Source organism: Pygocentrus nattereri, chromosome 7 (assembly GCF_015220715.1).
Source record: "Pygocentrus nattereri isolate fPygNat1 chromosome 7, fPygNat1.pri, whole genome shotgun sequence".
NCBI classification, from domain to species: domain Eukaryota; kingdom Metazoa; phylum Chordata; class Actinopteri; order Characiformes; family Serrasalmidae; genus Pygocentrus; species Pygocentrus nattereri.
The window spans coordinates 30,028,465-30,148,111 of record NC_051217.1 but is presented as its reverse complement, the minus strand read 5'-3'; the positions used below and the strand labels follow the sequence as shown (position 1 = coordinate 30,148,111).

Here is a 119,647-nt window from a genome sequence, read left to right as displayed (position 1 = left end):
TTCTAATATTCTTTGAAATTCATTTATCATTATTTGATCATGATCATTTATAAAATAGCTTAAGGCTTTGGAAACGAGCACATACCCTGATCAAGCACAGGTCTTGCTTCGGTCTAAAAGACTAACCGACATTAGTGAGAGTCAACCCCCAACTGATTTACATTCACAAATTTTCATAGTGGAATGTTTTCTATGTAAAAATAAAGTAAACATAACATGTTGACTCACATAAAAAAAAAAAACACCACTGACCAGAATGTTTGGCCTAAATCAAATCCTAACATCCGCTTAAAGACAGACTCCTGAAAAACAAACACCATCAGCAGGGTATGAAAATAAACAAATATGGTAATCTTAGAGTCAAATTCATTGTAGCAGCGACGCAATAAAATTTGAGATTACAAAAGCATTAAAGAAATCAGTTCCTTGTGTAGGGCATGTGTGTGTGTGTGGGGGGGGGTTAGGGTTGGGGGGGGGGGGGGGGTTGGGCAAAAAACTGTAAACTAGATTAAATCACACACAGAAAAAATGATTCATTTAATCTGACCCAGCCAAACCTCTCCACCTTGTTAAACTCACAAACCGGTGAGGTGAAACAGACAGTGGCTCCAAAAAAAAAAAAAAAATTAAATAACCTAGGGAATTTGGGTTAATTAGAGATGCTTAATCCCGAGCAGAGAAGGTGCTTGGCTCGGGATTAAGGAACGTTCTTGTAGTATCTAATGGAGATTTTGTATGCCATATGGCTGTCTGAGATAAAGGAGTATTTCAATGCAACTCAACAAACAAGACACGTCACTTGATGTGGGTTGCACAGATATGTGTGATTCAGGCTCCAGTCTGTTTCTAATAGAAACATAAGTGATTTGTTCCAATATGTTTGTGCCTGGGTATTGCACTACGTCCAATTATGAAGACACTGAGTCGGATTAGACACACCCCAACACTGACTTGTTCTGAAGTGCTCAATGTCTGAAGTGCTGTGCCTAAGCACCCAATGCATCTAGGCTTAGTTCATTCATATAAGAAGTTTTCTTCTATATAAAATTAGTGGCATTAATAGTGAAGTATGTGTATGTTAACTAGTGTCTCTAATCTGATTACATAAGGAGGGATTTCTGTTTTCAGCCTTATCCACCACCTAGACTTTGCTGAAATGAAAGCTATTCGCTGTCTAATCCACTCACCTGTTGAAAGGGGAATTCCACTGTTTTTTCCAAAATAATTAAAACACCTAGGTATAAATAAAGTAATCCAGAGTGTTTTACACACACTATATATATATATATATATATATATATATATATATATATATATATAAAAAAACAGAAGTAAAGGTAAAACAACGTGTTTGCCTTTAAACACGCACACACCCCTCAACTATACATATTTTTCAAAAATTAAGGATTAACCAAATTCCAAAAATGAAAGCTATTGTAAAACAGTGTCTCAGGCACCACCAGGCAGCATATTCCTAACCATTTAACATAGTAACTTTATGTGAGGGAGTGGCATTAAACTCTCACGGTTCCCATCACCACCACTGTGAACAATTCTGATTCGATAAGTGTCACTAGAATGCATCACTTCATGTCAAACCAAATGACTTTGTTTACATTTTAACCACTTCATTGTCCAGACATTTTCAGAAATAAAGAAATTGCCCATTAAACACCTGAACTGCCATTTAAGGAAGCGCATCAGTGAAAATCTAGACCCAATGACCTTAGCTCATATTAGAAGCCTACATTAATATAAATTGGATGACATCAAATGCAGAGTTTATATAGCAGTTAGTGAGGTAGGGCACTGATAGTGAAGTATATGTATGTTGACTACTGCCTTTAGTTTGATGACCTAACTCAAAGACTTTGTTTAAGTGAAAGCCATTCACTGTCTAATCCACTCACCCCTGTTGCAGTGATCCACACTTGATTGCCAGTAAGCATTCAATATCCAAAAAAGTGCACTGACTGTACTAACAATGCCAGAAACACTGCCACTGGCCTCTGTGGAGAAAAGAATGAAAGTATTTTGTGAATGTTGCCTATAGAGATGAGATGACTAACATTTTCATACTTGAATTTGAGTCATGCTTTAACTAAGGAGGTTTTTCATGCTCAAAATGAAACACAACAGTTAATTTAGTGAGTAAAACTGTGTCACATAATCACATTAAATAACAATGACACTGCAAACAATCCTGAACATGTTATGCTATGTCAGCCCAGGTGGTGCTATAATAGATATAAACACTGAAAAAAAGAGATTTTAAAAGCTTTAAAGCTTTTAGAGTTGTATGTACACTGTGGACAAATGCAGTGATTGACAGCTTATTGACACAGTTATTACTGACTCTACATTTAGATTGTGTTGTCACGCAGATACATCAGGCCTGTCTCGTCTTGAAAACCTTGTTGCTCATTGACTCTTCTGCAAAAGGCATGTTGCAAGCCTGGAAAAACCTGTTCACATCCAGAGTGTTATCCTAGGTCAAGTAAAGATCAAGGGAAGAAGATACTTTGTGTCTTGTTTAACATCCTGATTACACTGTAGCTTCAGTGCATTAAGTACAGTTAGAGTCTCTGAAGCAGAAATATAATTATTCAATATAAACAAGTCAAATGAAACCCAGCAAGGTTAGTGTGTTTTGCGTGCCATTTCCAAACATGTAGGCCTTCAATTGTCAGCTAAAATGAAATTGTCCAGAAAAAAGACAAAGCTGAAACAGCGAACAGTACTCCCTTAAATCTTATTGGTGGACGTGTTCATGGAAACTGCATTGTGGGACAGCGTGATGAAGTCATTAAGGAGCTTACAGACATTGGGGCAGATTAGATTTTGCTCTTCTAATCCAGCAGATTAACATTGCACAACGCTACTGACCGACAGGGCTTCGCTATGCAGTATAGTTTCCACACGCTGATCATTTCTGATTTTCTTTACCAATTTGACATATGTGGGCTTTAACGGACAGTGAAATGACGGCATCCTGAGTCCATTTTACAGATGAGAAGCTATCCTTCAGACCTTCAGCCTGGAAACGTCTGTGTGCCAGCAGAACGGTAATGCATTCCCAGTCTAATTCAATTAGAGTGTATGTGGACGTTGGGCTTTAGGAAATACTACAGGCTGTCACTCATGGATACAGGTGCTGCTTGGCCTTAGTTGAGCCACCAGACAGCAGCTACGCTTCTGTCTCAGCTCCCAGAGCTGCTCAGGCAAGGAGTAGCTGGGAAGGAAGCTGTCTGGTTTGGGAAAACTCCATAGATGGTATCGCTTGCTCCCTGTGCAGAGATGGAAACAGAACCAGGAGAGGCAGAAAACAAAGCTTTGGATCCAGGAGAACCTGCAGTGATACGGACCAGTCCAGTCCCTGAGGGCAGCCAGGGTTTGGAAGCAGAAATATTTAGCCACAAGCACCAACAAGAAACCAGTTCAGATCTGGAGAAGCTGCAGGAGAACTCAGGGTCAGACGAGGAGAAAGACACAGTGAGAGAGAAGGAAGCCAAAGAGGGAATGGAGAAAGAAGACGAAATAGAAAAAGAAGTAGTGGTGGACGAAGAGGAGGGGCAAGATACAGACAGTCACCATGTAGCAGGTGGCATGGGCGATGAGTATAATGAACCCTATAATGATGGTACCACTTCACAATATATCTCCACATCCGAGAACCTTGAGTCAAACCACGAGGGACGGCAAAAGCTGACAAAGACACCCAGTTTCGGGAAAACAGTACGGTTTTCGGAGACAGAGGATGTGGAGGAAAGAGACAGCTCAGAGGAAAGCCTTTTCCCAGACTATGACCTTGAGGAGTGGACTGTTACTTGCTTTGAGGAGTTGTTCATGGCTGAGGACTGGATGGACATCACTGGTAAGTTTGTGTTCTGTGATGACAATTACAAGTAGGGCTGGAATATATGGCAAAAATATCGTACTGCAATTGCGATGCACCTTACATTAAAACAAAAACATTAAAACTTTTGCAAACTCTTGAAATGCCTTGTCTAAAGATTGGCCTGCATTATTCTGACCAAAGTTATTTGCATTTGCTGGATTACGTGTATGCCGTGCTTCAACAAACCAGTTGCAGAACAGTTATCTGGAACATCTGGGATTGTTTACAAAGCGCAGAAACAGGATGCACACAGCAAAGAACTACACTTGTGATTTGTTAGAATGCTCATTTGCATATTGCATGCTTCTTTGTATCAGTAGCAATTAATAAACAACATATTCTGCACTTCTGATTATGACCAAAACGATTCGATTTTATTCCCAATATTGCTTCATTTAGGGTCGCTTTCAGCCAGGTAGGAGTTACACAGAGTTCTGAAATACACAGCATTCTGAATGGAGAGTCTACATTTAAAAAGTGTAGTCCAAAACTGCTGTCCTTGTTTTCCCTGGCCGGCGAACTGACCCCTAGGCCAAAGGCCGATAATTATTTTATCACATCTCAGTGCAGCAAGTCAGCATGAAAAGGCCTCATCTAGAACATAAGCCAGCCTTTTATTCAGGTTTTAATGTTATTTTGTTGTTAGTAGTTAGTAGTAGTAGTAGTTGCAGCAGAGAACAGCAGAAAAAACCTGTAATTCCACAGTATTCCCCTGCCCAAGTTAGCAACTGCTTGCTGAAACACTCAAAGTCAGGGTCGTCCAACCTTATCCCCAAGGGGCCGGAGTGGCTGCGGGTTTTCTTTTCAACAAAGCAGGAGCTCACTTGATCAATCATTTGAAGACTGAGACAAACTGATTAAACAAGTGCAATCAAGCATGCACCTGCTTGTTTGAAATGAAAACCCGCAGCTATGCCGGCTCTTTGCGGATAAGATTGGACACCCTTGCCCAAACGCCTGTTAAGCAACAAGTAGATTAACCCAGCCTCAATCTCCTCTCATCTCCCACACGGCCCTTGCTGCCTGCAGATGACCGTCTGCTCAGAAAGAAAATTCTGGAACCAGGACCTGAGCAAGCCCCGTGTCCCGTCTGGGGTCAAGAAGTCATGCTGAAAATGCAGGGTGTGCTGGAGGATAGGACCATGGTGGAAAAAGACTCCAAGCTGGTCTTTGTCATCGGGGAGGGAGATGTCAACCAGGTGAGAGGTACACTGAACAAACACACCAACACACACACACACCCGCAGGTTCCTCTAGAGCACCTGCTAGCACGCAGGCTGTCACCTTGCACCTGCTGCAGGCCGAGTTCTCAGCTGGGAATAGCCCGTGTTTTCACATGACAGCTACTGTGTATGTTTACTCTGCACTGGAAAGACGTTTCACTACTTGCATATCTCAGATCCATCTTTTTCTGTTTTCCTTTGGAGGAGAGAAAAAAAATGCACATCGGGGTTTTTGCTGAAATTGTTTGAAATTGTTGCCTGTGCTTGTTTGAATAGAACCATGCAAGCTTGAATGAGTAAATTGTGCCCTGGAAGAAAGCCACATTGCAAGCCGGGAACAATTTCAAGCGAGCAGAGTGAATACAAGCAAAGACTAAGCAATCGCAACTTCAGAACATTTCACTTTCTAATATTTCATCGGACCTGTTCTCAAGTCTCATCACTTAAAACAAAAACATTCAGCATTACGAAGCCAAAAAGCCTGAAACAAGTACTGAGGACAGAGTACATGTAATCCAAAACTTTAAATGCAAATACTGTTAAATATTGTTTTTGGGGGGTGCAGACTGAGCAAATATCCCCAGCTGGTTTCGCTATTGTGTTATCTTAAAAACAGTACTGTATTCATGTTTTTTTGTTTTTTTTTGTAGCTTGGTTTTTCTCTGGGTTTACAAAGTTACTCATTTCTTTAGAGCTAGCTTTGAATGTAGATTAATACAAGACACACATCTGATTGTAATATTTATATATGTGATTAGTGAAAGATAAGAGTACTTTTTCCAACAAAGACTTCTATAGACTTGGTTACTCAACACCACACCTTTGAGTACCCAAAATTAAATATGTATTTGCAGTCTGCTAAAAGTCTATATTCAGTTTGCATTTGATGATAACAGATCTAACAGTGTAGAAACTAACAATGTTAGGCAACAAAAGTACATTTACTTGGGTATGAATTGCATATGCTCAACCAGATTATACATGAGAAACCTTGTACTTAAAGAGTATGTCCATAACACTTTTACCACTTTTTATTCTTCCAAGGTGTATCAGAATTACAAAAACCTCTGCATCTGTCAACTGTGCTTGTGTGCAGGCTTTAGAGGAGTGTGCCATCTCAATGAAGAAGGGAGAGATCGCATTACTGTTGGCAGACTCACAGTACACCTATGGACTTTTGGGAAGGTAGGAGGGGAAAACAAGGAACCATGTTATACCATGCACAGCAGCACAGTCTTGCTCCAGTGGGTTTCATCTAACTCAAATCCAAGACCAGTTAACATGTCGTCGCTGTCAGAACAGAACCTTGTATAGGTTTTCAATTTTAACTAAATATGAAAATACTAGCTGCTTTTGACATCGTGTAAATATTTCATGATGAATGGGCCAAAAGAAATTATCCAAAATCACGTAATAAAATCTTGTCACATTAACCCACATTAGAAGTTAAAAACATTTTCCTCTTCTCCTGTTAAGTTCCCATCTTTGAGATACAAGGCTTTGCTCTGACAGCACCAATATGCTTTGAGCATATTGAGCATCTGTAAGATCTGCAGTGTTTTGCTGGAACAAAATGTGCCATCCTGCTACATATTCAAGATCTCTCTGATGACACTGGTTTGAGTAATGTGACATCTATCTTCACACAGCGGGACAAAGTCCTTTTGTACCTGTTGCTGTCAGGGCGAACGGCCTATCCCCACTAACTTGCTAAATGAACCATGAATAGGAGCAGATGGCCTCCCACCCAGCACCATTCAGGCACTGGCCAGAGGTTTCTGCCCCTCCCTCCCAAACCTGAGGGACCAGTGCTCCAATTTCAGCCAACGGCTGTTTTACCACTCTCAATTAAAAGAACATCGAAAAATTCAATACATGTCAACAGAGGGTTTTTTTTTGTATTTGAGTGGAACACTATTGAGATAAATGTACAAACTAGGTAGACTGATAGCATGCACTATAGATGCTCGTATGTAAAATAAATGATGAACAAATTTGCTTCTTATCAACCAGCATGCACACAAATACACAGCAGACGGTACACAAGCTTCAGCTGCATTGTGTTAGGGCTTGTCCAGTGGATACTTTCAGTGTGAGTGATTTGGAGCCTGATGACTCTTCAACAAGCAGATTTGTCTGTCTATGGTGACAGGATTGACTACACCCTTAAAACAAAGGTTTCCAAATGATACATGGCTTTGGACATACAGTTGCATGCAAAAAAGTTGAACACACCCGGTCAAAATTCATTTTCAGTTTTTTTTTTTTTTTTTTTTTTTTTTTTAAGTAAAAACAAGTTAAATCCTCTGCAGCGAACTTATATAAATATGGCATTTTCTGCTAATTTAATGCACAATGTCTAATTATTTGCTGACCCCATTTTTTTCCCCAATATGTTAATTTCAGCAAACAATTTAATTGTGCATTAAAATGTGTAGAAGTTTGTTCTCTGTAGAGGATGTGTTTACTAATTTTCCTTTAGAACAAAGACATACAGGTAATTTGACCAGGACAGTCAAACCTTTGCATACGAATGTATTGTTTATTTATTTGGTATAGTCCACCTATTATCTGGAGTTTTTTAAACAGCAATAAAACTATAACAGTTGATCTAGTTTGAGAAAGCAGAACTGCAAATGTGTCACATATTTTACCACCTGAAGCTGCAGCTTGAAGGTCCCTTAGGCCTTCCAAGCCTCGTTGGAGCCTTCCTCTTACTCAACAGTTGTGTTTTTATTATAATCTCATCTAGATTAGGTACAATAAATGTGCTATTAATATTCCTCATCATTTTTAAATAAGAGAGACTGATGTAGTATGTAAACATTGTTAAAGCTCTCTTTTTTTTAAGCTTCAAAAACAGCCTATTTTGAATCCAGAGTTTTTGGAATACCACAAAAACCAACACATTTTTATACATCCTTTCTGGGCTAGCTAAGTGACTCTATCATGGTCTGGGGAATTCCCACGTCAGCTGTGGGAACTCTGTGTCCGTTTTATCTATTTTTGATTATGTATTTTGCTCCATTAGCAAAGTGTCTGATTGTAACGCATCCTTAAGCACAGAAAAAGCGCTTAATGAAAATTGATGATATCAAAATTTTCGACCTACAACAATTTAGCTCCGCCCATTCACGATGATATTATAATGTGTATTTCAGCCTAAACTGCTTTTTGAATGACACACAATACAGGGAAAACAATCACAGCATTTACATATCTTACATTTTTCTTACGGGCACAGTAACACAATCAGTTTGTTTAATTCTTAGGGATAAAGAGAGGATGGAAATTGGACCTCAGGTAGAAAGGCAGAAATGATGCAGGATATGGGCATTTTAGGAGTTTAACCATGTTCACATGTTTCAAGACTACTGATGTGGGTTGCATTAACTAAATTAATAGATTTAATAACGGCGGTAAATTAGTTCATACTGCACCGGCTTTAAATGGAGCTGTTACCACAGTAACTGTCTTCTAACCCAATTAACACTCAATTAAAAACAGTTCGTAAAGAACTATCTGTCAGAAGGTTCTTTAGGGGACTTCAAGGGATCCTTAGCAGCTCTCTGATATTTCATATTTTTGCTCTGCTCCTATGTGGGTCATCTATGAGTCCCCGAGGACAGGTTTGAGAACCATTGTTGTATGATAAGTGTGTCCAGTCCTGGTCCTGGAGATCTACCACCCTGCACATTTTAGATCCAACACACCTAACTCAAATTCTAAGATGCCCTAAGAAAACTTTATTACCTGGATCAGGTGTGTTAGATTAGGGTTGCAGTTAAACGCTGGAGGATGGTAGACCTTTTAGGACCAGGACTGGGCATCCCTGTTCTATGGCATAGCTTAAAAGTGGCCCATTTTGGCACCGTGATTTAAAAAAAAAATTGTATGACCAGTCCATTTCTCTGCTGTAAAGCTTCTCTGCCAAGAGACCAGCATAATTCTATTGGCATTACCTTTCAAAAGAATGAAAAACTCTTCCTGTTTTCTAGTTTTGCTTTTGTTCTAACTATAGTGACATATAGTGCATTTGGTAACAAGAAACCTGATCTTCCATCAGTGCTGCTGTTGAACAATTTATGAATACAAGCCCAGACCAAGCTGTTCCCACATCGAGAGCATACAGTGTGTGGTCTCGTGCCGCAGCAGGCCTTGTTTTTGTGTCGTGTGTGTGTGTGTGTGTGTGTGTGTGTGTGTGTGTGTGTGGTTGGGAATCAGAGAGGGCTCCAGAGTGATTGTTAGGCTTGGTTGAAGCAGAACAGAGCCAGGCACTGATGGGACATGTTCCTGTGCGGCTCTCTCTCTGGCCCTGTTATGAGCGGCCTCCTGAGGGAGCGGGCCAGTCGGGTAGAGGCAGCCAGATCCCAAGCTAATGGTTGTTTTTGATGCCTCTGATTAGGGCTCTATGCAGGGAAGTCAAATTTAGCCCAGCCCCTAAGGTAGACCTCACAGGCTTCTCACCAGCAGTTTAAAGGGTGACAGTAAAGCCACTGTGACAACATCTCCTCCCATGGCACACAAGTGGGTACAATAAAAGAAAACATACACACTCCTCCACTCGAAAAGCTCCCACACACTTTGTAGCTGTGCCTCCATCCCAAGCCAGTTTCAGCTTGTTTTTGCCCGGGCACACACACACAAAAAAAAAAAACCCACATATAAGATCCTCAACATGCAACAAATGCAGGAGATTCAGTGACACCCCCTATCTGAGGGAGGAAGGGAAAAAAAAAAGCAACACGGGATACTGCAGAACATTCCACGGCTAGGCTTGATTAGGCCCGTTTGCGATGGAAAGTGGCACTCAAAGATAAATGTAATCACCAGTAACTTGTTTTCCTTGCTTGGCTGTGACACTTTTGTCAGAACGGCAGTGGAGAAGCGGAAAGGTTTTTAGGGGAGCAGGGAGAGAAGACAGAGGGAGAGAGATATAGAGAAAGAGTGAGAGAGAGAAAATCTCATTTAGTCACACTCCAGGAGCGGTGGCACGCATTGATTGAGCCCCGTCGGTAGCCTGTTACAGACAGGCCTGTCTCCTCTGAGGGCACTTCACAGCTTTTAGTGTTCACCGGCTGCAGACAAGCTGTACCAACCGACTGGGAGAAAAAAGGAGGCTCATAGAATGGGCAGCAGTTCTCTCCCTCTCTCTTTCCTACCCACCCCCGCCAAGACAGCCTCTTAAAAGGTGCTCCAGAGCAGTTATATTAACCTACAGAAGGCAGAGGAAACTCTTTTGCCACTAACAATTCAGCTGTCTGAATGTGACAGGCAATGTGGCGGGAAAGGACACGCGGTAAACTGACGTTAAAAGAGTGCTAACCATGAGCCGCAAGCCATGGCGAAAATCAGCTAAAGATCAGTGCAACAACCTCGAAGTCACCGGAGCAAGGGAAAAATTAAAAATAAAATCTCATCCAATGGCATCCAAGCATTTCTGAGAAGGCATCAGCAGCACCCCGGGCAGCCGTCTAGGTGGCAAATATAAATCCGTGATCAGTGGAGTCCGCAGAGCTCTGCTCTGTCCCAAAACCAACAAAGGGAACACTGGGGAGCAGGGCATGAGACGGAGGTCCATATTGCGTCAACATTTAATCCTCAGGCCCAAGAGCAGCAATGACCTGTATTACACATGTCTATAACAGCATCAATATTAAGTAGATTGTCGCTATATTCTGGAAGAAGCATGTGTTGCCATCTCTGAGAACCCCTGCTAATAATTCTATTTTGATTTGCAAATGAGTTGAAAGGAATAGTTAAATACTTTTCCTTCCACGCCCAAATGTAATCAATTAGCCAAGATATATGTTAGATGTTACCTGCTAAACAGTTTTGCACTGCTACCCAGTTTTGCACTGCTACACAGTCCCTGAATCTATGTTAACAGAAAAGCGTCAACGTTAATTTGAAAAAACGGTCTAATGTAATCAGTTATCACGGACGCATGTTCATTTAGTAAAATTTGTTCCTGCCTTATTTGTGTAGGAACAATGAATGGGGGATACATTTCCAGCATAGCCCTGATACAAAATAACATACATTAACAAATACACTGTGAAATTGGGAATAAAGAAGACAACACGGCACTCAGATTTTGTATTTATGGATGGGCTTTTAGACTTACATTGAGGCTGGCAAACATCATGATGCGATGGAAATCCCATGACGCTTTTAAAAAGGTACCTAAAGTGAATGACTCACTAATTTCCTGGGAAACACGATAGTAGCCACTCAGCCACCCACTACACACACACACACACACACACACACAGACACACACACTCACTCACTCTCTGGTCACATCTGTGTATGTGTCAAATTCTTGAGTCAACCTCACATATATAAACAGCTAAACATGGATGGCTAACAAATTTTGGCTTCAACTAACTACAAAAGAAATCTTTTTCTCTCAGACCAATGAGTGTGTGTTATGGCTAGAATACGAGGCTGTCATTACCAGCATGGGCAGAGAGCACATCCTCCCTGTTTTTCTTGGCAGAGGATGCAGTCAGCTCAATGAACCCTGCCGGGGAGGCGAATGTATATTTACTCGGACACAGACACATGTCATATAATGTCCTGAGCAAACCCCAGATGGCCTGAGAGGACTGAACTAGAGTGAACTTGCTCGATATCAATACACGCCGCTTAGGACAGAGCTGCCCCCTGGGGGAACAGACCAAAAACAAAAACAAGGGGAACTGAAGTGAATGATCTAATACTTTGGCAGTGCAGCCTTTTGCAAACAGCGAGCAGTTTGTGGGGGCTTGTGGTAGCGTTCGGTGTGGGCAACGTATCACTAAAGTCCAGGCCTCTGCCCTAACAGTGACCCCTGGTCGTTACACCAGTCAGGTGCTGAAAGCGTAACACACAAGAAAGCTTTGTGGAAGGCCGAGCAGAGGACCGAAACAAAGGTCAAAGTTCACAAGGGTATTACTGAAATTCTGTCTCCTGTTGGCCAACATTGTTTTTCTTGTGAAAGCCGTTTCATCACAGCAGTCAGAAGCAGCTCAGGATGCATAGTTTAGGGAGAGATTTGGCCTGTTAGGATTCCAACGAATCAGTATTTCATCACTACATTTTGCTGTATACAAATTATACAAACTTAAACAATTCCTATTTTCTACCCTGAAAACACAAACATTTGTCATATTAAAGCTACTGTATATGGAGTTAAATGTGTACTTCTAAGGTAAGCCATACCTCTTATGATAAACATGATAAGGAACAGAATGCATGTAGTTTGCTAATTCACCTGGGACTTTTTACTGCTCTGCTGCTCATTTGAATGTTGGGAAAAGTGGCAATGGCATGGAAATCTCCTCCTTTTCAGAGGGAGGAACACAAGTAACCAAAGCTAATACAGCCAGAATAACAATTTTATGACAATGACTATATTTAATAGGCTGGCAACTAGACTGTAAATAATAAAACTATGTTAATGGCCCTGAAGATTTGTGACTTGGTCATTAACTAAAATGAGATTTTAAATAACAAATTCTTAACAATATTTTAAATGGACTTAAAAGCTAGAAAAACTTAACTTCTTTGCGTGGGCATGGAAGACCAGACAGTTATTGACAGAGTCGTTGCAATGTTAACAACCCCATGGCAGCAGGCTTTTTTTCACTAAAGCTTTTATTGGTTGGATTATAAATCTGTGTGACTATGATAACTGTAGTGATATATTGTAGCAAATTACGCAAGTAGAAATTTGGTCAGTCATCCAAACATAGTGAGAATGTGCTAAAGTAAAGCAATATGGCTATGGTTGCTATGATCATTCAAGCAACAAATCATTCAAGTAACATGAGAAAAGCCAAGTTTCACTTAAGTACAGCATTTTTCACTAACGTCATGCGTTAGTCATTTTACCTCAGTTTACGGTCAGGCACAACTATACAGATGCTGACGAAACACCTGCCTTAATTCCGACTGGTTTGAGAGATCACTTCAGCGTCTCCCGAACAAGATTGAACCGACACAAAAGGGGAAAAGTCTCTCAATTAAAAGGACCACTACTGTTCTTAATTTGGTAGTCAACAGTACATTCATGCAGGAGCCTATAGCTAAAAGCATAAACAGAATTGACCCTTTAATGCAGTCAGTTATCAATCTGAAGAGCTGATGATTAAGTGCTATCCCCCATAGCTGATGACAAGTATAAAAAATACTACCAACATCACTAACCCTGTAGAGAGAAAAAAAACATGCAAATCATATGTAAAAGTTTGGGCACCCCAGTCAAATAACATGTTTTCTAGATAAAAACAAGTTAACACATCCTCTGCAGAGAATATACATCTGCACATTTTAATGCACTATTATTGTTTACTTGCTGGATTTAACATACTTGGAGGAAACAAAAATAAAACATGGCCAGTGCAAAAGGTATGGAACTCTGCACCAACACATGCAGAATTGTGTTCTCTGTAGGGGATGTGTTAACTTATTTTAGAAAATCAACAAGACATGCAATCTAGCCAGGGCTGTTCAGATGTTTACATGCAACCGTGGGTTTGTCAGAAAAACACTGGGAATTTCCAAATGGCCCCCTGTCATTTGCCTTTGGTAATTTATGCTAACGACGTCTGTGTATAGCACAAGTTACCAAAGTACCACAACCAAATAGCTCAGTTACTCCTTCAGTGTAGAATGTGCTACCTGTCCATATATATTAGACATGGCAACCACTAGTCAGTATATTTTTATGAGCCATCATGGCATTCACGCAGGTGAAGGCTGCTTCATTTGCAGCAATAGAAACATTTCTAAGGAACTGTGATAAGTAATGCAAACAGATTGGGACTTTGAGCAAACAGCAGTATGTGTGTGCGTGAGAGAGAGAAAGAGAGAGAGAGAGAGAGAGAGAGAGAGAGAGAGAGAGAGAGAGAGAGACAGAGAGAGCGCAAAAGACAGAGCGATACAGAGACAGAGAGAGAGAGAGAGGGGAGACAAAATAGTCTCATCTGAATGTCAAAGTGTGTGATGAGGAATTTGTGGGTGTTGGTGCCATTGATGACAATCTCGCATCTACAGTGACAAAGGACACATCCATGCACAGCAAACACACAGAGAAAAGCTAGCATGCTCTGTGACATTTACGTCTGCGCGCACACACACACACACGCACACAGGCACCTGCTGTTATGCAGCCAAGTGATGTGTCTGTTCACAGCAGACTTTTAAATCAACACACACGAACACACCAATCCTGGTGACTCCTCTTCTTTGCCAAGTCTTGAGAAAGCGCAGATTGACACCAGAGACAGAACTGCCAGTGGCCTCTTGTTCATTTGTCTTAAGAAAAATGGATCTGCACTCCCAAAGGAATACCAAAAATGCTGGTGTAATCATACAGCTTACTTTCCACTACTGCATGCTTATGGATTGTAGTTTTTAAATTATATTGAAGGCACTATTACTTTGATTTTTGACTTTTACTCTGACTTTCCATTATGAAATTTTGACAGATGGCAATGTGACCATTCCGTGGTCAGGTTCAGTGAGAATCTCTATGGGTAATGTTTTAATGTGATATATTTTATTTGCACATTATTACTTTTTCAGTGACCTATCTATGATAGTGTTACCATTAAGCGAAAGAAGCCAGTTGTAATGAGTGCCTGTGTGTGTGAAAGTAATATTGGCTCAGTGCAGCTGATTTATGAGCATGTGCGACACAGTAAGCTGCAGAGTGGTGACGCACAGATGCGTCATTCTGTGCGCATGTTGCGTCTGTTGCGAGTGTAGTGAGACACAGATGTGTGTCTGAGTGTGTAAATGTATCTGTGGATGCAACAGATCTTAGAGGCATGTGTGACTCAGAGCAGATGACCAACGCCGGCCAACGTTCAACAGCGTTTAGACTTAGTGTCTAGTCATTAAGGGCTGCGCAGCTACATGTTTTAGCCCACACCTCTTGCACACGGACATCTGTGTAATGCCAAAGGCCTAATATATTGGGAAAAAACATTGCGGATGTGTCCGGGCACGAGAGGTTTGCCAAGCGTGGGCCACTCTGAGTCCTGATTGACTCCCTCATTGCAGATAAAGACAGAGAATTTCAGCAGAAATGTTGTTGCGCTGCTCCTGAATGCTTGAGGCTTCTGTTTAGAGTGAAGTCATGTGATTTTGGGAGGATGAGAAACCTGCAGACTGACTCATTTTTGGGGATTCCAGCTGAAAGTGAGACAGAAATGGTCTGAGTTATCATGCAGCAGGTACACTCACACACACACACACACACACACACACACACACACTACAAATACACACACACACACATAATAGAAATTTTCTACACAACACACATATTGCTGTTGGAACAAATCCTCGTATCTCTAAAATGGTACAGGAGAATGAAACAACATACTTTACAAAGAAAAGGCCAACAGACATTTTCAAATTATGTCAAAAGCCAAAAAAATGCAGTTTTGTTCTGACAGCAGCCTAAACCTAATCCTAACCTTAACCTCAACAATAAAAAAAAAACAAACATTTTGCTCTCTCTCACTCACACGTGCATGCGTGGAATGAAGAGCAGACAGATAACATTCACTACTGATAAAGACACATCAGGTGTCTAGTGGAGTACAGTACTGTGCAAAAGTCTTAGCCCATATTTATAACAATTTATTTGCACAGTAAAATAATTTGATTGAAAAACACTATATATTGTTGAAATAAATACAAATTAATCTAAAAACAGTAAATAGTTCAGTAAAGTTGTTACTATGTTGTGAGCTGGTGAGCTTGAGGAACACAGGTTCAGTTCCTCTTCTCCTTGATATAGCCACTACATGGATTTGTGAAATTCCATCACAAGCATACCTGATTTAATTTCTTCAAGTATTGGTTAGCGGAGACATGTACTGAATGGTATCTCCGTAGTAGGTTTCCTTGAATAGCGGTTTGAAAAAGCTTCAGCTATCATACTGCCAGACATAAAATAATTATCTGTTGAATCTTTATTTGCATTAATTCAAAATAGAAAGAAACTATTAAGAAATGCTTACTGACAGATAAAAAAAAAAACTTTAAACATCATTTTCAGAGGTGGTCTAAGACTTTTGCACAGTAGTGCTCAAACTCTCACCATCTTAAACCTATAACTCAAGACCTGTTTAACTTTGGCACAGGCATAACAGAGAATGTTCCCCATTAGGTTTGTTTCCATTGGCGTAAGACTAAATATTTTTGGTTTGACCTGCACATGTGTGGCTCTCCCATTCTACAATCACCTCCGATGTTTACTGCCTTTTTCTGCTCGTAACTGCCAAGCTTCTCGCTTATCTCCTGCATCGACACAAATGGCACTCAACCATGACAGTTGTCCCATCTCCACTTCTGCTTTTTATTTTCAGAAACTCTCCAGAATTCTGTGACAACCAGGAAAGATGATTCTCTAGTACTGTTGTGTCATTTTTCCATGTCAAAGAGCTGGTCTAAGGTCAGTAAGGCATAGAGGAGTGGTAGTGAGGAGCCAGCTTTAACGACTGATGTGTTCACACAGCGCAGGAGAAAACTCTGTTCTTTATTGTTACATTCAGACACATTCAAACTTTTTGGCAGCAAACAAAGTGGGTTTGCCATAAAAAGATGGATGGTCTTGCAGAACACCTTCATCCCCACTATTAAGTATTGTGGAGGATCTGTGATGTTTTGGGGCTGTTTTCGTCTTTAAAAGGCTAAAGAAACTTGTTAGGATACATGACATTATGGACTCCATGAAGTGCAAGCATATTTTAAATTAAATTTTTCTGCTTCTGCCAAAAAGATTGGGTCGCAGTTGGATCTTCCAGCAGGACAATGATCAAAAACACATGTCAAAAGCTACACAAAAATGCTTCAGTGACCACAGAACAAAGTCACTGACGAGGCTTTCTGACATAAAACCCACTGTCCAAAAGACAGGACAGAGGACCCTGGAGGATCTGGAGATATTCTATATTGAGGAGTGATCTCACAATCCTTGCTGTGTGTGTGTGTGTGTGTGTGTGTGTGTGTGTGTGTGTGTGTGTGTGTATGTATATATATATATATATATATATATATATATATATATATATATATATATATATATATATATATATATTATTTATTTATTTATTTATTTATTTTTTGACAGGGGTTTAGTTTTTTCTTAGACTACACTTCTCTCATATTTTTAGTGGTGCTTGAACTCACATGGGTCTGTGTTTGGGGTACAAAAAAAAAGTGTTTTTTTTCAGCTGGTTGTGTGATAATCGGATTCCTCTTCATATAAAAGTAGGTGGATCTTTGTAAGTTTGAGCAACAAAACACCTTTCTGGTAGGCAAGCTGCAACTTCACCATTTCACCAGCGTCACCATTTCCACAGCTACAGGTGGATGCAGGTGGATGAAGACTAAGTAAAATAGCCAGAATGACTGCAAAAAAGATAAAAAGATGCCATGTTAGCTGCAGTCTCCAGAAAATGTTACAAGGAGAACATTGGCTTCATTAGTGGAGTGGATCCGTAAAGCCTGCATGCCTTTCAAGTTCTTACAAAAAACAAAAAATGGTTCACAAGTCTGCCAAAGCTCTTCAATAACAAACACACACAAACACATGAAACCAAAGAGCAACTCAGGCCTTCTTATTCGCCAGCTTTGTAATCAAATTTTCTGTTCGACCTTAAATAGTGCAGCAGCTTATACGCAGAACAAAAATTTGGGAAAAGAGGCTTGTGAATAAGAAACCAACATCAGCCACGTTACATGCATGCACAGCTAAGATATATTTTGCAAATGTCACAGAAAAATGATAAGCCTGAAAGAGCACATTAAAACAGCATCTCAGCTCTAGCAGCGAGTGAGGATATCTGCAGCATGTAAACAAGAACGAACCCTAATAACATGGCATAACGATCCCATAACGCAATGGGCCAGACATCCATTCCCAAGCCCTATTGCTTAGGTGAACCATTATTAGCTTGGCGCTAGCAATGCTAACGAAAATGAATATTTCTGCTAGAGACGTTAATTGCATGGAGGCTTAATTGCATTAAACATGTGACTGACACTTGAAAATACATGAAATGACTGGAATATTCCATCCTAAAACCGAGAGTATGGCTAAGCACGGCGCAGTGGATGGGCTGCCCAGTTGATGTTACTTGCATAGTCTCTGCATTTGTGTCACACATAACTGACTTGTCAACGTAACAATGTTCTCCAGGAACCTAAATTTACTACATATGGAAGTAGTGAGTGAATCAAGACACAAGCTATGAATTGCAGGCCCCAAGCCTGCGAGACTACCAGACCTCAGATATTCGTAAAAGGGCATTTTAATGGCAATGGTGATCAGGAGTGTCTCTGGCTGCATTACTGCTCTACTATGCAAATTCCTGGTTATGCTTTTAAGAACCAAAAGTAAGAAGTGAATATCATGTGTTTCCAAGCAATCCCAACCTCCTCCATTTCATTTTAATACATTTACATGGAGCCATTTACTTGCTTCCATTTCATATGCCGACTATGAAACTAGCTTGTAGTGCTATTTCACGTGCACTGGAACAGTTCCAGCAACTGCCTTTAACAACTGGTTTTATTTTAAAACTGAAGCACTTTACTGATAGAGATATCATCCATGGTTAGTTAGTTTATTTATAACATACTGTGTCCCCATAAAAGATGATTAAAGACAGCTCTATTTAAACCATTAATCTAATCCATCTAGCCCCAGTAAATGCTGCTTTCAGATGTCAGCAACCCACTGAGGAGTCCAAGAGAGTTGTTCTCAAGCATAATGTTTTGATAATCCTTATATGTATTGATATTATGTAATATTTCTACAATGGTTGTAATAGTTGCTTACTTCTGGCATAAGTGCAAACGCAGTACTACATGTAGTAAAGCATAGACCATCTACTTAAAGACAGAAATAAAGCAGAATAGCCTAATTACTTCCGAACACTGAGTTCACTGTCATAGTCGAAGTATGAGTCACTGCCAGGAGATTTAATGTAAGAGCTCCCAGAGGCCCAGCATATAACAGGAAGAAGGAAGAGACAGGCTACGATAAAAGGAGTTGGTATTTTTCAGTAATCAACTGCTCTGGCATGACACACATTTACTGCTCTTCTAAAGTAACAGGCACGTATATCAGCCATTGTTCAGGCAGTCAGGGAAGATGATGTGGTTTTAGAAGCTGGAGCGGTTCCACCCAGAGTGTGAACAGGTGCCAAATTTCTCCACAGTGTTTTGTAACAAACTCTTACAACTCAGCACAGACTAACCTCCTCCAAATCAAGTCGAGACTTTTCACCAGAGCACGTGGGAAGAAGGTCAGATTTGTTTCTGATGTGTGAATTTGAATGAGGAGTCATGCTCAGGGTGTGAGATAGCACCTCCTTCCAAATCAAACATGTGAATGCGACGCACGTGAGGAAGCGTCGAGTCCATATTTACTCGTACTTGACACCCTCTGTCTCTATTTGGCTTTATCTTTTTCGTTCACTTTGTAGTGAAGTTTATACGCCACTTGTAGTGGCTTTTTCATGGGATTAAAAATGCATAGTAAAACTAAACAAGATATATAGCTAAATGTGTCATCATGTACAGTTTACATTCAGACTTTTGTTAATCTATAGCTCACCTCACAGAAACCTGTACCCTTGCAGCCTTTATCAAGTGTTTGCTCAGATAACAGATCAACTTTCAGTGCCAAAGTCACATATAGCATGTAGAACAAAAACAAATATTTTTACCACTAAACCTTCGAAAATATTACGTTGTTTTGACCGTTTTTGTTTGGGCCTAGGCTGATCTTATCTGTAAGAAAAGAGAATGGATCAAAAAAATCCTTTGTGATTAACTGACAACTCCCAAAGCTGATCTGTGTGGTCATTTGAATAGTTCAATAGCTAAATAGCTGAAATAGGAATATTGCTATACATGTGCTAAAAGCAGGCTAAAGGCTACTATAAGTAAGACTTTTTGCATCAAAACTGTGAATACTGGACGAGATGTCTTGTTTTTTTCTGGAACACTGCGTGATGCTTGCACTGCAAAAAAAAAAAAAAAAAAAACGCAAAAAAAAAAACACAAGCAACAGGCAGAAGATCTTCGCGTATAAAAACTGTAACATCCTACTCTGCACTGCCCTGGTCTTTGTTTGTTTTCTCTTCCTGGCCATGTGCTCTTGTTTTTGTTTTGGTTTTCCTTCACCTGTTTTTGTTTGGTTTACCCTTCACCCGTGTCTTGTAACTGTTCTCAGGTATTGCATGTTTCCCTGTATATATATATTTCACTTCAGCAAGTTGTCTTGACCACCTCTACATGCCTAAATGATATTGTGGCCATGTGATTGGCTGATAAAGTGGCCGGTGAGTGTAATGTAACATACATACATATATACACACACACACACACACACACACAGATATATATATATATATATATATATATATATATATATATATATATACACACACACAAACACACACACATATATATATTATTTGTAGGCCCTGAAAGTTTATCTTGTTCTTTCCTTGTTTTGCATTTTATCTCTTTCCATATTCTTTAGTTCTGTTTTACCTGTTCGCTTCATCATTGCCTGCATTTTCTCCTGTTCTTTCAGTGGATAGAAATTAAGCCAACTCGTACACACATCTTGCTTCCTCTCCTGCTTATCATACATGACAAAAAGAGCAAAAGGTGACACTGGGTCAGAAAAGCATGGAGCATAGACTCTTTAGCTGGAAAACAGTGATTTAGTTAGCTAGTTAATACCAAATGGGGCAAATTGTAAAATCAGCTATGCAGTGGCCTTTGGTTCCTTGTATGGGCATGTTGCCAACTACAAAATGACGCATGACCTCAAGGGTCATACTTGAACACTGCCCAATGGAGACTTTAGCTGAACCTAATGTGCACATGTGCAAATTAGTTCAAACTGTACTTGTACTTCATTATACAGCCACACTGCTTTATAATTCTTTGATTTGTGAGTGTATCAAAGCGGCAGTCGGCACCACACAGAGAAAGCAGCCGCAGGCGCTCACGTCAGTGCGTGTTTGGCCTCACGGACATGTCATTTCCACCATTTTAATGTGGAGCGGAGGCAGCTACAGGAAAAAGCTTGTGTGTTCTCCCAGTCTGTGTGTTTTCATAGCTGGCCTTGATGCTGGCTGTGATTTTCCGTTCCCAAGACGTGTTTGATTAGGTCTCGCACTCAAATGGCCACCCGGCTCAAACTACTTTGTATGCATAAGCACAGAGCAGAAGCTTATAATGCACCACACACACACCAGCTGTGTCCAGCACGCAACAAGGCAGTGGTGAAAGCTGCTGTGCGATTGGTCAGACAGCTCCACCTGCGTGTGCCTGAATGTGTGTTTGTGTGCGTCAGACACCCGTCTCTCTTTGAGAGCAGAGCAGCCTGGTGGAGCCAGTGAGCAAGCGAGAGTAAGTGTGTGCTGCATTTGAAGCCGCTGAGCTGACAGAGCAGACTCGTGGCAGGACACAGACTGCCACGCAGAGCCAACACACACACATACACACACGTGCACAGAGGCTGAGAGTCAGAGATAGAGTGACGTCAGATCTTCGTCATTGGCCCTCAGCATCAGCATGCGGCTCACTTCTTCATTCACACTCACTCTCAACTGAATTCCCCCTGATCAAAAACTAAAACTAAACAGCCATTAGTGAAAATGCTTTTAGCTATACACCCACTGCTGAAAAGGATTTAGCTCATTAAAATTATGAGATGTACATTCCAAATTGGCATCTTCCAGATTTAAGTGTTTTTCTTATTTAATATACTTTCAGTACATACATACACAAATGGTGAAGGAGCATCCTAAAGTTCTGAGGAACAACATTATTAAACGATAAAAAAGTTACAGTGCTAGTTTGATAACAAGCCACTGGAAAGTTCATGGACATGCAAGGTCACGTGTGCTCACACATGTGCTCTCAGAATAAATATAACGTAGGTAAGAGAGAAGCCAGCAGTCACTCGAAAAGAGCTGCAGGACAACCTAAAAGGGTTTTATGAAAGATCTTTAAACATTACAAAAAAACCTCATTTACCAAAATGATTATCTATGGAAGAATCCAATGAAAGGTTCGTTACTGAGCCAAATGGCAGCACGTCTGCCATGTGCTGATTAGCAGTTGAGTGTACAAACAAGAAAAAGGCAGAGGATACGTGAGGCTGGAGATCCCAAAACCATGTGACTTCTTGTACTCTGGACTGATGAAGGCACCAAGCCAAGCTTGTCGATTTGTGTCATAATGGAGGGAAAAGTAAACAGGAGTAAAACAAAAACAAGCTTATATACTGATGTGGTGATCTACATGACATCACAGTACTAAAAACAGGCATTCACATACTCCTGATTTAAAAAAAAAAAAAAAAAAAAAAAAAGGTATTTCAGTGAACAGCCAAGAGAGTTCTTCATCATTGCTATCCATTTGAATGCAGAAAAAAAATGTTAAAGCACTAAATGATTCATGTAGGTGGCAATGCTAGGGAAGCAACACTCGTCTCTGGACAATTAAGCATCTGTAATGTAATCACAGTGAATATTTCTGTGACAAAAATTGCCATTTGCAATCTCCAATTATGGCGTCAAGGTAGTTCTTCCTCACTCACCCCCTCCCCTTGTAAGGACTGTGGCATTTAGGCAAATCATTGTGACTGTTACTGAAGTCGACCATGATCCCGCTGACCCTGAGGCTGGTCAGATCTGTCTATGCTGTCTCTGTAAGCTGTGAATGAATCAGATCTCCCAACAGCCAACCCTGTCGGCCCTTATCCATTCGGCAGTGATCTGAAGACGAGTAATGTGAAGGGTCAGGCAAACAGCAGCTATAATTAGCTTCCCAGATGTGGAGAGGTCTTCCATGACCTTCCCAAATGTCTTTGTCTCATTAGCAGGCCAGGGTTCGCAGCCTGCACTGAGACAGGGTCTCAAAGGTGTGAGAGAGAGAGCGAGTGAGCCAGAGGGGCAGGCCATTCAAATCGGCATAATCATTTAGTGTAGTTTTTTTATTGCTCAGATTTTTGTAGCGTGGCACAATCGTGCAGTGGTGCCGTTACCTAGGTTGGTGTATTGTAGTGGTTAACACCTCTGCCTTCTACGCTGTAGACTAGGGTTCAATCCCCCACCTGGGTAAGCACCCTACGCTACACCAATAAGAGTACTTGGGCAAGACTCCTAACACTACCTTCGCCTACTTGTGTAAAAATGATCAAACTGTAAGTCGCTCTGGATAAGAGCATCCACCAAATGCCGTAAATGTAAATGTAAATGTTAGCTCACAGCATAAAGAACCTGGCTTTGATTACCTGGCCGTGTGAAAAGGGTAGGCCTGTCACAATTAAATGATGACCTGATTGTAATTATTTATGCTGATCACCCCCCCTCATGTTATGGCTGAATGTTGAATATAGGTTTAACAGTTTGTCACTGAGTGACTGTTTCAGATTCACTGTATATATAGAATTCAGGCAAATATAATGCAATGACTCTTTATACTTACCATAGTGATACTTCACATCTTACTATCCGCTCCTGATCCGACTTTCATAATGCATACCATTATGACTTTGAGATATATAAGGTTTTATGACATTTATGCTCTTCTTACAGTGTGAGGTGATACCAGGCCAGATTAATTAGACAGAATATGCATTTATGCCCTTAACTTTCCACCCTGTTTAACAGGAGAGAGAAAACTTCTTCTTCCAGACAAAGATATGAAATGAAAGTGTAATGTTACTTTGAAAAAGACAGCGTGTAACTGTGAAGAACGGATGATTCATATGACTTAGGAGACGTAATATTCTTGTGATGATTTTCCACTCACCCCCCCAAACCATCAAACCCTTACCTCTGTCGAATCCACACATTTCTGCAGTGCAGCTGGGAACAAAATTAAGTTCTGCTCGAGGAAGAAGATTACAGTTTATAAACTCAGAACTAGGCCAATGTCTCTTCCCAGAATTCACACAAAGGCCTGCGGACTTCAGAGAACTGCAAATTGTTTCGAAACTGAATCATCTGTATCAGCTAAACTGGCAAACCTCAATTACAAACAATAGAGCAATGAAGAACACATGGCATTATGTACAAAAGACTATTAAACCAAAAAGTTAATGTATATAATATATTGCATAAGTACCTCGAACTGTCAATGAAACCTTTTCTAAGTAAACTAAATGCGCACTAAATAATTATTTTATTCTTAACCAGCTCCAGAATCCCAAGCCATCTAAAAAAACAACTTCCCAGGAAAAAAAAGTATTTCTAGCAAATTGTTAAAAAGCATACAATTTCATGGTGTAATGCTTTCAGAGCTTCTGCTAAAACATTTTGGTGCAGGGCACAGTGTCTGAGAATGATTTAGGTTGCTGGACAAATTCCTTTCATATATTGGTTGCAGCACAAAATATAACATGACTCCATCACGTGTGCTTCAGCAGTCTAAAACACAAATTATTTGCTAGTGAAAAGATATTTGCTGGCTTATGACTTGGTAACATTTTATTTCTTCTCCATTTTTATGGATGCTGCTGTCTTAAGCCAACTTTTTCTCTGCAGGCTTACATGCATTCAAAGTTTCCTTCTCCTCTAGTTAACTTCCCAAACTATTACTAAAGTCTTGCCTAGCTCTTGGCACATTTAAGCCTTCATCGTTTAAACCAAACCATTTTTTCAGCATATAAAAAATGCCAAATGACTCACATAAAAGCAAAAAGAGTCATTACAAAACCATTTGTGAAAAAAACCTGCCATGGAAATGTACTGTAACATCAGCAGCAAACTTCAAGGGAATGACCAGTTAAAATCTCTCATACAGTAGCTTTATGCATAACTGCAAGCAGTAGGCTACTAATTAAACTTGAGCATTCAGTGACTAAACTGGGAGCAGATCAGCCTTCCTTAAATACTGGCAGCCTCTTCCTCATATGCAGAACATAATATAGACGCACCACCAGAGGATTGTATTCACATACTTTATATATACATGTGCTAAGAAACTAGAATACAAAAAAAGGGTAAATGTCATCCTATAAAGTAAAAAAACAGCAATCAAATTACAGGTAGATTAAAAAACAGGCGATTTCCTTCAAGATTACTACAAACCAAATGCACGCAAACGCATCACCTTTCACCTAAGTGAATGTATCAAATGAATAGTGTAGGTTTGAAGAAGGGGTCCTGCTGCCAGTAGATTTTTTTTTAAATCCCCCTCTTCATCAGCAGTTTCCAGTCTTTTATTCAGCCTATATCTACAGAATTTGTAGTAAGTGTTTTATCTTTGTTGGAAAAACTTAGATCTTCAGCATTTTCTAAAGATACCTGAATCACATGCATTCTCTGGATTTACATCATGCTGGGTGTACAGCAGCAAACTGGAAGAACACTTTTTTCTCTCATTTTCTGTAGTCTGTCTAGCTATAAAACATTTTTCCTACTGTTAACTTGAATTAGTTTTCAGGTGAAATGAACGCCAAGCACGATGCACCAATATGAAGACCTAATATAGACCTTTTAAGTTAAGTGATATTTTTTTAATCCCACAAATGGGGAAATTCCACCTCCGCATTTAACCCATCCGTGAAGTGAAACACCACATACACACTAGTGAACCTTCCAGTCATAGGGACGGTTCCCTAACCTCCAGCCCATGACTGCCCTGAAATTTTTGAGATTAGAACACAAATGATGATCAGTTAAGAGGTTTTATAGTGGTCTCTAGAATAGTCTTTATAAAAATATTGATGAGAAGGTTAATTTAATTTAATTAAGTGCCAGGAGAGCAGTGTAGTTGATCAGTGTAGCAGCGTAATTTTTAACTGAATTGCTTTTGCATAGTAACCAAATCAACTAGATAATCCTAGAATTTTAGTCTCAGTACCAGCTGTTCTCATTTTCCTCAGCTTCTTCGGTAGTTCTCTGTAGTTCTAAATACCTGATTTTCAAATGGAAGAACAAACGTCAAGTATAAAAGTAGAAAATAAATCACCTAAAATCTGTCATTTTGCTTCATTAAAAAAAAAAACTGAAGAAATTACTTGATGGGAAAAGTCCTGTTGATTGTTTTGTCTTTAGTTAATTATATCAAAGGAGAGACAATCCAAAAGTAACGGAGAGCAATCAGATTACATTACTTTAAAGTAGTAATCATTTGAATTAGGTTACACTTACATTTTTCATCAGATGATAAGTAATCTGAAACAGAATACATTTTGAAAGTAACCCTCCAACTCGGTATGTACTTTGAATATTTTTTACCAGACATTTTGTCTGGTGAGATATTAATTTTGCCGGACTTGAAGAGTTTTCTATTAAAGCATCAGTATTTGTCAGGTAACTGAAACCCTGGGTGCCTTATAATTAAGAGAGTCTACTCAGTAAAAATAAGTAATTTGTCTTACATTGTCCTTAAGCAAACTGGAGAACATATCTTTTTTTGTAGAAAATGATACAACTGCCCAAATTTATACAAAAATATAACTGTTTTCCCAAATTATGTTATTTGGATGGTTACACTGCAGTAAACAACCAGCAAACAATACTATGAGTTCTCCCCTTCATTCTGAGATTTTGTGGTTCAACCATACTGAAGATTCTGGCCTGAAGCTTACCATAATCCACTAATGCGGAGTCTGAATGCCAGGTCATGTGTAGCGAGGTACTGTGGCTATAAATACACACAGAAATCCTGATAGCATATAGAACCATGTGTCCAAAAAAAAGGATGCTGCACAAAATGTAAATACAAACAGAAGACAATGATGTGCAAATCATTTAAACCTTATATTTAATTGAAAATAGTACAAAGACAATATATCGGGTGTTGAAATGGAGAAATTTGATCATTTCTGGAAAAATATAGGCCCATTTAAAAGGTAATCAGTTCAAGATTTTAAAAGAAACAAGTTGTTTAGTTTGTGCAAAATCACCTCAGACGCTTTTACTAGTCAACAGACGCTTTTACTAGTCAACAGCTGGACAGTACAGTCTCTGGCCTTCTGATGCTTATTAACCCCTAACAGCCTTCATATTTAGGGAAAATTGATTGCTGAATGTTAAAAAAAAATCTAGAATCACTCCTGCTACCATATAAAATTAAATGACAAACAATTACCATACATCTATACTGCATTCAAAAAACAGCAGAAGGAACCTCAACAGGCAGTGTTTTATACAAAGAGAATCAGATGTGATTAGCTGCATTCTTGCCTCAGAATTGTCTGAGTATGAAATGGTTATTGTGTTTCAGACACCGTCTAAACAGGCGAAGGTAATAGTGTTAAAGTCTTGCCTGTTGGTATAGCATTGGGTGTCTGCCCAAGCAGGGGATCAACCATATCAATTATGACAATATGAAATCTCAAAGAAGCTCGTCAGGTTCAGCCAAACATCTTTGTGATCAGATAGCGAAGTAGGTCCTCTTGAACCGGCAACACGTGCATGCATGTAGCCCTCAGACCTTCAACACCTCATTATATATCCTACAAACCCACTCCCAACCATACAAGAACACACATACAACAGAGCAGCAGCCCATAAAGCAGCTGGTGGAGCTGGCGCCAGTGGCCGCAGGGCTCAGTTTGGGTTGGTTTTAAAGGGCTGAGGAAGCCTGCTCCACATTATATGAGGCCTTCTGACGAGCTCTCCCAGAGGCACTGCTCTCATCCCTGCCTTGATCCCTGTCGTTTGTTCTCCTGCTGCCCGAGCATGGTGAGCAAATAAAGAACAGACAATACTGCAAACGGCGACTAGTAAACGTGCCTTCTATGCGTAATTGGCAATGTAAAAGGTTAGGCCAGCCTGTAGAACACTGTCTGTAACAGTCTGTTCCCCTCTGCAGTAAACGAGGGACGGTAAAAGGAAAAACAGCTGTGACATTGCACTGAATTGGGGATTAAAGCCAAGCCTCCTTTTGTGTGGCTCTGATGAGGTGGTGCGTCTTGACAAAGAAAAAGTCTGTCCAAACAAAAATAAATGGGAGACCAATTTGAACAGTTTGCCACTTTCCACAGGAAGCCTTCTTACTCTGTTTATGTTATTGTATTGTTTCATACCATTAGTTGTAGATCTTTTTACCCCACTTCCAGTTTGTACAGTGGCAGATTATTGCTATGACAACCGACCTGAAGAACATACTAGGTATCTCCATCCTTTATGTGATCATGAGATAAAACTGAGGTTGTGACGTTAAAGATATGCCCTTGTTCCTGCACTCCCTGTCCTCTGTGGCCGTCTCGCTCTGTTCATCTGGACTGGCAAAGTGGACTAGATGACAGACAGAATAGTGAATCAGCAGGTGCTGTGGGCTGTCAACCCAGCAGGGAAAGTACTCCAAGACCATACTACTCCTCGGCCAAGTGAATGAATTCACCGTTGCAAACAATCAGTCCCTACAGGGATGACACAGGGATTGATTTGTACTCTAACTGATGCCGTAGCTATATCTGGCATCAATTACATAATCACTTCAACAAAAGCACAGGAAGACACGTTGTGTCTGGGAGCTCACAATTCTGCTCAGTTAACCATGAAAACACACTTGGCTTGGAACTGAGACGTGGATTAAACAACAAGTATAAAAGTATGACAAAGCTTGCGATATGAACACAAAGAAATGCCCTGATTGCTTCTCTGGCTTGACGAGTGCTCATTTGGGAATGAAATTTCATTTGAGCTACGGCTTGCAGCATAAAGTTGACAGGAGGGGCCTGCTGATTAAGCTTGGCTTTAAGGTCATTATACACTGCACATGATGCAAATAAACATAAAGGAGACAGACAACATTCAGATGCTATTCACATTAAAAAAAATTACATACACAACGCAGCTAATTTAGAATTTTGGTGCTTTTTAAGTGCACAGATTGAAAAGAAATCCTTTGCTCCCCTCAAAAACAGGCAAACAGTGACAGTGCAAAAAGAAAACAGAGTTGAAATACTTCATCCAAGAGCTGGACGTTTATGCATGCTTTCACAGATATTGCAGACCTTCGTGACCCAGTTTGAGCTGCTTTAGACATGCTAGCTCCACATGAGAAAAAGCTAAACTAGCTAAACTAAAGTCTGGGTTGCTGGGACACAGCTAGCTTGTCATCTTAGCTGACTGGCTCACTAAGTTCACTTTGCCTACAAAACTTTGCAAAAATGAAACAGAGAGCAAATCCAATAATGTCACATTTTCACCATCAGAAAAACTGTCAATCATATTTGGTGTGCAAGATAGCATCCGTTATACACATTACGTAAGAATAATCACATTCTTTGTGTCACAGCCTTTTTATGGCAAAACTGTCATGCAACTTTAGTTCCCTGAAACTTGCATGAAACAATTTCACTTGAGCTGCATAATGTAAAGCATCCTGCGACAGCTGCAACTATCTATAACTGTTGCAACAAGTTTCATGAAGCAGCCCATCAAAACTCATCATGTGATCAAGCTGAACGACATCATTTCAGACGGTTGATTTTATCTAGTCAATGGATAAGAAAATAAAACAGATGGGGACTTCAAAGAACTTGCAGTTCTCATGGGACAGAATTAGCGAGATATAATGTACAACGGTGACCTAAACTTACCTTTCAAATAGATACATAAAAAAATAATGGTAATGACAGGCAGAAAAAAAAAATGCTACAAATATGCAAAAGCAAAAAAAAAAAAAAAAAAAAAAAAAAAAAAAAAAAAAAAAAATTACAGATGACTTTATACAGCAAAACAAAAAACAAAAATAGGAGCTACAAATAGCAAATGGTAGTGGACTACCAGAAACAATTTGATTGTTTCTGAATTGCTTTATTGGTTGTCAATTCTGTTGCATGCAACTCATAACATGCAACCAGTTGCATGTTATGAAAAGCCTGTACTTAAACTTAAAGACAATCTATAACAGTTTTACTAGTTTTTAAAGTCCCTAACAGATGGCTACCTCAAAGGGATCTTAACTACAAACTCCTTAGCACAAACTGTGGATTATGTGTGTTGCCAACAGCTGGAACTAGGGCAAGGAATCTGGCTCTTGGACATGACCTGAATGCTGCTGCCCCTTTAAATGGCCTTTCTGAGGTGAGCAGACATCACCTGAAACTCTCCCAGTCTCTGACACAGCACACTGTCTCCCAGACCTCTTGGCCAGAGCTTCAGCAGTTGCTATAGTGATGAGACAGTAAAGGCCTATTCAAGCTCTTGGCAGACAGCGGAGACTGATTTACTGAAGCACTCTGTACATATGCACAGTGTTTTCGCTGAAGCAGAAGAGCAAGAGCAGGACAACAGCAATTAATCATGTCACCAAAATGGTGCTTGAACATGCAGCAAAGTCTTGCCCATAGTGTCTGACCAAAGCTCATTGAGACAGCTCCACAATGTCTCGTGCACCGGAAAGCCAGTCACCACTATTCCTCACACACTGACCACAGTGGCTGTATTTAACCAGGCTGGCGTAGGCACTTCCAAAAGGAGGGACCAGTAAATGCTTCATATGGAATTAGAGTAGGCGTGTGCAGCCTCACTGGAGTCATGTTCTCCACGATGACTAGTGAACTGTTGTGGCTCCAGCCCACAGCAAAAACAGTCATCAGAACCCTTGTGACCGTTCAAGCACTGGCTGTTTTTGTCCATCATACTTGCATGCTCAAAGTGCACTGAGCCTCCTTTCTGTCAGTAGGACAACAGTTATGGTCACTGCTACAGCAATGTTAATATGCAAAGCTTGCGTAACTACTCAAGGACACAATGGTCCTGATCTTGTCACATAATCACCAGACAGTGTAGCCTTTCGCATATGAGGCCGAGTCTGAAAGGACTTTTCATTTTTCAGATGTTTCACAATGTAAGCATGTTTTAAAAGCTCATACCCCATTTACACCCTTAGAAATAAGAGAGGCCTGAGGATGGACTGAGATGAACTGAGATGAACTTTAAACTGAAGATCTCCCTTCTGACGTTTCATTGGTCTTAGAAGTAACCGCATCAGAGCATAAGCTGAAACTAATATTAAAGAGGCAATCCAGCCAAAATGAGAATTATTGCTGTATCAGCGGTAAACACGCACACTCACATCTGTATTCATTAGCCTCTGCATCACTTGCTTTAATTCAGCCACTCACTGTTTCTTCACCCAGTCCTTGGGGTCCACAAGGCAATCCCCAATTTTTAAACCAAGCCATTAAGAACAGTGAATACATGGTCCAGGTGTACTGGGAGCCAGACTACTGCAAAAATGTGGACCATCTGTTGGGCCCAGAGGACTGGGTTGACTAACCTTCCTCAACTCTTTGATGAAAGTACTAACGATGAGTTTTGGTGGCAGGGTTAAAGTTTCACTGGGAGCCTTTGGAACGGAAGTGTAACTGAAATTGTGGAGAACTCCTGGCATACTGTGCATTCTGAGGCCCCTTTGGGCTTTAACCAGCCCCTGAAGAGCCATGAGGACTTGAGACTCATACATATTAGCTGCTTTATTATGACTGCTCTTCCTTTACTATGGCCGCTAGCAACATTCCTCCTGTTTTGTGTCCCCAGGGCTTCGTAAAATACTCCAAATTCCAGTTAAATGCTGTTTAAGGCCAAGGAAAAAAACACTGTACTTAATCTTGTACTCAGGTTGGACCGCAAAGAGCTGCAGGTAGGCATTCACTCCAACTCTACTCACCACCAGTGTTTTGCTCTTGGGCAAAATAGCTCATTAATGAGGAAGGAAACCTAATTTGTACAGGAGTGGCAGTAAATGCTTGGTCTTTGGAGGAACCTAGACAAGGTGCTACTGACAGTGTTAGAATCAACAGCTTGAGCCTCCTTTAAAGGTCGTTTTCACATACCTGTAAATATACAAACATCCTCCGGAGTACACCTTCAGACCTAAAGTCTGAACACACAGTACATCATTTGTCTAAGGCTGCTGCCAGTCTTTAAACCAAGGTAATGAGCTGAATAATGTCTAAAGTATGTGCGTAACAGTGAGTTCAGAGAGACACATTTCATTTTGTGTGTGTGTGTGTGTGTGTGTGTGCGCAAACGTGTTGGCACACGTGACCGTAGCTCCCAATCTTTTATTAAAAGGCACATCTATCTAAAGCAATGGCAGCAGACGGCCACAACCTGCATTGATTAAAGAATGACTCATACCTCCAACAAAGAGGCTTGGTTAGTTACCTCTGCCGGGGGGGATGGGGGGGAGCAATGACACATGGGCTAGTGGGGCCATCACTTCAACAAAGATGTTTCCTTATCACTGATCAGCAGGTCAGGCTCAATTGCACTGAATCGAACACTGAAAAAGTACTGAATCACTCCAGGATGCCTCTAAAAACTGATAGAGAATCAGTCTGAGAATCAACAGGATGTAGGTGACTAGAGATGACTTGCTCCTTCTCTGCTGAGGCTGGATTGCTGATAGTTTGGTGTTGTGGAATAAAAGACTTCTTAGATCTACGTGTCCTTAGATGTGTCTGTACACACAATGTGGGAGCTCTTTTGGATAAGATTACCCAGCATGGCAGAAAATAATCTCTTCTTGATCCTCAATGATACAGAAAGGTCTCAGCCCCAATGACAGCAGTATATTTTTTGCCTGGGTATGAAGAGACATGAAAAACCAGAGTCTAGCTTTGGCACACTTGTTCACACCTAGCATTAACATGCAACTTACATGATCTGATCATAAGTATGTATAGATGTGTATGGAGTTCAATGCATCACTCAAGCTATCCCGAGGTGATCAGGGATGCATATGACCACATTTTAAGTGTTCCAGTGTGTTTCCCGCAGAAAAGAAGAACCAATTAATCAAATGAGTCATCCCAGTAGTGGTAGAGCAGCTTTTCTTTTTTTTTGCCTCCCCTCCCATAACAAGTTGCATCAGCCAACCATTTTAACATTCGAAACAGGGCATACATGTACATGACCATTGCATTGAATGGCACAGAGTTCTGCGTTCAACTCTGTTTCTTTTTCTCTTGGTGTCTGCAGTGACATATTTGTTTCTAGCAGTATCTGAGCTCAGGACTGTCTTTTTCTCTAAGCTATTGGTAACTAGCAAAGATACTTTCTCTAGATTGACAAAGCACTTCTTGTAAGTTGCTCTGGATAAGAGTGTCTGCTAAATGCTGTAAATGTAAATGTAAATGACCAAGAACTTGCATCACTTTTTTTTCCAACACCAAATGCATCAAGACTGACATAAATATGTACAGTACCCTCTCTCTAGTTACAAAATCCAATCATAAGTGGTCATTAGAGATGCATTCGAGACATGGAAATGCCAGGTGTAAACGGTTGTATGTCTTGCCGTCCACTTAAGATCAGATCATCGGAGATAGATGGCAATACTGCTTAGAAACTTAGCCTAAAATTGTTTTCATTAACTGAAATACTAGAACAATGACAGATGCTCTAAACCAGTCCTCTAGACCCACCAGACAGTGTGTCACCCAGTAGTCTATCCCTGTACCAGGCATTCACTGTTAAAGGTAGAGTTGTCCATTTATTTTAAGTCAGAACACTTGGTGTGATAATTGTGCAGGTTCTACTCACATTCTGGTAGCAGCCAATCAAAATATATGCCCTATATGGAAATGCATACCATCCCCAGGCACAGTAAATCAGGACAAAGAGGCATCTCTACTTGCCTGTCTATCATTTTGTGCATTCTTGCAGCCAGCAACCTTCAAACCTGAGTTCCGATAACACGTGAAAAAACGATGCCACTAAAAGTAACACCGAAAATGCCAATTCCACCACTGCCTATGATGCCTTACAGTGCCACAAAAACCAGAAAGTGAAGGGAAATGACCAGTTTAGAGCAAAACCGAGAGTGACCATCAGTGTGTCTTTTCAATGCCGGGTAGAGATAAGTTCAAAAGGCATGAAGAGAGACATTCACCTTACTCTATTTACTAATTTATATCTAGTTTTTAGCATAATATGTCTGATGCAAAGTGTAATCAATCAAACCAGAAATTTAGTGCAGGCTTTGGAAGGAGCTGTAGTTGTTTAGCTGTTGAGCAGGCATGTGCACAAACAGAGCCAAGATAGTACAAGTGCTTTCTTGACAAGTGTGTAGGCCTATCATAATTGTACTTTATATGGCTTTCTTTATTTCTTTAAGATCTGTTTCAGTGATGCTCAGCTTACCTTCACCACAGGAACAGAAGGAGGTTGGTTTGAGTTCCCCAATCGCTCTCTGGTACATTACTGACCACCTCAGTAAATCTGACTTGTCACAGATGCACGACCTGACCACAGTGCTAGAAATCTCAATGATAAAGCACTGATTATCTCTAAGAAAGCATCACATGATATAATGTGGTTATTTTCAGCAACAAACATTGTGTTTTTCATGAGCAATAACTAAACATAGTGAGGGGCAATAATGACATGCTAAACCATGTTTTTGCACTGTGAAATACAGAGATTTATGCCAAGCTCTGTGGAACTCTTAGTAAGAGTCACTAGTTAATGTCAGGTAGCATGGCAGGTAACGTCACAGCCTTGTATGTTGGATGCTCTTTTCCAATTCCCTCCTTAAAGTTATTCTTTAATTTGTGTGAACATTTCATGATGAGTAGACCAACAGAAATAGACCAAAATTACCTACAATTAAAATCTCATTACAATAACGTATATTAACGTGAAAGACCCCTGCCCTATGACGTTACTGTTTTTAGAGATACCACGTTGTGTTGCGATGATGTTGAGGGTAACTTTGTGGCCATGTTTGCCACGTTTGGTGCTATTTGTTCCTGGGTTTTCTTCTAGACCTATGGAAATGTACTTAACCTATTAGACCATTTTAAAAGAAAATCCCTGGTCAGCCCAGACAGATCCACATGCAGGATATCTTAGTCATAGCACAAGTTTGGCAATTAAAAGGCCAGGAAAAACATTTTTCTTTCAAGAAAAAGCATGAAGTGCTTGACATCTGCCATGATGCATTTTAGCAAGTGGTCATAGCTTTGCCAGCTTTTCTTCCAGAATACACTTGAGGCTCATTTCAGAGTCTCTTCTATGAAAAAGAATGAGAAAGAATCAGTAACTGGGCAACAGAAAAAAGGATTTGATGTATCATAACAAAACAGCCAAGTGTCATGCACAAGCTGGCCTTTTCACTGCACGGTTCGCGTTTCTCATTGCATAATACAAGTGGTGATAAAGTGATCAAACCAGATAAAAGCCTGTTTGCAAGCACAGAAGTATCAAGGTCAAAGGAAACAACAGTGCTACGTAATCAGGCCCCTATTCCTTCAGAACATGACAAGCTGAGAGGGACTGACTCAAATTAGGGCCACTGTAATAGACACTTTCCGTACCATAAGATGTTATCTGTCGCATTACCCTACTTTACGAATACCCTAAAGCATAATGTGTTTTATCGAGGGATCATTCATTCTCCCTCCCTTTCTACTTTTCATGCTGCTTCTCCAGTTCAGTGCCATGTTACATAACAGGTAGACTTTGGCTTCTTGTGAAATCCAGGCAGGAGATAAAAGTAGAGGTATCTTTGGTTGGTCCAGAAGTGCCAGAAGCTAAGGTCAGTGCAAAAATAAACATGTTGCTCTGCTCCAGTTAATCTCTGTTTACTAGCTGGAGTTGAAGATCTATTTACAGTGAATTGACTAAAGGCTGTAATATATTAGACAACTATGCTTCGGTTATGGAAGAGTGATTCAATAAAGACAGTGTTATTTCTTGGATTTGCCACTGTGGAGACAGAGTTCAAATAAGAGGTATTTCTAGCCTCCAACGCTGAACTGGCTCAGAAAATTTTCCACCACATACAGTACTGTGCAAAACTCAGAGGCCCTTCATTAATAGCCGTATGCACAAGTATGTATACCCCTGGTCAAATGACATATTAGCACATTACATATAGCAAATGAACAGAAAGTGTGCAGTGTGGAAGTCTGTTCCCTGTAGATGATGCTTTAACCTATTTTTACTTTATTAGTATTTTAGCAATTAGCAGTAGTTAGTATTTAGAATTTAGTCTATCCACCTTTTGCCTTTAATTCAGCTTCTATTCTATTAGGGACACCTGCTTTCATTTTTTTCCAAAGAAATCTGCAGGGATACTCTTACACATTTCCAAAGTTCAGTCTTAGAAGTTGGTTGTATTTTCTGCTTCGTACAATCCAAGCAATCCCAAACACATTAAGTGATGCTGAGGTCTGGACTCTGGGGTGACCACTCCATCGTTCTGAGAGCACCAGCAGCTTCCTTGTTTCCAGGATGTCTTTTCTCACTAATGGCTTCTTGACAGCTACATCTCCTTAGGAGTTCCATTTTCTCTTCTTTTAATATTTTTTGAACTTTGATTTCCAAAATATTCCTTTTTCCCTTCTTTATGCAAGTGGACTATCTTGTATGTAATCTCTTCAGACATCATTTCTTAAAATCTATGACTCAATGGTGACTTTTGCACGGTCCTCCATGAATCTAATTGCTCGTCTTTCCAGAGTAAAACATACAATGTTCCAACCCTTTCAGTAAACATAAAAGCATCATGTGAACAAATCTGAACATCAGCCAGCAGCAGATTTATGATCCAAATGACGACATTGTTCCTCTTTTCTTATCGCATTCAACAAATCATGAGGCCAGCAAACAACAATAAACCTAACCAAATAAGTCTTGTTTGGATCTGTCATGATCATGATACTTTTAAGTCTCATGGTCTTTTTGCTGAGCTAAGCATGTCTGTGCTTGTATGTGACTGTGTGTGTGTGTGGGTGTGGGTGTGTCGCAACTCTGTGCCGCTACCATCTGTCTGCTTGGTCACTTTGCCCCAATTCTACTGTGAGAAGATTAACTGTAACAAATCTTCAAGTGAAAATAGGCTTTAACTACGGGGTTACAGGTGCCACATTCTCTTCACTGACAATATGCTCAAAGGCGGAGCTCAATATGTCTGTGCCTGCCGCATTACAAAAACACCTTTTCCCATTAATTTGTATTCTCTAGAAATAAACTGACGAATCACAACAATGAAAACATAATAAAATTGTTAAACTATTGTCATATTGGGTTTATTCTATTACATAGACAAAGCTCACAGTAATGCATGAGAAAAAGAAAGAGGATTAAAACCACTAGACCTAAATAAAAGTAATGTAACTTCAGTAACAGTATTCATCGCTTCTAACAGAAAAAGGCTCATTCTCAAGTAATACTCAAGTAAAAGAAGCTCTGCAATACATTATGCTGGTTATTTTTGTCTTTTTCTCAGTGGTCTAATTCTGACTTATTACTGGGGTAGTGTGGAGATGACCAATATGAAATCATCAGCAAGTGCAGGATTGATTTCACACAGCGTAGGAGTGAAATGTAATTGTGACTGGATTTTAATGAGAAGAGGTAGATGGTAAGCAGTAGAATTTTATTTGAATTGTCAAGTGAAACCACTAAGCTGTCAAGTCAAACTATTTTTTAAAAGTGTTTATAACAAGGCAACAACTTCGATATACGGCAAACTAACTAAACCGGTTCTTCCTTACTTTATGAGCCGAAACGTAGTGTACCTTAAAGGGGAAAGGGTGAAAGGCCAGTCACTGAAAGTGTCCTAACTCTGTTAAGCTCATACAGTATAAATGGGTCAGTTACAGTCCCAGCATGCATTATGCATGAGCTAACACAACAGGCTGATCACCTTCCGTGGAAACAAACAGGCCGCACAGTGGCAACAGAGGAACACTGAACGCATCATATTTCACAGTGCGGGGGAGGAAGCTGCTTCAGAAAATAGTGCTGACTCCTTTTACTCTGCTTAAATATTGTGCTTTTGTTTGTTGCATGCATGCACGTGGCCGCATTGGCTTATTAACCCCTTAAATGAGGAGGGCCTACTGGTGGGCCCAAAGTTTTATAACACACATCCATAACCTAAGAATAGCTCAGCCAGTTTGTACTGATGTCCCTGTAGTTACTGAATGTGATAAGACCTGGATTTTAAGAGGTTAATCATCTTGCTTCCTAGTCACATTTACTAGGCAGCTAAAACTCTTAGAACTGTAAAACAGATGATCCACCACACTGCTGCATGTGCGCACACACTCTCACACAAGTGTCTCAATTACACAGAATCATGTGCAAACAGAACTTATGTATATTTTCCTTGAGAGTAAACATATAAACCAAAAAAAATCCCTCACTCTCCAAGTGTGCACGCCGAAAACATTAAAATTGGCTACACAGCTAAGAAATATGCTCTCTAAATATATTAGAGCACCAAGTCACATAAGCTCCAAATAATGCATAAGCCTCAGATAATGCTCAATTACTGCTTTCTTTAATTTATATTTATTTGCCTCAACTCAACACACCCGATTCACATTTTGATTATTGCAGCATAATATTACTGTGAAATCTACTGAATGTGAAAAATGACTAGGGTCAACTTAACTATGGTTCTCCTAAATAACTGCAAACTTCTCAAATCACTGTAATTAGGAGATTATGTAATGGCTGTGACAGTCATCCTACCATGCTGATTTTTTTTAACACAGATGCTAAATGGTCATAGTTTAATCCATTCATATGCATAAAATATATACATTTATATATCAACTCATGAACTTCAGCAAATTGACAATATTAGAAACATAAGTGTGTGTTCGAAACGATTAATAGTTGCTTACACTATTACCCCCTCATGGACAGAAACACCAGTAATGCTAGCACCATGGCAATGTCTACATGGTTTCATGCCACCATTGGCTCTGTACCATTGCCAGTTCTGCTGTAAAAACGACGATTTCTCAATGTCAATAAGCAAAGTCAGCATAACTGACAATTCTTTTCTGTCAGGTACCAGACGCTGGCTAGCGATCACGCTGAGTAGTGGAGAGCGAGGGTCATCCTGACCACCCAGAGAGATCAAGGACACCTGGGTGGTCTTCTGGCATCAACAGGGATAAAACTTGGTTTTCAGGGAAAAAAAAAAAAAAAAAATGTACTTCAATTAGCTTCCAAGAACATATAATGAATGAATAAACCTGTTTTTAAAATCTAAAGTGCAACTTGCATACCAGCTAGCATAGCATACACACAATGTAAAGGGCTACAGACTTTTTTCAAATTATGTCAAAAATGGAAAAACAGAGATAAACAAAAATGGAGATATGACGTTTTCTTCAGACAGCAGCGAGATGTGAGGCTTGTACAAGACCTTGTTGAACCCCAAAAACGAATGGCAGATAATGATACAGATCATATTTATTTTCATTTAAAAATACACACAAAACACACCAAAAATCATTTTGAAATTGACATGAAATTATGAAAATAAATTACAAAAGGTGACACTATATGAAAGGCAAGTAACTATGCTTTTAATGTCAATATAAAGCCACAGATCACAAGAGGGTGTTTGTTCTCAGATATTAAAGCTGTGATTCGGTCGCAGGCATGAGCCAAAGGCGAGTACCATAAATCATCTGGGCAGTGATGTTATGCTCAATAACACAACACCTAGAGTGTTTTATTGCTTTTATACAATAATTCTGCAAAATAAAGACAAAGGTAAAGCAAAGAAGCCCTGAACATTGCATCAAAAGTGCTGGCAATTGATTCTGCCAAAAATGGTATCTTTTGTATTACAAGCTTTAAAATTATCCCAGGGTCAACTCTGCCTTTTCAATATCTGCCAGGATAACCTGAAGGTCTTTTTGTTCCAGTGGGTCTGTAAAGCATTTCACAGCCCCTCTTGTTTGCTTAATTTGCTTCTGAACCAATCAGAAATCGTTGGAACTGTTGTGCAACAGTTAGTAAGCCACAAATATAGGGCATACAATCATGTAATATGCACAAACATATGCTCCCTTCCTCTGCCTGCATTCACGGCTGTCCAGATGTTAGAATGGCCAGAGTTCACCAAAACAGATGTCTAGTTCAGAGGAACTTCCAGCCATAGCTGGCCAGGATCATGCCAATTTCATCTGATATTTATGCAACTGCCCCTCTCTCTCTCTCTCTCTCTCTCTCTCTCTCTCTCACACACACACACACACACACACACACACACACACTCTAACTTGATCAAGCTAAGTGAGGGCTGAAAGGTGTCCTGGCAAACACACACGCTCAGACACACGCACACCTGCTGTCAGAGGAACACATTACGGATAACGATTCTATTAAGCCCCATGGGTTCAAGGAGGTCAGCAGATCATGAACCACTGAACTGTCCTTTCAGATAATCCCGATGCAGCCACTACTAAAGCACAGCTGTATCATATCCAGTTTCATTTAGAACGGCTTGGGATAGCCCTCAGACCTCAGCTCCCCGGCTGACTTTGATATTAGGACTCCGATTTACAGCAGCAGCATCACGGGCTGCACTCACATGGGTGCAGCTGTACAAACAAGTGTGCTTGACCTCCGTAACAGAAACTCCAGAAAAGACAGACTGAGTTTGATCTTGTGTCAGTGCACCCCAATTATTTCCATCACATATGCATCCCAAGTGGCCATATGACACTGTCAGCAATCAACATGGAGAGGTGGGTGGAGGAGTCTAATCCCATACTCAAGTAAGAGTATTGTTATTTTTGTGATCTAGATAGAAGTAAAAGTAGCCTAACAGCTCAAGTATCAGGCCAAAACAAACTACTTCCTATATGTTCTTTATAAAGTGCAGCATAACTATGTAGTATATCAAGCACCTATCAGGTTGGTAGAAGCTACTGTTCTCTTTTTGTAAGTCTTTTGGTCTAAAATGAAATATTTAAGAATAGTGAGCAACAGAAAATTGGCTCAGTGCTGGAACTACAGGTCAGAATAAAATTAAACACATTAAAAAGAAATTAGTATCTCAATATGAATGATTTGGTAACTGAGTAAACTGAGTAAAAAGTGGAGCCCTTTCTTTAAATATACTCAAATATAATGTGTTATCATTTGAAAATACAACCGCAGTACAAAATAGAATGATCAGAATTTTGCTCCAACCATGCAACTGGCAAACAGATTATTATTATTCTGGCTGATCTGTATTGCATTTTATGACATAGAGTGAGCCAAGTAAGAGCTGTATTTGAACCCTGCTGCTACACTTGTACCAAAATGTCAAAGCATACTCATACATGATTGTGCTAAACTACTAATCACCTCTTACCACTAATCACTTTGTTTGTTATTTTAATAGGCAACACATTTAACCTTTTAACTACTGCTTCACTTTTGCTTTAATAGGCGTACCCAAAGTAAAAGGAGCACTGTTCTCACAGACTTTAGGATACAGTCATAATTGTGGACTCACTTGAAAAATAACATTCTCAAGTTTTTTTTCCCCCCAACCATCAGATTCATTGTATAAATCACTGACACAGAGTAATAGAAGAATGTACGTCACTTACCCCCCGCCCCCCGGCTCATAGATCACTGATCACTGACTCTTGCTGTGTTATCAAGACCATATGTTGTGGATCATGTCTCTGTGGAGAGCAACAATGCTCTGAAGAAAAGGACCCATAGATTTGCTATTGTTTGCTTATTTGGTGCTTGTGCCACAAATGAGATGAGATTTATTGCTGTGAGTAACAGATGGGTCATAAATGATCTGCAAGAATCCGAGACTGAGATTTTGAGCTTTTTAAATGGTATATTGCGTCATGTATGACTGGACAACTGATACATAAATCAACATGTGGTTGATAGTGTAGTGGGTAACACCTCTGCCTTCTACGCTGTAGATTGGGGTTCAATCCCCCGCCTGGACAAGCACCCTAAGCTATACCAATAAGAGTCCTTGGGCAAGACTCCTAACACCACCTTCGCCTACCTGTGTAAAATAATAAAAATTGTAAGTCGTTCTGGATAAGAGCGTCTGCCAAAATGCCATAAAAAAACATAAAATTGAACACTTTGATGGAAGTGTTATGGTACCAGTACAGTGATCTAGATTTTTTTGTTTAATTAAAATGCCACTTTGGCTGACTGAAAGGCATTTAAAGTTATTTATACTGCAGCTAAAAGAAAAGCACTGGAAATATCCTAGCGCAGTGGTCATCAACCCATCTCCAAGGTTTAATTACTGCCTTCAAGAATCCATAATTTACTGAGGTGTATCACAGTTGGAATGGAGATAAAGGTACATATCCAGAAGGAGGGTCTGTGAACACAATGCTAGTGGTCTCATTTTGCCCACATAGTGTTAGCTTATGGTTTAAAAAGGGCTAATAAAAATCAGACAGTGGACAATTCGGCTATCAAGAAATCATAATTGGCCATAGGAATACACAGCATCTCTAGTACAAATTCATAAAAATTTTAAGCAGTTTGGATAATGTGTGGTGGAATCCAGATCCCATAAAGTTGCTTTGTTTTGTTAATTATGCCTTGATGGGAGGTCATACGAGTTAGCACTGCCAGTGACAGGATTTGCTGCAAAGTAAAGGTGGTATATGTGTCGGGAATCAATTGGAACTTTCCATTCAAAGTAATCTGGCCTGCTGTGTTTCCCACGCACTGTTTCAAAACCATCCCAGCAACTAGCCTTTCACAAAGGCACTTTATTCGCACAAAAGCTTACGGCCATGCCTGTCCAGGCCTCACCGGTCTTACTCGAGCACCATTCCAGGAGTTACAAGCAGGGAACTAGATCAATGGTTGCTGTGCAGCCTTGTTGACGCCTGTAAGTGCTCTGGAAATGAGCTGTGCAGATCATCAGTCACAAAACACTGGGCTGGTCATGGAGGGAGCTGTTTTGTCTTCGCTGCTGTGGCTGAGTAATATTGGCGGATGTATTAATGTTGCAGGAGGTGTGAGAGAGGCCTGGAGAAATTATGTATTGGGCAGACAATCAAAGTCTAAAGAATAAAAATCATAATGTTGCACTACTATTTGTAACATGCCTGCATGTTAGTGGAGCTTTCGGAGCATTTTTACCTCTTCGACAGTAGGGAGCAAAAAAAAAAAAAAAAAAAAAAAAACAGATAAATGGCTTTTCAAGCATTTCAAAAAACACCCTCTGCCTCAAAGAGCTCTAGGTATTTCCATGCGCATTTGTATTTGTTCCCATGCTGTGGAACAGTTGGGTGTGTAATTTTCAAACATTATCATCTCAAATAACCTGCCTTACTCCAGAAAAGCAAAACCTTCAGAGTAAGGCAGGGTATCTTTCCACTTTGAAGGAATACTCCAGTAGTCACATCTGTGTCATACAGCTGATTAACACAATCATTTCAGTGCTTGGTCATCTACAGTGCTGTGGACAAGCCAGAAACACACTTTATTCATTTAAAAAGTTATTGGCCGCTTTTCCACTGCAGGACTGAATGGTTCTGAGCATAGAGGCTGACAGTTTCAGTGGCTTTTCCACACAGACACGGTTCAACACAGAAAGCTTAAAAATCAGACTTAGCATGTGTTTTTATTTATTTTGGCCCAGTTAGCTAACAACACTCGGAGCCACAGAACCGTTCAGTGGGATGATGCAACCACAAAACTATTCGCCGACTGGTACTATGTTCATGTCAGTAATCTGCCACAACACCCTGCTTATTTAAAACCCAAAAACAATTTTACACGTTTTTAAATCCACCTCTAATAAACGTCTAAGCTTCAATCTTATATCAACTTCTAATTATTAAATGATGTTCATAACCAGGAGAGAGCATACTAAAGAACAATGCTAGCTAACATTAGCTTACTGTTCTGCTCGCCACAGAACAGGTTTGATTCTGACTAACAAAAGCTTTACTGGCACAAGTTTAGATGATCGTGACTAAAATCTGATGAAAACAAAGTCAAGTGGCTGGAGTTCAGGGACAAAAAGCTAAAATTAAACCTGTTCTGCAGTGTTTCAAGCTGTACTAACTTAGCTAAGCTAATGCTAGCCAGCTCTTCTCTCCTAGCTAATTAGCTTAGCTTAAGACATCCAAACAGCCCAGTACTTGATCGATTCAACTAACCGGTGCTCTGCTATAACAAGTACAGACGATAAAAGCAAAGTCGACTGATATTTACTGGAGTGATAGAAACCCGAAATCGAACCTGTTATGTAATGCTTTAAGCTGCTAGGATAAGCTTGCTAGGCTAAATTACCACGGATGTACAGCGTATCCCAACGCAGTACACACTTGGCTCTAACAAACTGAAACTTAAAAACACCCACTGAGGATAAAGATTAAAGAAGATATAAGAGCACAAGTTTGAAGTGATAAAGAGAAAAAAAAAATACTGTTCTGTGGTGCTTTGAGCTGCTTGGCATTGCTAATGCTAGTATAATTAGCCGGCTTCAGGTGAAAACCGGGACACCGAGTGACTGGTTATGGAACGACAGAGGGAATCAAGCATGTTTTGTGGTGGGTGGTGTGTGCGTAGCTATTAGCCTGTCGGCAGTTAGCCACTTGTTTATGTAGTTTCATTCAGTATTTCCTAGCTCTGATTTAGTGGCATAACAGATGAAAAAAAACAACCTTAGGCTCAGTCCGGCCATTTGGCTCGAAAGTGGAAAAGACGCCAGTCATTGTTCTGCATATTAAAAAAAAAAAAAAAAAAGCAGAAAATGTATTTTTAACAGAAAATTATACAGAAGTTTCAACAACTACATATAATATCAAACTTCTCAGTATTTAGCAGTGGTGGACAGTAACGAAGTAAATTTAATTCGTTACTGTACTTAAGTAGTTTTTTCGTGTATCTGTACTTTACTTAAGTATTTCCATTTTGGGCGACTTTTTACTTTCACTTACTTTTACTTCAGTAAGTCAAATATCTTACTTTTTACTCCCCTACATTTTGAGAAATCTGTCGTTGCTTTTGGTTTTTGTGTGTATAAAAACGTGTCAAAACATGTTAAAAAACATGTCAAAACATGTTTAAAAAAAACTTATTTGTAATCCTGAGTTTAAAGCAAGTTTTTATTCAACTTGTAACTAAGTTACAAAGTAATCTTAAACTGAAATTTTTTGTAAAAAGTGATTTCAGAGCCACTCGGTTCTCCCTGATGGAAACTGTTGGCCTTCAGTGTTTTGTGCTTATGATCATTTTAATAGACGTCAGCGTCACTAATTAATGACGTTCTATTAAAGGACTGGTTTATCAAGAGAGACGCTGGAGGATTTTCACCTAAAATGAGTTCATGAAGTGAGTCTTGTTACACAAATGATAACAGGACATTAGAGTCATAATTAATCTTTTAGTACTTTTACTTTCAATACTTAAGTACACTTGAAGCCAAATACTTCAAGTTGTGGTCTAGAGTAAGGACTTCTACTTTTACTGGAGTAGTATTTTATCTTGAGTATCTCTACTTTAACTCAAGTACATGATTTGTGCAGTTTGTCCACCTCTGGTACTTGGTGTGTTTACTCTTTGCCTATATTACAGCTTTTATTCTTTTCAGGAGTTTTGTCTTTCAATGAAATCTGGGATATTTTTCCACACCTCCAAAGTTCAGTCTTAGAAATTGGTTGAATTTTCTGCTTTCTGATCCAAGTAAACTCAAACCTATTCAGTGATATTGAAGTGTGTTGTGGCCAGTCCATTGTTCTGAGAACACCAGCAACCTCTTTCTCTGTAGTTTCTTCCTTTTTTGCATCTTACTAATGGCTTATTGACAAGCTACACATCCTTTCAGACCCATAGCACTGTAGAATAATGGACAGTGAGAGAAGGCCCCCCTCCACTTATTTACCTTCAACTTATGCAGTGTTCCCTATCTAACTTTTTGCACAGAAACGAAGAACAAACCTGCTGACCCAAAACATGCTAATAATAAAAGGCAGCGGGTCTTTGACACAGCTGACCATATGCTAAAGATGCAGTAGACAGACATTAGGCTGGAAAACCTTGGAGCACCCTTTTAATTCTTTACCTAAAGCCAAACCATGGATAAAACATGAATTAAAGCTACTGGAGACAAGTTGATATCATAAAAATGTTGAAGTTTATCTGTATGTATGCTAAACGCCACCCAGGAGTTTTCATTTAAATGACCAGGATTAGCATTTTTGATAAAAGTGTTACATTAATATTGGTGAGAAAGGGTCCTTTCTCTCTCAACACACAAGAAACATCCTGCCAGAGCAGATGGTGTTCTTATGAAGCCTGTGCCAACAACCGAGGTCAGAGCTGGGCGAAGTGAGGACAACACACGCTCATGAACACACACGCACACATGCAGTACACGCAAGATCATTCCCTCCAAACAAGCAACAGGCTGTCTGCCAGGGTTCATAGCGAGAGTTCAGCCACTGTATCACCGGCAGTGGTGGAAAGCAGTGGATTACGTGTGCTTTATTGTACTTAAGTTGTTTTTTTCTCGTCCAGATTTTGTACTTTGTGAGGATTTGGAAATGGCAGTACTTTCACTTGAGAACACCCTGAACGTTCTGTCAAACTCTACTACCTTTCCTCAGACATGACTCTTCGCTTAAGAACAACCAAGCAAAGTATATTGTGGAAAAGAGCTACAGAAATGCTACATGAATTTCTACAGGATTCTTACAAAAACCTTTGGACAACTGCTATAGTTTATGACAGAACACCACAAATATTTTAGATCGCATTTTTATTTTAGATTAAACCCTTCATTTTCCTTGGGCTACATTAGATCTTTCCGATGTGCAGGTCCGGAATTTAGGTCATGTGTGGTGAGTATGACCTAGGAGTGGGCAATGTGACAATATTTATCATTATCGTGATGAATTACAGTCATACACCCCTGTTCAAATGAGATGTTTTGTTGATGTTCAGGTTTGTTTTTAAGTAAAATTAAGTACAGCCTCTACAGAGAACATGCTTCTGCACAATTCTATGCACAATTACTGTTTATTTGTTAAATGTAATATATTGGGGGGGGGGCAATAAAATGTGGCCTCTGCAAAAGTTATAAAACATTTTATATTTTATCTTTTCTCTTTTCCCCCCAAAATGTTAAAATTAGCAAATACACATAAATTATGCCCTAAAATTAGGGGGAAAAAAACACAATATTTAGGTTTATTCTCTGTAAAGGAAGTGTCGAGTTACTTTTAATGGAAAATCCACAGCACATTTAATCTAAAGGGTGTTCAAATGTTTGCATGTGACTGCGCGCTGCATCTCAATGCGCTTATCTGAGCATACAATGGACGTCATCAGTACTGAACACTGAGCAACTGCATGTTTCATTAAAGAGAGCATAATTAGTCCTGTTTAACAGGATTAAATGCAGTGCAAAACACTGTGAAACAAACAAATCACTGTATTCAGTTTTTGATAGTATTTATTAAAATGTGGTGCTTCAGTTTGTGTCTGTTAAACTCATCATACCTCAGAAAAACAAAATATCACAGTACTTATCATATACCGAACAATATTTTCCTTTTTTCTAAGGTTTGATAAGTACAGACAATAAATGCCCTAGTTGTGCCCAAAATACTATCAAAAATTATGATTACATAGTTTTTCCTTGTTCCACAATCCAAATAAACAGGACTACTTCTGTTCTTACTGACGTGTAAGGACTGTCAAGCTCTGATAAGCAGACTGCCAGGTTACTGATCACAATAAGGATTCAATATTGTCAGTTTGTGAGTAACCACTGAGTGAATGTATACACATGGACTGCTGCTGTGGACAAACAGTTGGTCTGTTTTCAGTGCCATTTTTATATTGTACTGTTTTTGTATAGTGTTTGTCCAGTTTGTCTGTATTTATTACATTCATTAATTGCCTACACTGTTGTCTGCTGACGTTCTTTGTTCGTTCTTCGCACTGTGTCCTGGTGAAACTACATTTCATTCCTCTTCTTATCACATCTGTGATGAGAAGAAATGATATTACATCTGAATTTGACTTTGATTCCCACCAACAATGTAATACAAATACCCTGAATCCAAATTAATACATACAATCGCATACAAAAGGTACAGGTCCCACTGCTTAAATGACATAAAATGTGGCCTGTGCCAGTCACAGCACATTTAATATTGTATCATTAGTACTGTTTATATTTTTCCCCAGTGTTAAACTCAGTACAGACATGTAAACGACGTGTTAAGGTCAACAAAGCATCTAATTTGGCCAGGGGTGTTCAAACTTTTGCACAGGACTATACATTCACATCCATACATAACAGGTTCCCTCTAAAAAAAAAAAAAAAAAAAAAAAAAAAAAGGTACTTTTTTTGAGTTGTGCCACTAACCACCACCATATGCACACATAACTACAAAGATACAGACTCCCCCTGAGAACTTTAAATACCGCAAAAAAGGAAGACACATGCATAAACATTAATGGCTAAAGTAACTACAGTACAGAATAAACACACCAAGAGATTAAAAGAGGGTTTACATTGGCAAATAACAAATAAAGCCTGTGTTGTTTGAAGCGGCACAGATATATTTACTGAGTCTCTAGGGATGGCGAAGAAGCTAGCGGTGCAGCGACTACATCTGACAACATTTCTGACAACATTTCCCATGAACAGCCAACAGAGACTGTAATGAGGAGATGCAGAGAAGAGATAGCTGTAGACTGAGGCCATGTGAATATCTCCAGTGAGGCTAATGTGTATGTGTGTTTGTGTGTCATCCTGCAGAGAGCCTGATATACCAGCCTGGACTCCTATCCTCTACCAGCTGCAGCTCATAGAAATCAGAGACAAAGCAGACCCCCTGTCTCTGCCCATTTCTGACCGGATCCGTATCGGCAACCAGAAACGAGAGCGAGGGAACTTCTACTTTCAGAGAGAGGAGTACAGCATGGCGGCACAGGCCTACTGCATGGCCCTGGACATGCTGACCACACGCACACACGGTAACCTAGGAGAGGGCAGTATGGCACAGATACAATTAAACAGATACTTTGCACCAGTAGTACCACATTCAACCCCTAGGCTGACTACTTAGTTATTCAGGCTGCATTCACAAGACCAGGCTGAAGTGCCACAAAAATTATTTTTTGCCTTAGGGTCACACAAATCTGCTGTTCTCAGAGCTCTGTGGACACAAATCTAATCTTTTCAAATCAGGACTGAACCACTTTGGCTACATCCACATTGCAAGCCTGAGCACTCAATTCCAATTTTTTACTCAGATATGATCTTTCTAATTTGATGGTTCATATTTGTGTAGGTAAGTCCTTGTTCAGACAGGCAGCACAAATACGATTTTTCAGCATATGAGCAGGACAGACTTTCTGCAGTCTGAACGGCAAAAAACTGTCTTTTTCCAATTAGATTCAAGTCACATATGTAGGTACTTTCAAATCTGATTCAAATTCGGACAAATTTGGATTTCTGGATATATGATGGATTTCTGGCTACACACACACACACACACACACACACACACACACAATATATATATATATAAAAAACATCATATATATTAGTATATATATATATATATATATATTAGTTTTCATTCAGGCTGTGGCGTTGCATGATGTTAGAATTTGCAAGAAAGTCAATGGTGCATATTCACATATTAAACCCCATGTGTCAAACACAAGACCCATGGGCCAGATCAGCCCTATGGCACAATCCAAATCGGCCCTTGAAGTTACATTGTTTTTCTATTAATATTAGCAAATTTCACAATCAGCAGCACTACAATCCCCAGCAATCAATGCAATGTCATTTGTACTGACACCACTTCCAGCAACAATCTATGGGACAGCAGTTTTTTTTTTAAACCACTTGCACAAAACCATATCACCAAAAACACCAGCTGTGTTTTAGCTGCAGTTCAACCAAACATAAACACTATAAATGCTCAGCAGCTCAGAAACTGATCCCAGGAATTAATGAACTTGCAGCAAAGAAAATGTGTCAGGTGTTGAGACCCAGCACACAGGTAGGTTTAAAAGACCTACATCCTGGGGACATTTAAAGATATTTAACAGTTATCTGTAGCTAATGTAGCATAAATACAGCAAATGTTCACATGCAATATTAGAAGGTTTACTACAAGTGGGTATATTTTGCTGTTGACGTTTCAGTGTATTTAAATATGGTTTGTTGAGATTTTTTTAATATGGCTCTTTTAGTGTTCGGGTTTGACACCATTGCCTTAAATATAGAAAGTGGAAGGTTTTAACACACAGTTAAGAGTTTTTTTTACTTTGTATGTTGTGGTTTACAGTGACTGCTTCATTAAAAGGTCTACACTTACAGCCTGTCTCTGAACATTACTGGGAGATACCTACACTAACGTCATGCTCAGTTCATCCTGTTGTCAATAAAAAGTGAGTTGCCGTTGTAAAATACAGCGATATGGTTCTATTAGCTAGTTATCATTATTAGGTTTGATCAATTTTGCCCCTACCTGGTTAATGTATGCACAGGTGCATCACTACTACAGCAACTGCTGTGGATATCTGAGCAAATGCAACTACAGTCTAACCACACAAATTAGATTTGATCACTTGTAACTTAAAATCAACAGTCAGTCTAAACATTCAAATATAAGAAACCATTCTGATTTGCTCTGCAGCACGAATACAGCCTGAGTGACTAAATTTGTCATTAATGTGAAATAACCTTTGCTCTGAGTAACGTCATATATAGGAGCAACAAACTAAACTGCAGAACAAGCCTGAAAGGTTCACTGTTCACAGTTACAGCAAAACTAGCTTCAAGTTAGACACTGCTAGTACGTTAACACTGAATGATGATGCATGCAAAGTGAAAAAACTAATGGAGTTATGATGTTAATCGTTCTCATTAAGAAATCAGATATTTATATGATCTAAGACCACTTACAAAAGTCCATCTCTAACAGAAAGAAAATTCAAGCACCCAGCTTAGAAAGTCATCATTTCTTTTTTACAGTGGTCTGTCAGAAACTCTGCGTGAGCTCAACTCTAAACCTCCTCTCCCACCTTTTTATAACAACACAGACACAGGTCAGTGTGTGACTACAGTAGAATAAACACTCACACACACACACACACACACACTCATCTGCTTTGCTATCTGGACCCTGGAACTTCTGTCACTGTTGTTTGTTTCCAAATAAACATTTCACCATGATAAAAAAAAAAAAAAAAAAACCTTTTAGATACAGAAGACCTTATTTATTTCACACACTACCGCTGTCCAAACCAGACAGTCTGCTAGGACGTCTGAACAATAATGGTGTCATTTGAGTGCTCCGTCACGTCCACAAGATGTGAGTAATGCTCTTATTAAAGCTTTGGCTAATCAAACGTAAGAAATCTACATGTTATTTCCACCTCCTTAATCATGGTAATTGCCAGGGAAGCCGCTTCGATCTCGAGAGGAACATTTGACAGTAATGAGAGAGTGAAGTGCAGGGCGCCGTTTCACAGCAGACACTGAAAATGACCACACACATGTACAAAAAGAAATCCTTCTTCTCTACTTGCCTCACAAGCATCATGAATTTGGCTTTGCTGTTTATATATATATATATATATATATATATATATATATATATATATATATATAAAAATATAAATAATATGTTATATATATATATATATATATATATAAAATGTGTGTGTGTGTGTGTGTGTGTGTGTTTGTGATGTATTCAGGCTGATGGAGAATGTGTTGGATATGGTTCTATACAGCACCCAAAACGGCTCTTCTATTGTTACAAGCTTGGCATCGCAACAACAGAAGAACCCTTTTTTCTGCATAGGACCATATACAACACATTCTCAGTCAATCTAGGTTCTGTATCAAACTACCTGAATACAAGTGGAAAACATGGAACCAAATATATACTTGAGTGATGGTAAAAAAATAAAAATAAAATAGAAAATGAAACCAAAAACTTAAACATATTTAAGTATATAAAAGTAAAAAGTACCTGATTAGAGATTCCACTTTTTCTTTTCTGATATCAATACATAATATTTAAAAACTACTACTAAGCTTTAAAATTTAATTTATGTAATTATTATGTGCATCTAAAAGTAAGCTCTCATGCAGAAACTACTCAGCACTACTAGCCCAAAGAAATAAACACACAGCTTTTTTCCCCTCACGCAGCTTTGATCAGATTCATTCATTTTTCCCTTCTGATATCCAATCCAGCTTTTTTAGATGATACAAAAACTATTCTTTTGCTCATCACAACGGATATTTCAGACACAAAAATGTCTAGATAAGGGTGTTGGGGCAGATGGGAAAATTATTTGATTTTGAATTGTTTGAAAAAAGTTAGATTTTTTTGCAGAATTATTGCTTTACAGTTTCAGGGAACATAGGGACATCATACTAAAATTTAAACTAAAGGTTGAATGAACAAAAAACCAAGTGAATCAGGCACTACGTATGCAGGAGGTGCTCGCTGATGGAGTTAGCTCAGTAAAAATGGGGCAGTCGTGGGCTGGAGGTTAGGGAACCAGCCTCGTGACCGGAAGGTCGCCGGTTCGCTCCCCAGAGCCGACAGCACATGACTGAGGTGTCCTTGAGCAAGACACCTAACCCCCAACTGCTCCCCGGGCGCTGCGGATCGGGCTGCCCACTGCTCCGGGCAAGTGTGCTCACTGCCCCCTAGTGTGTATGTGGTGTTGCACTTCACGGATGGGTTAAATGCGGAGGTGAAATTTCCCCCGTTGTGGGACTAATAAGGGTCACTTAATCTTAAAACCATCATCCATCTGTTAAGGTATAGTTCTTTTCCCTTCTATGCGTTCAATGAATACACACAGAAACGCTGGCATTACTGGTTGAGAAATGTGTGGACAGATAAAGGGCAGAGACAGATTTTGGTTATGCTTGCAAGGTTTACTTTGGCTTGGTTGTTAGCATCTGCTCAGTAAGAATTTCCGACCCCAACTAGGGTGAGAGAGCGGGTATCGTACAGTTTTGTTAAAGCTGTATGTACAATGCACGACTTGGGACTCATGAGGATAATGCTAACAAGCTATCCAGTTTACACCAACAAAGAAAGAAATATAGCAAAACATATCAGGCATACTGGTCACTGAAATGTTATTCAGAGGGCATAATATGTCCACATATATTGTTTGCCTAAAGAAACGAGATTAAACTAATTGGAAAGAAAACACTGATTTAGGAAACTGTGCCTTAAGACACTGCCGTCATAGCTACCATTCTGCAGTTCTAAAACTCCTAATGGTAACTTTGAAAGCATTTAATATTTCCAAAATACTACTTACAAGGAGGCCCTTGGTCACCTGCCCAGTGTTTGTAATGGAGTGCAGGTTACTAGATTCAAGAATACCTCTGACGTACTGGAAGACCTCACATAATGCTGACCTCACATAATGCTGATCATAATGCTGAATTTCACAGAGCTGCTAACAAGAATTCTTTACTGCACTTTACTACACCAAGCCTGAGATCAGGTGAGAACTACAAAACAACTGCAAGTGACCCCAGAAAGGTGTCAGGTCCCAGATGTACTGTAATGGTTTTACTGCAGGTTTGTATAATGCCACTTTTGTTGTGCTTATGGTCAGTCTGGTAGGGTGCCGACTGGACCTGGTGCAGGGACGGCTGGCGTTGCACATAACAATAGATGCGAGATGACCATGTGTGTGTCCGCAGACGTTCAAGACTGCACGCTGGAGGAAGAGGAGGAGGTTAATGACTACCGGGTGAAGTGTCTGAACAACCTGGCCGCGGCACAGCTAAAGCTGGAGCAGCACAGCGAGGCACTGCACACCAGCCAGGACGTGTTGTTCCTTGATCCCAACAACGTCAAAGCACTCTTCCGGAAAGGGAAGGTGAGGGGCACCATTTTTTCTGAGGCCACGTTTGGTGAGTCAGTCAGAACAGGAGGGCTGTTTCTGGGTCAGTTTTGGCTTAATTCATAAATGCACTGACATTTCACATTTCCCAACAGTTTGAACAGTATCTAGTACATATTCAAGCATCTCAGAGAAAGAATACAGACTCAATCCACAGTATTGTATTCAGGAAATGTATAAACAACAATAACCAATTCTTGACAGTTTGTTATGTCGATTTTGGTTCATTTCTGTTGCAATTTTCTGACATGAAATGTCATACAAATCCCCAAAAAACTGCCACAACAGTGCAAAGCTGTCAAAACAGTTTTATTCACAATTGACACACAATAACAGATCGATGCTGTCGGAAAACCTTGTATCTCCATTTTTGTTGTTTTTCAGTTTGTGACATAATTTGAAAATGTCTGTTGCCCTTTACACTGTATGTAAATTTCATGATGAACGGACTAAAATAAATGACCCAAAAAAACTTGGAAAAATGTCTGGTTCCATTGACTTACAGTAAAAGTAAAGTAGGCGTTTTCCTTCTCATGTAAAGTTACTACTTTGGAGATACAAGGTTTTCTTCCAACAGTGATATCTATTTACAGTCAAGGTATCTACCTCCAGATTTGATAATCACTTTCCAAATACAAGACATTCTAAATATTAATTTATTTGAATTATTATTAATGATTCATAATTAATTATGGAATCCTCTGTTGATTTTCACATCTAAAATGTGCAGAGGGCTAACATCAATAGATGTAGAATACCTGCACTGAATGATTTTCATGTAATTTCAACAACCTGGATTTATATGAAAACTTTTGAATGGTGGTGTTTTTTCACATTTTTTTGTCACTTATCTGAGAAAAATGAACAGGGAGGCAGGGGGGATGAGTTCATGGGTTGCTAGCGTCCTGGGATATGCACTGAAAGGTTAATAAATGTGGTGACTCAGTGCAATGTGGAGGAGGCCCAGGGTTGGATGCATCATCCTCCTTGAGAGCCAAGAAAGAACTGGATCTTCATCTTTTATACATACCCTGGACACAATATTGTGAATCTGAGCCTGTTACTCCAAGATGCTTGACACAAAATGGCACACTAAATCAAACCTCAACAAACTCATTCTGCGATCTTCTGTGGTGCCATTTTATGTCAGTCAATAAAACTAATCTAGTAGTCTATTATTCTTAGAAACACTTCATGCTGTCCTGGGTAGAGGAATGAGAGCAGGTTTCAGGCCAGTCCAATAAACACTACAACCAAGTACCAGTGCTGAAATTATTATACTGTATTTGCAGCTTCTATCAGACAAGGGTGATTACGAGGAAGCCATGGAGACCTTGAAGAAGGCTTTAAAACTGGAGCCGTCTACCAAGGTGAGAACTCATCTCCTGTCCTCGCCTTATGTAAACCACCCCATCAGCTGTTTCTGGGTCAGGCAAGGACTGATTGGTATACAAATACCTCGTCTAATGAGCAGGCCTCTAAGCTGCTGTCTAAACTCAATGTTAGATACCTATCACACAATAAGTGCTCTTTAATTAATACTGTGAGCTCATGTGGTGAAATATTCATGATTCTGTTTACATAAAACTTTCATTACCAGGATCTATTTTCAACATGCTGTTAAAAGGAGTCTTGAAATAAAGAGTGACTCACAGCTCACTCAGTGTTGGTGGACCCATTCAGCCTTTGCAAGACAAGGTCCCAGGGGCTGGCAGAACTCAAACTCTCAAACAACCAATTCATATGACTTGAATGCTTGCGCCCTGGCTATGAGAAAGCTTCCTCCAAAATGCCAATTTGGCTAATCGATGCCTACGAGTGTTCATTCATCAACAGGAACTTTCAGATTTTGAGCTGAAGTATTCCTTTAACAACATTCAGGTTTGCCAGACAAGGACTTCTGAGGTTTGATAAGTTTGAATAGGTATAAAAAGATCTAGTTCTTAACAACGATTGATGAACGAAGTCCATTAATATTTGAAGCGTTTTTCTTTAGTCATCCATCTTCCATAGTAAATGCTTTAGCTCACACTGGCTGGGGCAGCTGTGCATCTTACAACCATAACACACACATGTCGCACATGTCCAAGAGTGAATTGTAAACTTCATAGAGATGCAGTTAAATAACACTTCCATGTTCTACAGAGTACTAAACTATATGTAAAATCATTTACTGCAATGTAATGATGGTGTCTTTGTTGCAGAGCAGCTCCTGTGCTGTACTAATGGTGTATGGACGCAACACTTTGCTAGTGTTGAAAACTTTGTGATTATGTCAAATCAGCTGCTCACTGTGTCAAGTTTTAAAGCTGTTGTAAAACTGTTTCATTAAAAAAAGACAACCTGGGAAAAAAAAAAAAAAAATCCACCTGAACCAGTTATGTGACCGAGTCGGCGGCTACGTTACTTGGACAAGGAGCCTTATACTCTCATATTTAAGAGGATTCATCAAACTTGTCATGTTTCCATGGTATACCAGCTTATCACAAAGCACTAAGCAGTTTCTCATTGTCCCATAACTTAAAGCACTCACACACACCCCTGATTTCTTTCGGAGATATCTCTGATATTTTAGCTTCAGTGGCCACGTGGAGAATGGTGCCGTTTGTTGCACTTTGTTGCAGACGAGACTGGAATAAATTTATGATTCAGTCTGATTAACTAACCAAACCAGCTACAATTTCTTCATTTTTAATATTTTCCACAAGAAGGGTCCACAAAGCATTACCACTTTTCTTTTTTTCCTTGCTATATACACTGGGTAACACTTTACAGTAAGGTACTGTAAGGCAGTCGTGGGCTGGAGGTTAGGGAGCTGGCCCTGTGACCGGAAGGTTGCCGGTTCGATCCCCAGGGCCGACAGTCCATGACTGAGGTGTCCTTGAGCAAGACACCTAACCCCCAACTGCTCCCCGGGCGCCATGGATAGGGCTGCCCACCGCTCCGGGCAAGTGTGCTCACTGCCCCCTAGTGTGTATGTGGTGTTTCACTTCACGGATGGGTTAAATGCGGAGGTGGAATTTCCCCGGTTGTGGGATCACAAAAGTATCACTCATCACTTAAATATCACTTAAATAAGGCTACATGACACCTACACAAGCTTGTAACTGACACAACCCTTCTCAAATCTTTATATAGGCTTTTTCCAATAAGTGTCATTTGCTATCAAGGTTACGTTTGCCAGTTTTATTCTAAGTTAGCTAAAGTAGCCTTAATGCAAGATGACACCTATTGGCGCATTTTATAAACATTTGTGTAGGGATATGTCAGTTATCATGACGAGCTTGTATAAATGACATGTAGCCTTATGAACAGTAATCTACAATAAAGTGTTACTATACACTGTTTACACACACAAGAAATCAGTGCTGTGTTATGACTAATACATAAACATTTCCATTAAATATCAGCTGTTAGTTCTCAAAAATTAACTACAGCCAAATTGCTAAAGCATTATCTAAAATATTTTGGGATTAAATTCTTCATATATTAAAAATAACTGTTCTATTGAAATGCCATTGTTGATGGAATGTATTTTAGGTGACAATATTTGTGGCTTACAAAAGGCAAAGCATATACTTAATAGGTAAATGGTAATAGATACTCAAGTATTCAAATTTACCCAAGTACTGAGGATATCTAGGTTATGTTCAGAAAAGCATCTGGTGATGCAAAAAATATGGGTTTGGTGATGATAAACATTGTCATTTTCCCCACTTCTAGTCACAAGACAGGTTTACAAACCAATTAAACTCTACAGAGATCTCTCAAATATTGAAAGTTCCCTGGGATTTCACATGGTGTGGGTGCAACCCAAATATTAATACATGGTTTTCCCCATGTGGACTCGGAAAATCCATCAAAAGAGTACGCATAAGTATTATTTGCATATTGTTACAATGCAATGATGGGGAATAATACAGGCTTTTGTTCATATACCTCTACAGTTGCTACTGACAGGGCTGAAACTTGTCCCGTCATGCCTCTGTGGATAGAACAGCCTCCCAAATCCTCAGAGCAGCCTCTGAGATTAGAGCTGTCTGGAGCCACTACACATACACATTGGTGTGGTGCTGCCAAAGTGTGGGGGTCAATACTGTACCTCTTCAATGAATTGACCACAGCAGACAATATAAGACAGAATGTACAGGATGATGCAGGGTGCTGACACTGCATGATAGACCAGAATAGAAGCTCGACCTAAGCCTTTAGTAAAGTAGAATTACATGAAATAATGCCCTTGGCAATGCTACTCAACACAACATTTAGAGCCCTTTAGTGCAGACACTTTCAAATTATCTTGAAGCACTTAATATGCCTGTGAAATCTTCTCCTCTCAACATCTTTCTTGTGCCAAATTCTTTATTAAGAGCACCAACAAACAGCTCATTTAAACAAATGAACTTTAAAAGGCCCTCAGTGTTGGGTAGCCTCAGATCCCCTCCCACCTCGCCCTGACCCACAGTCACTGTGGCAGCGAGTGAACCATGTCTAGACAAAACTGAAAATATCTGCTGTTGCTCTAATGGCAGCCTTGTCTGGGTGGCACAAAAAGAAAAAAACTTTCCCTCGAGAGTAAGAGAGAGCGTCTGGATTTGAGAAAATAAACGATGCAGTTCTGTTGCCGCATACTGCCCTTGCAGGCTGTTTTGAAGTAGCCCATATGTTTACAGTGTGTTCCTCATTAAACTGGCTTTACTGATGTCTATGAGATGTGTGCATGCAACACTGACTCTGAATCCAAGCCGTGAAATTATTTTATTGAACATGGATTCTGAATCCCTCCCATGCCCACTTCAATGCTGTTTTGCGGCTTATGAGCAAGCAAAGCTCCATCTGGCAGCGAGTGGGGGAAAAAAAAGATATCAACAACAGCCATCGTGACAGAATCCAACATCAAAGTCAACAGGTGAAGACGCCACAGTCTGGAGATGTAGTCTGGAACGTAATTGCACCATAAGAAGAATTATTGCAAGCATTAGCTGCAATAGTACTCCATCAGCTCGAACGAGCTTGCTCTTTGGCAGGGCATTAGAAAACTTCCTATTCGCAGAACTATAAAACTGCTCAGCATTAAACAACAGTGGACTGACCCTAGTATTTACAGCTTTAACGGTTATCATTATTCACCTATTAATAATATACCACAAGCGCCCTGAAATCACAGCTATTGCATGGTCTTTGGACCTAATTCATTCAAAGGGAAATTCCACAGATTTTTTGAAAAGTTCAGCAAAAAATAGTTGAGATGTAAACAAGGTCATTCAGAGAGGACTGATGTGAAATAATTAACTCTAGAGAAACTTACTGACTGGCTTCTTTACAGTCAGTCAGCGACACAAACCAGATTACAATATCTACAGTATAAATAGAACCAATTTATTCACTATCCAAAACAACTAGCGAACCCACACAGGTCAGAGTTTTTATATGTAATGTTGATTAATGTTAAAATGCCTGAAAATATGTTTTTTTGGAGACTATTTTTCTTTACAGTGCCCTTCATGTAGCCCTCTGAAATATTCAGTCAGTGTCTGGCAATAAATTTTTATTAGTACAATGTGCCAAATGTTTTGATCATTCAGTAAGAGATGAAAGTGAAAACATGAAATTTGCATGGCAAGCATGTTCATGGAGGGAATACGTAAGAGAAAAAAGACATTTTAAAATATAGTGATGCAAACACCTCCCCTTTCATCGACATTCACCACTGCAATGGCTAGCTTTGTTACCTATGTGAACAACAGAGCATCATATTTCCCATTTCAGGGACATTCCCTTTGCATCATAACTGTTTTTGATGGACAAGAGGCAAGACGTAAGCGTTCAAACAAACATTTTTCATGTGGGACAAAGAAAGGTTATGAAATAGGAACGTTATGAAACTGGATGGGAATTTTTGATTTTATGAATCTCAGATGGGTTAGATAACCAATATTACATCATTCAGGTAATGCATTATTACTAAAACTGCATGGCAACATGACTGTATCTAGTACAAAAAATGCTGACTACAAACAGAGATCCAGTGTCGCTCAGATCGTAGGTATCACTCTGTAGGCACAGTGGCGAGTCACTGACAGTATCTTAGGGTAGCTGTGATATATTCTAGGCATCAAAACTGGCCAGGATTGAAACATGCTGATTATCACCACTCAGGGGTGTGTGTGAGTGCTTGAAGTTATGGGACAATGAGAAACTGCTTAGTGCTTTGTGATAAGCTGGTATACCATGGAAACATGACAAGTTTGATGAATCCTCTTAAATATGAGAGTATAAGGCTCCTTGTCCAAGTAACGTAGCCGCCGACTCGGTCACATAACTGGTTCAGGTGGATTTTTTTTTTTTTTTTTTCCCCAGGTTGTCTTTTTTTAATGAAACAGTTTTACAAGGCCAGAGTACACCAACTGGACAAACATGGAAAAAAAAAACAAATAAACAAACAGACATTTTGTGAGATACCTGTGCTTGACTGTTGAAAGATGTTCTTTCATTTACTGTAGTTTATTTGGTTAGACAGTTTCTTTTTCTGGACATTCTGCACAGCTGAAATGATTTCACAGCTGCATCCGATTTATTTTTATTTTGGCTGATCTGCATGACTTGCATAAATTAGGTGAGGGAGATACATGTGCTGTATTTGAATGTTGTACATGCACATTCGTCCATGTGTGCCCACTCACCAGCCAACTGATTCATATCAGTACATCCATTCAGCCTGGAAAGTACAAGCTTCTAGAACAGAGTAAATAATATTATGGTCTTTGTCACCAGGTGGGTATTTCACAAAGCAGGATCTCTCAGTTCACCAGATATCCTAAACCCAAAGATGATGATTGTTCAATAAGAATGTCCACTAGCTCTTTTCCTATTGGACAGATTTGACTCTGGGCTTATCTGGCTACACTGAGAAATCCTGCTTTTTTTTGTTTTTATTTTTTAGATCAACAGAAGGCTAAAGTAATAGAATCAGCATATAACTGCATGATTGGTACGCTCCTAAAACATAAGATAAGAACCCATCTGAACACACGGAAACTGATTTGTTCCTGCAAGCCAAAAATTCGGAATGTAGCTACGCTAGCTATGTGAGCAACAGTGCTCCATTATTCCAGTCAGTATCATGTTGACAACACTATAAATCCTGCATGCAGGCTCCACTCATGAGGGTGGTTTCATAATTGGTATGAATTAGTAATGCCTTTTGGATATGTGTGTTCTTTATATAAAGTGGCTCTGCCAGGAGGCAGATACTGCTAGGTAGACGTCAACATTCACATTCCATCTTCCAGAGATGAATATATTTATCGCTGCAGTCAGAACAAAACCTCTCATTTCCAAAAAGGTAACTTTACAGGATAAGGAGAAATGTTCTTGACTTTTCAAGGAAGATAATACAGAGACCCCCCACCCCAGTAATTTTGGACCATTTCTGTTGGTCCAACCTTTAAAAAAATGTTGAGACCACATTCAGAGCAACTGGCTTTTCCAAATGATGTCAAAACTAAAAATGACAAAAATGCAGATAAAAGGTTTTGTCCCGACAACGGCGACATTATGGAACATATATTTATATTATCCAACTGGTAAACACATTACAACTGCAGGAGAACTGTCTTTTAAAGGCTCATGCTCAGCACTCAAAAGAAGGAAAGCACCAGTCATTCACAGCTATTTAAGGATGCCTATCATCACTATGAGTGTCAGCACTTTTTCAACCCTCATAAGTTTAATTCAAAAGAAGTTTCATAATCAGTCTAAACGCTCAGCCAAGCCGCGTCTTTTAGGAACAATGCCAACTACTGTGCTGCTCGTGTGTAACTGGTGACCAGGAAGAACCGTTCCTGAAGTGCAACTTGCAACCTGTGCTATGCTGCCATCTGCAGGGTATCATAACAAAAAGAGTACAAGTCTGGCGTACATTCCACAGCTCTGCACATGTTCAGGCGAATGTGTGTTGATACATATCACTGCTGACAGGAAAAAAATGGTAACTTTACAAGAGAAGGAAAAACATTAATAACTTGTAATGGAAGTTAATGTAACAATATTCTGAACCCTTTCTATTGGTCCATTCATCATGAACGCCATGTAATGTATAAAGTAACAACAAAAATAGAGATACCAGTTTTTGTGAGACAGTTTTTTTTTATGCTCTACAGGCCATACATGCTGAACTATCAAAGCTGGTGAAAAGACAAGCAGGAGTCACTGAAATGCAGAAGTGGAATCCAAAATCTGCTCAGCTACTAGGGGAGAACATAGCACCGTTCCTCAAACCCCCCAAAAAGAAGCCCCCTGTAAGTGAATGACTGCCACTGAACTGGGAAAAAAAGTAGAATGGTAGAGGAAAAAATGGTGACACAAATAAAAAAAATATATATATGCATCCATCTTTTCTTCTGTTGTTTCAGGGTATGTCCTGGAAGCTTCTGCTTGGTGCTCTGGTGGTGGCCTTGGGCAGTTTAGTCACCTCAGTGGTCCTGACTGCAAGAAACTAACTTTCTCTCAAGCACTCGGAAGCTAACTTGTAAACAGATTCCCTCAAGCACTTGGATACAACTCCTGTAAACAACCATTCCACAGCACTGCATTGAGAACAAAGAAGAGGGAAAAGACACCGAACTGTTTACTATACGAGCTCAGTTTCAGCGCCGACACCCATGGGCTTACGCATAGTATACCATATTTGCAGAAAAAGGGTCAGACTGATGCATAAACATTGTAATAAAGATCAGTATTATGTGCTTATTTCCCATTCAGTTATGAAATCTCAGTAACTGTGCTCCCACTTGTCACTGAGGCAATAACTGTTAGAGCTGTTCAAATAGGCTTTTTCAGAAAAGATCCCCACGACTAGATGAAGGTTTAGATGAATTCTTTTTAATCTAGTGCTGATCTGAATGATGCATGTGGGCAGCTACTTTTAGGCTAATAAAATCAGGCCCCACCCTTTTTCAACCCTACTCAACTCTCAGCTCTGTTACTATCTAATTGGTATTACAAGACTGCTTTCAGGAATCAGCATGATATTTAGTCACTAGCCAATTTCCCATGTTATTACATGACACCAACACAGACTTTGTAATCATCACTGAGAGAGGACACGTTTAGATTTTAATATGTTCCCCTCAACTCTGCAGCACTAAACATCAGCTAATAATAGCACAAAACAAGGCTTTTACTAATGTGACGTACAGTCCCCATCAAACAAAGTTGTCATTAATGTGGCACACCATCTCTATCAAGCAAGATTTTTTTAAATGTTTTTTTATAAATATACAAATTCAGTTTCAGACATTAAACCATCTCTCAGTGGACACGTTGTGTTTTTAAGAAAAAATATATACTTCATGCCTAAACTGTCTGAGAGCTTCTGTATTTATTCTGGTTTAAAAGGTGGATTATGGAATCTTCATGCTAGAAATTAGGCAAAGATTTTTATTGTGAAGATGAACTAAACAGTATCTTTTGAAATAAAGAAATATACTGGAGAGTTTTCATTATTTCAGGTCTCATCTTGAGTTTTCATGTTTCAAGGTTTTAGGATACTTGGGCAATTTACTAATAAACTGCATCATAAACTATTAAATACTTCCATTTACATATACAACCTAAAGAAGAGCAATACAGCATTGGACAGAGCGCAGATTAATCTAACCCAATTTTCACAAGAAGGCAAATCACTGTCTCAAATTTAGGAATAACAAAACATTCTTTTTTTAAAGATTTTTTAATGACCGTGAAAACTTAAGCAGTGTAAATATGAATGTGTGTTCCTTTGCTTTGGGACTAGACTGGGGTGTTTTACTAGCTAATCAAAACAGGCTTTGCCTACTCTACACCCTGATCACTTAACTGAAGAAACAGATAAAGGCAATGACTGTAGTTACTAATGAATGCCTAACCTTGATTCTACAGATCTAAGCTGCATCCAAGCTGCACACTTCTACTCTAAGCCACATGCCAAAATAGTAGAAGAGTAGCTTTGCCCTGTGATCTTATTTTGCCAGTATTTTGCTTACTGATTAGAGCCGAATACACCACCGCTTAGATCTGTAGGAGCATGCTCAGGCATTAAAAACGCAAATGCTACAGTGTGCATTCTATTCCTTATGGCATTTAATGCTATTGCATAGTTTGACAACTATAGCTTGCAAATCACCAACCCAGTATTGAAACTGAACCATGGGCTGAGACTATTGTTACATCCCTACTAAACAGCAGTCAAAAACACATTTTAATGAATTCTGTGATTTTAAGACATGGAAATAATCTAAAGAACCCTTGTAAAGTTCTTTGAATGTCCCCAGTTCTATACAGGACCCTGAAGAACCCCTGAAGCACCATCTTTAAGCATGTACAAAAGGAGTATGTTCATTGTCACAAAGCTCAAAGCTCAGAACTCACAGGGTGACATGCTGTGAGACTGCACTAATATTCCAAAAAGAAAATATGTTCTACCATAGCAAATACAAGTGTAATTCATAAATGAACATAATACAAACTTGGCTTTCAGAGCTCCGTCCCAACCCCACCTCAAACTGTAGGCGAGACAATGTCTTTGCAGCATACGCTTCCAAGAGTAGCCCTGACCTAATCTAACATACTTAGATCCTCCTGATTGCGGAGTTCAGGAGCTTCTGAACATTAGAGCACATGTTAAGTCAGGGTGGCGGCCCTGCCTTATTAGCAACAGCTTTTAACAACTGAGGCTCCTGCACTAAATGTTTTTGTATTTGCTCTGATCTAACACACCTGATTCAACTCATAAAGAGCTCACAAATTAGCTTTAAAGTGAGTGACACCAGTTGAATCAGCTGTGTTTGAGCAGGGATAATCCTGAACCGTGGCCTTCCTAGGCATCTACTGTGCATTTCTCGAGTTTCATTCACGAGGACATGGTGTATTTAAGTCTATTAAATTCATTAAATTTAATGAAGTCACTTTTTCCAGCCAAAACATTAAGAAACTGGAGGTTATAATAAGAAATCTAACCAGAGAGCACTGTTTAAGGTAAGCTACAACACATGAACATATTCCAATGTAATTTCATACTCATTTTCACTGTCAATCAAACACTGTGGGTGGGACATCAGCAGGGACTTTTTAGAGCAGTGCATGTTTTATGAAAAAGTGAGGAAAAAAATTCATTTGGTGGTAAACAAATAGAAATTCATTAGGGGCTTGTTTACAATATAGCGCTAGCAATAGCGACACTGCTCGAGACATTTTAACAGGTGCCAGTCAGGCCAAAGATAGTCCTGTTGAGAGTCATTTCATTTCAATTTGAACTTAAATAATACACTCACATAAGACGTGAAATTGTAAATAGACAATTACATTAGCGTTTTCAAATTTGAAAAAAGTCTGGAATATGCTGTTGTAGTCCTGATGATTTGCGGTTGCTCTTGCCACAAGTTTTATCATTTGATTCCAGACCAAATAGATCCCGAAAAGAATGAGCTAACAAACTTTAATCCCCATGCTGATAGAAGCTGGATGTATGAAAATGTTTCACTTGGAGCAAACCTATAGAAAAATCCAGTACTTGAGTTTTTTGACCTGATATGGTTTTTACAAAGTTACTGAAGCTGTTTCTGGTGGCCTCAATTACTCCTACTTTAGTCATTATTTCTCATAATAATCAATAAAACCCCTATTTGGTTAAACTACTCTAACCAATCAATTTAGTGATCTTAAAACCCTTCAGGGACAATGGTAGTTAGCTTTAGTTAGCCACATCTCCAGATTAAATAACATCCAAAAAACGTAGTTAGCTAAACAGATGCTGCTTTCAAGTGGTCTCTCAATGTTTCCCATCACATGACCATTTTGATGCGTCACAGCAAGATGTAGTGACAGTTAGGGTTCATTTACTGCATCGTGCTAGCAACTCGGGTAACTTGTATCACAAAAGAGTCGGTGTGCCCAACAAAAGATTAAATACTGTGGAGGAGTACTTGATTAGCGACCGATCCATACCTGTACACTTGTCTTTCAAACAGGGAAATAACTGATGGTATGCCGTGTTGTTTCTCAGACGTTAGCCAATCAAAAATACTCTACTGGTGAACAAATCATGAAACTCCCAGATTTAACGTAGCTAGCAAGGTGTGCTTATTCATGTCAAATATGCTTTACTGACAATAGCGCCACCTGTAGAATGAGCTAAAGCAGCACATATTTAACTGTGCTCATCACTTATTTCACAATCTTCAGTCACTAAAACACATGTTCACTTTACGTAACAGCTTGTAGCAGACAGTATCGGAGCCAAATCTAAGAGGGTTCTTTCCTGACAGGTGGACTCACTGGAAAAGCATCCTCTTGTAACCTTTTTTATGAATTCAATTATGAGATATTAGTTATATACACTTTGGGCCAGCTTATGTTTCCTGCAATACATTTTCAGGGATGCATCACCAATTTAGCAAAAAACAGCATATTCTGGCCTGTGTTCTGCTATACAAAGCATTTCCCTGTCATTTTCTTTCTTTTGAGTCTACAATGAAATTATTTCAGCAGTGTGCATTTGCTAACTCCATATATCCATGCAAGTTACATGGCAGCAATAAGAGTGCATCCCAATTTATAATGAGTTGCATTACCTAAAAGCTTTTTACGAGTTACTGCCTTTAGAGTGTAAAATCTGACCCAGACGAGGGAGAAACGTGACACTATAAGAAGGAGAAATTCATATGTATTTTGTTGACATAGCAACGTACAAATTTTGCTGCATACAAGGTCAAAGCAGACTGCTATGTTGTAGAATAAGTAAGCAGTGGTGCATGTAAGCTACACATTACTTCTGTATTACTATTTACGAGTCATTGTACTTCAGAAGACCGTCTGAGATATTTCTTCTGTAAAAGTTATTTATTGTGTTGATCAAAATGAAAGTGACGTTTTGCAAGTTCAAGTCGATATATGTGATGTAAAGGCGGATTACCTCCGCTTTCGAGCAAAAGCCTGCGCGCGCGCTCCCGTGTTGGGGGTGTATCTCGCGGCAGGGGTGCTGAATTCGGCACAACACCGGCACGATATTCGCTCATGATATTCGCGTTTGCTCTCGACTCTGAAAACCTGCCTTCCTGCTGGGTCCTAGTGCTCCTTCGGATTCCATCCCAGCTGGGACCCAGTGTCACACAGGCTACACAGCTATACACACAAATGAAACGCCTGTAGTGTTTAACCATCAGCATTTCAGCGTATTATTATAGCAGTGACTGGTCATTATTTTTGACTTATTTTGTACCAACGTTAAAAATTCACCACTCGTTACCTGCTTTGCCCTTTCTGAGGAAAACTCCTTACAATCATGAGGCTTCGCTGACGTCCAGGTCTGATGCGATTGGCTTACAACTTCTGAGGTCTGATTTGATTGGCCAGGCCGGCCTAACGCTTTTCCTTGATGCTGAACTAGAAAGACTCCTTTTATAAAAGTCTCTGTGCCAAACAGCAGAGGACTTGCCATCTACACATATTTTAGAGAAACTCTGCATTCAGTCAAACAAAAAGCAATCAGATAAACTGCACAAACATTGTAAATGGTAAAGTACATTTAAACATGTAGTTACTGCCATAATAATTTGCTAATTATTGCTAAATTAAAAAAAATATATCATTTCTACAGGACGCAGAAATGTTAGTTCATGCATTCATTACTTCGAGGCTAGATTCCCATAATGCCCTGCTGTCTGGATGTCCCAGCGAAAGCCTTAACAAGCTTCAGCTAGTCCAGATCGCTGCAGCCAGAGTCCTCACAAGAACCAGAAAGTTTGACCATATCAGCCCAGTTTTATTAACTCTACACTGGTTACCAGTTAAATTTTGCATTCCATCCATCCATTTTCTAAGCCGCTTCTTCGTCAATTTTGCATTGATTTATAAAATTCTATTACTGACTTACAAAGCTCTAAACGGACTGGCACCTCAGAACCTCAGTGAACTTCTCTCCTACAATGAACCACCACGCCTACTTAGATCACAAGGTGCTGGCTTACTACTGGTACCTAGAATAAACAAAGCTATATGGGGGGGTTTGGAATAAGCTTTGGAATAATCTTCCGGTTAATGTGCTGCCGCTGCTAATAATAAACTAATCTAATTAACCACTGCCCACCTGTTTTCCCGCTTTGTACTATAATACTTTATACTAACAATGTTTGCTATCCGGTGTCGACCAGAGGAGGATGGGTTCCCCTTCTGAGTCTTGGCTCCTCTCAAGGTTCCTTCCTCTTGCCCTTAGGGAGTTTGCCTTGCCACTGTCACCACTGGCTTGCTCACTGGGACTTGGACCCGGATTTTCTCTTTTCTTTTTCTTTGTCATACTGATTGTTCTGTAAAGCTGCTATATAAATAAACTTTGCTTGCTTGCTTCGTTTGAATTCAGAACAGCAGTAAAATAGGCCAGAACCGATAGAGCCCAGCTAACTAGCTAATAAACTATAAAGCCATTTCACATCCTCAGTGTTGTGTTTATCCCTCATAAACACCACAGGAACGCACGCGATGGGTGAAGGAGCTGCTCCACTGAGAAATCCGCCGCCCCTGAAGCTTGTAACTCAGAATTTCCCACCTAGTTAACGTCAAAGAAAACGGCTACTCAGCCGGGAGTTCCTTCTGGGACGGTCGGGATGTTGTTCTCAATGCCGGGCTTGGCGCATCATTTCAGATCAACATTACTCCTCACACTGTAATAAAGCTCTCTGCTTTTAAATTAATTTGCCTTTGATTCGTCAACACACAGACACCGTGTTTGTTATAACACCGACCATAAAGCTCCCTGTTTTGAGAAGGTAAATGCATCAAGAACATTAATCTTAACGCTCGTTTCATTAGTGTTAGCTGGCTAGCTTGTTACTAGCAACGCTCACGTTCGTGGAGTCGTCTGTGTTTTTACTGCTTCCCAGCTCGAGCGCACTTAAGTCCAAATGGCGCAATTCCAAGCTACGACTTCCCGCCCCCGAGCAGAGGCGAACGCAGCATTAGCCAGCAAGCCATGAATTGTGTTTCACAGAGCTCGTTACCTTAATGAGAGGTCTGGGTCTCTCCAAATAAGCTCTGGCAGCTGTGGACGCCACGAACAACAGGGGGCGCGCCGACCTGAGCTTCACAGACTTGCATCCACCGTCTGACATGATGAGGTCAGCACCCACTGACTGTATGCCACTACTTGTCCACCCTTGGACCACCCAGATTATTGTCCTGCATACAAAGTCTAACTAATATTTCTCCTCAAACAGATTTTAAATGCACGTAACCTTTTATTTAGTAAAAAGACCAATATTACAACCAATTCAGAGAAAAAATAAATATAACTATTAATTTATTAATTCGTTGAAAATACTGTTGCTGATGTAACGGATGTGGAAGGTTTATCTTTTATTTCACAAAATCCTATATATTTGTCTATTTTGGTAATCGTTTATTTACTATCTTCTTTATTTATCCATGTTTTTTTGGTTGATTTCACATCAGCTACAATTTATTTGAACCGACTCTTGCAGCGAACTTTTATTTTGAAATAGCGGGGCTCGATTGGCGATGCTATTGGTGTTGACCGCTCGCTGTCTGTTCGTGTCTTTAGAGCTCTCCGGAAAACGTTGTTTCAAAATTGGGTCAGATCACTTTTCATGCGTTCAGATGCTTAGTTAAGATGTTTGGAGTCGCTAGGAGCAAAACGGCTTTGATTCTGTGACTTGTATTGAGTGTTTTGTGGAGTGCAGCATTTTTTTTAACTGATGAATGTGCAGCTACCATTTAGTCTTAAATGGCGTCTTTATTTCTCAGCGTGTGTTCGTGAGAGAGACAGAATTCATTCAGCGCTGTGCTTTTGCCACTCTCATTTTGTATACAGGTACAGTAACTTTCCAAAAACCAATATATGCTGTTGTGCTGATTATTTTTAGCATTTACTTTGTTTTATGAACTTGTGTTTTATAAAAAATACACACTTGCCATATTAGGGTATTCATTTTTTTTCTTTACATAAGAAAAGAACAATATATCTTGCAAGATTTCATTTTAAAAGGTGTATTTTTATTATAGTATCTGCTGCTTATGCTGTTTGCCTATCTATAGCATGTCATGTGAAATCGTTTTAAAAGCTGTATTATTTTACATATAATATAGTCTCAGTTCGCGGTAAAAGTTGAGAGGATAGCGTGGGTACGTGAGAGAGACAGAGAATTCATTCAGTGCTGTGCTTTTGAGAGCCGGTTGTAGCCGAGATGTTGCTGTGCTGTCCCACTTTGTTCCGTCACAGCAATGCCGGAAGTACGGGACAGCGGCAACTGTGCCGGTACACACAGCGGGACAGCGGCAACTGTGCCGGTACACACAGCGGAACAGCGGTCTCTGTGTCAGTACACACAGCTGAACAGCGGCAACTGTGCCGGTACACACAGCGGGACAGCGGCAACTGTGCCGGTACACACAGCGGAACAGCGGTCTCTGTGTCAGTACACACAGCTGAACAGCGGTCTCTGTGCAGGTACACACAGCGGAACTGCGGTCTCTGTGCCGGTACACACAGCGGAACAGCGGTCTCTGTGCCAGTACACACAGCTGAACAGCGGTCTTTGTGCCGGTACACAGTGTTAACCCTGATAATTTTAGAAGAGCTGAGAACTATTCCTTTTGTACAGTTGAACTTTGACCATAAATTATCGGGCTGAATGAGAAATCCTATTATTCCCCATGATTGGAGCTGGGTAAACAGTGACATTTATTTTGCCTTCTAAAAGGTAAAATAGACTTTTTGTATTAGTGTTGTGTGCTAAGCATTAAAGTATCAAACAACCTTTGGACTATGAGCTATTTATTTCACATTAAATTGTTCAATTGCATGTATTACACATTTTACAAGCCAACTTTTAAAAAGTCAATAAATAAAAATATTAAAATATAACAAACAAAAGGTGAATACTATTTCACAATACAGCTTAATAAAATAAAATGCCTCAAAGAATAATTACAGTCATATGTGCACATTGTACAGGATGAGTCAAAAGTCACAGGACAAGTTTTATTTTATGTTTTTTTTTATTTTATTATCAACTTTTATCTCTGGGGTAATCTCAAACAAATTGTGTATGCTGAGAAAATCTGCAACAAACACCACCTTCAGCACTGCATCATGGAGGCTTGATACAGCATAAAAAATAAAATAAAATGGTGTCCTGTGTCTTTTGATTCAACCTGTATATAAAGCTACCCTTTGGCTTTCTTCTTCAAATAATGACACCTGAAGTAGCAAGAGACATCTCTCCTTGGTATCGGTGAAAGCCTTCATGTTTGCACAGTATTTCTAGAGTCACCTGCAGTGGTATTGGAAATAAAATTATTAGCAGTTTAACATTATATTTAGCAGTGTAAAATTAGATTGTGTAAATGAGACATACTGTAATTATTGAACTTCCTACCTCTGGCAGCATAACATCTAGAATAAAGTCAACACTTCTGAGGTCTTTTTTGTCCAAGCACAAAGCTGTCTGAATTTTTTCATACAGCTCATCAATCTAAAAAGTAACCAAAAATATATGAAAACGTTCAATTAAATATACAGGAGTGAAAAAGGAAAATGTACTTATGGTGAACTGCAGCAGTCAAGTTATCAAAGACGCACCCGTTCAGTGCTAAATTTGGGCAGTCTAGGCCTAAGTGTGGACCGGAGCTTCATACACTTGTTGGGATGACTCCAAAGGAACATTCGTGCTGACTTCTTTGCACCACTGGACAATTGCCTATGTAACTCCTATTGTAAAAAGTTGCATTATTAGCCAAAGAAATGAAATTAACCTGATATTTATTTACAGGACTACAATATTTGCAAGTCAAGAAAACAGTCAGTGTCAAAAAAACTTAAAGCCCTGTATTGACAATATAGTTTATGGTATGAAACCTTTATTTACATTCAGTTGAAAAACGGAAAGACCCTAACAGCACTACTAAGTGTATCAACAGTTACAGCAGTGCTGTGCCAAATGTTAAACTACACTATTTGGTCAAAAGTTTGTAGACACCTGCATATCCAACGTTTTGTCCAAAAGTATGAACAGGTTTGTCCCCCCTCTATTGCAGTGAGTGTTTCTACTGTTATGGTAAGGCTTTACACTTGACATTAGTGAGAGAATCTGATTGCATTCAGCCATAAGAGCATTAGTAAGGTCAGGTACTGATGTCAGATAATTAATTCCTGGTCACAAATGGCACTCCAACTCATCACAATGGTACTAGATGAATCTCCTTCACATTCCCACTGCTCCACAGCCCACAGGCAGTCATGGGCTGGAGGTTAGGGAACTGACCCTGTGACCGGAAGGTTGCCGGTTCGATCCCCAGTGCTGACAGTCCATGACTGAGGTATTCTTGAGCAAGACACCTAACCCCCAACTGCTCCCCGGGCGCCATGGATAGGGCTGCCCACCACTCTGGGCCAGTGTGCTCACCTAGTGTGTGTATTCACTAGTGTGTATGTGGTGTTTCACTTCACGGATGGGTTAAATGTGGAGGTGGAATGTTGGGTTAAAAAGGTATCACTTAATGCTGGTGGACTTTATACCCCTCTAGCCAAGGCCTGGCAGTGGCATAATGCTCCCAAGCATCCTACTGAACTGGAAATATTTGTCATGGAAACTTTACAAGCTGTATGTGTGCAGTCTAACACCTGGGTGCACCTTAATAAAAAGATTGAGATATAGTGTACCTTCTCACAAATGTTTCTCAAAAGTTAATAACATAATTAAATGGTGAAAAGAATAGATGAAAAAATAGCACATGGTTTAAAAAGGTTCACAAGTTACAAACATAATATTGAAGTCATCTACTTTAAATGTAAAAACTGAATAATGAAATAAATTATTAAGAAATTATGGAGTAAAAATTATAAATGTCTACATCGTAAGTCAACTGACTAAATAGAGATTTGAAAAAAGAAAAGATATTCTTCAAGCATAACTGACAGTTTTGAAAACCTTTAAAAGTCTTAAAGGCATGACATCAGAAAATATAAGAAGAATAATTGGAAGCATTGTAATTACCTGGATTTCCTCATCACTGATCAAGCCTCCCACACCTTTCTGACAAAGAATTGAGAGGAGCCTGTAAGCAAACATAATTAATTCATTAAGTGGATGTTCCTACAGTGAGCATGTTTAATACAGTTTGCCATATGTCCATCATAACTTGGAGCAGTTACTTACTTTGTATGTGGGTAAGGGTAAGGTTTGTCGCATCCACATTTAAAGCTTTTGTTCAGGAGGTCTTCTTGCTGTACACCAGCACAATCTGTGTGTAACCACTTTTCACACACTTCACACTGTACCCAGGTGAATTTAGAAACATCTGGATATAGGGATCTGTACCAGTTCACAACAATTAAATTAGTCAGAACAATGGTTTTACGAACGTTTGAATGAAAATTTTGGTGAGGAATATGTACAATGTACCTCTCTGCTCTATGTCCAGTCATTCTCTGGTACGTGCATGCATAAATTTTGCTAGCCAAGCAATCTATCATGTGTTGCGAGTCTCTATAATAAACAATAATTCAAATATAGTGTTGTCACTCACACAAGTTGACATTTTAATAGAAGATGCTGATTTTATAAATGAATAAATAAATAAACCATCAACTTACTGGCAGAACAGCTTCTGCTGCTAATGCAGCTGCATGATATCTACGCAGGTGAAGTAACTGTTTTTGAAACAGAGTCTCATTTGCAGCTTTGATTCTTCTAACTTCCAGTTCTGCCATCTATGTTCACATAGAATATAACTTGTGTGTGTATATATATATATATATATATATATATATGTGTGTGTGTGTGTGTGTGTGTGTGTGTGTATATGTATTGATAGATACTTACTGTGCAAACAAATACCCCACAGTTATCTGAATCAGACTGCTTCCATTGGGCTGGACTCTTTATTGTCCAAGTGCCCAAATCCCAAATGTTCTGAAATGCATTACTGGGGGAAAAAAAAAAAAAAGAATATATATATATATATATATATATTAAAAACAACATTCTAGATTGTGGATGCAGCAGATGAATCTGTCGGGAAAAGTTGTTGCAACCATTTGTAAAGACATTGGCTAAATATGATTAAACTTAAAGCTTAAATTATTCAAGCTTAAACTATTAGTAACATACTGTGTTGACGACTGGGATCTATGCATCTTTAGTTAATATTAACAAAGCTTATGAACAATCAGTCTACACCTGCATTATAATGCATTAGAATTCAGTCTAGTCATATTTCATTTTATAATACAGTATATAAACAGAAGTAGTTAAACGACTGTACCAAATAATACACAATAAACAAGATCTAGAAAGAATAGAAATATGTAGCTATGTTCTCTTGTTAAGGTAGACATAAAAATATGTACCATAACAATTCCATGTCCTGGGCTTCAATTGTTTTATTTTTCCCCAAAGAATCATACAGTCTGATTTCAGATGTCAGACCATCAAAGACCTAAAAACAATAAAAGTAAAAATTATTTTTGTTATCAGGGCCAAGACTTCTGTTAACAACACATAATACCACTTCTCTTTTTCCAAACAACTATACTCACCCACAAAATAAAGTGGTTTCCAGATTCTGGGGTTTTGTGTCCAACAACACGGGGAATGAGCACTTTTGAGTTTTCCTTTACTTCCTACAATTAAAACAAAGTATGGATTTATTGGAAAATGCAGTACAGAACTTCACAGGGTATGCAGTCAATATTGACACTTTTAGGTAATCAGAGAATACCTTTATGCATTTTAAATGCACATCTTGAATGGCTTTGTTGTTTTGCCAGTCTCTCCACCAGAGTATAAAATTAAATGTTGGAATAAGGATGACCTGGAATAAAATCACATTTAGCATCATTTAAAAAAATTTTGAACTTATTAACTTTAGCAGTAATATTTAAATAAGAACAATTTACATTCTCTGTTCCTTCCACCAACTGAGAAAGTCTTGTGTCTACTACCTGTAAAAAAGAAAGCTCAGTTCATTCTTTGATCTTAAAGTTGTTTTCTGTTGTCATAAAATGTGCTTGTGAGATTAATGCTCACGCTATCTGTCAGCCAAGACATTCTGACTTTTCCAGTTGACCGTTGCTCAGTGCACATTATTTCAGGGGGGCACAAACTTTTCAGATCATGAAGGTTGGCTGTTGAGTTTGCAATCCTTATTGTGGTCAGTTGCTCCTCTTTTTCTTCAGCAAAAAGGACTGCTAATTTTTCCTAAACATTATAAATATTACAACATTTTAACAGACAGTTACATAGTTATACATTCTATTTTGTTTACTTTTTACATTTATTTAACAAAAAGTTAATGTACCTCATTTGATTGGTTAATTGGAAAAAGACCAACTGAAAAATGCTGCCAGCTCTTGCTGTTTTCTTCTTCTAGGGGCAATCCTTTAATTTCCATACCTTCCTTTACCCCTTCTTTCTTGATTGCTGCCAATTATAATTTAAACAATACTTCAGTATTTCTTCACCTTTTTATTGATTCAAAATGTGAAATGCAAATAACAGTTACACAAACCTGTTCCAGAAATACCAAGTCTGCCACTGCTGTCTACTTCTAATGGGTCCAATGCAATTCTCATCATGTCTTCTTTGAATTTCTGATTTACCTTCTGATTATGTAGGTGGAACATGAGTCTCAAGGAAAACATGAAATGCCTGTCCTTCATAATGCAAAGAAAGTACCGACTTGAGGCCAGTTCTCGATTAAGTTGCTCTGCCACCGCTGTGTTTACAGTGGAGCGAAGCTCTGGAACAAGATCTAGACTTCTCAGTCTCTCTTCTGGGCGTTTTTGATTTTTCTGGTGAAATCGATCATAGAGGCTGTAGCATTCATTAGTTCCTGTCACTGGATGGGGTCTTGAATGCACAGCAGTACAGTCCATCTCTTTGATGCCTTTAAACTGACTAACATTAAGCCATGGAAGCGAAATCTGTAATGTTTTCTTTAATGCCTTTTCAATATTCTCTTCTGTAGCTTCACAAAGTTTTCCATCGTATGGCTGAAAAAAACCTTGTTCTGTCCTGTTATTGAGGTGTCTTGCTACACGGCCTGCTACGTCACAAATGTAAACATTTGGGGGGTGTTGAAAGCTCAGGAGGGCATCAGCATGGTCCCTTGCAGACTCTTGCCACCACAAAGGGGAGCAGTAATAAACAATTGAATGTTGACAAGAGACATGTAAAACGCCACCTAAAAAAAAAAGACATGGATCCATACAATACTTACTAAAACATTTTGTGTATAATGCCATATTTATTGATTTTATATTACACTTACCCCCAGCTTTCTGCAATTTCACAAACATTTTTGGATAAATGTCTTTGTAGAGTAGGAGTTCTTGTAGCCGGTTCAGGATGTCCTCTCTTGTTCCCTCTGTTGAAACACCCAGTGCTTCGCAAGCTGAGACAAGTTCTGCTTTCTGTACCTATGGAAAGATGAAGCACACATTTCTTAATCATATACTTTTCATTATCATAATCTAGATATTTAAATGAATATTGTTTAATACTCAACCATATAATACTCAATGTATACTCAACCTTTTTTTTTTTCAATCAAATCTAGAATGTAATCTTCATTAATCTCTGTGTTGGCCACCTTGCCTTTTTTACCCATATTACTTTTCTGCCATAGTCCCTTCAGTATTTCTGTTTTGGGAACTATATCTCCAGCTCTAGTATTCTCTCCAATCCAAGGTGCCAACTCAGAATATGTCAATATGCTTGAAAAGGGATTGTGTGTTCTTCCACCTAAAGCATATAAAGAAAACAACAATAAATAATAGACAGTAAAATATAATGCTCTAACATTAGCATTTCAAGATTTCACATATTCCCTGACCAGACACTCCTGATTTTTCTCATCAACTGATTTTAAAGCCGATAAGGAGCTGAATTGGTGTGCTGAGTCAAGAAATACTTGACAGTGGGGTCACCACCAGCAGAATAAAAAAAAAACACTGCCACATTGCAAATATTATACTGCATTATATTTTAATTACCAGTGCAAAATCCAGAAGCAATCATCTCATTTTCCAAGTTCTGCCACTTTGCTTTCATTTTTACACAAAGGTCTTCAGCTCTCACTGTGTCAGGATCAGGTTTCTTCAATGCTAAAACATGGAGTAAGCACATATATCAATGATTCCAAACAAGGCTCCATGCTCAGAACATTTTAGTTCTCCCTGCTCCTAACACACCTCATCTGACTGCGGAATAAATTACCAAGACTTAGTTGAAGTGGATGTGTTAGAGCAGGGAAAACACTAAAATGTTCAGGGCAGAGGGGCCTCCAGGTCCAAGGTTTATGAGCCACAGACATAGAAGAAAAACACACACACACTTTTCTTAATTTCTTATTCTCTAGGATGTATTTTGGTTATTCCATCTGAATTTGCGTTACCGAATCATAAGACAAATTATTCAGTAACTGCATGAAATAAATGCAATTCATTTATTTATTTATTTTGTAAAACCTTTCCTCAAATAAACAGAAAATGTGTTTTATGATCACACATGTTGCTATATGCTTACAATTTGCTGCTGAAAGCCAAAAATCTTAGACTCCCTTTGTATTACTTTATAAAAATAATTTTTGCAGTTTATCACTGAAGAGACTGTTTATAGCCCAGATTTGTAAGATTTTTTCAGTAGAAAAAAACTGAATCCAGCTTCTTTTATTATAAGGGTTTAAAATTACATTGTCTATTAGACTGGAAAGAAGTGTTACAGCCTCATACAACACCCAACTTCTGAATGTAGCTTATGAAATATTTGAATATGAAATACCATTTAATCATTGCTCTATAAAGAATCATCCAAAAGTGTTTTTATCAGCTGTCATCAGTCAAAGAAGCATTTTCAGTGCTAAACAGAACTCCTTTTGCTTAGAGTGTATATATACCTGGAATGTCAAATGCAACCTTCCAGTTTGCATCAGCAACAAGTATCGAAGGGTGGTGTCCACAGCGATAACAAAAGAACCCATAACTGTAATCCCTCAATGCAGAGAAATGGAAAAAGGCTTTTCTTATTGTATCATGGGGGACTTTGCAGCCACTTAAATCTTCCATGATTGAAAGAGTCCGACCAATTGCTGTGTGGTTCTGTAAATTAAAAGTAAAACTTTCACAATTAGGTCAGTCTAATCACTTTAAAGGACAAACTAACTAGATGCAAAATACAGTCTATTATCTAGTTTCATTAAACTCCTACTAAACTGTTGTTTTGCAGACTGGACAGTCCTTGATGTAGACATGAACTCCTAAAAGGTTACATTTCTTTGTTAGTTTTCATATAATACTAGCAGCACTGCAAATTCTAGCAACTAAAGATAATTAAATCTAATAATACAAACCTTTAGTAACAGAACAAAGTCCATATACAACTGCTTCTTTGGTAAAGAGTTTTGGAGGTGAGAGCTCAGGTGGTGTAGGTCCAGGGCAGTAAGGACAGATGGATTCTAGTGTTTCAAACTTCTTGGGCACCTCCCTAACCACACAGAAATTGTCAGAAAGTTCTTCAGGAATCCGTTTATGCTTCATCAAGTAACTTATCATCTTTATAATGTCTGCTGAGTCTAGATGCCCTTTAGTTTCTTTTGAAGTTGTCTCAGGGTTTTCATCCACTTCCATGTCACTGTCTGTGTCATCAAAGTGCATAAGTAAGTCTTGCCGTTCTTGAAAAATCCACCACATGCATAGGTAACGATGAACACATCGGGTGGCATTACTTCTGCCTTTGCACCGGCAACTCCATTGCCCAGTTTCAGTGTCAAAAGTGACCCGGGTTCTACCAAATTTGCACCAATTGTCACTTTCTCCGGTGTACACAGAAAAGTGCACATATCTTTTCGAAAATCCAAAGTCACCATAAAATACAGGATAGACACAGCAAGATTTTTCTTTGCAGGCATGATTTTTCAGTTTGATGCATTCATTGACCCTGGATAAAGACATCAAGCCTTTATCCATCATGTTTTGAAGATAATCTTCCTTAAGCACAGCTGGAGGAATATGAACTGATGCTGTCTGTACTCTGCTGAGGTGAAGGCATTCTCTCCCTGGTCTTCCACTTCTTTCTGCTATATCCATGTATTGCTTACAATTATCAACTTCACATGCAATTACTTGATTTTTTATGGATTTCATGACATGGATGGGAACATGAATTCCAGTTTTATCCTTGGCAGTGAAGAAAATCCCCCTCTTCTCATCAATGCAAAATATGGGTTCTGTCACACTTGCATGGATTACATTTTGGTGCCTTCTGAAATTGTATTCACTTGAAAATGTGATGTGGCATGTGTGACATTTCACTTCACTATCAGGTTCTTTTTTTATAGCCTCTTCTTGTAGTTTTGATGTTTGCTCCGATGACTCTAATAAAGAATGAATCACACATTATGGATTAATTAAAGGTATTTATGTCACATAGCTTTGAAAGTCACACTTAATTGTAAATGTTGCATAAGAAATAGAGAACATATTACCACTCAAGGAATTATATAGACTTTCTGGAGCATTATATAGGCTTTTCTTTTGCTTGGTTACAGATATTTTTTTTTGTGGAAATCTATAATGTTGCTAGGTAGGCCCTAGGTCAGATTATTGTTTTTTTTTCTTTGTATATTGTTATATGCAGAGCAGAACACTTACCTGTTTTTTCTACCTTTTTGGTGAAACAGCCTGCAATGTATATAAAAGGTTTAAATTAGTTGTGTCTAATGTAACAGTTAATTATTATTAAACATTGAATTATTTTTGCCAGCAATAAGTAACATGTTTTTAAAAGGAATTAGTAATGATTCTTATACGTACCATGAGAATTTAAATGAACTTCAAAGTTTGAACGTTTAAGAATAATTTTCCCACACTGGGGGCAATGCCAGTGACTTCTTATTGAATCCTTAACCTCTGCACACATGCATGGTATTGTGAATCTTTCTGAAAAGAAATTATATTTTAGTAGTTATAGTCTATTAGACTATCATATGAGAGGTCTAATAGGCCAATATTGAAACTTCTCTTATCCTATTCTCTTACACATATTATCTAGTCTCTTACACATACAAGCCAAACTCTTAAGAAACCTCCTACACACATAAAATGCTCTTAACAAACTCACGCTTTATTGAGTGTGAGAGAGCTTGGTAGTTTGTGTGACAGTGCATGATTAGCATGCCAGAGAATATAGAGCTTGTGAGACTTTGACAATGTGTGTGAGACAGTTTTATAATCATGGTTTCTGATTGACTTACACAGAAAATTTGCAGACAACTTCAAGACCACAGTAGGACTATTCATCCACCATGAAGCAGTCTAAAGAAGCAAGGGAATGACTAATATTAGTGTAACTGAAGAATTGGTGATCTTTCTTCTTCAGACTGCAGCATGATGTTAAAATGAAAGAAGTTGACCTTTTTGTGGTCAAAAACGTGGCTGCAACTTCTCTTAAGCTTTTCTAAGCTCTTTTACACTCTTTTATACACTAAACACACTATAGCTGTCATAATCCCAATAACAGAATTAAATATCACTGTCAGAGATTTTGGCAGTGTGTGTACTAGTTTTGGTGATGTGTGTGAAAGTGTGTTAATGAGTGTAAGAGGTTTTATAGTGTATGTGACAGCTAATTGTGTTTGAATGTTAGTTTAAAGGGCCTCACATATTCTTTTGGAATTTACCTGCTTAGTCAATTGTAATGTAACCTCTGATTTTTTTTATTTTAATAACACTTTAGTTTGAGTGGTTCTTTGTAGATGATTAATAAACTCTTAAAAGTGTAACAGCAACATATTCACAGAAGCTGTATCCTAATCCTAACCTGAAGTTCACCCCAAAACCTAAAAACTCTTTCCCTGGCCCTAATCATAAAATAAACCAAAAGCTAATCCAGTTAAGATTCAGTTACAGAATGGTGTCAGCTGTGTGTCTGTAACTGCTTGTTTAGGATGTTGAGATGGTGCGTAATAGATCTGTTACATGTTCAGTGAGTTTTCAGGTTAACATCTACAAATATAAACTTTGTCACTTAAAGTGAGAAACAACTGAATTTGACAGATTAAAAAAAACCTTATGTAGTTAATTAAAATGTCAATAATCTACTCAAAGTATTCAGATGATTCACTTGTGCTACATCATTGATATCGTGTTGATGTTACGGAGAGTCCGTTTAATATTTAATCTGAAAAGCACCGCTCAAAATAAAGTTACCTTACTTGTATTAACACATAACCCAATCAAATTTACACAAACGTAAACATGAAACGTAAAACGGCTAACGTTTGGATATCCTCTCTAATGTAACTCTCATAGCAAACAATATAAAGGTAAATATTACAAAAAACGTGATTCAATGCTTACCTTCATTTTTATCTGCATAATATATGGCAAATCTCAAATGTTTAGACCAAAGATGTCTTTCCGAGCAGATTGTCGTCTTCTTGCAGTAGGGGCATTGTGAAGTGTTTGCTTTTTTTTTCAGTTCTGTTACTGATGCAAATTCGGTACTTTTTCCTGTTTCCCCAATAATCAATGTCAGTATAGTCTAATTATACAAACATTACATATACATAAAAATATAGTCTAACAGGCTAAAAAGATTAGTTACGCTGGACTACGCCTTACCTGACATGATCACAAAACTGACACAGCCTGTACAATCATGTGACTCAACTCAGTTTAAACTTCGGTGTAAACCTTTTTATGTTTCATTAAACACTTATTATATATATACATTTACATTCGACATACAGTACGCTAGCGCCTGGTTCATGCTTTACAATGAGAAAAATCACGTGGTGTTTGTTGGGCTTGCAGAGCATCATGACTGTGACGTCAAGGATAGTTTATTAAAGGCAAGTTATAGCTGTAAAGCAAACATTATCTTTACCAGCAAACAGCGTTCAGCAGAATCATGCACGGTTTCCCAGAGAGGGATTAAGAGTAGGTTTGGACTGTAATTCCCTTTAAATGGAAAACAGGAGTCTAGAACTAGACTCAATCCCTGTACAGGGAAACTGACCACAACTGTAAGAAAAGCATGCTGTGAGATGAAAAAAGGCTTTTTAATAGATTGTGTGGGCAGAACTGTTATATAAATGCATTTAATATACTTTTCATGTGTTAAAACCTTTTAAACTAGCTTAAATTTCCATTTATATTTAGGGGAAAACAGAGATAAATACCCACTTCACTTTCTGTAACTGCATTTAAACCAATATTTCACATAGTAAAATGTAAAAATACTACAGTCTAAAATATAATTGGTACAACGTGACATGGCTTGTGAATTGATGTGTTTCAACATAAATCTACTGGGGCAGCTGCAGTTCCGCTGTGTGTACCGGCACAGAGACCGCTGTTCCGCTGTGTGTACCGGCACAGTAGCACTGTCCCGCTGAGTGTACCGGCACAGTTGCCGCTGTCCCGTACTTCCGGCATTGCTGTGACGGAACAAAGTGGGACAGCACAGCAACATCTCGGCTACAACTCCTACTGGTGCTTTTGCCACTCTCCCTCTGTATGCAGGAAAAGAGAGAATAAATTCCCAGTTGTATGGCAGAGTGTGTCCAGTCTTCCTCTTTTCCGCCGGTAACATAACGCAGAGGGGTTTGGAGTGTAGAGGGTGCAGTTGAGCCGCACGTGACCGCATCCACCGGTTACACTGACACTGCTCGATTGGTTATAGGTGTATAATCGCTTTTATTACAGTTAAAATGATTTACTTTAAGCTGTTTTACAAATAATAACAAAAGAATGAAATTAGGAAAAATAAATAAATTGGATAAATAAAGTGACATTTTGTCTAATACTCCTTACTGCCAAAACACCAGTGGCCCACCCTGAAAATTCTGAGAAAAAAAGCAAGTGAGCCATCAGCTATGCCATCAGTGGGCCAATGGTGGCTTAGGCCCACCATCATCCTGCTGTCTGGGTGTGTATTGTGCTCAGTCACCCCACACAGAACTAAACTGTTTCTTTGCCAGGCCGAACTACTGCCAATCCTGTGCATTCTAATGCTTTTGCTTCATCTGCCATGATCTGGGGCCCTGCTCACCCGCCCTCTGGTCCGGCTTGACCACTGTTGAGCTTCCTACTGTCCAGTGCTGTGCAGAAGTCGTCACCTGCATGCCTACACAGAATCGGCCTATTTAATTATAGACACTTTCATCTGCATACACCATACAGTAGTCATTCATATTCATGGAGTTAACTCTCATTTACACAGTGATGCACTACTAACAGTCATTGATTTTCACTGGTAACAATGACTGATTTTCATAGATCTATATCTAATAAATTTATGTATTGTTATTGTGCTGTGAATTGAGCTGCTTCCTTGCTGACTGAATGCAAGTTATCCACCCATATGGAAATGTAATATGACACGTCCCTATATCAAGAGTGTTTTTCAATATGTTACCTATAAGGTGATGTATATATCGAGAGGATGTACATGTGTGTTAATAATATAAGTTTGTAACATATGAAATTCCCATAATAAAATGTGTACATGTCCATAAATGAAAAGCATTTATAGGATTTTTTTATATGGTACTATGTGTTGCATCCATATATGTTAGCCATGTATATTTAATTTATATATGCATATATGGAAATCTAAGTTTATAATATTAAATTTCCATTAAAACATGAGTATATGTACATAAATAAAAAAAAAACATACAGGATTCATTTTTATAAGGTACATGTTGCATTCATATACTAGCCATATATGTATTTAATTTATGCAAGTTTATTAAAACATCCAAAAAATTGTTTATGCTAACATATATTTTTCGTATTAATTTCAAACATGCATCTGTAGGTTTTATATTTAGATATGTGATTTACTCATATCGCTTGATGGTCTTTGGGAGGGATATACATGTACATATACACAATACAAGCATATATTGCATACAAAGCTTACACTGCCTTACAGCCAATTCTGGGACATATTTTAACAGATGGATTTTGAAAGATGGATTGGAGATTGAGTGAGTGTGTGTGTGTGTATATATATATATATATATATAAAATATATACACACACTGCTCAAAAAAATAAAGGGAACACTCAAATAACAAGACCTGAATGAATTAAATATTCCCATTGAATACTTTGTTCTGTACAAAGTTGAATGTGCTGACAACAAAATCACACAAAAATCAATGGAAATCAAATTTATTAACCAATGGAGGCCTGGATTTGGAGTCACACACAAAATTAAAGTGGAAAAACACACTGTAGGCTGATCCAACTTTGATGTGATGTCCTTAAAACAAGTCAAAATGAGGCTCAGTATTGTGTGTGGCCTCCACGTGCCTGTATGACCTCCCTACAACATCTGGGCATGCTCCTGATGAGGTGGCGGATGGTCTCCTGAGGGATCTCCTCCCAGACCTGGACTAAAGCATCCGCCAACTCCTGGACAGTCTGTGGTGCAACGTGATGTTGGTGGATGGAGCGAGACATGATGTCCCAGATGTGCTTAATCAGATTCAGGTCTGGGGAACGGGTGGTCCAGTCCATAGCTTCAATGCCTTCATCTTGCAGGAACTGCTGACACACTCCAGCCACATGAGGTCTAGCATTGTCCTGCATTAGGAGGAACCCAGGGCCAACCGCACCAGCATATGGTCTCAAAAGGGGTCTGAGGATCTCATCTCGGTACCTAATGGCAGTCAGGCTACCTCTGGCGAGCACATGGAGGGCTGTGCAGCCCTCCAAAGAAATGCCACCCCACACCATTACTGACCCACTGCCAAACCGGTCATGCTGAAGGATGTTGCAGGCAGCAGATCGCTCTCCACGGCGTCTCCAGACTCTGTCACATCTGTCACATGTGCTCAGTGTGAACCTGCTTTCATCTGTGAAGAGCACAGGGCGCCAGTGGCGAATTTGCCAATCCTGGTGTTCTCTGGCAAATGCCAAGCGTCCTGCACGGTGTTGGGCTGTGAGCACAACCCCCATCTGTGGACGTCGGGCCCTCATACCATCCTCATGGAGTCGGTTTCTAACCGTTTGTGCAGACACCTGCACATTTGTGGCCTGCTGGAGGTCATTTTGCAGGGCTCTGGCAGTGCTCCTCCTGTTCCTCCTGCACAAAGGTGGAGGTAGCGGTCCTGTTGCTGGGTTGTTGCCCTCCTACGGCCTCCTCCACATCTCCTGGTGTACTGGCCTGTCTCCTGGTAGCGCCTCCAGCCTCTGGACAGTACACTGACAGACACAGCAAACCTTCTTGCCACAGCTCACATTGATGTGCCATCCTGGATGAGCTGCACTACCTGAGCCACTTGTGTGGGTTGTAGAGTGGTAGCATGAGACGGACGAGTGTGAAAGCACCACCAACATTCAAAAGTGACCAAAACATCAGCCAGAAAGCATCGGTACTGAGAAGTGGTCTGAGCTCCCCACCTGCAGAACCACTCCTTTATTGAGTGTGTCTTGGTAATTGCCAATAATTTCCACCTGTTGTCTATTCCATTTGCACAACAGCTGTGAAATTGATTGTGGACAGTTTGATTTCACAGAGGTTTGATTTACTTGGAGTTACATTGTGTTGTTTAAGTGTTCCCTTTATTTTTTTTAGCTGTGTGTGTGTGTGTGTGTGTGTATGTGTGTGTGTGTATATATATGTATATATATATATGTGTGTGTGTGTGTATATATATATATATATATATATATATATATATAATATAAAAACCCAGTGGTGGCATATGTGTGTATGTACAGGGTGGGCCATTTATATGGATACACCCAAATAAAATGGGAATGGTTGGTGATATTAACTTGCTGTTTGTGGCACATTAGTATATGGGAGGGGGAAAACTTTTCAAGATTGGTGGGGGCCATTTTGAAGTCGGCCATTTTGGATCCAACTTTAGTTTTTTGGGAAGAGGGTCGTGTGACACATCAAACTTACTGAGGATTTCACAAGAAAAACAATGGTGTGCTTGGTTTTAACATAACTCTATTCTTTCATGAGTTATGCTAGCTCGGGAGACCTTGGGGGCCATTCAACTGGCCCACGACGACCAATCCATCTTCCAGGAAACTGTTCATCTAAGAATGCTTGGACCTGACACCTATAATGTGGTGGTGCACCATCTTGCTGGAAAAACAGCACCTGAAACTACAGAAACTGGAAGCCTGTGCTAGCATTTCTTCTGCGGTGTTGCTATCAGTGTGTGAAGAGTGGGAGAAGAGGTTTGCATTGACAATCCAACACAATGGGCAGCACTTTGAACACATTTTATAAGTGAACAGAAACTTGCAAACAACTCATGAAAGAATATATAAAGTTACATTAAAACCAAGCACACCATTGTTTTTCTTGTGAAATTATCAATAAGTTTGTCACATGACCCACTTCCCATTGAAAAAACTAAAGTTGGATCCAAAATGGCCAACTTCAAAGAATGAAATCATGTCCTGAACACAGAGCAGCATAAACCATTTTAACAGCGCTGTTATGTTTTTAAGAGCTTTTAAACTTTAAAACAACCCCATATGTATGTCCATGACGTCAGTGAGCGCGAACAGCCAATAAGCTGCTCCACTCGCCCGTCAATCATCACGCTCTAGCAGTTAAGCCCGCCTCCTGCAGCCCGACGCCAGTTTACTGTAGAAAAAAGGAAACATGGGTGAGATTTCTTTGCTGTTTTAGTGAAATACATTCTTCTGTTCTCTAACATTAAAGAAACGTTCTGGGCGAGAGATTAGAAACTATTTTAACTTGAGCTATTTTTAACCTCCAACTCCATTCACTCACATTCATTGAGGACTCACTCGCGGGCGCCCTCTGCTGTTTGGCAGTCCAGTGTTTGATATAACGGGAGGAATAGGGAGCGGTCAGGCCAGAAAGCGATGTAATACCAAAAATCTAAAAATGTACAAAAACATGTTGATGTGAAAACGTCTAGTCCAGCTTCCTTCTTGCTCTTGAGAACCTGAACAAAGAATCATGGACATTATGAACATCACCTGTTATATAGTCCACATAGACTTTACATTCATGCAGAAACAACTGGCTGCAGAAAGTGTGAGCGTGTGTGAAGAGAACAGAGAGCTCAGAAATCAGAATATGACGGAATGAATGTTATTCTGTTTAATAGTCGCACGGTTTCAACCACAGACTGTATGGAAGAGCGGACTGGATTACATTACAATCCCACTTATTGGGATGGCCATTTTTATAAGTATAATTAGGGATGAGGAAAACTAAGCACTTCCCTGGTGACGGGTGAACAACAAAGGAACACAGCTGCTTCTCAAACGTTGGACTACTTCAAGATTTATCTATTAATGAGATTATGAGGGTGAAAAGCCCAGGTCTCTGGTCAACTCAACACTCGTTCACCTGAGTTTACTCACAGGTGTCTGAGGTCGCACCTTCTTATTCCTTTTGTGTGTTCTTTTCATGTGACCCCGCCAAGAGAGGACAGACATGCCCCGTGTAGTCCTCATTCACCCTGTGATGATGCATCAATGAACTGATGTCACTGCGCCCCTCAAATGCAAAATGCAGACCACCATATATGAACGATCATGCTGTCAGTGAAAATGCAGGAAAGCAGAAGGTAAATGAACCTCAACATTAAAAACAAATCCTATTTATCTTTGATATTGCTGTGAGATCTGTGCTCCATACTCACTCTTTACATTTAAAATCAGACAGAAAATCTAACCCCAAGAGATCCTTCACAACCATTACCAGTATTCTTAACTCTCACTTCACTGTCCAGAAGCTACATTAGAGAGAAAGTTCCTGTGAAAATGATTTTAAAGTAATGAAACTCATTAATCTTTAATAACATAGGACTCAGTCTTAATGACAACAGGGTGATAATTCTCATTACTTTAGATCAGGGGCGTCCATACTTTTGTGGCTTGAGATTTACTTTCTCCAGGGGACTGGTCAATCAATGAATAACACTGTAAAAATCAGTCCTCCTCCTGCTCTACATGGCGAGTGGTCTCACTCTTCTGAAAGAGTCAGTGTGTGTTAGAAAAGGAAAAGGCCAAAATGATGTTACGCAAACTGGCTACCGACTAGAGAGGCAAATTCCCAGCAGTGCTTTAGGCGGTGGTGCATTAGCTACAGTAACAATCAGTAAATCAAAGAGACTTTGGCCACATTTCATGTCCATCAGTCACACTGATGTGCCAGAAGCAGTAAGAAAGTGCTCTATCAGGTGCTCTTGTGTAAATATTTAAAACCAGTAATAAAAATAACCCTTTAACACTAACATTAACACTATCATGAGGGGAAAGGATTCTTTACTCTTAGTTCAACTGTAGAAATGTTCATACTTGTTCAAACATTTGGAGCTGTGCCTCATATTTTAAGCATCTTTTTAAGCCCTGCAGCATTTGTGACATGGTTTCCCCCTGAAAATGGAGAATGACCCATAAAAACGGGAAAATCATGAGATCAGCACATTTTCCACAACATGCACATCATTTACAGCCACCAGCTGCTGATGATATGATAACAGATGGATTTCCATTATATATAACTTATATTTCTTACATATGGACTTTGACGTGACTTATATGCCAATTTATTTTAACTGGCCATTTTCAAATATCGGACATATATATGTTAACATATATGTATATATTATGTCTAAGACACAATATATGATAGAAAACATTGATACATGGAAAACGTGTGTTACTCCCACATGCTTCATGATATATACAAAAGGTTTATATTCACCGCTGTCGGAAGAAAACCATGTATCTCCAAAATGGTGACTTTAAAGGAGAAGGAAAAAACCTACTTTACTCTCAATGGAAGTCAATGGAACCAGACGTCTTTCCAGGTCATTCTGGCTGTTCATCATGAACTAACGCTAATACTGAAAGGGTCCGACTTAATGCTAAGTATACGAACACAGCTCTCACTCTGGGAGTACAGAGATCGAATAGCCCGGAGTAGTAACCCCGGTACCCCACAAGTTATCTCGGGGAACCCGGTCGTAAGCCTTCTCCAAATCTGTAAAAAACATGTAGACTGGATTGGCAAACTCCCATGCTCCTTCAACAATCCGGGAGAGGGTGAAAAACTGGTCCATTGTTCCACGGCCGGGACGGAATCCGCAATGTTCCAATGAGTCTCCTTTCCAGCCCCTTTTTTAAAAATGTAGACCACCACCCCGGTCTGCCAGTCCAAGGGTACTGTTGCTGAGGTCCATGCAATATTGCAGAGGCGTGTCAGCCACGACCACTCCTGAGTTGCCGGACAGTTGTCCAGAACCTCCTTGAAGCCGAAAGTCTTTGTCCAACTCCTCCCACACCCTGGATTTTGCTTCTGCCACCATTGCGGCTGTCGCCTTTTCCGCCTGTCAGTACCTCTCTGCTGAGTTGGGAGTCCTTCGGGCTATCCAGTGCCTAAAGGCCTCTTTCTTAAGCTTGACAGCCTCCCTCACCACTGGTGTCCACCAGGGGTTTCTTGGGTTACTGCCCCGGCCTGGCAAGTTTTGAACAGGGTCCATTCAGAGTCCGTGTGCCCTACCTCCCCCGGGACATGAGAAAAGCTCTCCTGGAGGTGGGAGTTGAAATCATTCCAAACAGGGGCCTCCGACAGTCGTTCCCACCCTCACTATTTTCCTGGGCCTACTGGGTCTGACCATTAGTTTTCCTTGCCATCTGATCCAACTCACCACCAGATGGTGATCAGTTGACAGCTCACCACCTCTCTTTACCCGAGTGTTCAGAACATATGGTCCCAAGTCAGATGAAACGACAACAAAGTCGATTGACCTCTGACCCAAGGAGCTCTGGTACCATGTACATTTATGAACATCCTTGAGATCAAACTTGGTGTTTGTATATATTATAGATTTTCCATAACAAACATTTTATATATGTGTATGAAGGTATGTACTTATATGTATATGCATATGTATGTGAATACGTGTGTGTGTGTGTGTGTGTGTGTGTGTGTGTGTGTGTGTGTGTGTGTGTGTATGTGTGTATATACATACATACATACATACATACATATTGTAAGCCATAATAATAATAATAATAATAATAATAATAATAATAATAATAATAATAATAATAATAATAATATTATGATCATTATTAAGTAATAAAAAATTAAATAAATGAAAATATTGTTCCTGCCAAACTAAATAAAATAATATTTTGAAGCAAACAAATAATAATAATTCTGATTGAACTGGGACGTATTTAACCTTCAGGAATACATGTATGATCTCTATATTATGCATATATGTCCATTATTTGATGTTGATATGTATGTACACAAATCTGTGAGCCTCCATTTCTGGCTTTGAAACTACAACTGTTCCAATCCATGTTTTTTTTTTCCATTAATTCTTTACGGTGAAAAATGAGTGTTTTAGCTTTCTAACATTCGTTGGCTGCAGGTTTTTCTTCTGTGAACCCCAGTGAAATTTCATGTTTTCCTGTGAATGCCCTTATCTGACCTCTCTGTTTTACTTTTGGTGATTTCAAAGCAGTTCTAACTAGTATTATTATTAGTTTTTCTTAACTGCTAAGACACATTTGCTTAAATGGTGCACCATTTTCCCAAAACTACATGCATAAAACCAAAAAATCACACCAGACTGGGTAAAGTCCCAGATCAGTACTTAAAAAGATTACATTCTTAATATACAGTATTGGTGTACCAAATGTCCCCACCATAGGATAAAATCCACTTTATTGACAGTGCTTTTACACCCATCAGTTTTTGTGTTTGGACTACCTGAGTTAACTGTATTGAGTGCTTATGGTTTCTAAATGAACACAGTGTGTACGTTTTTATTATGGCAGCATGTTTGTGTGTAGAATTTCCCAAAAGTAGGTTTAAAAACGCTGCATGTTTGAAAACCTGTGAATAGTGTTTAGAGTCTTGGAAACATAGTCTTTCCATTTGTAGCTGATGAATGGTTTGAGATATTTGGCTTGTAAAATTAGTTTTAGTGTGAAAAATTGAAAAGATTGGTTGTACTTTGTTGATGATACACAACAAAGTTAAAGAAAAACTCCAGCACGCTTAAAACATCAACATCCCAAGCTAAAGCATTTGGCCACACTAGAGATGAAAATGTTTATGGACCATTTAAACGTACCTTGGATTACTGCATCTATGGAAGTAGAGATGTGCTTTGACATTTTGACATAGACTGTTTAAGCTACTGAACTCTAAGTACAAAATTTGCAACAACAAAACTTTTCAACCCCTTAAGGCGAGTGCAAACAAGTTTATTTCTGCCATTTAATCTGCTCTACTCATGTGATTTCACAGAACTGTTGTTCATAATTCGTATTTTTTTTTCTTTTACAGAAATGTAATTGAGATTTTTAGTTAATTTGTTTCACAAACTTCCTTTTTGAACATAAACACATGAATAGGAATCGCACTCAATTGCACTTTATCTTTACTGTGAGTAAACAAATCAATAATAATTACTTACTGAGGTGAACTGAGCTTATGAAAAGCTCTCATGACCACTCAGAAAAAAAACAACAACATTATGCTTTGAACAAGAAAGGTAGCCTCACCCATCTTCTATACAGTGATTGAAACACAACAGTGTACAGACGTCTCCGGTTCTACTCTCTGAACTTTAAAGAATGATGTTACCCTTGATGCTCTCAACAGGGGATGTGCATGTGATGCAATACTTCTGGCAGCAGATTTAAAGGAGTAGCTTTCTCTTTTGTTTTTTGTTTATTAATGGGTCTGTTGGGTTTATGAGGTTAACACAAGCTGACGTTCTTAAATTAGTTTGGGTAGAAAACACACCCTGCTTGCACACTCAACTTATCTTGATTGTGGATCCAAACATGCACAAACATTGTCACAGCAGCTTTGGTCACCAAACTCTGCAAGCTTAGCTTCACAGCCATTGAGTCTCATCCAAGTCTTCAAAAGAAAGCCTATTCCCTTGGTAGCTGTGCAAGCAACACCCATGAGCAGTTGTTAATGGTCAAATAGATGAGGCTTCTATCTATTTGAATAGAGTGAGACATGGAAATCCAAAACTGACAGCTAGGCTAGGATCTGTTAAAATTTTGGAAATCACTAGTAAAATTAGAAAAAAAAAAATTTCTTCATAAATATGCATGTTTTTTCATGTTGTCCTAGCTGCTACACATTCACACATCTCCACAACAAGGGAGTCTTTTTCAGCTTGTGCCTTTACCAACAGGGAATATGACTCTTTTTATTGAAGGATGGGGCTTTCCATGATACAGCCACTAAGTTAAGCATTACAGGCTAACTCATTCATGTTTCAGATAGTGAAGTGCGTACTCTTAATTTGGTGAACTACTTTAATCCACTGTTTCTGACCCAGGCCTTAACCCCTTAAATGGCCAAGGCCCACCAGCAGCCTCAAAGTTTAATTACAAACTTCTGCAACCTCAGATTAGCTCAACCAGTTTGTACTGAAGTCCCTGTAGTTACTGAATGTTATGCCTTATGCCACAAGCCTGGGAACTGAAGGGCTTAAAGCCACCTCTACAGAGGTGATTGATGTAGAGTGCAGTCTTTTCCACAGCTGCTTCAACTGCGCTGGAGACTGACTCTTCTGCAGAGGGCAGAGAGGTTTGACAGCTTTATAAATTTGGTGAGGAGAGACGCCACAGCAGTCAGCACACATGGAGTACGGCTCAAAGCTACTCAGCCGACTGAGGTTGTGAGCTGTTTTAACGGCGTCGCCTCAGCCCGGTGAGCGGCTGCAGCTGCGCAGGTGGTTTCTCGCCCCGCCCCCTGGGCCACGCGGTTGCTCGCTGTCCAAAACAAAGTGCTGAAGGGGGAAAGCCAGGAGAGCAGCCCGGAGAGCAGCCCGTGGCTGGCGTGGCTCGGAGGGGCTCGGAGGGGCTGGATCAGTGAGTCTATAGTAAACCTTTTAGACAGTGTGTGTTCTGACTGAGCTATTGAGCTTTCAGAATCCTGCCATGTCCAGCATCGCTCTGCGCTGTGAGGACATCTGTTCTCCTGGACGATGCACATATCCAATAGCACCTGATGCACATCCAGGCCGACAGTGTAAAGACTGTGAGGCAGCCTTGAATACAAAGGTGAGGTTGCCCTACATGTAATCTGCTATCCCAGCTTTGCAGGGCTTATATCCTACAGGATATTTGTAATGAGCTAATTAAGTTCATTATTATACTACAGTTCGTTACATTTGCTTACAAGCTTTTGCAGCATTAACCAATTTCTCTTTTTCAAACTGATCATATACCAAAACTGTAATTCTGTAGCCCAAATTGCAAAACTGATGCACTGAACTTCAGGAGCAAACTTGAAAATAAACTACATTTGCAGACCACACCAGGTAGATTGAGCCCTGTACCTTTTTTCCTTGCTTATGTATTGTTTCATGTTTATATATATATATATTTTTTTTATATATTCTTTTGTCATTTCAGTTGGAAATAACTATTTACTACTTAATTGACTGAGACAGAGTTAATCTGCCTTATTATCAACAGCTGTTAGTGTTTCTGAAAGAACCCTAGTGTTGATGTTTTGATGAAATTAGTTTATTCTAATGTGTTTCTGTTGTGTTTAGGGCTGTAGAGCATTTTGGATATTAAATGAACGGTTCTTGTTCTTGTTTCTGCTGAGAGGTCTGTGAAGAATTTTAAAAATTGACTTTGGTTCTGAGAAGTGCTTCTTAATGATTGCAAAACTGGCTTCATATAGTAGAAGTGAAGGGCACCCCCATGTGTCAGCTGCTTTTCTTTAGATATTTATCCCTGGGCTTGGTCACAATCTCTCTCTCGAAGTAGTTAAATGTTTATGCAAATTACAGACAAATCCTGCTTATAGTTCATAATTCATTGTTACAGTGTAAAAGTTCTGATGGTGACTAGGATTGGTGCAGAAACACTAAAACACTAATTCTTACCACTGGACACTTTGGTAAAACTGACTCACACTGGTTTCTGATGTCCATCCCACTGTCATCTGTTACAGTTTGAAGAAACAAGTCATTTCTTAAATCTTGAAATAAGCAATAGGTGCATGTGCAGCTGAGGATGAGAATATGGCTATGATCACATAAAATACAGTGATATAACACAGTGACCAGGAGCTTTTATTACAAAAAGACGTAACTATATGTGCGTGAAAGTTGATTAGATGTCATTTTTGATCCCATCACTTTAATATAAAATCATAAAAAAGCTGTAAAGAGGTGAGTTGAAGAAAGGCCTTTAGGTGTACTACAATCTTAGTAATATCATGCCATATATCAGTCTAGAGCTTATAACAGAAATAACATGAATAACAAAATAACTGTGAATGGCTAAATCTGCGTCTGCGGCTTCAAGAACTTACAAGAAAATGAACAGAAATCTAAACTACACAACGTTACTGAAAATGTTAAAAAGCTCTCATTTCAAAACCAGTATAGAATAGATTAATCTCCACTAGCAGATATATATTTACACTGTCATTTATATTTGTGTTTATGGAATGTGTCAGATGCTCTTGTCCAGAGTGACTTACAAATGAATCATGTTGCAGAGCTAGGAAAATGAAGTCTTAGGAGCCAAGGACTCTGGGAGCAGGGACTGGGAGGTTTGTAGAGACTGAGAGAAAAAAGTCCAGAGAAATTCTAAAGGGAAACCTTTTTCACGAGTGCTCCGACCCCCAGAATGAAGTAAACATTCACCTTCCAACACGACAGTGACTCGTAACAGACGGCACAGGAATATGTTTGGAATGGTTTGTGAATGCCTTTGAGAGGCCCAGCACTGAACCAATGAAACCTCTAAAACAGCGGTACAGCAGCGCTCCTCATCATCCCGTCAGATCCTTAAAGGTTCTTCAGAGTGGAATAGAAGAGCTCGTCATCGTATTCCAGAAGACTTTAGTCCGTAATTGCTGTCAAGGTCTCTTCCACAAGTACTGATATGGTAAAGGCTCTGAGGACTTGTGTGAATGTGTCTGTTTTTTCATTTAGAAAAAAAAATGAGTGTGATGAAGAGGCGTGCGACAAACTGAAGAAAAGAGAAGAGGTCTGCACAGTTTTTGAAGGCACAGTAATAAATCGCTTAATAAAAAGGTGGGGATCAGTGAGCTTCCTCCTATAAAGCTGCTTGTGTACTGCTTATGGCTTTAACACTGCAGACAGAATGAGGAGCTAGAAGAATGTTAAGGAATCAACTCATAACATAATGATTAAGGAAAACCTGTCATTTAATTTTCTGATACTTTTTTTCCAGTGTTTACAACAGGCAGTTGAGACGGACATAAAAACAAGCATTTACTAAACCAGCCCTTCTTATTCTGTATGTAGTCAATCATATAAGACATGCAAAGTTTGCAGTTACCGTGCCTTGTCTGATTAAAGACATCTGAGGGCTTTTTTTTGTGAATTTAATCTTGGTTGAACTATCACCTTGGTCTCCAGCCCCACACCCAACCCCCCAAACCCAGGAGAAGCGGCTTAGGAGGTGTGTGCATGTGTGTGTGTGTGTGTATCAGCTCGGTTGAACTAAGAGAATGCCACACTCAGTTTAAAGGTAATCAGGGCTGAGCTTTATTTCAGATGACTGGCTCCATCTACTGGCAGATAAAGTTGCTCTGACCTTATACTAAATAATCACACTAGAATGCATAAAGGGGATCAAATTGACCCATCAGGATGTGATTTCTGGAATATTTTACAAAATACTAAACCATTGAAGTCCTTGCTATTGCTCAAAAACGTGTAAGCCTCACAAATGTAATTTCCACATTTGTCATACGTTCTGATAAAATGCATTTATGATGAATTAATCAAAAATAGTTGGAATTAAATCAATTTTAACATTTTCCAACAACTTCAATATTTATGTAACATTTTATAGATTATGAAAATAGATATTCTAAATCAGCAAACTAGTATTAGCTAGTAAGCAGATTTTAGTGAGTAAGTTAGCTAAAATTTCACTAGTACAAAAACAAATAAATAAATGTGGAGTGTTTGTGAGGTTTTCTATATATTTATCTACAGTACATTTATGGTTCTGGCCTTATAACAGTAAAGTATCACAAAGTGGTCTGCATTATTCCAGTGATAAAGACAGAAACAACAACCAGAACTAAAGTGTAAATGTGGAGGATTTGGCCTGTAACAATTCATAAAAGGCAATTCTTAATAAAAACATATTGCTCCATTACATTTTGTTTAAATTATTAACTTATTCTGTGAGGTGCTAAATGGATCTCTCAGGTACTCTTACAAAAAAGGGTTCTTATTAAGCCTTTCTTAACACCATGTACCAAATGGAACAGATAAAATTTGATATGGTTCAGAATTTTCAGACAGCATGCAGATTTGGCCACTTCTGGCAGAAATGTGGCAGAGCTGCTACCACTGACACGGGCAGAACGGCAAAACTACTTAAAATGCTTGTAAGGCTCACATGTCTGAAAACAGATCTGGGCCACTTCTGGCAAATGTTGCCAGTGCTGATATGAGCTACATGATCATTTATATTTTAAAGAGAAATTAAAATGACACACACACACACACACACACACACACACACACACACACACACACACACACACACACACACACACATGACACTTTATTAGGTACAATTGCTTGTTATCACAAATAGCTAATCAGCCAATCACATGACTGCAACTCAATGCATTTAGGCATGTGGAGGTGGTCAAGACAACTTGCTGAAGTGCAAACTGAGCATCCGAATTGGGAAGAAAGGTGATTTAAGTGACTTTGAACGTGGCGTGGTTGTTGGTGCCAGACGGGCTGGTCTGAGTATTTCAGAAACTGCTGATCTACTGGGATTTTCACGCACAACCATCTTTAGGGTTTACAGAGAACGGTCTGAAAAAGAGAAAATATCTAGTGAGCGGTCAGTTGTGTGGACGAAAATGCCTGGTAGATGTGAGAGGTCAGAGGAGAATGGGCAGACAGGTTCCAGATGATAGAAAGGCAACAGTAACTCAAATAACCAACCAAAATCTCTGAGGAATGTTTCCAACACGTTGGTGAAAGTATGCCATGAAAAATTAAGGCAGTTCTGAAGGCAAAAGGGGGTCCAATAAATAAATAAAGTGGCTGGTGAGTGTGTGTGTATATGTGTATATGTATGTATGTGTGTATATATATATATATATATATATATATATATATATATATATATATGCGCTCACACACACACACACACACACACAATATTGCCAAAAGTATTCAGCTGTCTTCACATACATATAAACTTGTGAAGTGACATCCTATTCTTTATCCATAGGGTTTAATATGATGTCAGCCCACCCTTTGCAGCTACAACAGCTTCAACTCTTCTGTGAAGACTTTTCACAAGGTTTAGGAGTGTGTTTATGGGAATTTTTGACCATTCTTCCAGAAGCACATCTGTGAGGTCAGACACTGATGTTGGACGAGAAGGCCCGGCTCACAGTCTCCGCTCTAATTCATCCCTAAGGTGTTCTATCGGGTTGAGGTCAGAACTTTTTGCAGGTCAGGCAAGTTCTTCCACACTAAGCTCGCTCATCCATGTCTGTATGGATCTTGCTTTGTGCACTGGTGTGCAGTCATGTTGGAACAGGAAGGGGCCATTCCCCCCACACTGTTCCCACAAAGCACACAATCGTCCAAATTCTCTTGGTTTGCTGAAGCATTGAGTTCCTATCACTGCAACTAAGGGGCTGAGCCCAACTCCTGAAAAACAACCCCACACCACATGTACTGTTCTCCTGGAAACCACCCAAGCCAGACTCATCCATCGGATTGCCAGAGGGAGAAGGATGATTCGTCACTCCTGAGAACACGTCTCCACTGCTCAAAAGTCCAGTGGTGGCGCTTGGTGATGTAAGGCTTGGATACACTGTTCTTGAACTAATCTGAAGGTCACATGAAGTTTGGAGGTTCACAAATGTTTCACAAATGTTTCACAAATGTTTGTAGAAGCAGTCTGTATGCCTAGGTGCTTGGTTTTATACACCTGTAGCCACTGTGGTAAACACCAGCTATCCCTGAGTCTTATGGCACTGTGTGACATTCCCACCCAGCAGGGCAGTTGTTGTAATATCTTGGTTTTGTACTGATGGTTTTGAGTTGTGGGTCAGTTCTGACAGTGGCGGTTTAAAGGTGGCTGAGATGTGGACCTGTAATGGCCCAGGTGAGGGCCACATCACGTGCTATCTGGGTCATCTAATCAACAAACAAGTATGTTTACATGGTATTGTCAGCTGGTGGCAAACTTACAAACAATTAGAGAAACTGGTGACTAATCTACAGAGAAAATAACAATAAGCTTCCTCAGTTTAAAACTCTAAATACAAAAGTTTTAATTAAGTAGGTTTAATCTGTTCTACAAATGGATTTCTGCAGCACTTCAATTCCCTGCACGCTAGCAGTGCCAAAACTGCTGTATATAGGGCTGAACGATTGTTTTTATATCGAAATTGCTATAAGAGAGTAATAAGAGTAAGAGATCTTCAAACCACAAGAGCTAGTTTTTTTAAAAAAAATATATCTTACATGATCAAAAACTCAAGTTTTAAGTGGGGAAATTTGACCTAATAACACAAAAAAAAGTTTGTAAAATTCCTGTAGATAAAGTACATCAGTCAGAAGTCACAACCACAACTTACTGACTGCCTGGCACACTACATTCAGGGGTCAAGCCTTAAGCTATAAAAAGTGGATATTCTGGTCTTCTTGGCAAAAAAAGTCTGAACCTTAATTTATAGAAAATAATCACCATTTAATTTAGTCACAATAATAGTCAGAAAAATCACAGTTAGATATTTTCCCCAAATTGTTCAGCTCTACTCTCATATAACTTTTCTTATGTAAAAGCTCTGATTAAAGGAACAAATGATACACATTTGTATGCAAAAGTTTGAATGCTGCATCAAAAAACATTTGTTGCTTTTCTAAGTAAGAAAATAAGTAAACAGGGAACATTTTTAATGTATATTTTATGCATACGTTTTATGTATATTTTACATATTTTATTATTTATTTGATCAATTTAACATTGGGGGAAAAATAATAAAATATAAAAAGTGCCATAAATTTTGCACAAGACAAAATTTGTTTATTTTTGTCCCAATATGTTAAAAGTACCTAGAAAATCAATAAAACTAAATTTGACCAGAGGCAGTCACTTTGTCACACACGACTAGATCTAAAGATGCTTTTTCAAATCCTTTTCATTCTGTTTCTGCTCTTTCATGTGTTACTCTATGCTGTTTGAAGTACTCGTTCAGTCTTGGTATAAGTATCTTCTCCAATTCTGCTTTTAAAGCCCTCATTTCATTTAAACTGTCCTGCAAACGCATGATCTGTTTTCTCGTCTTCCACGCAAACCGTCCTGCGTCTTCTCCAGCTCTTCTTCCTGCACTGTGGAAATGAGTTTCAGTTTACTGACGTCTCTAAGTGTTTTGGTATTTTTGGTCATAAAGGGTAGAGGAGAAATAAACTGCTTTATGTTTTCTGCCATTTCCAAAGCACTCGTTCCCTGTGCTGACAATCCCAGCAGTTCCTTTGGTGTAAAAAGTTCAACAATTCAGATTCAGATTTGTTTATTGATCCCAGGGGGAAACTGCAGAACAAGCTCTGATAAATCTCCTGCACTCTTTCTGACAGCTTCATCATTGTGATACTGCAGCATCTTCTCAACATGCTTACAGATGTTGTTCAGGGGGATGAAGACTATCAGCCACTGTGCTGGATTGTTCCAGAGTTGTCTCTGCTTCCATTAAAAGTTTCTTCTGTTTGTTTTTGTCACCTGGAAACACTGTTAATACACCTGCAGTTGTTAAGTGCAGTAGGGGAGCTTTATCACCATAATCTCTGAAGCCAGTGTACTGGCATACCAGTCTAAAGCACCAGAGATGGCAGCCAGAAACGCACCTATAGCCTAAACTCCTACTCCTACTCCAAGTCCAGCTCCTACTGCTGCAGCTATACTCCTTCCTCTACACATTTTAGCTGCATTGCTAAAATCCTCTAAAACCTCATCAGTCCATATTAACATCTGGTTGATAATCTGTTCGAGTTCAGGCTGAAGTTCTTCATAAAGTCGTATGAACTCATTGCTGTTCTTCAGGAGGTCATCAGGTAGTTCTCTATGATAAACACAGACAGGAATATACATGTAACAGGGTTAATAATAGTTCAATAGTACATTAGAGGAAGTACTAATATCTCATAGTACAGTATTCTCTGTTTAGTTTTGTAATTATTATTACATTTTGACACATTTGTGACACTATTCACCCCTCGCCCCTACCACTTAACCCTTAGCCCTCTGTTTGTTGCATAGAGGTAGGGTGTCCCGATTTTTGTTGAAATGGAGGGGTATGGAGAAGAGTTAAGGCTACATGGCCCTCCAGTTGGAGGTTTTTCAGAGGCATACTGCAAGCAGTGTTATGAGGAAAAAAAGAAAAACTGGCAAGACGTCTGTGTAAGTGACCAAAGAAACCCACAAATGGGAATTTTTCTCAGTTAAAAAATGACAATAACCATCATTTTGTCTTAGTTTAATGCGGTTTAAATGTATAATGGTCCTTTTCTTCATAACAAGCATAACAAAAACCTATATAGTATAATGGTATTTCTTTCCACCTTAAATAGTCCAGCAGTACTGATGCCTGTAGCACCTGAACGTAACTGCTGCTCCATTTAAGGTGAAATGGGGAAAATTCAAACAAGAAGCTGGCAAATAGCTGACTTCAGCTCCATAACACTGAAGAATTAGGGGTGGGTGATAAAGTATTGTCATATCCCTCCTTTTTGAAGGCATGAGCTTCCTTAAATTTAACTAAAGACGAGCAGTGAGGTTGCTGAACTTTACCCTCCTCTGCTGTCACTGCACCGCTAGCAGCCTATTAATGAAGAAATGTTCTGTTTATTTAAGGGGTGTCCCATTTAGTGAGGGAGATTTCAACCACTACCCCTTGTAAGTTCCAGGGGGCAAGGGGTAGAGGTAAAAAGGAGAAATAGGATTGGGCCTATAAACGATTTATTATCCATCAAGTTTAGCTACATTGCACAAAGAAAGCATTTTTGAAGCTAATGGACTTGATGAAAGTTTAATTGTGTAGGTTGTTGATGGGGCTGCAACATCAACTGTCACACTGGTTGTTAGCTTTTTTTGCACTGGCTGTGGGCCGTTGAAAAGATGGTTCCTCAAGTGTTCCTTAGTAAAGAAAATGGCTCTCTATAGAACCATGAACACTGAAAGATCCCTTTGCAGGATTAAATGTTTGTTTGCATCATGAAATGGTTCTTCAGACTGAAGGAGAATGGGCTCTAGATGAAAAGGGGTCTGTATAGCACCAAAAAGGGTTCTTTTGTAACAATATTGACTGGGTGGTATATAGAATCCTCTTCCATAAAGTTCTATATATAGAACCATCTAAAACACGTTCTAAATCAATCTAAAGGGCACTTTCATGATGCAAAGAAGGGTTCTGTGATTGTTTATGGTTCATGGTTTTACATAGAACCAATTCCTTTGCTAAAGAACCCCTGAAGAACCGGATTTTTAAGAGTGTAGATTACTTACCTTTAAAGTTTTGGCTTTCCTCATAGTGTGGATTAAAAGAGAGGTAACAAAGTGGTATTAGTGTCTTTTAGATATACAGTCATATTCAATAAAAACTGAATATCAGGGATCAATCATAATACAGTGAATTTCTTCAACATACATTATCTTTATACAGAAACACTAAAAAAAACATGATTATTTAAAACAAGTTGTTTACTCACCTTTAAAGTTTTGGCTTTCCTCACAGTGTGGATTAAAAGAGAGGTAACAAAGTGGTATTAGTGTCTTTTAGATATACAGTCATATTCACTAAACACTGATTATCAGGGATCAGTCATAATACAGTGAAAGTTTTCAACCTGCATTATTATCAGACAGAAACAATGAAAAAAACATGATTATTTCAGACAAGTTGTTTACTTACCTTTAAATTTTTGGCTTTCCTCACAGTGTGGATTAAAAAAAGAGAGGCAACGAAGTGGTATTAGTGTCTTTTAGATGTACAGTCATATTCACTAAACACTGAATATCAGGGATCAGTCATAATACAGTGAATTTCTTCAATATACATTAATATCAGACAGAAACAATGAATAAAAACATGATTATTGTACAGAAGTTGTTTACTTACTTTTAAAGTTTTGGCTTTCCTCACAGTGTGGATTAAAAGAGAAGTAACAAAGTGGTATTAGTGTCGTTTAGATATACAGTCATATTCACTAAACACTGAATATCAGGGATCAGTTATAATACAGTGAATGTTTTCAAGATGCATTATTATCAGACAGAAACAATGAAAAAAAACATGATTATTTCAAACAAGTTGTTTACTTACCTTTAAAGCTTTGGCTGTCCTCACAGTGTGGATTAAAATAGAGATAACAAAGTGGTATTAGTGTTTTTTAGATATACAGTCATATTCACTAAACACTGAATATCAACGATCAGTCATAATACAGTGAATGTTGTCAAGATGCATTATTATCAGACAAAAACACTGAAAAAAACATGATTATTTCAAAGACGTTGTTTACTTACCTTTAAAGTTTTGGCTTTTCTTCACAGTGTGGATTAAAAGAGAAGTAACAAAGTGGTATTAGTGTCTTTTAGATATACAGTCATAATCACTGAACACTGAATATCAGGGATCAGTTATAATACAGTGAATGTTTTCAAGATGCATTATTATCAGACAGAAACAATGAAAAAAAAACATGATTATTTCAGACAAGTTGTTTACTTACCTATGAAGTTTTGGCTTTCCTCACAGTGTGGATTAAAAGAGAGGTAAGAAAGTGGCAGTAGTGTCTTTTAGATATACAGTCATATTCAATAAACACTGAAAATTAGGGATCAATCATAATACAGTGAATGTTTTCAAGATGCATTATTATCAGACAAAAACAATGAACAAAAACATGATTATTCTACTGAAGTTGTTTACTTACCTTTAAATTTTTTGGCTTTCCTCACAGTGTGGATTAAATGAGAGGTAACAAAGTGGTATAAGTGTCTTTTAGATATACAGTCATATTCACTAAACACTGAATATCAGTGATAATACAGTGGATTTCTTCAACATACATTATCTTCAAACAGATACAATGAAAATAACACCAACTAACATGTCAGTCCACTTTGGCAACATAATCTCCCAAAGTCAATAGAAATTAAAACTACAGTGTTATTAGCTTCAGCTAAAATGTTAATAATTCTTACCAGTCTGTGTGGATCATCATTAAAGGTTTCTTCTGCAGGTCTCACTGATAAGTGCAGTGTTGGGGCTCCATCACTCAGATGTATGCACATAAATAGAGAAATATGTGATGACACAGACTCTTTTTGTCTGTTTGGTGAAAGAGAAACTAAATAAATAAAACATGTTTACCTTTCCCCGCGACCCTGACGGAGAAGCGGCTTAGAAAATGGATGGATGGATGGATGGATGGATGGATGGATGTTTACCTTTTCAATTTCATTCCTCCTCACAGTGTGAACCCAGATGAGGAGGGAGGTAAAAAAAAATTGCTTCATAATTCGAAAATTGTTTGTTAATAAAGAGAGAATATGGAAGAGCAGATAAATTACAAATCAATTCCATAACACGTTAACTAAATAGAAATGAAAAAGAAAAATAAACTAACGATGTCCGACCACTCTGATGACAGAATATTGTTTTAAAGTCACTGGACATTTAAACGGATAGTTACATTAGCTTGGGCTAAAAAATGCAATTTACACTTACCAGGCAGTGTGGACAGTCATTCGATACATCAAACATGTAGACAAAAAGAAGAAAACACTATATTAATTCCTCTACAATGAGAACTGCACATCATTTTTCAAGCAAAATATGCTTATGTTAGGTAGTTTCTTTACTTACTTTAATGTTTTTAAATTCTTCACAGTGTGGATTAAGAGGGAAACAAAAAGTGGTATTAGTGTCTTGTAGATATAGTCACATATATAAAAATATATAGTCATTTAGAAATATATTTAAATGGAAAAATCTGGTTCATAACAAGAAAATTCTTTGTTAATTAAAAGAGAATATGGAATATCAGTTAAAATACACATCATTTCTGTAACACATTATCTAAATATGAATAAAAAACAAAGTAACAAAGTTCGACCACTTTGATGATAGAATATAGTATTTGAGCCACTAGACACTAAAACTGACAGTGACATTAGCTTGAGCTAAAAATGGTACCTTGTTCACATTTTAGTAGAGATGAGACTGTAGGGCAACCATAGTAGATCTACAATAGGACACCAATCATATATTGATCATGTGGCTGTACCATAAAACAACAATAAGGTTAGACATAAAATTGGCACACAACTTTGGGGGACACTGCAGCCTTGTTCAATGTGGACCTATCTGACCTCGTCACACGTTAAGTGGGTGGCGTCTACCTTGAACTAATAACACTTTTTCTTTGCCCAGTGACAACCAAGGGAGCAATATTGTGGACACCCACCACAATGTACAGGCCCTAGTCAACTGCCTATTCAGTCAACAACACAAACTAGCCCTCAAGGAACACTCCACTGATTTTTTTCAAATGCCTTCATTACTCAGTGGTCCAGACGTAAACAGAGAAATTTAGAGTGGCATGACGTGAACAGCTTCAGTCCAGAGATTAGGAACAACATTGATTTTTTTTCTTCTACAGTGCAGGTGACAGGAACCAAAGACTGCAATGTCTACAAAACAAATAAAACCACTTTATTTACTATCCAAAACCACCGGATGTAGATGATATAACGATTATTGTAAAATGCAGACTATTTTGCCCTGCAACTCCCTGCATGTACCCCTCTGCAATGAATGGGTGAAAAAATATATGTATACTTTTTAGGTGCATCAGTCAACAAAAGTATATGAAGTTAGTCATGGTTTTAAACTTGGTGACATCTTGGCAACCAAAAGACATCAAAGTACTCTTAAATTACTGAGTTATGTAAGATTACTGTTTCTGATGATGGTTTAATGTTAGAAGGAATCCCAGACTGTCTCATGTCTTATCCATGGCCAAATTAAACATGGTCATGTTAAATACTAATCAAAGCTTTGCTTTAAACTCTCATACAAAAAGGCACCAAGTTTGTATGAGCTTGCAATGCTGAGGCAGCAAAATTAAATAGTAACGTTTTATCAGCCAGTCTAAGATAGCTAGCTAACTAGTTGTCTTAAAAGTGGCTGGCTGGCAGTGTGGTGGCAAGATCAGCTTACTAACCCACAGCATACAGATAATCAGTTTCACTGCATTAGCTCACAAAAGTTAGTTAAAAGATGTAAACAGTTAGCTTAGTCATTAGCTGGTCAGGTACCTAACTTAGAAGTTAACTTAGTCAAGAAAATGACTTGGAGATTTACATTCATCTACCGACCGTGTGTACTAAGAAGTTAACACTAACTGGTTATCTAGATAAAAACAGCAAAAGTTGGGCTGTTAACTTTAGCCAACTAGCTGTTTACATATGTCCACAGAGGCTGCAGCAGCTAAGCTAACTAGGTTTGCTAGGCTAGCCTTACATCGACAATGAACCGTCGCAGGTGGGCTTAAATGTTAACGATAGCTCTACAGACAAGACGCGCACATATTTAGGCATCGTTGCTCATACAGATATCTAAATGTTAGACGTACTATTTATATAAGCACAACTTCCAGCAGTAGCGTTACTCACCAAAGCCGACTGAAAACTGTTACTAGTGAGCGACGGTTAAACCGGAGACGTTCAAGTTTCTAACGGAACGTTTTCCCCCAGGAAAGACGCCGCTGTGAATCAGTGCAGACGTCACTGAGAGCCGACTCGCGAATCGAATCCAGGTGACTGTGACGGGCATCTGCTGTAAGAAAAGATTCGGAACGGAGTCATCTGATGCTAATAGAGCTTACGAGTCATTGTGGACGGTCACTGAATTCAATCACCCAACATGTAGACAAAAAGAGGAAGACAGTACCTTTATTTCTCTACAGTGAGAAGTTTACATCATTTTTCACATGAAACATGATTATTTTGCACAATTTGTTTATGTACCTTTACAGTATTGTAATTCCTCACAGTGTGGACTAGACTAAGAGAGGTAAAAAGGATACATAGTCATATTCACCAAACAACAAATATGTGTTGTTTATAATATAATATATATTATCACTAATAATGCAGAGAATTCCTCTAATGTACATTATCCAGATACTCCTTATAATACTGGATCACTTCTGCTTTTCTCTTCACACTGTTGTCATCATGTATGGTTTCCCTCCAATGGCACACAGCTCACCTTGGTCATGTTGCCATTGAACCCAAATTCTGAACTATGCATCCCCTCGTTTAGATGGCTTCGTGGCAGGTGGTATGTGCAGTGGGTTCTGCCGAAGAGTCCCCACAGTGCTCAAACCAAACACAGTCACCACCCAGCCACAGCAAGACATCGGACAGGAAGGCAAAGTGAAGAGGAAGAGCACAGTAGCTGGTGTACTCAGTGCACCAGGTCTGTGTGCACAAACATGTAGTTGTCATTTGAGAGGAATGTGAGCACTGAGATGGCAACTTGTGCTACAGTCATGTGATTTTATTTCATCAGTTATATTACTATAATTTTATGGTATGCAGTCATTTTCACATTCACTGAGTGTTATCGGCAATCAGTGATACGTGGACGTTACATGTGACAAAGTGACAAATAGACATGTTTTAAGTATTGAATGCATTATTTTGTATGTTTTTTTAATCTCACTTGCACGAGTGAGTCATTTCAGACCCATGTATGTAAACTTGATGTAGTAATACAAAAATTATACTTGTACAATGTAAGAAATAAAGAATAAAAACAATCATTTGTGATAATGGAATAAAATAGTTCATGAATATCTGGAATATTAAACAGTGAAATAAATAGATTTTAAAACATATAGCAAAGAAATACTCAGTCACGCAGGAAACAATATAGGAGATTAATACGCGTCCTTATTGGCCCATGTTGTGCATTAGAAAGGAAGCAATATAAAAATGATTCATGAATGAAGTTATGAATGAAATTGATAAAATAAATTTATTCCAAAGATAAAGAGAATAAAAATTCAGACAGGTCACTTTTGACCCGTGATCAGCATCAAAGACCTGCATCAAAGTTCCCATACAGCCATTAACCAGTGACGACATTGTGGGCTGGTTTCTCAGACCTAGATTAGACTAATCTTGGGTGTAAAAAATAGGTCTAGTGCAGATTAACCACTGAACCTTCAATTTAGTCAAGACTACATGTCCCGGAAACCAGACATTTAAAGCACTCGTCCAACATGTAGAAAAAAAGAAAAAATACACACTGCATTCATTTCCACACAACAAAGACGGGATAGAGTTTTTCACATGATAACAACTATTTAGACAATTAATTGTGTTACTTTTTCAATCTGGTCACGACTTACAGAGTAATATCAGAAAAATATGTAAAAAAATGTTCAAAATGAATAACTAGAAAAAAAGGTGTCTATAAAGAGAGAATATGGAAGATCAGTTAAAATACGGATCATTTCTGTAACACGTTTTCTAAAAATGAATGAAAAAATAAAAGAACTATGTCAGACCACTTTGATGATAGAGTCTAGTTTTAAAGTCACTGGACATTAAAACAGCTGCAGTGATATTACCTTGGGCTAAATATTAAATGCTAATTACAGAAAGCGCTATTAATGTCTTGTGGATATAGTCACATTCACTAATCACTGTAGATCAAAGAGAACTACAAAAACACAGAATTTCTGTAATGTACATTATCTATATAGAAAAAAAAGGAAAATACCAACTAACAAATTAAACCACACTGACAACATTATCTCTCACAGTCAGTTGAAATGAAAACTACTACACTGCTACGAGCTTTAGCTGAAAATGCTAATCATGCTGACCAGTCTGTGTGGATGATCATTCAACGTTTCTTTTGCAGGTCTTACTGATCTTACTGATGGAGCTCTATCACTCAGATGCATCAAGTAAAAAGAGAAATATATGATAAAGACTGTTATTGTCTGTTTGGTGAATGAGAAACCAAATAAATAAAAACAGATTTTACCTTTTCAATTTCATCACTCCTCACAGTGTGGACCCAGATGAGGAAGGAGGTGAAAAATGATAGTGTCATTTACAAATGTAAGAAAATGAAAAATATTATTGAGACCTAGAAAATAAGTTGTTAATAAAGAGAGACTGTGGAAGATCAGTTAAAATACACATCATTTCTCTAACACATTATCTAAATATGAATAAAAAACAAAGTTAGACTAATTCGATGATAGAATATGGTCTTTGAGCCACAACATACTAAAAATGACGCAGTGATATCAGCTTGAGCTAAAATTGCTAATAACACTCCCCAGTCAGGGTGGACGGTCATTTGATTCACTCAGCCGACATGGAGACAAAAAGACAAAGACATTATATTTTTTTCGCTACAATGATAACTGTACATCATATTTCACATAAAACATGATGATTTTAGATAATTTCTTTACTCACCTTTAAAGTTTTTTGATTTCCTCACAGTGTGGATTAAAAGAGATGTAACAAAGTGGTATTAGTGTCTTTTAGATATACAGTCATATTCAATAAACACTGAATATCAGGGATCAGTCATAATACAGTGAATTTCTTTAACTATTGTTGACAGACAGCAGTAAAAACAATCAAAACAATATTAAATAGTCAACACATTAACTGGGAACCTGAGTTAACACAACACCAACAACCAATTATAAAGAATCAATTAAACTGATTAAACTTATTTTATAACCGCTAATCCTTTAACACTTCAATTCACAGCTAACAGTGTCCCAGTAAAGTGGACTGTATTACTTCACATTCAGTTACTGACTGTGTGCAGGTCTTTATGTAGAGACCTTACAACCTACAGTTCAAACGCTCTGATTCACTGTCCTCTAATGTTAGTTATATGTGACTGCTGTGCATCTTGTATGGATGGTGTTAATTCAGTCATTAACTAGAGCTGTATGTTCAACTGGAGCCGTTTTATTTTAAAGATTACCGTCTTTACTAGAACTAGGCTGCTCAGCTAGACAACAGGCTGAAAGATATCAAACATGCTCAACAACTACAACATTAACATCACTTACACGCTTCAAATGTCCGAGTTTCAGTCAGAAGCAGCGTCAAATTCAGGCTGAATCCCAAACGGCTCTGTGCTCCTAGATAAATAGTGTAGTTAGCTCTGTAACATTAAGTTTAGATATTCTAGCTTCTGCTGTGAAATAGTGACTGCCTGTCGAGGTTGAATGTGGATGAATCCAAAATGACCGTTTTTAATGATAGTTTGCATTGTTGGGGTGCAGGAGTCTACTTAGGAGTATTTAAATTAGTGCACTATGTAGAGAGCAGGGAGCCGTTTGAGACTCAGCCCCAGCGTGAGAAAAGTGGTGTGAGACTGGCTGAAGACTCGCGGCGGTAATTTGCAAAGCAGCAAGTAAACGGAACGTTTTTACATTAAACAGTGCTGTGTTATCATGTGTTCGCAGTTATTTAATGCCCGAAAAAAGTTTTAATGTCTTGAAAAGACCGCAGTTTATAGAGATTGGAGACAGAACGATCTCCTCATTCACCGGTCAGATGGTTGCTTAGCAACGATACCGCCCTCTAAAGGAACTACATTTCTTGGCGGAAAACTCGTTTATGTCGATAATAAGAACGTAAATAATTATCTAAATCATTGTGTTTTAATATATTTTGTGTTGCCTGCCATTTTATGAAATATTTTATGAAGGGAGTCATACAAAGAACACCTTCCCTGTGATGAAGTCGGACTAATTCAGGCCTCTCCTGCCTTGCTGCTTTAATAAATAGGTTAGTAGGTATATATATATATATATCTTAAAGAAATGAAGGGGCGGGGCTTGTGTGGTTCCATTATGACGTTATCACGCAGTCGAGTATTTATACTGAGCGCATCATCAGACACGATCGGTTAACGAGAGGATCGTGAAAAACTACACAACTTCATTTAGACTGAAAATGGAGCAGAAGGAGAACAAGAAGGGTGTAAGTAGAGCTCAGTTTATTAATGTTCACTAATATAAAAGACTTTCTTCATCAAAATGTGTATAAAATGTCTGAAAAGAACGGCGAGGCGAGTAAATATCACTAAGAAACTTGAGTTAGTCTAAAATTAGAAGATGGGGGGAAAAAAGTGATAGATGTTCAGGAATATGATAGGAGCATGGAGAGAAAAGGACAGAGAGAAAAATGTGGAGAAGAAGAGAGACTTAATTAATTAAATAAATCTTAAAATAATAGTAAAATAGAGAAATGAGATTAATAAAAAGACAGGCGTTCGTGGAAAAGAAGCGATTTAGAAGCCTAAATTTTATTACTGAAGCAGATTATTAGATTAATTTTACAGAAATTTAGGTTAGAATAGTGAACTACAGTTGGAACTACTGAAAGGAATCGGGTGGATGTTTATCCTGTTCCTCTTTCCACGAGGCTGAAACTTTGTCTTCTCCAGCATCTTATTCTGCTTTTCCAGTCCACTATAAGGGATGTACCAGTTACCTTAATGTTGTGACAGCGGCACCATTTAAGGTGTATCGGAAACTTGAAGGGTTTATTTCCAAAATGCTGTTTCCATTACTAAAAAAAGTTAGAAATGACACTTTACCAAAGAACTTACGATATAGAGAAGAAGCCTCGCTGTGGAGGAGGAGGCAGGGCCAGAGCTGCAGAGATCAGGACTTGCATCCTACCTTCGTGCCTCTCGTGGCTCTCATCATCATAATCCCCTCTTTGGTGGCTGACGTCCTGCTCTAGCCATCACTCGAATCCGTCAGCGATGCTCGTGATTCGCGCACCGTCCCCCGCTCACTCACGATTCTCTCCCTGTCATCATTGCGAGACTTCGCTCCCGCTCAGAGTTCAGGCCCCAACTTCCTCTTGGCCCTGGTGGTCGTTGTCGGGGCGGGGGGACGGGCGCATGCCATGGAAAGTAAAACTCTAGGTCAAATCTTGTTGCAATAGTCAAAAGTGGTTTGTTAGTTCATTTTTCAATATACTTCAACTGTGTTATAACATAGTTCAAAGAATGAAACATCAGAGAAAGAAACACCACAGATTTTCCAAACGTTTGATTATGAAACCATTCATCAATCATCAAGATGAGCGGCAGAGTTCAGGACATGCATCCGACCTTCGTGCCTCTTGTGGCTCTCATTATCGTCATCATCCCCTCTTTGGTGGCTGACATTCTCCTCCAGCCGTCACTCGAATCACTGAGCGATGCTCGTGATTCGCGCAACGTACCCCACTCACTCACGATTCTCTCTCCGTCGTCCTTGCGAGACTTCACTCCCACTCAGAGTTCGGGCCCCAATTTCCTCCTGGCCCTCGTAGCCGTTGTCGGGGCGGGGGGACGGGCGCATGCCATGGACAGTAAAAAACTAGGTCAAATCCTGTTGCAATAGTCAAAAGTGGTTTGTTAGTTCATTTTTCAATATACTTCAACTGTGTTATAACATAGTTCCAAGAATGACACATCAGAGAAAGAAACACCACTGATTTTCCAAACGTTTGATTATGAAACCATTCATCAATCATCAAGATGAGCGGCAGAGTTCAGGACATGCATCCGACCTTCGTGCCTCTTGTGGCTCTCATTATCGTCATCATCCCCTCTTTGGTGGCTGACATTTTCCTCCAGCCGTCACTCGAATCACTGAGCGATGCTCGTGATTCGCACACCGTCCCCCACTCACTCACGATTCTCTCCCCGTCATCCTATCGAGACTTCACTCCCGCTCATAGTTCGGGCCCCAAATTCCTCCTGGCCCTCGTAGCCGTTGTCGGGGCAGGGGGACGGGCGCATGCCATGGACAGTAAAAAACTAGGTCAAATCTTGTTGCAATAGTCAAAACTGGTTTGTTAGTTCATTTTTCAATATACTTCAACTGTGTTATAACATAGTTCCAAAAATGAAACATCAGAGAAAGAAAACCCAAAGATTTTCCAAACGTTTGATTATGAAACCATTCATCAATCATCAAGATGAGCGGCAGAGTTCAGGACATGCATCCTACCTTCGTGCCTCTTGTGGCTCTCATTATCGTCATCATCCCCTGTCTGGTGGCTGACGTCTTGCTCTAGCCGTCACTCAAATCCCTAAGCGATGCTTGTGATTTGCGCACCGTCCCCCACTCACTCGCGATTCTATCCCCGTCTTCCTTGCGGGACTTCGCTCCCGCTCAGAGCTCGGGCCCCAACTTCCTCCCGGGCCTCGTAGCCGTTGTCGGGGCGGGGGGACGGGCGCATGCCATGGACAGTAAAAAACTAGGTCAAATCTTGTTGCAATAGTCAAAAGTGGTTTGTTAGTTCATTTTTCAATATACTTCAACTGTGTTATAACATAGTTCCAAGAATGACACATCAGAGAAAGAAACACCACAGATTTTCCAAACGTTTGATTATTAAACCATTCATCAAATCAAGATGAGCGGCAGAGTTCAGGACATGCATCCTACCTTCGTGCCTCTTGTGGCTCTCATTATCGTCATCATCCCCTCTTTGGTGGCTGACGTCCTGCTCTAGCCATCACTCGAATCCCTGAGCGATGCTCGTGATTCGCGCACCGTCCCCCACTCACTCGCGATTCTCTCCCCGTCGTCCTTGCGAGACTTCGCTCCCACTCAGAGTTCGGGCTCCAACTTCCTCCTGGCCCTCGTAGCCGTTGTCGGGGCAGGGGGACGGGCGCATGCCATGGACAGTAAAAAACTAGGTCAAATCTTGTTGCAATAGTCAAAACTGGTTTGTTAGTTCATTTTTCAATATACTTCAACTGTGTTATAACATAGTTCCAAGAATGAAACATCAGAGAAAGAAACACCACAGATTTTCCAAACGTTTGATTATTAAACCATTCATCAATCATCAAGATGAGCGGCAGAGTTCAGGACATGCATCCTACCTTCGTGCCTCTTGTGGCTCTCATTATCGTCATCATCCCCTCTTTGGTGGCTGACATTCTCCTCCAGCCGTCACTCGAATCACTGAGCGATGCTCGTGATTCGCGCACCATACCCCACTCACTCGCGATTCTCTCCCCGTCATCCTTGCGAGACTTCGCTCCCACTCAGAGTTCGGGCCCCAACTTCCTCCTGGCCCTCGTAGCCGTTGTCGGGGCAGGGGGACGGGCGCATGCCATGGACAGTAAAAAACTAGGTCAAATCTTGTTGCAATTGTCAAAAGTGCTTTGTTAGTTCATTTTTCAATATACTTCAACTGTGTTATAACATAGTTCCAAGAATGACACATCAGAGAAAGAAACACCACTGATTTTCCAAACGTTTGATTATTAAACCATTCATCAATCATCAAGATGAACGGCAGAGTTCAGGACATGCATCCTACCTTCGTGCCTCTTGTGGCTCTCATTATCGTCATCATCCCCTCTCTGGTGGCTGACGTCCTGCTCTAGCCATGACTCGAATCCCTGAGTGATGCTCGTGATTCGCGCACCGTACCCCACTCACTCGCCATTCTCTCCCCGTCGTCCTTGCGAGACTTTGCTCCCACTCAGAGTTCGGGCCCCAACTTCCTCCGGGCCCTCGTAGCCGTTGTCGGGGCAGGGGGACGGGCGCATGCCATGGACAGTAAAAAACTAGGTCAAATCTTGTTGCAATAGTCAAAATTGGTTTGTTAGGTCATTTTTCAATATACTTCAACTGTGTTAAAACATAGTTCCAAGAATGAAACATCAGAGAAAGAAACACCACAGATTTTCCAAACGTTTGATTATTAAACCATTCATCAATCATCAAGATGAGCGGCAGAGTTCAGGACATGCATCCTACCTTCGTGCCTCTTGTGGCCCTCATTATCGTCATCATCCTCTCTTTGGTGGCTGACATTCTCCTCCAGCCGTCACTCGATTCACTGAGCGATGCTCGTGATTCGCGCACCGTCCCCCGCTCACTCACGATTCTCTCCCCGTCATCCTATCGAGACTTCACTCCCGCTCAGTGTTCAGGCCCCAACTTCCTCCTGGCCCTCGTAGCCGTTGTCGGGGCAGGGGGACGGGCGCATGCCATGGACAGTAAAAAACTAGGTCAAATCTTGTTACAATTGTCAAAAGTGCTTTGTTAGTTCATTTTTCAATATACTTCAACTGTGTTATAACACAGTTCAAAGAATGAAACATCAGAGAAAGAAACACCACTGATTTTCCAAACGTTTGATTATGAAACCATTCATCAATCATCAAGATGAGCGGCAGAGTTCAGGACATGCATCCTACCTTCGTGCCTCTTGTGGCTCTCATTATCGTCATCATCCCCTCTTTGGTGGCTGACATTCTCCTCCAGCCGTCACTCGAATCACTGAGCGATGCTTGTGATTCGCGCACCGTACCCCACTCACTCACGATTCTCTCCCCGTCGTCCTTGCGAGACTTCACTCCCACTCAGAGTTCGGGCCCCAATTTCCTCCTGGCCCTCGTAGCCGTTGTCGGGGCAGGGGGACGGGCACATGCCATGGACAGTGAAAAACTAGGTCAAATCTTGTTGCAATAGTCAAAAGTGGTTTGTTAGTTCATTTTTCAATATATTTCAACTGTGTTATAACATAGTTCCAAGAATGACACATCAGAGAAAGAAACACCACTGATTTTCCAAACGTTTGATTAATAAACCATTCATCAAATCATCAAGATGAGCGGCAGACGTCAGGACATGCATCCTACCTTCGTGCCTGTCGTGGCTCTCATAATCGTCATCATCCCCTCTTTGGTGGCTGACATTCTCCTCCAGCCGTCACTCGAATCACTGAGCGATGCTCGTGATTCGCGCACCGTCCCCCACTCACTCACGATTCTCTCCCCGTCATCCTATCGAGACTTCACTCCCGCTCATAGTTCGGGCCCCAACTTCCTCCTGGCCCTCGTAGCCGTTGTCGGGGCAGGGGGACGGGCGCATGCCATGGACAGTAAAAATCTAGGTCAAATCTTGTTGCAATAGTCAAAACTGGTTTGTTAGTTCATTTTTCAATATACTTCAACTGTGTTATAACATAGTTCCAAGAATGAAACATCAGAGAAAGAAAACCCAAAGATTTTCCAAACGTTTGATTATGAAACCATTCATCAATCATCAAGATGAGTGGCAGAGTTCAGGACATGCATCCTACCTTCGTGCCTCTTGTGGCTCTCATTATCGTCATCATCCCCTGTCTGGTGGCTGACGTCCTGCTCTAGCCGTCACTCAAATCCCTAAGCGATGCTTGTGATTCGCGCATCGTCCCCCACTCACTCGCGATTCTATCCCCGTCTTCCTTGCGAGACTTCGCTCCCGCTCAGAGTTCGGGCCCCAACTTCCTCCTGGCCCTCGTAGCCGTTGTCGGGGCAGGGGGAGGGGCGCATGCCATGGACAGTAAAAAACTAGGTCAAATCTTGTTGCAATAGTCAAAACTGGTTTGTTAGTTCATTTTTCAATATACCTCAACTGTGTTATAACATAGTTCCAAGAATGAAACATCAGAGAAAGAAACACCACAGATTTTCCAAACGTTTCATTATTAAACCATTCATCAATCATCAAGATGAGCGGCAGAGTTCAGGACATGCATCCTACCTTCGTGCCTCTTGTGGCTCTCATTATCGTCATCATCCCCTCTTTGGTGGCTGACAGTCTCCTCCAGCCGTCACTCGAATCACTGAGCGATGCTCGTGATTCGCGCACCGTACCCCACTCACTCGCGATTCTCTCCCCGTCGTCCTTGCGAGACTTCGCTCCCACTCAGAGTTCGGGCCCCAAACTTCCTCCCGGCCCTGGTGGCCGTTGTCGGGGCAGGGGGATGGGCGCATGTCATAGACAGTAAAAAACTAGGTCAAATCTTGTTGCAATAGTCAAAACTGGTTTGTTAGTTCATTTTTCAATATACTTCAACTGTGTTATAACATAGTTCCAAGAATGACACATCAGAGAAAGAAACACCACTGATAATCCAAACGTTTGATTATGAAACCATTCATCAATCATCAAGATGAGCGGCAGATTTCAGAACATGCATCCTACCTTCGTCCCTCTTGTGGCTCTCATCATCGTCATCATCCCATCTCTGGTGGCTGACGTCCTGCTCTAGCCGTCACTCGAATCCCTCAGCGATGCTCGTGGTCCCCCACTCACTGGCCATTCTCTCCCCGTCGTCCTTGCGAGACTTCGCTCCTGCTCAAAGTTCGGGCCCCAACTTCCTCCCGGCCCTCGTGGCCGTTGTCGGGGCGGGGGGACGGGAGCATGCCATAGACAGTAAAAAACTAGGTCAAATCTTATTGCAATGGTCAAAAGTGGTTTCTTAGGACATTTTTCAATATACTTCAACTGTGTTATAACATAGTTCCAAGAATAACACATCAGAGAAAGAACCACCACTGATTGTCCAAAAGATTGATTATTAAACCATTCATAAAATCATCAAGATGAGCAGCAGAGTTCAGGACATGCATCCTACCTTCGTCCCTCTTGTGGCTCTCATCATCGTCATCATCCCCTCTCTGGTGGCTGACGTCCTGCTCTAGCCGTCACTTGAATCCCTGAGCGATGCTCGTGATTCGCGAAGCGTCCACCACTAACTCGCCATTCTCTCCCCGTCGTCCTTGCGAGACATCGCTCCCGCGCAAAGTTCGGGCCCCAACTTCCTCCCGGCCCTCGTGGCCGTTGTCGGGGCGGGGGGACGGGCGCATGCCATAGACAGTAAAAAACTAGGTCAAATCTTGTTGCAATAGTCAAAAGTGGTTTGTTAGTTCATTTTTCAATATACTTCAAATGTGTTATAACATAGTTCCAAGAATGACACATCAAAGAAAGAAACACCACTGATTTTCCAAACGTTTGATTATGAAACCATTCATCAATCATCAAGATGAGCGGCAGATTTCAGAACATGCATCCCACCTTCGTGCCTCTTGTGGCTCTCATCATCGTCATCATCCCCTCTCTGGTGACTGACGTCCTGCTCTAGCCGTCACTTGAATACCTGAGCGATGCTCGTGATTCGTGAAGCGTCCCCCACTCACTCGCCATTCTCTCCCCGTCGTCCTTGCGAGACTTCGCTCCCGCTCAGAGTTCGGGCCCCAACTTCCTCCCAGCCCTTGTGGCGGTTGTCGGGGCGGGGGGATGGACGCATGCCATAGACAGTAAAAAACTAGGTCAAATCTTATTGCAATTGTCAAAAGTAGTTTGTTAGTTCATTTTTCAATATACTTCAACTGTGTTATAACACAGTTCCAAGAATGACACATCAGAGAAAGAAACACCACTGATTTTCCAAACATTTGATTATTAAACCATTCATCAATCATCAAGATGAGCGGCAGATTTCAGAACATGCATCCCACCTTCGTGCCTCTCATTATTGTCATCATCCCCCTCTCTGGTGGCTGACGTCCTGCTCTAGCCGTCACTCGAGCCCCTCAGCGATGCTCGTGGTTCGCGCAGCGTCCCCCACTAACTCGCCATTCTCTCCCCATCATCCTTGCGAGACTTCGCTCCCGCTCAGAGTTCGGGCCCAAACTTCCTCCCGGCCCTTGTGGCGGTTGTCGGGGCGGGGGGACGGACGCATGCCATAGACAGTAAAAAACTAGGTCAAATCTTGTTGCAATAGTCAAAAGTGGTTTGTTAGTTCATTTTTCAATATACTTCAACTGTGTTATAACATAGTTCCAAGAATGACACATCAGAGAAAGAAACACCACTGATTTTCCAAACGTTTGATTATGAAACCATTCATCAATCATCAAGATGAGCGGCAGATTTCAGAACATGCATCCCACCTTCGTGCCTCTTGTGGCTCTCATCATCGTCATCATCCCCTCTCTGGTGACTGACGTCCTGCTCTAGCCGTCACTTGAATACCTGAGCGATGCTCGTGATTCGCGCAGCGCCCCCCACTCACTCGCCATTCTCTCCCCGTTGTCCTTGCGAGACTTCGCTCCCGCTCAGAGTTCGGGCCCCAACTTCCTCCCGGCCCTGGTGGCCGTTGTCGGGGCAGGGGGATGGGCGCATGCCATGGAAAGTAAAAAACTAGGTCAAATCTTGTTGCAATAGTTAAAAGTGGTTTGTTAGCTCATTTTTCAATATACTTCAACTGTGTTATAACATAGTTCCAAGAATGACACATCAGAGAAAGAAACACCACTGATTTTCCAAACGTTTGATTATTAAACCATTCATAAAATCATCAAGAGGAGCAGCAGAGTTCAGGAAATGCATCCTACCTTCGTCCCTCTTGTGGCTCTCATCATCGTCATCATCCCCTCTCTGGTGACTGACGTCCTGCTCTAGCCGTCACTTGAATCCCTGAGCGATGCTCGTGATTCACGCAGCGTCCCCCACTCACTCGCCATTCTCTCCCCATCGTCCTTGCGAGACTTCGCTCCCGCTCAGAGTTCGGGCCCCAACTTCCTCCCGGCCCTTGTGGCGGTTGTCGGGGCGGGGGGACGGACGCATGCCATAGACAGTAAAAAAATAGGTCAAATCTTGTTGCAATAGTCAAAAGTGGTTTGTTAGATAATTTTTCAATATACTTCAACTGTGTTATAACATAGTTCCAAGAATGACACATCAGAGAAAGAAACACCACTGATTTTCCAAACGTTTGATTATGAAACCATTCATCAATCATCAAGATGAGCGGCAGATTTCAGAACATGCATCCCACCTTCGTGCCTCTCATTATTGTCATCATCCCCCTCACTGGTGGCTGACGTCCTGCTCTAGCCGTCACTCGAACCGCTCAGCGATGCTCGTGGTTCGCACAGCGTCGCCCACTCACTCGCCATTCTTTCCCCATCATCCTTGCGAGACTTCGCTCCCGCTCAGAGTTCGGGCCCCAACTTCCTCCCGGCCCTTGTGGCGGTTGTCGGGGCGGGGGGACGGACGCATGCCATAGACAGTAAAAAAATAGGTCAAATCTTGTTGCAATAGTTAAAAGTGGTTTGTTAGATAATTTTTCAATATACTTCAACTGTGTTATAACATAGTTCCAAGAATGACACATCAGAGAAAGAAACACCACTGATTTTCCAAACGTTTGATTATGAAACCATTCATCAATCATCAAGATGAGCGGCAGATTTCAGAACATGCATCCCACCTTCGTGCCTCTTGTGGCTCTCATCATCATCATCATCCCCTCTCTGGTGACTGACGTCCTGCTCTAGCCGTCACTTGAATACCTGAGCGATGCTCGTGATTCGCGCAGCGTCCCCCACTCACTCGCCATTCTCTCCCCATCGTCCTTGCGAGACTTCGCTCCCGCTCAGAGATCGGGCCCCAACTTCCTCCCGGCCCTGGTGGCAGTTTTCGGGGCAGGGGGATGGACGCATGCCATGGAAAGTAAAAAACTAGGTCAAATCTTGTTGCAATAGTTAAAAGTGGTTTGTTAGGTCATTTTTCAATATACTTCAACTGTGTTATAACATAGTTCCAAGAATGACACATCAGAGAAAGAAACACCACTGATTTTCCAAACGTTTGATTATGAAACCATTCATCAATCATCAAGATGAGCGGCAGAGTTCAGGACATGCATCCTACCTTCGTGCCTCTTGTGGCTCTCATTATCGTCATCATCCCCTGTCTGGTGGCTGACGTCTTGCTCTAGCCGTCACTCAAATCCCTGAGCGATGCTTCGTGATTTCGGCAGCCGTCCCCCACTCACTCGCGATTCTATCCCCGTC

General features: G+C 39.7%; 1 protein-coding gene and 2 long non-coding RNA genes across 4 annotated transcripts; 1 reads left to right on the top strand and 2 right to left on the bottom strand.

The window, feature by feature from the left end:
- The first annotated feature begins 2,861 nt into the window (after positions 1-2,861).
- Positions 2,862-63,313, top strand: fkbp16 (FKBP prolyl isomerase 16). The gene is made up of 8 exons (XM_017704244.1): positions 2,862-3,874; positions 4,928-5,097; positions 6,218-6,306; positions 48,667-48,884; positions 53,617-53,795; positions 55,112-55,189; positions 61,982-62,119; positions 62,234-63,313. Exons 1-8 carry the CDS (start codon positions 3,271-3,273, stop codon positions 62,318-62,320), a joined length of 1,563 nt encoding a protein of 520 aa, XP_017559733.1. The 5' UTR covers positions 2,862-3,270; the 3' UTR covers positions 62,321-63,313.
- A 23,067-nt stretch (positions 63,314-86,380) lies between these two features.
- LOC119263688 lies at positions 86,381-87,374 on the bottom strand. The gene is made up of 3 exons (XR_005130458.1): positions 87,268-87,374; positions 86,648-86,825; positions 86,381-86,497 (listed from the first exon to the last, which is right to left on the bottom strand). It is a non-coding gene; the product is annotated as an uncharacterized LOC119263688 (long non-coding RNA).
- Positions 87,375-99,422: 12,048 nt separating this feature from the next.
- Positions 99,423-102,465, bottom strand: LOC108431190. 2 transcript variants are annotated; one of them, XR_001858129.1, is made up of 3 exons: positions 102,448-102,465; positions 101,631-101,644; positions 99,423-99,985 (listed from the first exon to the last, which is right to left on the bottom strand). It is a non-coding gene; the product is annotated as an uncharacterized LOC108431190 (long non-coding RNA). The 2 variants fall into 2 exon arrangements; XR_001858130.2 differs by lacking the exon at positions 102,448-102,465 and adding an exon at positions 101,428-101,441 and having other exon boundaries at positions 101,631-101,847.
- Between the last annotated feature and the right edge of the window lie 17,182 nt (positions 102,466-119,647).

Excerpts from the sequence above, each read along its gene's own strand:
- fkbp16 (XM_017704244.1), top strand. The coding sequence starts at position 3,271 with ATGGTATCGCTTGCTCCCTGTGCAGAGATGGAAACAGAACCAGGAGAG. Across the intron at positions 5,098-6,217 it reads GGGAGGGAGATGTCAACCAG|GCTTTAGAGGAGTGTGCCAT; the intron begins GTGAGAGGTACA and ends GCTTGTGTGCAG. Across the intron at positions 48,885-53,616 it reads GCTGACCACACGCACACACG|ACGTTCAAGACTGCACGCTG; the intron begins GTAACCTAGGAG and ends GTGTGTCCGCAG.